Here is a 144,179-nt window from a genome sequence, read left to right as displayed (position 1 = left end):
ACTGTTAATATTTAAACTGATTAGCAAAGCATTGCTCACCCAAACACATTTCACATGTTCGTCTATAAAGCTTCACGAGGAGCAGAGTTGAAAGCTGAACAGGATGTTTGATTGGGAACAGACCTGTGACCAGTGTGTCGCTGTGATACAGACCAAACTACAGAGGACAAAGTGATGAGTATCCATCAGTGGGGTGGTTCCTCCCCCACCGAGAGCAAAGATCGAAACTGAACCCTGCCTTGAACACAGACTAATCGTCGGCTCTGTGTTTACAGCACCCAAGGGTGAGCTTTAATGAGGCTAACGGTGATATGACTAAACATCCAGCAGCCTTCATCCGTCAGAAGAGCGGCAGGCCTGCAGCGTTTCATGTCTGCCTGAGCAGCAGAAGAAGCAGAATCCGTCCTCTCGTCCTCTCAGACGACTTTACCACGTCTTTGTCGAAATGTCAGGAAGTGAACTGTGCATGTTTGAAAATGTCAGAGATACAGCATCTTGTCGTACATGGATCTGCAAGAAGCTGGAGGGAGATAAAAAGAGAATCAAGAGCAGTTTTGTTGAAAATAACCAAAACATTGACATTTCTGGCTCGAAGTTCTCGACTTGAAAAAAAAGTCTCGAGCCAAAAATGCAAATACTAAAGTGGTTCTGTTATTTCAGTGTCCTAGATGGAAATATTTCACCTCTTCTTCAACTCAATCTCTGCTCTGATATTATCAGGTTCCTCTACATTGTGAGTTTCACGAACAGGCTGCTACAGTGATTCTCAATATTTAAAAAAGCTTCCACCAAATGACATGTAATTTAATGCAAATGATTAGAAAACAGGAAAGTCTGTTGAATCAGCTTTCAAGAAGCCAAACTGAAAACTTGAATATATACATAAACCAGGCTTGTGCTGGTGTGTGTGTGTGCTTTGGAAGTCAGTTTGATGTTGTTTCCTGCTGTTCCGCAGTCACTGTCACCGACTCAAGGCTAATTCATGCAGTGTCTGTGTGGGCGAGTGGGGGGGGGGAGCATCAAGGTGTGACGGCCCCCCTCCAAGGTGAGTGCACCTGAGTGAGGAGGACGAGGAGCAGACTGTGGGGAGGGTGGACACGTCGGAGCGCTGATGAATATGGATGATGTGACGCTGCAGAACACTGCTGCCCTGCTTTAAAACATCCTGTTATCACAACTGAAGAATGAATCTGATACAGATCCACTGGAATCACATAAGAACACAATCTGGTCAATTAAGTAGAAATATATATTTTTTTTTTAGGGTTTTCATTGCTGTTTGTTTCGCTGTCAGCAGGATTACCTCGAAAATACTGAATCAATTTCCATAACATTTTGTTGGAGGCTTGAGGCGTAACCCAAGGAGGCACCCATTAAAAGTTGGAGCAGGAACAGAAAACTAAGCGAGACAGGACGCTAGCCATTTATGCTGCCTTTTCATACAAAGAGAGTCACAGGCGCTCATCGTCTGTGCATCATGTACGTGGGCCTGATAGTTAAGCAACGCATCGACTAGAGGGCAGTGCACAGTGGACGGTCTCCGACAACAACAAACCCTGACACCAGTTTTACATGTAAAGCTACACGACGTAGAGATGGGACGCTCAATACAGATGCATCAAAGCCGTGTCGAGATTTCCAAGTCACGAGGATTCATGAGAAGAGATGCGTAAATACAGACGTGATCCATATTTTATATCTATCCAGAGAACAACTGATAATACTGTCGCAAAATCATCAACTTATAGTACATTATTAATTCTACATCCCACAGAGAGCAAAATGATCACAGAAATGCAATAATTATCTTATATTGTGCAACACAGACACCACTACATGTTCATTTAATACATATCACTCTCGCTGCATTTACACCTTTCGTCCAAACTCATCCGGAGTTTAGTCGACTGCCCCTTCACATACACATTCATCATCAGATGTGTCAGCGAGAAGAGGGATTATTATCAATGCAGGGCTAAAAAAAACACTTTCATCATTTTAGTTTGAAAAGTAATTTTGTAGAGTTGGCATCAATGCCTCATTAGCATGATGAGAAACCTTCAGCTGAAATAAAACATTTGCGATTTGAAAGAGGAGCCTATTACGTCCTGCCAAGGAGGTTTAGTTTTCACCCCTGTCCGTTTGTTGGTTGGTTTGTTGTCAGAAAGATTACACAAACTGTTTGAGCGTGTTTGTACTGAGTGACATTCTAGTTGTTCATTAAATTAATCTTCTTACTTTGTACCAGACCTGATGCTGTCTTCCTATTTAGAAACAAGTTGTTCTTTGGATATTTGGCTCATCGCTGAGTTAATGTTCCAAATTGTATTTTGCACAACCACACAATTAAATCTTTCTGTTTTTTTAAATCTGTGTCCCTCAGTTACTGTCAGACTAAATTAAAAAAATAAGCATAGGCTCCTGTAGACCCACTATCATTCCAGGTGCAGCTATATCACCGATGTCTGATGGGTCCTTATTACCAGATGCAGGTCACTGACACTGAGGTGTATATCTGTATTATTATTATTGGATAATGGGGGTTTGTGGTATATTGCAGGTCATAAAGGCCTCACGGATAATCCACAGAGGCCCCGCGAAGGTAGAGAAAGTCCGTCTGAGCCCAGGTCTAAATTGAAGTTTCCATTTTCCCTCCCTCTGAAAAGCCCTAAAGCAGAACCAAGGTGGATCCATTTCACACCTGGAAATAGTTTCCTCGGTATGAGGGTTCACGGCGGGCTTACAGGCGAGCGGACGGGCAGGTGGAGGAGGCACGGGATGTATAAGCCTCCATCAAATAATGGTTCAGCCACATCGGTCTAATCTCAGCCACCGCCTTCTCTAATTTTATCTCCCCCACTGCCTCCCTCTTTCTCTCCTTGTCTTCCTGTCGGTTCTCGCCCCCTATCTTCTTGTGTTTCCCGAGCCGCCTCTATCCCTGACAGCTACAGACTCTATTAGCTGTGATTGGTTCCAGTTCACAGCCATGAAATGATCCCTGAAAAAGGAAAAAAATTTAAAAAAAATAAACAACACATTAGCTGTAACATAAATCCCTCTGTTTCTGTAAATGTGGCAAGTGACAGGCAGGTAACGTGATAGTGTCACTTCTTACGCTCCAGGAAACATCTGTGCGGCCTCAGATCGGCTCTTTGTTCAGACAATCGGAGGGAAATCACCCGAAAATCCCTCATTCACTGTGGAATCTTCTCCAAGGTGTTGCTTATGAGAAAGTAAACCTCTCCTGGGAGCTTCGTTTGAAGTGCTGTCAGGTTGTTTAGGATTTGACGCTTTTTCAAAAAGACAGGTGGACAGTGGAGATTTTTTTTCCATCAGGTGTCCGTGACTCGGAAATCTACGAAGGCTGATAAATGAACCATGAGGACTCGGTCACAGAGCACAGTCACTACACTACCGTCATTACACTGCACTATAGTCTTATTGAGAGTTTAGACTGAACGCAAATCAAATCAGAGGGGAATCAAATGGAAAGCTCCTCTGAGATCAAAGTAGGTGGAAAAAGTCTGCAAATTGAAAACGTTCCCAACTTGTGCAAAGTAAATCCATGTAATTGACTAAACAGATGTTAAACTGCACTTAGTGAACACCCAGGTAGAAAGTGGAGAACTGGCACAGCTGACAACAATCCTTTATTTTAATCAATTGAGTTTAGAGTGTAATTCGACGTAAAAGTAAAACAGCCAACACGATGTTAGGGAGTAAAGATCATCAGTATCTTCAATCATTTAATAAAAAATCTAAACTCTAAGTGACCAAACATCCTCCACTCAAAATTTAAAGAGCTGCCCTCCGGCCAACAACTCATTAATTACATTTTCCATCAACTTACTGAACATCAACAACTGCTGTTCGATGTTTTTATGTGTAGTTCTGCAGTGTCTGTTCTGAACATGTGTGTTTGTAATGGGCTGTTTGTCTGTGGTGATGCTGGTTACAGTAAATAAAGAGCTGCTGCAGGACTCAGTCCACAAAACCCTGAAGCCAACACAACTTCAAGTTTAGTGAAGCTCGACTCAGCATGCAGAACTTTGCACTTGAGAATCAGTTGTCGCTGCCGTTGTCATAAGCATGTTGATGTTTATGAGTCCCAGCCGACACTGCCACAAATCACTGGTCATCTGTTCCTTCAAGGTTTATCAATATTGAACTCATGCCTCGTCCAGATTGCACCAAATTTGAAATTGCAACTCCTAACAACACACATGCCAAACCCTAAGCTCATAAAATGAACGGGTCTACAGATATGCGAGCCACATACATGCAGATTGAGATGTGCTCTAACTCTGTATGTTCCAGTTGTTCGTGTGTTTGTACAAAATAACTTAACATTGCTTGGACGGCAATCAAATCAAAAAATTACATCATAAGCATGAACTTTTCCTGCCAATAACATTGGAGACATAATCTGAAGATCATACAGATCAACCAATCATTGTCATGGGGTGTAAATCTACTTTCATTTTTAAATGGCTGTTATGACAACATAAGAACCTGATTTTTTCACTGGGACTGGGCATGAGGTTAGAATACGTCTCCAGAAAATGACGTGAAGTCCCCAGAGTGACCTTCGACAACAAGTGTGAGAGAGAGTGAGAGTTAGTCATTCATGGGCTACTGAGGGCGGAGCATGTGGGAGATTAAGTGATGATTTAGTGCGCGCAGTCATCGCTGTGGACGAGTGGAAATGTTTTCCTAAGGCACACGGCACTTAACAGCCGCACTTTTTCATTCACACACTCTCACCTGCACACACACACACAACTCACATAAACACACCTAATTTCCCTCCCACTGGAGCGCAGCAATAATGAAGTGCAGATTGAAAAGCATTTGATGTAAGAACCTGGCAATTATATGCATTCACACAGACGAACCCACTGCACATATACAAACACTCATACTCTTAACTACTGTATGTGCAGGGTTGTTAGCTGTGGGATTTCATAAAGTGATCACAACGTGCCTGGACTGAGCACGACAGCACTAAAAGTGATGACAAATATACAGAGAGACAGAGATGCTTGACTTTTCCACTGTCAACACCTTTTTTTCATGCTCGCTGCTCCACGTCCGCCCGCCTGTGGAACTCAGCTCTTGGGCACTTCCACCTGTAGTCATCTGTCACGGCCCCAGCATGGCGCTAGAAGGCCTCACCGGCCTCTCGGAGGGAAAACATCTCAGTGAAACACGAACCTCAGGCGCTACGGTCGAGTTCGATGACAGCAAATGTTCAGTGTTCTTGAGTGATTGTGTTAAAAGTCAGGTTGGAATGTCAGATCTATTTTAAAAGAGGTGAGGATAACAACAGTTTCTTCAGTAAAAGGAAAATTACAAACAACAAGAGGAGCAATTGGAGGATGCACACCTCCACCAAGATTAAAGCCCTGTCTCGTGTCCGACCTCTTCAACCGGCAACAAAAGTTTATGAGTTGTTCCTTGGCTAAAACCACACCATCCACACCAATTACATTAACATGGGCTCAGTACAGACAGACAACAGACAGACAAACATCCATGAATCCTCATTGGACATAATAAAGCAAAGTTTGTCACAAATCACTGGTGGAAATAAAGAAGTGGCTGTGGATCTGAAAGATGTCAATGTCAAGTATTAAGGACATTAAAAAACTAATGTCAGACATTTTTATAGGTATCTCTGCATCCTATCGACACGATCTAAAGATTATATAGATTAAAAAAATAATTATGATCACATGGAATGATGTCATCATGTTGTGTAACTTTTGCAACAGTTGGATTAAAGACACAATCTACAGTTCAACCAATCATCCATTTCCACGTGGTATGCACAGGGAATGCATTGCCCTTTCGAAACTATTTATTTGAATCTTGACAAAGAAATAACAAAAAGGCATTTGATCTGTTTATGACTACATGGTTAGAAATGGTGGTTATTATGGTAAACCATCTTAAAATCAATTTAAAATAGAAGGAGGCTTCATTCCTGAAAACGTCCTGTTTTCCCATCATTGAGTGAATGCAGCATAAAATTATTGTGCATATTTTTGTGATGATGATGATGATGATGATGATGGTGGTGGTCGTGTCCTCGGTGCACACGATCACCAGCTTGAACAAGTCAAAATAACAAGATGACATGAATCTGTCTTGATGAACATCAGTCATTTCTCTCTCTTGATGTCCACATTTCAAGAGAGGAAACATGACAATAATTTCACGCAGCCACTTCAGACGCTCCAAGAAATGCAGCTTTCTTTCCCGTGAACTTACAGCTGGTAGTATCCCACAATCCATCTGTGTTTTAACAGTTCATTCAAGTGGCACTTGTCAAATCCCAGTTAGGGAACATTGAGCGGTTACATGATAATTACCAGGTCATTTCCATTCTGATGATCGTCTGTACGTACATGAGTGGACCAAAGAGAAGCCATTAGACGATGTAAATAATGGAAGCCAGGTTGTTTGTTCAGTCTTGACATGTTGTTGTTATATGCACTTACATATAAATGGAAATCACAGATGAATGGATATTTGCTCTCTCTACTACTCACCACTTTACCACTGGTGTTTACCACTCTCTCGGAAATTCCTTCGAGTCCCTTTGACTTTGGGATTTCACAGACTCCGGAGTTTACTCTGACTCTGTGTTTGGTTTTTGCCTCTGTGAGGTTGGCACATCTTGTTTGGGAAGATGAATGAAACCTTGAGATCTTCAGAAGAAGTCACCAAGGACATTATGGCCCACACATGTTTTCACCACCTGAGTGGCATCGTCAAAAGATCAATCATCATCTTTACACGTGGAGCCAACGTCAGATGACATTGGGCAAAAGGCTGAGTGCATCCTGGACGGTCCGTCACAGAGCTGACAGGTACGCTGCTTTCAGACGTGCACTATAAAGTCTGGTCCTCCTCAGATTTACCAGAGGGGCTGTATGTGAGACCATAAATGTCAGAGTCAGTTACCCCTGACATTTACCTGAACTCTGCCAGCCCCCTCTCTCAGACTGAGTCCTTGAAGAACAGAAGACGCTGACAACGACGTCAACTTGGAAAGGAAAGGTAACAAGATTCGAGCTATTAGTGATAAGAATTTGTACATCGGGTCACCTGCTGCTCTACTTAGGGGCCACTGCTCTCCTGAGAGCCGCTGACATTCGTACATTCCACATTCATAGAGAAAACCATCTACGCTCATATTCGGGGCAATTGAGATTCTTCACTTAGCCTCCACTGGATGTCTTTGGACCATGGAAGGAAACCTGGAGAAAGACCACAAAGACTAAGGTAGAACATGCAAACACACAGGGAGGCCCTGGTTGGGCAGGTTCAGCCCCAGGACTCAGAATCCATATGAAAATGGTCTGAGGGTGAAATTGGCTTCCTCAATGTGAAGGCCTATTTCCAAAACCCCCTTATAGGTTTATACACCGCTGGTTTGCCTGCTGTTGTGTAAAATTAATCTGAAAATGTTTTCCCGTCTTGAAATTTGTCTCTGCGTGTTATTTCTCAATCAAAATACGCAATGAGCGGTTTACCTCTCAGTGGCCGGGGGCGATTCCTGAATAATTTAGACACTAAACAGCCTGATGCCGCTCCGTCACCTCATCACAGATTCAGTCACGGAAGCAGGTCACCAAGCCTCATCTATAATCCACAAAGCGGGGTTCCCCATCCATTAACACCCTCACTGCTGAACACATACCACTTGAAAACCCACACAAGTGACCTGGGGAGGGGATGTGAATATATGTTTGTGTGGGGGAGGTTGTTGTTGTGGGATGTGATTATGTTGGAATATGTTGAAATGGGGGTTTTTCTTTACGTGAAAACTCTCTGAAGATTTGTTTAAATACTATAATTGTAATACTATATGAAGTACTTACACAAATTAGTAGCCCTAAAAATACATATAGATCAAAACAGACAGGTTTGAATGTACTGGTGGAAAATATGGGATTTTGGCTTAAAGAAAAGAGGAGAATCTGCGTCAACATGCAGAGTTTTGACAGTTTTAAGATCTAAAAAAATGAACAAAGTAACAAAACGTCTCTGTGTTTTGCATTTATAATATTCATACCAGTCAGATCAGGGAACAGAAAGTTTCTTCCTGAGACACATTTGTATTGTCATTATAATATCCGACATCCCCATGAACTGCATCATACAAAAAAGTCTGATACTGTCGTCATCAAAGTCCATTTGATGTGATTTATTAACCTTTTAAGAGCATTAAAAATGCATAATTGAGCAGATGAAGAGATGATTGCGTCTTATTTCTCTGATGTGTCTCTCAGTGTAGATTTATGAAGCCTGAATAAAAGGAGGGGGGGGGGGGGGGGCTTAATATCTCTTTCTCTCCTTATGTCGTTTTCTCTTTCATAACAAATCGCTCCGCTGAGGCAGGTTCAGACTCAGGTCTCGTGGAGATTCGAGCGCAGTTGTCCCCAGCGTGTGGGACAATCACTGACGATTAAAGGACTGCTGGCAATAGATAGTGTGTGATCATTTGTCTCCTTGTGTGTGTGTGTGTGTGTGTGTGGGAAGGTGTGTGCAGTGGTAAAAGTTGAAGTGTGAAATCTGTCAGCAGTGGGAGAAAACTCGCCTGCAGGGCTTTTGAGGCTTTTGTGTGAGTTCCCACCTTCAGAAAAAAAACTGGCAGCGCAAATGTAATCCTGCTCCTACAGGACGAGAGGAGGCCCGACAAAGACAGGAAGACAGCGAGGAAGAGAAAGTAGTTGAGAGCGAGGGAGGAAAGTGAGAATTTTGTTCATCAGGAATTCAGAAATCAACAAAGTATGGTTATTGTGATTATGAATAAAAAAACATGTTGTCATGCTAGCAGTTTAGCCACAATGAAGTAAATAACTTCAAAAATGAAGCCAAAATATTATGGACCTGGGCGTTTTTCTCTCTAGTTCCACCACCGTTCTGACTGTATCTCAAAATTGACTTCACCGTATTTTCTGAATATTGGTTCAAACATTGAAATTCTCTCCCAGGATAAATTAAAATCTCATCACTTTTCCTCTAGCGCCACCATCAGGTCACAGCTCAAGTTGTTTCATTAATGAACAAATGCTAAACTAATGATGCTCCCCTTGTTTTCCCTTCCGCCTTACTTTGGGCTTGCTCTACTCTGCACTAATGAGTCAATGCTAGCATGCTAACATAGACAAAAACAGAGACTGTGAACATGATTGACTAAGTGGTGAACATCAGCATGTTAGCATTGCCTCTATTAGCAAGCTAGCATGCTAATATTAGTGTTTAATTCCTAGCACACCTTTGCAGAACAAGACTCTTACTCTTGTTATTCCACATATCCCTGCAGGCCTGCTCTCAGTTTCAGATTTCCTGGAGGACATTGATATGACGCGGACACGTGTGAAGTGCAAATCAAATAGCTGTAATTCTGCAGTTTTGCAAACAGAGATGAGTGTTTGAACACATGTTTGTGCAGAGATTGATCTTTAATCTGTTTCTCTTTGGGCTAATTTTGAAAACCTACACGTATGTAACAGCTGTCACAGATGTTACAGGAGCGTCTTAGGAGAGCGCTGACAAGCAGGCAGAGGTTTTTATTCCATGTCTCGTCTTTCTTTCCTCCGTGCGTTTGACTACTGCATGATGAAGCATGTTATTAATTAATGGAGTCAGGTGGGAAGATTGAAAATAATCTGCAGAAACTGAACAATAATTTATACCAAAATACAGGGTAAATGAAAAAGATAAACACTGTCAGGTATAACTTCAGGTAAGACACATGAAGGTAAATGGGTTTGACAGCCACCATCTAGATCCAGCACCTAGAAATACATAAAACGCTCCTGGTTCATCATTAATACAAAATATTGACTAATTGCTGCGTCTTCTGCCTTCAGAAATACGTCATTACATTTCCAAACAATGAAGGATCCAATAGGTGGATCCTTCGAGCCCAGGATTTGTTGTGCACCATCGATGAAGATAATAAATAAGCTAGCTGGCTTGGTGGCTGAGCTGCTATAAGTGTGGATGGTTCAATGCTCTGACGTGGACGGACACTACGTAATCAATGAAAATACACAATGAAATGACAAATACTGTTGTGATGACTGTAGTTGATGTTATTATTGATAATTTAACTACAGATTCGTTCTCTGTCCAACACATTCTATGCAAGTCTATTTGAAGTTGTGGAAATGTCTTGTGAAAGAGACGTACAGCAGTGAAATACATTACTGCATCTTTGGACGCAAACGCAGCAGGACGACAAACAAAGAAGACCACTCACACAGGGACAAGACGTAATGCAGATTCTCTCAGCACTCTGGTAATCGACCTTGTGGTGCAGAATAATCACGCTCCATTGTGTTGACAGCTGTTAATGGATCATCAACAGTCGCGAGGAGGTGGAACGGCGAGAATAATGTGAATATCAGAACGCCTGTTTAAGATTTTTAAAAGTGTGTAAAACACCTTAGAGTGCTTTAAAACACATTTGCTTTGAACCTTATTCACAAAAGACTTTACAGTATGATGTAGACACACACACACACACACACACACACACACTTATTCACAAGTAGAGAGAGAGAGGCTGAGGCTGCTTAAGACATGTGAACAGAATAGTTCACATTAAAAAGCCTTATACATGGTCCACCATTATTATTAAAAACTAATTGGCTCACTTATACAGGCCAGAAAAACACAAAGCCCAAGAGTCAGCTGATGGGAAAGCAAAGCCGACGTGGTCTCCGAGTCGCCCTTACCTCGCCACTGAGGCCAATTTCAGACATTCATTAATTTAATTCAAGAAGCAGACTGGGATGGTGGACTTTGACTTTGACTCTAAGGCTAAAACTCTTTTTGTTGATGAAATGGTAAACAGACTAGTAAATAAGAAAGTGGCTCAGTAGCTCACTGTCCTCTGCCATATTTTCAACAACATCTTTACTATCAAGTGCCATAAGAATCTCCTTCTCTGTTGCCAAATCCAAAACAGTGAAAATGTGATGTTTCCAAGGGCTTTTACTTTGAAATTCTACATCAGATTCTCAGTTGATGAACTGTCATTGTAAAGTGAACTTAGTCTGTGGAAACAGGAAGTTTTTACTTTGATTTGCTCAAAGATTCTACAGTACTATAGTCTACAGTCTGAAAAAGTCCTGGTCCCTTCCTGGCGATTATGTAGTTTATTTTGCATTATTTAGCTGAAACTGAGCTTTTCTCTTCTTAATTCTCTCCCTCTCTGCTCCACCTTTCCTTTTCCTCTGACCACGACCTATACCATTTCGCCAGAGACTCGTTATGATATTATCATAAGCAGCTGCGAATGATTTCAGATAGCGGTGCTACAATATCTTCGGCTGCTTTCTGGTTGTGGAGAGACCCTATTACATCGGTTACGTCGGTTGCCATATGGATTTGAAAGGTCCCTTCGCCTCATTAATGCTTTCTATATTATTGTTGATCAAGTTATGCTGCTCCAACATGTCGGGGTGGGTGGCGAGAGCAGGGGCAGCAGGAGTGGACGGGATGTGGGGAGTAGCAAGAAGGAATAAGGCTAAATTAGACTCTGGGGTATGGTCTGGAAACCGCAGAGCAGCTAGCTGTGTCCCGCTCTCTTCCAACACCGAGGTTCTCCTCCACTCTTTCCTTTTTCATGGCTCCAGAACAAAATAACCTCTTCACACTCACACTGCCTCCACACTGACAGAGCAGGGATTAGATCCGAGAACTAACGGAGCCCCTTAGGATCTGCAGGGTAAAGTTTTCCCCTCCTGTAAGTAAAACCGAGCCTGTGCGCTCCTTCCTGCACGCACCAGAGGCCAAACACTGACCCGAGAGACTTTGTTAAGAGTATTGACCCGTTGGTACAAACACAGAGGCTGTACATTTCATCTCTCTATAAATGGAGGAATCTCTGAGGACGCAAGGATGTGCAGTGTCGACTGTGAAGTTTTTCATTTGAGTGATTCTCGTTTTAACACTGTTGGGTATTTACTGAGCTTCTCACACAAAAAACAATTTGAGTGCCAGTTTTCAGGGCCGTGTTGTGCATTGGACAATTCACACACTTTCATTGTGGAACACATTTTCTTTTGCTTTTCAATCACAAACCAAGATGTTTGAGAGCATGAAACCGAGGGCACAGTTTACAAATCTGAGAGCAGGGGCTGTGAATCCGAGAGCACGGCTTATAAACTGTGTACACAGATGTCAAACCCCACAGCCGACACATTTACTCGTGTATCTGTCATTCCCCTGACGTCCCCAGGGGGGGTGCATCCTTTAAAATAGTTGGCATGTTTCTGTAACGGTCATTCTGCTTGCTGAACCAAAGCAAGCAAAACAAGTAGCCCATACGGACAAACATATTTTCAATGGACACTACACTAGTCTAACTGTCGATTGCCAAATCTTTGTATTTACATTTTCTTGACAAACACTTGCGAAAGCTTCAAACATCACTTTTCTACATTTTTCTTGATGGTAGAAAAAAAAGTGGAACTTTATACCTCGAGGGCAGTGGAGCACCCGGACATTTTCCTGCCGGGACATGCCAGGGTTTCTATTTTGTACAACTTCGTTTCTATTGCCAACTCCAGCAGCAACAAACAAGACTGACTGACCACACACACTGCAGCCATAAAAAATGCAGGCCAAGCTATCAGCCCCATGCTCTGCACTAGTTGGCTGGATTTTGAATGAATGTCTGCCTGAGCAGGGAAAAGAGGAACAGCAGAAAATCTCTTTTTGAGCTGAAATCCACAAAGCGTTTCAGCAAATGTCATTTACAAAGCGGAGTGTCACTTATCTGCTGGTTCCAGGTATCTCCTGTCTGTCTGTATGTGACTTGCATATCTCCAGATCCGTTCACCTATTCACCTTCCACACTCGGAATACATGTCGTTCAGGGCCCAGGGAAGTGCAGTGTCGGATTTGATGCGATTTTTAATTGCGATACACTCGATACTGACAGACACCCAGCGCTCTGCAGCATCGGTGACTGGGACAAGTTGGCGTCATTGACTGTGCCACTCGCAGCAAAGACATCTGGACCTCCAGTTCAGAGTTCTGCATACTCAGCCGAGCTTCACTGAACTTTGAGTAAACAGGTGAACAGTTCTTTGTGCAGCAGCGGCGGCTTCTGTTGCTGCAGCTCAATTCCTCCAGGTCACTTTTCAGAAAGAAAAGCTACAACCGGCGTCACCACAGGTCAAACAAACAAAGCCCATTCCTACCTATCAGGTTTAGAACAGCAACTGCACAACTCTATCGTATAAATCTAGAATTCTCAGTCTGTATATCTGTCTCTAACGCATCAACTATTGGCTTCTTGATTCGTCTGCACATTTAATATGTAGTTACTGAGATTATCCAAAATGTCATCTGGACCTAAAACATCTACAAAAGCATAACTGTTTGTGTTTTGGTTCGACTACACACCCAAGCCCCAAAATATTGTCCATTTCCCCCAGAGTCTAACTTGTCATCAGATAATAGCCGATGGGATCAGAGATTCCCGCAGACCAAGAAAACAGCCTGTTCTAATGTTTGGAACTAGTCCGCACGACAGGAAAACAAGTCCAACGTCCAAAAGAGAGCTTTGAAATGTCCACAACATAATTGAAAAGTCCTGCACAGAGGCAAATCCTGAGGGCCACAATATACTGTACTTGCTGTGAACTACATGAATGCAACATGGCTGCTTTTTGTGTCCTGTGTACGTTTGGTGCGTACGTTGTGCAAGTCCTCGTAAAATCACAGGAGAAGTGCGCAAGATGCAATAACCAACATAATAGGTTGATCTAAACGTCAGCCAAATGTTGATATCCTCCAGTGACAGTCAAGGTTCGTAGAGCTTGCTACAATCTTTACTCTGAGTTCTGTGGTGTGCCCTCTACTGGAGTCTTCCAGTAACACGCGTAGCACTTATATAAATATGTGAACTGTAACGTTAACGAAGCAGCCGGCTGTCTATGCACATGTGCGATTAAACAGAAAGTACATCGTGGCCCTAACAGATTGTTCTGGTGCCGGCTGACGAGGAAAGTGAATTTGTTTCAGTGACAAAACTTCACTTTACTTTTGCGTCCTCGCTGCAGTTGATAGATTTTTTTAACCAAACAACAAAGTAATAAATTATAAAATGTTAGTGTCTCTATTATTTTGATTAACGGTTCATCTGATTATGATGTGTGACATGTGTTTGTGTGACGACCGACTTTTTGAAGAAGATTGATAGCAGCTATGACAAAACATCATGGGATGCCTCAACAGAGCGCCGTCTACGGACACGATAAGTGCTGTGGTGTATTTGTGGCATGTTTCATTAAACTTTTATTGACGTATATTTCATGTTTTCATACAGCGGCACAACTGATTTGTAGTTAGAGGATATATGTGTCTTGTGCTGACCTTGTGGTTACAGTAATGACATGTTTAGGAGGACGGTGGCGCCAGACAGCTCAGCAGACCCCTGCCACACTTATAATTCGAGAACAGAATTGTTACGGTCAGAAGTGTTCAGCACACAGAGGCCTGAATGATCCCATATGAAAGCAAACAGTCCAAACAAACGCTGCGAGCCAGAGAGCGTGTTTATGAATTTTTCAGGAATTTAGAGCGCACGGGCGCAATATTAGACAGCACCGACAGCGTGTAATTACTTTAAATATTCCTCCGAGGGATTTCACAGAGTTCAGAGTCTCGTGAGAAGCTGCCGCGGCGGCTCTGAAACAGACAGAGCTTCATGTTTCATTGAGCTGATGCTCGTCAACCGTGACCCGCTGACGGAGCAAAGGTGGAGTTTCAGTCTCTCTGTCGAGGACGGAGAGAGTTTCAGGGTCAAAACCGGAGCGACCTCAGATGAGAGTGTCTCTGTGTGTATTGGTGTAAGTCTCCTAAATGTATAGTTCGTCAGTATCAGAGTCATTAACTGAAATTAATAATGCAAAGATTTTACTCTTCATTCACTGACACTGAAGTGTGTTTCTGCATTGTTTATTCTGTTAAATAAGTTTTTATATGAGCTGGTAACAATATTCCAATATCGCTCGATATCCAGATACAGATATGTCACTATCTGTATTTATTGGTCAGCTGATAAACAAAGCTTCACTATGCATGCAGCCCTGCAGCAATGAGGTGATAACATAACTTAAACCACTCGATTCCTTTGCAGAATGTTTTTGAATTAGCTTCAGCTGAACTCGACTTGACTCAGCGCTGATAGAACATCTTGACAGTGTTCTCTGCTTCTTTAAACTAATGATTCTACTTGTGAGGTACTTTCTAAATGTGTAACGTTCAGGATGAAGTGCTGTTTTTTTCTTTTAGTCTCGATGCCAAAATCACAGTTCAGCACACTGGTGTTCATTAAGGCTTGTTTTTTTGTTGTTGTGTTTTTTTCTCCTCTGCTGTTGTTGCCTGGGGACAAACCGGGTCCTGTTGATTTATGACTGTATTTCATGGACTTGTTAAAGCAGCAGGCGAGTTCCAAAGAATCGGTTCATCCAAATGACCGAATAAAATGGTGACGTGACTCTTTAATTGATGTATCAGAGAGTGAGGATGGTGAAGAATGTTGATTAATCAACTGCATCATGTGTGTTAGGTGTAATTCTATTAGACGCTGTGAGAGTAGGTTGTTAATTAATTATATGGTTCAGATGTCGTGTCATTTCCAAGCATCATTGTGCAACACACTGAACTCCCAGTGTGTGTGTGTGTGCATGTGTGTGTGCATGTGTGTTGCTTTGGGTAAATGTGTCAAATGAGAACAGCACTTTGATTACACCACACACAGAGTCATGTCAAATTGTCACCGCTGGTTAAAGGTCTCCAAGATCTTTTTAATCTGAAAGTGTGAGTGTGTGTGTGCGTGTGTGTGTGTGTGTGTGTGTGTGTGTGTGTGTGTGTGTGTGTGTGTGTGTGTGTGTGTGTGTGTGTGTGTGTGTGTTTGTGTCAGCATGCCACCCCACCTCCCCTTCCACTGCCGCCCCACCTCCCTTTTAAAAAAAATATGTTTTGTTCACGCCAGATTCAGCAGCACAATTATCGCTGTGGCCTTTTCTGTCTCGGCTCTTCAGGCCAAGAGATGAAGCATGAAATGAATTCTGTGGCCAGCAGCCGTGCCAGCTGGATCCGGACCGTGCCAACACAATGGCCGGGGCCGGTGCCAGGACGCTTATTTCTGCTTTTCGCTATTAAGTTGTTTCTCTTGGTGTTTAAAGGAGTCCTGTCAGCACAGACGTCAGGTTATTATGTCTGCGAGTCTCATGTCTGTGTTTCATGTTTCAAATATTCTGGGTATGCTCAGTTGCAGCTGAGCGGAGCACAAATAGTAGTAGTGCTTCACATCACATGTGTGATCTGTGGTTCATATTCATAACTAAGAATTAACGAAACATGTCACATCTGTAAAAGTTGCTCCCCTAAGTCACCACTGTGATTTAATTCTAGAAAAACAAATTATTAGTAATGAGAATTAACTTAAAGTCGTTTTTTTACATACAAACACAAAGCTTCACATAATCTGAATAGTAAAAGTGTCTCAAACTAAAATAACGAGTAGAGCTGCATCACGTCACCCATGTGGGAAGTTAATTATTTCTCTATTCCTGCAAATATTAAAGCAAACATAGGATGATTTTTCTGTTTCCCTTTTCCTCTAGTGTGTTAAACAAAGCTCAAAGTCCAGAGTAGAGTAAGAGCATGTAAACATTTTTCTCATCGGAGCAAAGTTAAATGTGAACTCAAATGTTCTCTAACGAGGAACGTCGTGCGTTCATGTAATATAAATCTGTGTTTATCATATAGTAATAGGACGTATTAAATAAAAGGTTCCAGTTACGTTTCCTCCTCTTCCTCCTCCTCCTCCTCACTCTTCTTCTCTTCTCCATCATTACTCTGACAGTTAACTGATTGTTCCAGAGACGGGTTTTGTCAGGGGTCCATTCGTGAAACAGGTGCTGCTCATCATTCAACAGGTACAAGTACACACCTTCACACTAATCCGTACACACCCCCCCACAGGTGTAAGGCTTTTTACAAAGCGCGGCCGTGGAGGACGACATAAAAGACGTTTTGGAGGGTTTTCTGAGGCCGCTGTTGGATTTTGCTCGGTAGCCTATTGACACAGCTGCAGGCCCCACCCTCTGCCTATATCGCCTGAAGAAAAGAAGCTCGCATGGAAGCCTGCATGCACCGCAACCTGTTATTTTGAAGGTTAAAAGAAAATCCAAGCGGGCAGAAGACATTCTGAAGAAGCCAGACAAAAAGCCAACAAGCCTCGATAAGCCCCCGGAGGATTCAGGGCTTTTGTGAGCAGAAAATTAGGATTCTCTGTGTACACATGCAAGCCTGCGCACATAAATACATGCATATTGTTGCACACTGTATGTGTGTTTTTTATTTTTTTTATTTTGTGTGTGTGTGATAGGGAAAGTGCAGCAGCCTCAGAAAGAAGCGGCACACAATTACACGTTCCATTCTGAGGAGCACGACGAGGAGGCAGCGGCGGACGGGCCGATAGAAGAGGCTTCTATTTAAACTCCTGGGCATTTTACAGTGGACAGCCAGCTTTGTGTTTGTGATGGTTAACGTGGGTGACGGAAATTGTCACATAATTACGCCCTGTTAAGCGTCCGACCTGTCATTTTGTTGAAATGTGAAAGGGGACAATTCTGCAAGAGCTTTGTTATCGACGGCGCCAGAGAATTTCAAATAGAGGAAGAAAAAATGGGGGTTGAGTCGAGCACATATCAATCTTTGTGTGATTTGAAGGACACTTGTAAACACGTTCTCTGCACATGAGGCATTGATTTTTAAAAGCAAAGAAAAATCTTGACTTCACGATAATGTGGACATGTTTGAAAACATGTCATTTTTTCACCCACCGTCTTGGACTCCCATAAGTGGAATGAAAACTGAGCTTCTGGAAAAATACAGTTTGTACATTAAACATGTCAGTCTGGAACAGTGGGAGCAAACACAAAGCAAGAAGAATAAAATGTGTTCGATTGTTGCACTGACTCATTGGAATAAATAAGAAGGCTGCAGTTTTTGGTTTGGTACTGATGTTGGCTCGAACACAAACAAAAAATACCCACCGGCTTATTTAATGATTAAATATTTTGAAATAAAAACAGAAATACTGTAAAGCTGCTGTAAAACATGCACTGAACTCCAGAGAACATCTGTGTGTGAGAACACAAATGTCCTGTGGAGTTTCTCCTGTCCGCCCCCCTGCGATAACTCTGCAGAAAGTCTTTGTTAATGTGTGAAAGGCAAAATCAACTTTAAAACCTCAAAGCCCTGACTCATATCTGAAGATCATCAAGGATTAATGCAATCATTGAATAAAAAGCAATGCAAGGGAAAGTTGAGTAAAAGACACAGAAGATAAAAGTAAATAAGATAAGAGAACAACATTAGCAGAATACTACGAGAAACAGAAAGGTATTATCAATAATGGGAAATTCTTGTATATATATATATATATATAATGAGGGAAAGACCATTGAGAGATTTGTCTAATAAACATGCTGAGTGTTTTTTCTAAATCTTTGCTTTGGGACATTTTTAAACCTGCGTACGCTCCTCAATGGCAGTTTTCTTTTTCCCTGCACTTGTTGGCACATTTCTGTTTGCCGGGGCATCACCACCACATGAAGCTGCACGAGGCCATGGGCAGGATGGAGAAGTGTTAATTATGCACAGCATCCCTTCAGTGATAAAAGCAACTAAATCTACACTTGAACTGAACAAATATTGACATATTTTTCTCGTGTGGTTTCTTCAGAATCCTCTGAAATATCCCAAATTACCTTCAGCGTAATAATAAAAAAAAACTTCCTCCACAAAGCTCTCCAGTGTTTATTTGTTGCTGTTTGCAGTAAAAATCCACATCTTACGTTCCCACCTCACACTGCTGCGGCAGGTTGACAGAACGTGGGTTTTAATCAAAAGGCAAATTACAAAACCAAATAAATAACCAACATATTACTCCTGTAATGTATGAACCATCACAGACTGGGACAAACCATTGGCTCTGTCCAGTCCACGTCCGATCACTGGAAGCTCTGGATGCCGCTGAATTACTGAGGCTGAAACGTAGCTGAGGCTGCTGGGTAGGCCGGGTGAGCGACTCCCCTGGGTGGAGCCCAGTAGATGCAGGAAATTTAAACCGCCAGCAGTCCGGCGGTAAACATGTGAGCTTCATAGCGACTCTGGCTTTTACAGCTGGATGTCAATATTTGGTCCCATTCCTTGTGGTGAGGGCCGTGACGCATTCTGCCAGAGTTGGATTTGAGCTGCTTCCCTCCACAGGCCGAGCAGCCAGCGACGCACAAACAAGCTGCTCTACATTAACCAAATACCACTTCCAATTGCAACACACAATGGCTTATTATATCATTGCCCCAAACCACAAGCCATCATGAAAATCACTGTAACACCAGAGCTGAGTCTTTATGATCTGAACACAAACTAATGTAAAACAGAGGATTTCTTACACAGGGAGAACCTCCACTCTAATAAAAGTGTTTTCTGAAATCTGGAGAATGTGCTGCGGAGTTTACCTGCAGCTTTTATTTCATACATGCACAACACAGCAGGAGCTTTCCTGCAGTTATTTTTCACATTGATTTGTCTGCGTTATTTAGACGAGAGGTGGAGCCGCTGGGTGCAGCAGACGCAGACAGGAAGTGACGTATTAACTCTGCTGTGGAGATCATGAGATTTTTCTTTGCAACACACAAACACCGTCGTCAGCTCTTACCACCACAAACTTTTCACCCCCTTGTAGGAGAACTCCACGACTCATGGCTAAGGCGGTAGCATCAGGCTATTTACACATCAGCCAATAATTAAAACTGCTATTCAATTAAATGAGATAAATCCTGATTGCCAAAAATGTACTAGTTTAGTTTAACTTATTAAATATACAAGTAAATACATTTCCTCTTCATGCAACAGGGCCAAGACAGACGTCCGCCCACCCAGAGTCTGGTTCCACTTTATTCCTGTTCAAAGCAACGGGAGTTTTTTCTTTTTGTGGGAACTGTGTAAAGTCTCGACCTTATTTGGTGAAACGCCTTGAGATAGTGTAGGTTGTGATTTGGTGGGTTTTAGAAGAATTGAATATAATTATCTTTTTTGATTTCTTATCCCGTTACACATATTTATATAAATATAAGAATGAACACGCTCAGACATAAGGTTCATGATTCATGCAAACATACTGTGGGAGATTACTCCCCCATTCACTTGAATGGTAACAGGGCCTGAGACATTTTGATCTCACTATACAATTTGTAATTTCTCAGTTTTTTCCTTGTTTGATTGCTGCAGTTCACACGTGAGGGAGATGGTGATGAATCAACACGTTTTACGTTCACTGTGATTATTTCGATCAGAAGTTGTGCTCCGTAAAATTAGTTTTTTTTATCAAAAAGGTTATTATTATTTATATATTTTTGGTCTTACCTGCAGTTCACCAGAACATAAACTTTGACATTTTAATATTATTAGATATATTTTCACACTTACTGTGTAAAGCACAAGCTTGAACTGAGATCACTTATTGTGCAAATTATAAACACTGCTAAATTTGAATATAATGTCTGATTAGACTCCATGTTCCCTGCAGGACCTTGTGTGTGTGTGTGTGCGCGTGTGTGTGCGTGTGTGTGTGTGTGTGTGTAACAGCCCACCAGGATGATTAGGAACATTTTATCCTACTTTAAAATCTTAATCTTGCCCTGGGAGATAATTCTGCTCACAAAGACAAATCAAAGCTCTTGGGCTCTGTTTCCATTTCAGCAGCATTAGCAGCTTCACCTTTCCCCAACCCACACCTCAGTGCGCTCCCTCTGGGTATGGAGCCTCCGAGCTGGGGCCTCTTTGGTAGCAGCACTGTGAGTCATGGAAGATCTGATGGTTTTCTAATGAGGTTTTAAGACCTGATGCCAACAGGCCAGGTGTGTGAGTTTGTGTAGTTTTTGCAGTGTGTGTACTTTGTGCTGAGGAGGAATGTGCACATGTTTACCTGCGTGTAAACGCTCAGATCCATTAGTATTATGTCCACCTGCAGGTGTGTGTTTGCTCGTGTGTGTGTGTGCAGATGCGTCTGCTGCTGATGTTAATGGTGGATCACTCACACTGAGAGATTTCAACAGAAATGTGATTCCTGTCATGGTGTGTTTGTATAAAACCAACCAAACCCAAGTACGACTGAATGTTTTAACAGGTGACTTAAGTAAGCTAATGTTAGTGAGCCTGGATAAACCTGCCTGTGTCTGCGCTGTGTTTGCCAATAAACTGCAGCCAGGTGTCAGCCAAACACCCACCGCAACCTTTTCTCAAAGTCCTCACGAGGCGTTAAAACATGGTACGCAAGGCAAGTTATTACCTAGAGGCCCTGAGCTTAGAGGGGGGGCCCCCAGGACGACATACAGCAAGAACAATGTTTTTAGAACCCCCTAAAATTGTATGATCATGAAGAGGTAGCCAGAAATGTAGATTGAATAAAAGTGTACTTTCACTTTTTAGTATATCCCATGTCCCAGCTGCTAACACGGAGGAGGCAGGGTTTATCACCTGTACTGCAGCCAGCCACCAGAGGGGGATTAATTACAATTTCACTTCCTCATTATCGCCACATCGAATTCCCTTGAGTGCAGCTTTGGTGAATATCGATGTGCAAGTGTTCCACTGACATGAAACTTTCAGGAAACAGAGAGAACCACAGAGTCACCTCTCAGAGCACTTTGGACACATGGTCAACTCAAAATACTGTCGGACGTGGAAAAAGTAAGAATAAGAAATTGAGCATCTCAAAATCAGATTACGTTTGAGACAGAAATAGACTGTGAGCTCTAAATTACAACAGTTTCCTCCTGGAAAACAGAGAGAACAAATTATGATTGGCTCTAAAATAACAACAGATTATGACTTTTGGGAATAAAAGCCCTTTTCATTGTGAGTGAGGACAAGCGTGCGGTCAGAATCCAGGCTCCTGCGCCTCAAAGGGCCAACGAAGCGAAGCGAGAGCCTGCGTCCATGTCCGCCTGTGTTTGATTTTGGCCACATGTAAACGAGCCCATTGTGCGAGGAGAACACGGAGAGAGAGGAGAGCATCCACGCAAATAAACCTCACACAGAAAAGCCCTGTAGTTAAACGGGCCACAGAACAGGCTGCTGGGCTCCGAACCACACCACAGCAGGACACTGTGTGTGTGTGTGTGTGTGTGTGTGTGTGTGTGTGTGTGTGTGTGTGTGTGTGTGTGTGTGTGTGTGTGGTGGGTATAATTGTGGCACAGCAGCCAGCCCGGGCCATGTGGAGTGGTCGGGTTCTCCTGCTAATTTTAATGAGGGTGTCTCTGGTTACATCATAACCAGGAGAAACGTGAAGAGAGAAAAGAGTGGGAGACAGGAAGTAGAAGAAGAAGTCTGCCATCAGCATTAAATTGTTTAAAGACCCAGTCTGGTGGTTTGGAATATGTAATTTATCACATTAACTAATGTTTAACAAAATAAGTTCAAGCTGAGCTATGTATTTGTCCCCTTGCAGGCAGAGGAGCTCCACACGGCTAAAGCTGCTTTCCGAGTCAATCGCTCGGGACATTTTTCCAACAAACCCCTCGAGAAAATGTCCGAGGGAAACTTAACATGATACAAATAACTGAGGATGATGAAGAGGAGGCAAAAGAGAAGAAGACTCTGTCTGTGGAATGCACAAGTCACATTCTGAAGTTACAGCAATGCTACTATAAATGTCGACCTGTGTGTATGTTGAAGAGAGAGAGAGACAAAGAAAGATCCTCCGGAAATCAATCAGATCCTGTGTTAATCTGAGAGAAGAATTTTCAAACAAGGGAGTGGAGAGGGAAGGTCACACACATACACACACACACACACACATACACACACACACACACACACACACACACACACACACACACACACACACTGTACATACAAACATAAGTGCACATAAAAAATAAAAATAAACTTCCAACACCTGTCTGATCTTCTTTCTGTTGCGGGCTCCTCATCTCCCAGCACACTTCTTTATTTATCAGCAGAAGCTAAAGTAATATGCCGACAGCTGTTCTCCTGGCACGCCACACACACACACACATGTAGACAGTCACATTTCCATGACTTCAGAGGACATTTCATTGACATACACTCATTTCCTGGACACTTACTCTGACCTTGTCTGACCCTCACCCCAATTACCCTTAAGTTAACCTTAACTTAACCCTACTTGAACCTTAAAACATGCCTACACCTTAAAAGATGATATGCATTATGTGGACTTACCTTTTGTCCCCATAAGGAAGACGAGCTTGCGTAAATAATTTAAAGTCCCCACAACATAAGTAATAGCTTGACCACACACACACACACACACACTGATTCTGACAGCCATATGTTGCACTGGCCAAAAGGTTTCAGATACCAGCGGTGTCTTAAAAGAGACGGGGATAGTCTGAGCAGAGCTGGTGTGACTTTTTGGCACTTTGAGTGATAAGACTCTTCAATAAGATTGTGGAATTGTGTGTGCTAGAGCCTGCAAAGTGTGTGTGTGTGTGTCTGTGTGTGTGTCTGTGTGTGTGTCTGTGTGTGTGTCTGTGTGTGTGTGAGACAAGTCTGAAACCTGAACGAAAGCCCTCGGTGATGTGCAGACGGACTCCTGGCCCACTGTGGACACATTAATCACAGGTTATAATTAAAAGTCTTCACCCAGAGACAGGATGGGAGCTGTGAGGGACCACAGCTGTGATCCAGGCAGCTCCACTGATCCATGTTTAGAGGGAGAATAACTGAAACTCGTTATTTTCAGAAGTTTTCAAAACCACAAGTTTGGGCCTTGTTGGATTGAGGTTTATGATGATGTGCACATGGTCACTGTCACTGCTGGTGCCAGTATAATATTCCTGAAGGTCCAGATACTTCAGCAACTCCTTCATTTGGGACAGTCCAGCATTTTCGGGCAGCGAAGCACGGCCTCCAAATTGGAGAATGTGGTCCCTGCAAATCTTTAGAACCTTATATTTAGAACCTGTTAATAAGAATTTAGATGATGTCCAAGGTACTAAGCAATGAGAAACTCAAAGTTAATCCCTAAAGAAGATTTTAATGTGTCAGTGTTCTTAGTATTTGTGTCTTTTATATTGAAATCCTCTTCTTGGTATCTTGAATTTTGGAATATTAAAAGTATAATTAAAAAACAAACAGAGAAAATTGTCTTTTACTGATGATTTTCCATCAGACTATTAAGGTTCTTGGTCCAAAGTGTTGTTCATCAAAATGCTCAGTATCAAATCACAGGATAAGTGACAGTGCAGACCACTTTTACTGGGATGAAATGAAATGTGGTCTGACGGATGCTCCCCAGGAGAGTGGAGCCAGGGCGTGTGCGGAATGATGATGTTCTGTTTAGAGAGCAGGGAGCTCACGTCCCCACTAAAGCTGCCTCCTAATTGGAGAGGGAGGACTTAAGCCTCCTCTCCAGTGACAAAAGGAGAAACATGAATATTGAGATGGTGGAGGAGTGCACATGTTTGTGATTCAGTCATTTAGAAGAGCGGGAAATTAGCTTGTTAACAGCTCAGCACAACAGTGGTGACCATCCCATGAGAAATTCTACTGTAATTGTTGTAAAAGTCACCTTTTTACTTTTTATTTTCTTCTTCATACTGTCATAACAAATTAATCGTAGGTTTTTAAACTTTAAAACATCTTTACCACATGCATTCAATATTTAAAGGGCAGATGTTGCCCTCTCCGTTTGTTTATAACATCTGGACATGAGTCACTGCAGTATATCATGTATTGAGCTGCTAGTGTGAGGTAATAAACTATTTTATATGAGCTGACAGTTCATGGTGTATGGTTTATGTGACTCAAGTTTGAATCTATGGGACTTAATGTATTATTTTATTGTATCATGTCACAATACCAGCCTTCTTATAGGGAGTTATGGTGTGATACTACATTTCTTTCTCATTTTACACTTTAGGGGATCAATTAAAGTGTGTTTTATCTGCTGTGACCTCTGATAGTGAGATCAGAGTGAATTTATGTAACTTAATGCTCACGTTAACGCTCATATTGCTGCATGCAGAATGCAGTAACTCCACAATGTATTGAGCATTGCACAGTTTTTTTTACATTAATTCCACTCCATTTTTACGTATTACGTTACACAATCCAATCAGAGCAGCTGGGTAATATAATGATGTGGTAGACCATAGCATTAGAGAAATGTGCTATACTCTGTAAGTACTTGTACCTTGGTATAACTGAGGGTTTTCATTACTTCACTGTGCTCACCATTTGTTTCATATCTGAACCAATGCAGTTTGCACTTTTTAAGTAAACTTTATTAATTAAGAAAGTAGCAAAACAACATTAGCACGTAAAGGCAAAACAAACATATATGAATAAACAGAAAAAAAAGTTTCTGGTAGTGATACAGAAAACAGGTATAATTGCTTTAATACTATAGTATTATGTATAATACTACTCTGACTTTATACCTATCTATTTATACACATCTTTTTATGGCCCTACTGTATAAAATATACTGTGATTTACTCCAGCATTTACATACATACACACACATATATACCAGCCTATATACGTATAAACAATCTAGATTTGCCTATACGTCTTTTTCAACATCTCCTCATACTAATGTACAAATACAGTTTACATCCTCGTACACTTTACTCAAGTACATTTCTGTACAAAACAATAATATTGCAGTGAAAGGTGCATATGATGTACATGGTTTGTATTTTTATTTCTATTCCATTGTCTTTTCTCATTCTCTACCTCATTCATAACAAGTGAATTAAAGTTTTATCTCAACTCAAGAAAATGAAAATCACAATGATATCACAAATTTTTAGATTTTAAGGGCTCGACCATAATATGGTTTGAACTGAATACCTTTAATTTTAGTTCTCTACCGTGGATTGTATTATTATTATCATTATTATTATCATCATCATGTGTTAAATGCCTTCACCATTTTTAAAAAGACTGTCACTGAAGAAATGACTCAACCACAGCTTTGATTTGAGACCATTCCTTGAAGGAGGGGGGTGGTTAGTGGATATTAAAAGAAACAAAACGTGTAAAAAAAAAAAAAGCAAACGAATGGGCCTCCAGAGTTTATCTGTAGTTTGTAAAACATGTCTGATGACATTTACTCGCGTGGCTGTTGCTTTTCCGTGCGGTTATATCGTAGGATTACATTGGTGGACACAGTCCGCACCCCTTCGGATCGCGTTTGGTACGACCCAGAGCCCCTTTTGCTGGCTCCAGCCTCCGCGGCCGGATCACAACATGTTGGAGCCCGGAGCCGAGCTGCTCCCCGCCGAGTGAACTTTTCTACCCCGGGTCTGTCGCCTTATCCCGGACACAGGAGGCGGAGGAGGAGGAGGAGGAGGAGGCCGGGGGGACAGGAAAGAAGGAGAAGAAGAAGTAGTCAGACATGCTGTGAAAGAAAAAACACGTCTTCCTCTTAAAAAAAACACCAGAAGCCCGCTTAACATTTTAACAGTGAGGAGGAGGTGAAGGAGGAGGAGGAGGAGGAGGAGAAGCCCGGACAGAGCGAGAGAAACGCGGGGTACAAGATGCAGCTGGCCGCGGTGCTGTGCGGAGCCCTGGTAACTTTGCTGCTCGACCACACTCCAGGTAAGAAAATGTCCGTCTCTCCGCCGGAGACCGGAGCTGGAGCTGAGGCATCTTGTTGTCGGTGTGCTCGGTGTGTGGCTGCAGGAGAAGGAGCAGCAGCAGGAGGAGAAGGAGAAGAAGTAGAAGTGTGTTGTGTTGTTGTTTTCCTCTTTAATTTCCCTCCTCCTCAGATCTCAAACCATCAGACGTGTAAACTCAGAAGTTTCCCTCCTCGTTCAAATAGAAAGTGTTGTGGAACATGTGTGATTTAAATCCTGTTTGACAACATGCTTGTGCAAGTGTTGCAGACTATGATCCCACATCTGCAGCTTTTCCTCTCATTTCACTGATTTGTATTGGAACAAATAGTTGCTTTCACTTTTATATTTACTCCTGTGAGGGTTGTTGTGCTGCTGGACGTGTGTTGATGTTGCAGAATTAGGCTTGTCCAGAGTTCATGGAAGGTTGTGTGTTACATGCAGGTTTGTCTCATCTCCACCTCCGTGCACATCAGCCCCTGTGTGAGGTGGGAATTGCAAATCTGTGAATCTTGAATCAGCTGCTCCTCCACTGCTTCTCATAGAAATGCATGAGAGAGAATAAGTCGTGGATTTCGTGCTTTTTTTCGTGGTAGTAACTTTTGTTCAGTTTGTCTCAGTGGAGTTTCTGTTCTGCAGATAATTGAGTTTAGATGAGTTTGAAGTCCCGAGGAGATGTTGGATCCCTTGTGTTTTTGTTCAGTCTAAAATATCCGAGCACCCTCTGCACTGTGCTGTGACTGCAGGTGAGCTGCTTTGTTTATCTATGATAACCTACACATCCTGTGTCTCTCTCCCCCCCCCCTTCCAGCCGCTCTTGTAATAGGTCTGAGTGATTTCCACCACCCCCTTCCTATGTTTTCTCTAACACCTTGTATTTACAACATGTCAGAACAGCCGCTGGAATGCAGGGACCCTAGTGAAGCTATTTCAACACACACACACACACACACACACACACTGGGTTTAGTGTCATACAAACACCTTCACACACACACACACACTCTCACACTTACATTGCTGCCGTGCCTTTGGACATGACACGAAGAGATCTACCTGACAGGATGGGAAAAGTCACCTCAGTAATTGGTCTGAAATAGCAGGTTGCTGTAATTGTGGCATCTCCTAAATGTCACCAGGAGGCCGTCTCCAAAATGTCACCCAGATAACATTCAATATCCCAATTGAAAACAAAAGCTCCCCCCTCCCCGTCTCCTGGATGATCCACGTCCTATCTATAGCTGGTTCAGATGTAGTTATCAACGCCCCCCCCCTGCCTCCCCCCTGCCTCCCCTCTTTATCTGGGGCGGCGGGCCGTGCTGGTTTGATTATGGACTTGTTCTGTCATAAAGCAATTAAGTCTGCCGGGCGTGTGTCATGTCTTAAACACGTCGTCGTCTGCTGTGCATGAGTGTGAGGTGTAGCTGTTGGCATTTTCCATTGTGGCCCAGAACTGAAATCAAGAGCGATTTAAATTTGATAACTTTAATACCAGGAATTCTAAATTCAGCATTTTCCTCCCTCAGAGGTGTATTTTTGTCGGGATGGAAAAGTGTCTTAAATAGCGTTTAAAGTCTCATGCGACACAGACAGTCAGACTTGTACTAATGATCTTATTTTAGAGTTTTAGAGTGGGTGACTCTCAAAGACAGGACCTCATACCACAGCTATCCAGTGGTCGGGGAAAGTCCACGATGGATGGGGAAAAAAACAACTTAGATAATTATATCCTGAAAAAATTAATGGACTAAATTTAATGTGTGAAGCAAAGATGAATTTTGAGATTTGTGAAATGATCATCCTGTGATCAGCAGAGCGAAATCCTGTCCAACCCCTAGACTGTGCCTTCCGTAGGGGAATTTGTACGTCTTGTCGTCCATCCTGCTGCTCTACCCACGCCTCCCCTTGACTGAACCGTCCTGAAATTCTCCAGTTGAACTCGTCTGATCTGCACAATCTCCTGCTGCGTCTTCATATGCGAAGGGCACAATTTTCTGGATGTTTTCTGGAGTTTGTGTCTTAAAACAGCTATATTCTTGTACTTGATGCATTATGTGATAAATGTATCAATGAATATAGTGTTAAAGGCTATAATTTACAAGCTGTATACAGTAAATGGCATTGTAAAGGGCAGCCGTCTCAGCTGACAGTAGATGACCCAGGGCTACGATTTATTAGTCTGACTGTGCGTGTGCGTGTGTGTGTACGTCTGTGTGTGTTTGAGAGGGACTCTGTGTGTGTGGAGTCAAGATGCTTTCTCAGCTCAGTCTAATAGCATTGCAGTAATGGGCTGGAGTTGGACTAATGGCGTGTTGGAGAGTGTGTTACACAGTTTAATGATGTGCTGTGGGACAATGCGACCCCTCTCCCGTTCTCGGCGTTTCCCTCCGAACCCTCCTCATTTACGAATCAAATATTGATTGGACTCAGAACCTCTTGTACTGTTCCACTGACACCTTTGGTATTTCTAGTAAAGCATCACTGACGGATAAATCCATAAACCGATGGGTTTGGGAGGCAGTTTTGAACCTAAATGATGATCCCTGTCCTGCAGAAGAGAGCCGGAGACAGTGCTGCTGTGTGACTCTGACAGCCGGACAACTATCCAACAAAAACCTCCTTTCTTCAATGGGCTTGGTTGGTTTTATCTGCTGCAGCCAAACAAAGAAGAGTAAAGGAAGATAAAGGGACTGATGACAGTGATTATTTACATCATAAAAAGTCCATTGTATTTCTCCAAGAACTCAAGGTTACAGCTTCAAATTGCTTGTTTTGTCCGACTAAAGAGCGAATACTCCATCAGAGTCATTTTAAACACATTTTCTTGTCTGAGATGCTGAGAGCAGCAAATGTTTGGTACACTCACTAAATGGATTCAAGATGTTTGCAGGAGTCTAATAGAGGACAATGTTTTTCTCACCTGAGACAAAGAGCAAAGGGAAACATCCCAGAGCCGTGTCATATTTTAATTAGTATCATCCAGCAGTACCTGGAAAATCTATAACAGGGATGAGTATTGATTGGTATTAACCTTAAGTACTTCCTTGATACTGACAGAACTGTGCTGTCGAGTATGGAAAATTCACATTGGAATGACTGCTCAGATTCGTACCCATGCTTTAATCAGATGTTTCGTAATTTAAGTCACGTGATGAGTGTTCAGCCTTGGTCGTAGAATCTGTGAGATCTTGGTAGAGCTTTCAGGAGGCAGGACATGACGTATGATTTCCAAAGCGTTCTTACCTACGGCACATTGACACATGCAACGGCCTTATCGCCCAAACCTCTCCAATCTCATCTTTGGCATCTTCAGTGTATATGACACCTTTTGTCCTCAGACTGATTTTCCTCCAGTGTTTAGAGATACCATCAACATTACTATGAACTTGTTGTCAATTTTCTGGTCATTTTCCTTCTGTATCCTCATGTGTGCTCCCTCCTTTTCTTTTTTTTTTTTCTTCCGGCGCCTCTTTGTGCCTCGACATGCCCACTTGGACTTTTTCCAGATATTTTATTAGGGGGCTGGCAGTAAAAGTCTCAGAAAATGTCCTGAGAAACTGACTTGGACATTTGGGATCTCACATTCAATGTCTGGACTTTGAGGCATGTGTGAAAGCAGCTCGAGAGAGTTGTATATAAGCCAAGAGAGAGCGTGAGGCGAGGAGAAAGTGGCATTAAAGGGGAGGTGGGGAGTTTGGCCTTGTGTTCATTATGCTTCCCTGCTCTGGTTCAGGTTGCTGCCGGCCTCTGTGCCCTTCCCTGCCGCATGTATCCCCTTGTTGGATTGATTAGTCCCCTGACTCTCCCCATCTAGGACTAACACACACTCAGGCACACTAGTGGCCTTTTTAAACAACCTGCAGGCGTGTGTTTTTGTGTTACATTAGAATGTAAATTTATGATTTTGTGTTGCAAAATTGCCCCGACACCACATTTGATTGAGTGTCCTTGTAGTAATTGTGTTTGTATTAATGGTGTTGCAATGTTGATATTCCCGAATAAATCCGCCCGCAGACAGATTTATAACGTGACAAGAGGTTTTTTTAGGTTGAGACTCCACGCCGCAGCCGACGTTACTTTCCTCTGAGGTTGTTTTGGAGGATGTGGTCGTGGCTCACGTCTATAAAACCTTTGTCTTTACTCCTGGCAAGGTTTGATTGTCTTGGCTCATATGAACATTGAACTTCCACTCTGGTGACTTTCTTGCTTTTCTTTGACTTCAGGAGGAGGAAGGTGAAAGTTTCATTAATGGATCTGAGACCGGAGCTGTTGTTTTGCATGTGATTTTTGTGGCCTGAACAAATCTGTGTGTGCCCTCCTCTGGTCGAGCTGGTTAGGTTGGTGTCAGCCAGGCCTGTGCTTTCACCAGGGAGGCAGAGTGGGCCACCTGATACCCCCACTGGGTTTTGTGTGTCTCTGCTGTGGGGATGGAATTGCACCTCCAAGGTAGCAGTGGAGGTAACCTATGATAACTTGATTCCCTGCCCCCCCCCCCAACATTCTCATATGGATAAATGTCAAACCTCATACCGACCCTCCCCTCCCCCCAACTCCACTACTCATTTTCTCCACCCTCCTATAAATCACCTGACTCTCTCCTTGCGAGTCGGGCCTCCACTGCGAGAGACCCCCGGGCTCTCGTCTTTGGGGTCGTTTCTGATTTCAGAACATGATGCCACGGCCCCGGGGCCCTTTTCAATTATGTTCACAGCACTAATATATGTCACAGATGTCAGCTCTGAGAGCACAGGAGCAACCAAAGAAAGTCGACCACTGGTAGACCTTGGTGTGTTAACCAATGGCTGATGATGTAAGAGTCACTGGTAGAAATCAGTGTGAAGGTTGACCTGATGATTGAGGGGAATTTAAAGTGCTGTTTAGCTTTGACATAATAAATCTGTATGTCTGGAAATCATTCTACCCTATAGCTGATACCAGGAACATGATCTATCTTAAAGTTCATCTTAATATTGAGTATTACAGAAAGGTTGAAACATTTCTCGTTTGCAAAAAAAGTTCCCAAAGAAAGTTTCCTTTCACGTTTTGATAAGAAAGTTTATCTGAATGTGGAACCTCAGGAAATACAACAGATGTTCCTACGGTCTGCAAGTTGGTCATGTGACATCCCCAGTAAAACTAATGTGCCACAGCACTTTAGGCCACGGCCTGGCAGAGGTATGGCAGTGAACGGGACGTCTGTCATTTTACAGGTCATCTAGTAGGAATGAGAGTTCCTCTGGGGTTGGAGATTATTGGAGACTGTAATAAACTCTCTGTCTCAGTGGGGGTCTGCTGTATAGGACAGAAAGATAAGCATGGCTGGAGACTTGCTGTCTGAGCACAACCAGGGTGGGGGCAGGGACATTTTGAAGGACACACACACACACACACACACGCACACACACACACACACACACACACACACACACACACACACACACACACACACACACACACACACACACACACACACGCCCGCCCATCCATAGTAACTTCATTCTTCAGTGGCTTCACTCCTCTCTCTCCTGAGGACGTTGATGAATTTTTTGAGAATTTGGAAGAAGACAATGCTGTCAAATGATTAAGGCGTCAGTAGATTGTTTTGGTGAAAGATCTCTTTCCGTTCCTGAATGTGTTCTCAGCCATGCATTAAATATAAGCCACTTACACTCATGTATTGTCTCTGAGTCTTTGCAGTCACAAAAGAGGACATTTGTCTGATGCCAGCTTCTGTATGGGATCAGTGTTTAGTGGGGGGGAAATTGTGCAGCCATATTTCCAGCATGTCCAATGGGTTAAACTGCACAATGGGCCACACACACTAACATATGGTTTGGAAATGACTTTTCTTCTTTGGGCAACAAACATCTGAACAATTTTACAGTGCAGGACAGTCGTCCCCTTGTCACTTTTTGGGCGGAGGGCGTGAGCAGTCTATCTTGGAAATGAAAGGCCAGTTGAAAGTTTTATGCTCAAATAGGCTGTAATTCATCCCTTGTTTGAATCATCACTGCTCAATGAAAACATAAACTTCAACATCATAAATTTAACTGTCAACAAAGGATGTTTTTGATGCGTAAATACTTTGAGTAAATGCTTTTGGAAAAAAAAGTTGGAAATAATATATATTCCACGACATCTTTTGGTCTCTTCACTGGATTTATCGATGAAAATATAGAAAATCTCTCAACTTAACCATTAAAAGTGTATTGATGCAAATACCTAAATAAAACAACAGATCTATGAGATCTGCAAGCAGGGTTGACCGTTTCAATCTTTGTCCTTCTATCCTGGACTGAAAACAGATTGGGTGAGAGTTCAGGATATAAATAACTGCAGAGACAGACAGGCTTCTTTCCCAACTGGACATGGCCTCATTCAATACGCTGAACTCATACACCATGTGTGTGTGTGTGTCCGTGTGTGTTTGTGAGTGCATACGTGCTTTCTTCCCTCCATGCCGCATCACGGAAGGAGATAGTGATTTCTTTTCTCCGTGAGATTTGTCTTCAGCCCCAAATACATGCACACACACTTTCTTTGTTTTTAAAGGAACATTCCAGTGAAATTGTTTTTGACCATCGAGTACTCACTGAAAAAAGTTTGCATCATGTTTTTTTTTCCTTTTGTAATCGTGGCCAAAAAAAAGATATCAAAACACTTAAGGGAAAAGTGTTGGACAACTCCTGCTGTATAATTTATCGGCCCCCCTCTCTTGAATCATAAGTTCCAAACAGTTGTTGCTTCCCCAGCATATATAGACTTCTGTTGTCGGAGGTTCTGTGGGAAGAGCGTGGCAGCCAAGTAGCTTATTATGCGACAGTTGTTTTAATTTTGTGACTCTCCTCGGAATCTATTGCAACTGCTGTGAATCCGATTTGAGCACAGGTGCCAGAGTAGGCTGCTGAATTTTCAGAGGCACCTTTCTTTCAAGCCTTCAGCAGGAAACGTTTCATGCTCATAGCTGCTGTGACCATTTCTGCATCACATTTCTCAGGTATGCTTTGGTTTTTTTTTGGCGGCACAGCTGCCTTTAATTCTCATGTGGGATTGTTTTTTATTTTTCATCCCTTTTCCTGATCATATCACTGCCTCTCTGCTCAGTAACCGTAAACTTTTCCATGCTGCATATGGTCACCATCCTTTAAAACCGTCCTGCCCACCCTCTCTGTTCACCGGGGGGCCTGCAGATGGGGGCCTGCAGCTGTCTCATAGATAACCTCCAAAAGGTGCCTCCTGAATGATGGCTCCTCACCTCCCTCATCATGCCTGCGTACACACACACACACACACACACACACACACACACACACACACACACACACACACACACACACACACACACACACGCACACACACACGCACACACACACGCACACACAGCTTCTCTCCCAAGCTTCAGGTAAGATTAGAGTGTGATATGATTTGATGGAGACCCCCCACACTTTCTCCCAAATTAACACAGGTGAGTCACATCAGTAATGATGTAAAGGCCTTATCTATATTGTGGAGGAAAAAAAACCCAGAATTCCTGTAAAGTAGCTACATACACAGTTTTAACAACTTATTCAATAATCACATGTTCTTATTTGGCTAAGCTGTGTTTAAGCTTTCAGTAAACGTACTTATGGTGAATGTAGTTGTGTACAATTAACGCTTAGATCACCTCAGATGTTTTCAATTCTACCATCATCGGTATGAATAGAGATAATCTATTTTACACCACTTTAGCTGAACTGTGTTTACGGATTACTCGCACAGGTTTCTATCACAGTAGCTAAAAAATCTGATCAGTTGTTAGTGGCTGATGACGGCCAGGGCATCCAGGGTTTTCATCCAGATCTCATTCTTAGCTGCTGTCCACATACCAGCTGACGTTGGCTTGTTGCTTGGCCCTGAAGGAAAACAGCTGCACAGACTCGGGTGACTTTTTGATCACACGTACAGTATGAGCAAATGGTTCATCGGTGTAGCCTTTCCCTCCCACACTTCCCGGAGTCCCTACAACTGTAGAGAAGCACCTGCTGCATATCTGATGTCTTTCAAGTTGTTGAAACCAGTTGGAGGCATTCTATGGAATTAAAACCTGCTTTAATGTGACACCAACTTCCAAAGACTAGTGTCTGTCATATGTTTGGTGATGAAGATATAGTGTCAGAGAAGATGGCTCCCAAAATTTGGTGTGGTTTTAATCTTTCATAAAGCAATATACATGTAAGATATACAATATTGGATATAGTGACTGATTCTGACTGCTCATTCACAGTGCCTACACCACAGTGTTTAGTCCGATCAACAGTGCAAACATGAAAAATGCTCATAAAGCAGATAAAAATAATAAATCCTCACATTTGGGAAGCTAGAACCAGATGATATTTGGTATTTTCTGATTGAATAAATGACTTAAATAATTAAATTGTCTTTCATGGTTATTTCATTTTCTGTCGATTGACTAATGGTGGATGATTTGGCATTACAAAAAATCCAGGACATCCAAACACCAGGGATTCAATACGCCTTGATTGATGATCACATGAACAGATGATTACAAACTGGCTCATGCCCTTGCTGATAATGGAGCAATCATATTTTCTCAACAGTTGGGTTCAGGGTATTTATATCTTGTGATAATGCTCCTACATCTTTCTGATTTTGCAACCCCCTATTAGTTAGCTCTGTCTTGTCTCTGCTCTTGTGGACTGCTGTCAAGTCAAAGCTCTGAACTAGCACGTACCCAGATTAAGATGTTACGAAACACAACCGCAATACGACTGAGGCCTGTAAACCATTACCTGTCTCCAGAGTTGTCCAGAGTTCATCATAGCAACAGAGTTACTGCTGTGCCTCTGGTTCAGTGTCGACTTAAACGTAAACTGGGACATACGATCCCATAAGCTAACTAACTGCTTGCGAGCAGTTGCACCCTCTCATCGCTTTTACTTCCAGCAATTATCTTAAATACAGCTCATGTACTTTCACACAGTGGCAGCTGAGATTTGCTCGGGGCTTGTGTGATCTCAGTGTTCCTCTGCCCTTCTAGAGTGACATGGCTCAACGTTGTCCCCTCGATACTGACGCATAGTGATGTCACCTGAAAGTGTGAGAGCTGAAACCTGACTCTGGACACAGACACACACACACAATGCTTGACCTGAGAAAGTGCGCTTCCCTCACAGCGAGTCGATGCAGGTGAAGCACTGTACCTTTCTTCTCTGCTGTATGTCTTCATGTTTATGCTTCTTCCTTTCATTGAGTCCCCGGACTCTTTCTTCTTCACCATTTTCTTTCAATGGACCCTTACCCCGCTGGTACTAACTCAGCCAGGCCTGTGATGAGGGAAATGGAGGTGGTAGCTGTGGAGGTGGTGAGGGTCTTTATTAAACAAACAGTGAAGGGCTTTGGAGGCCCCATTGAGGCCTGGAGCAGGAATGGGGACGCGACTGAAAGCGCTGCACTCCCTAATGAACTCGAGTGGCCCATAGAAGCGAGGCCTTTTCACAGAAGCCAAGGAGGACAAAGTGTCAAAACAAGCCCAGCCCCTCTTCGTTCACAGGGGCTAAACGCCGCCTTTTGACTCTGTGGAGTGTGGGCATATGAAGGGGAGGCCATGAGGAGCAAGCAAGGGGAGGCAGAATGTACTTGTTAAAACAATGGCCTCTTAAATCAAGCACCCCTCCTTGCCTCTCTTCTTCTCCTTAGCACTTCTCCACCCCCCCCAAATCTCCTCGACTTCTAATTAGACCTAGTCTTGCACAAGCAGTTGAAAGCCCCATATATTGCTGGGGCCTCAAAGGAGAGGATTTGGAGTTGCGTCTCTGTAGCACTGTTGCCTCTATGAAAGGTCTTAGTATTCAGAGGAGAGCCCTGTTTGGGCTCCACAAAGCACTCAATCCGCCACTGGGGACTTGTGTACCATCATGTCCTCTGTTCACCAGCGCTACTCTCCCTTCTTCCCTCTTCTGAGGCGCTCCACCCCCTCCGCTTCGCGTCTCTGTCCCACCCTCAGCCAAAACACTTTCTTCTGTTTGTGACCCCTCCGTTGCTCCTCCATGCTTGGCTGCTCGCGGGGCCGAGGCAGGAGCCGTGAGATGCAGGGGCCCGAACGCTTGCCGCCTTCCTCCCCTAAGTTGTTTAGCTATGGATGAAAAGCTGAGACAAATATGTCTGTGGTTCAAAGTCCATCCCAGCAATTATAGTGACTGATTAAAGAGTTGGCCTACACAGGCAGCTATGTATAATACTACAACTCCCACCCAGTGTTTCATAACACAACCTTCAGAATAGAACTGAGCTCAGCAGTGCCTGATAAGAGCCATGGCTGGCTGAGTCCACGGTGCAGAGAGTGAGAGTTAGTGCCGTAAAACGGGTCATGATTGTTCTATGGCCAGAGTTTATAATAAGCAGAGTGGACAGTGTTTAGTATTTCTGTGCTTTCGATGGACAAAACAGAGAACTATATATTGCATTGGGTTGAGGGATCAATGAAGGATCTAGTGCTTTAGCAATCAATGAATCACTTCTCAACTTTCTCTTGAACATTTGAAATTGAATAATTTTTTGATAAGATTGCCAAAGTAAGCAATTTTAAAAGACTGCGAGGATGAGAAGTTGGCATTATTGGAAATGGATTGGAGGGCATTGTTGTCCCACCTTTTTTCTGGCAGCACAGGAGGTCACAGGGCAGATAAAATGGTGAAACAGGATCCCGATGCTGTTGAATTCCACGTCATACCTCTGATTCCACAACACTGGTACACTCTAAAATCACACACCGGGGCAAGGGCACATAATTTAAGGCAATATAGTTCTGTTTGAAAAGGGGCTTGATGTCTGTCTTCTCTTGCCAAACAACCACATACATTTTGCAGCATTGAAGCTCTGTTAAAAACAAGCTTTATTTTTCTGGTGCTGTTTATCTGCTAGGCTGCACTCAGATGTCTGATTTACCTCAGACTCCCCTGTCATCATTACATGCACAAATTGACTTAAATGCAGCACCGTGATTATGAAGTAACGTTTGCAATGTTTACAAGATTGAGACTCTTTTGAACTTTATGATTGGTCTTCAAAGGTAGGCTGTAATTACTGTAACCTCGGTCGGAAAATTGATTGATTAGATTTAGTGAAGATCCAAATCTGGGATTTCTGCCATTATGATTATTTTCTTGTGCTGTAATTTTCAGATCAGATGATAATGGTTTTAGAACACAGGAAGAAAATCGTGAATAAATAAAGGAGGCTATTTTTTTTGCAAAACACACAATTGCTCATCTTTCTTATTTTCATCTTTTAAATGCATTTGGAAAGGTCTTGTTAAATGTGTGAAAGCAGAACGTGAGGGCGTTTGTAAAAGGCTTTAAAAATGGGAAAGGAGAAAGGGATTTGCTGAGAGGAAGAAAAGAGGAATGGAAGTAAAGGAAAAGAGGATGAATAATGAGGGATTCAGTGTTACAGTGACTTTGCCTGAGGATTGTTACCAATCCCAGGGGCCAAAGTTAGTCTTTATACCTCGAGGCAAAACGAGGGAAAGATAATAACAACAACAAGACTCTCCATCAGAATCAGGGGAACAATTTGCGTCGACTGAAGTGGGCTGCAACAATAATCTGCTGAGAGTCGGTACTAATTGGGTCAGCATGATTTTCCACTTTTGTTGCGAGGTGGTTGATCTATGGGGCTTCTATTCTGAGAAGCGCCTACTTAAGTTATTGTATCGGCCATCAAGAGACAAATCCAACTACACTGGGTAAGTCCGTTGAAAGAACATCGCCCTCATTTTCATTTAGCCCACGTTTATTTTAGAAAGCTTGCTCTAAATCACAGTTGTGTCCCAAAATGGGCTCTCAGAAAAGGTTATTCAATTTTTTTGTGATTTTGGTTAGTTTTGAAATGGCATTTAACAGAGAACTAGGCCTTAAGTGTGCACTTTATATCACTGGTATAGATGGTAGGAATGGAAAGTGGCCATATAAGGATAGATGTATAAGAACCAAGGATGGACTCTTTGGATTGTGGGATAGTCTATAACAGGCAGGAGGCTCTTTGGTTTTCCTAAAACTAACTCATACTGTATGTTGTGCCTGTGATGAAAGATGAGGAGACATTGGTTAGCAGTAGGTTTGACCTGAGTTATTCCTAGACGTCATATGGAACATGTCAAAAACGTAACTTTAGCATCACCAACAATGTTGTCACTGAAAATTTAGATTCATGTTCTTGTTCCCTCTTTCTCTTATTAGACAAAGTCTGTAAACGTGAGCATCTGACTTCCTAGATTCTCTCACTTAACTTTGCATTGGTGGCAGATGCTGACTGGGTTCATTGCTCCTAAATTATGATGTGACCGGGATTAGAGAAGGCAGGGATGTTTTTCTTGGCCTTTTTTTGTCCAGATCTGGGAGAGTGGTGCTGCTTACAGATCCTGTCCAGGTGTTAGCCTGGGAGGGAGAGGAAATCTAGGGCACAGTTAAATGAGAGCCAGGCCTGGACATAGCTCTGTGGGCTAGAGCAACATGCTGGGGTTGGACTGAGCTGTTGAAAACTCTGGCTTGGTCGCTGCCACTCTTTAACTGTCCTGGTAGTTTCATTCATTTACAGTTTACTGTTTGGAAATGAACAGCACACTTTCAAAATCCAGACACGATTGTTTTGTGTTTTTTAAAAATGTTTTATGATTTCATGCATGACTCCACCCTGGAAAAGCAAATTGGACAGGAGGCAAGCATGTTAGATTGCACTGCTGACAAATGCACATTAGGGTTGACAGAAAATTGATTGATGCAGAGCAAGTGAGGCATCTGTCAATTGATTGATGGACGTTTATAACAGTAATAGGAGTGATGTGCGTGTGACAGCGTGTGTTTTGGAGAACGTCAGATTTCATGATCCATGTTGAAAAAAGTATTTGAATGCCTGTTGCGAATAGTCTATAGTGTGGCATCATCAGAAATTTGTATTTGACATAAAATATTTCAGTTATAGAATGGTTTCTAATTAAATATGTTGCAATCTGTTAACACAGCCAGTTTGTACAATGTATAGATGCTGCAGTGAGGGTACACTTACCTCCTAACAATGTCAGCCAGTGTCCTCTCTGTCTATCTGTCCCCCTGCAGGCCACTTTAGATGCTCAAATTATCGCTGTAACCTTGGCTGCAAGCAGGGAGGCAGGAACACACTTAAAAGCAGCATTCATAAAACACACTCACTTCTGAAATTGCTGTTAATAGGGAAGATATGTGGGCTCTTGCTCGCTTCAGAGAGTGATGTATGAGGCTCTAAAAGCATATTTCAAGGTTTTTAACTCTTCCTCTGGCACCTCCCTTTTAGTGTCAAAGCATTAATTTTATGTCGGTGTACAGGTGAACCTTTTCGGTTCATAATTAGACTCAGAAGTTGCACAGAAGTTGGACTGGTTGGAGTTGAAGCTGTACTTCACCACTGTTGTCCAAATACAGAGATGGGTAATATAGCAGGGAAAGAAAGATCCCGACTCGTGGCTGCGGGATGTCAAAGCTGTCTCCCTTCTGAACTTTTACACTGTGATTCATGTTAAGTCTGTGACAGGTGCCGCAGCTTAAATGCGAGTCTCTACCATGCTGCATTTATTCGCCTCTGATGTGTGCATTTTCATGTGGAGAGGGTGTGTGTATGCTTGTGAGACAGGTGCCAGGGTGCAGTCAAGTTGCCGGCCAGTTGCAGCAGCGGGTTGGAATAAAAAGGTTCAGCTGGCGCCCGGCGCCCATAGCGCTCTGCTCAGATATGTGCCTCTGGCAGTGTGCCACAACAGCACACACACACCAACCAGGAGCCACTCAACTAACCCTGTCGATTGTGACAAATACACACATGCACTCCCAAACAATTAGATATTCGTCTGCTGATTTTCCTCTACTCTGATGCCGCAACTGAAGCTGGCACCTCCAGGGGTTCAGGTAGACACTGTCATCCGGCTGAGTGGTGCCAGCCCGTTTTATAATTGGATTTAGTTTTGGCAGTCTTCTGTTCCCCCCTAAGCCGGACAGCATTGATTTATGAGGGAGGCCTGGGAGACCAAGTCCAACAAGCATTGTGCCGTAAGGTTTTGTTCCTGCTGTTAGGTTCTGCTCTGTCAATGAGATGAGTGGTGTACGGAATATCAGGAAATACACGTAATACTAATTAAGATTAGTGTACGTGATAACATTTTATTACTTCCCTTACTTTATCTATTAAGCTGATTGAAGGTCAGTTGCAGTTGAACTGCTTGCACTGTTTTGTCTGACCAGGGAACGTTAGAGAACATGGAAGGGAGTGGACGACTGTTTCTATGGTTTGTGTGTTGGTTTCACCAGTGCAGCTAATGACATTTGATTTATCTAACCAGATCAAAATCTATTTCGAATCCTGGATCACATTTATTTAGTTTTAACTATTAACAATTTTCAATAAATGTTTTAAGAGCTGAAATAGTGACGGTTTTTCAAAAAATCTCAATTTCTTCTTAAAATGTCAAATTTAGTTTGTTTACTTACATTATTTGTCTTTAGCTGAATTGCTACATCAATGTTTTTTACATTACTATTTTAGGGAGATTCTTTAAAAAATAGATGAAACATTTCTTACACTTTGAGCCAAAACTTCAATCAACTTGGAACCAAAATGAAACCAACATATAAAACCCAGTGTAGTTGTAGACTGGATGCCAGAGAGCTTCTCATTTGCCCTCCAGTTACTGTAACTCCCCCTTCACTCTGTCTTTCTTGAGCTAAGGTGTCAGGCCCCCCTGCCTCCTCCTCTCGCCACAGGGGTTTTTGGTGACAGCTATTCTTTGCAAAGGAGCGCGCTCGTTCAGTACTGCCCATCCTGACTCCTTCCCCTTACCCTTTCACCGCATCGGATGACCTGTTGCCCTTCAGAGGAGGATGCAGGGATCATGTGCCTCCAGGACTCACAAACACTGGCTGTCTGACCACTGAAGCAACATAGAGGCAGCCGTGGAATGCAGACGAATGCTCCCATTACCCTTGAACTGCTTCTGACCTCAGTTTGTATTCACGATAATAATGGGTGGATGATGTACCTGTCATCCACGTTCTGGAGTGGTTTCTCTGTAGAGTAGCTGGAGTGTAATATGCCCTCTCTCCAGTCCAGTGTCGAATTAAATACATTTTTTGACATCAGTATACTTAAGTTACTCTAAAAACAGTATAAAGCAGCGGCTGGAAGGGACCAGCCTAGGATTGGGGAACAGACTCACTTGATATGCATGTGAAACATTTTGGACTGGCTTTTACAATATTTTGGCGCATCACTCCTACTAATACTCAACACCTAGTCTTGAAATGCTCAGTGATTGAAAGATGCCCATAGTAAATTCTTTGTTTTGTCCTTGACAGACAATGAGTGTGGTCAACATCCCTCTGAAGCTTTCCCATTTACGTATTTCGTTTTTAAGCCGGTCACCCCCTCAAAGATGTTAACTCCTAGAAGAAATTTGGAGCCACTGCCAGTGTTGAGTCACATGATAGGAGGAGGCTTTGAGATAAAACTAAGACAATGTCCAGGGAACGTCAAGTGCTGACCTCGTGTTTGTGATCAGTCAGACAGCTCAGGGCTCCCTGTTCTGCAACAGAGCCACCATTCACTGCAGCGACAAACTTGCTATCCCAGACACAACCACTGCTGACACAGCTCAAAGACAAACACATGATTTACTTTTAAACCATCCTAATTCATTCCGATCCACTTGAAATGTGCATCATCACATAAAGGGCATGAATTAAATATTTCCAAAAATGTAGTTCAATTTAATCGATAACCGAGCATGCACTTAAATTTGCATCAACTCATGAATTAAACAGCCTAGAAATTTAGTTACCACGAAAAATCACATGCTTCATATTTTAGTTTTCTCTTTGTTTCTTCTTAGAGAGGAGTCAAATTAATTCTGATGCACCTCATTGATTTCATTACTCATTCAGCTCATCAACTGCTTATTATTTGATGCGTTTTACTTTATGAGATTCTGTGTACCAATTTTGCCCTCACTCTGCCTCATCTACTACTTAAGTTTATGGTTTTCTCAATTTCCCCCGAAGCAATTACGAAAAACTCCCTGGGAACGGCCCAAACATGTCGCGTTCAGCTGTGCTTGTTATGTTTCCTCGGAGAGAACAATACTAGCAGTGATTGTGATCATAGCTTAGTCAAGAAAAACACATGATTCCATACTTGTATCAAAATCCAAAAAGTTGAGTTGTATCTTTCACTTTTTTTGGCTAAAATCAAACCATGTGGCAGGAAGGCACTGTAGACCAGCTTGAACACCAAAGCGACAAGTGATAAAACTGTGAACAGCAGCTGAGGTTGAGTGGGCTGATTTTCACATGAAAGCTGTTACATCACTGGATGCTTCATATTCCATTTTTTTTTACCTCTAAAAACAAGTAGCCTACACTGCTCCTGTTAAAAGCAGCAAGCTCAGATGTCTGTGCCAGGGCTGAGTCATTAATGGTGTTGTGCCCTGTTTACTGTGTTTACAACGTCCTTGCAGATATTTCCATTCCTCTGGGAGAGAAGCATTTCATATCTGCAAAGCCATGGCACTAGAACGGAGAGAGTGAAAGAGAGAGACACGCAGGCTGAGGAAGGAGAGGGGTAGAACATCAAAAGCAAGAGATGCTAAATATACTCCTACCATTTTTGGCTCTCCATGTGCTCAGATATCTCACTGTGTGGGCTTCACAAGAGGAAACTGAACCATCAATGTGTAACTGATTCACTCTGCCGAGAGGTTCTCGACATAGAGACGACTCTACTATGAGAGGCCTTTGGCTCAGGAATTGATGTATAATTCAGCATGCAATTCAAAGTGCTGATTGCACCACACACAAGTTGGACATGTTGTTTATTATCAGGCCCTTTTGTGTTGTAGTTATAACCAGAAAGCAATCATGCTCTTTCATTCACTCTTCAATCATAAAACAGGAATTATTGAATCTCATTACTTTTTTGTACGACGTACCAATTTTGCACCAAAAAGACACCAACATTTATATTTAGTTATTTTTTGACTGCTTAATTTTAAACACTTACCATTTGAGATGTCTTTTTTAAATAAATGAAAGGTTTCGTAGAAAAATGATATCCGGCCATAACAGTATGTCTAGTGTCACTTAAAAGGCTTTCCTCTATTGTCTATATATGTTACTTTCACTGTCAACAATCTTAGAAACATCATATCAAGCAGTTTCTATGTAGCCTGACATGCAGCTGTGGTGTTTCAATGTTCCATAGATATCAGTCTTAATCCAACTTTCCATTTCAGTGATGCCTAAACTCTGAAGTAGGTACTGCTGTGGCGAAATGATTTACATCACATGCCAAAAAGAGTTAGATGAAAGGGGAAGTAAGAGTATTCCTGAACACAACATTTTCTACGTGTTCAGATTCAGCCTCGTCCAAGTATCTGAACATTCACTCTGTTTCCCTCCCCTTTCTCCCATCCAGCCACTTCATTACTTCCTTATCCATCACACACCCATTTCCGTATCACACTGTTGACTTTGCCAAAGGCTTATCTGAACTATTGCCAAACACCCGTCCTTTGTGTATAACTCTTGCAGGGACATTGGGAGAGCGCCACTGATACAGTTGCTTAATTGTTGCTGGACTTTGGATGAATGCGGCTCAGATTTTAGGAGTGGTTGGTACTGGTGGGAGGAAGCCCAGAGGTTTTGCCAGATGCTCCTTCCCCTACTAGAGTCTGGGCGTCTGGTCCTTGATGTAACCTTGACTATGCTGGAGATTGTTTCATAGAAGGACGCCAAGTTTCAGATCTTTCCCAAGCCAGGACCAGTCAGCCAGACTGTCATGCCCAGACAAGAGCCCCTGTCTCCAGTCTGGCCTTACCTCACGGCCCCTGAGGCTGAATGCTGAGCTGCGGAGTTGTGAAGACTGATAGCTGAGGCGCAGTGAGTGGAGGGCAGGGGTCAGGAAACATTGTGCTAATGATAGCTGACGATTGAAACCTTGACATGCATCCAACATGTTCGCTTAGATTTGGACATCTGATACAACAGAATTATAGAAAATACAGCAGAACCCCATCCAATTTGGCAGAATTATTTCTTGTTCGCAAACCAAAGACTCCTCCTGGCAGTTAGTTCTTTGTTGTTTGTGAGCACAGCCAGCTGTTTATAGACTGTTTGCCTCGGCCTGGTAGTCCTGTCAGAGGCCGGTTTTTCCCTCAGCTGTGAAAGCTCTGTGTGAAGCTGGCTGTGAAGCTCTCAGATCTTCAGAGGCTGACCTCTCCAAAATGCTGGGTTGGACTCGGACACAGTTGTGGTCATTGTTCTGGTAGTTAATGATTCTGCCCCTCCATTTTCACCCTCAGTCTCCTTCAGTTCCGCTGCCTCCTTTATAGAGTCAGGAAATGGCTCCCTCAAATGGATGTAACTTCCAGGTCAGTGGACGGGGGGGTTAAGGGTCACGGTTGGGCTCAGGCAATTAGAAATTGGATGACCGGGCAACTTTTGGTGCTGCTTGATGAATTTGGGAACATTTCAATGTCAGTTCATACAAAAAAAGTTACACAGATGTGCATGAAAATATATTAACATAAGCTTGTTAGCATAGAGAGATGTAAGAGCATGGCTCTCCACTTGTGTTCTTTGCTGATCTCTTCCATGGTTTTCTCTCCTCCACTATCCTCTGCTCTCTTCCCTCTGTTATAGCTTTCCTACAGCTCACTTCTTTCTTCACTCTCTCTCCCTCTGTTCGCCTCATTGCTAAGCAACAATGACAGCCGTGACAGATCTGCGCTTTGGCTCACAGTGTCACATCTGACTTTAGCCAACCCCCTCCCACATAAACACACATACACATAAATGCTATAGAACCAAGTGCCCTGATGGTTTGTGGTTTATGATAGTTACCCCCCCCCCCCCCAAAAAAAACAGCTCCGTAGTCTGCACCCCCTAGTTGAGGTGACAGAAGGGAACATCCAGCTGGATGAAACTGTTGTGCTCCTCTCCTGAGGGCTTTGATCCTTTGCCCTTCATCCCCCAAATCAGCGCCCGCCCCGCCAGCCAGGAGAAAGGGGCTGGATTGCCTCTTGATTTAGCACTGTTTCTCCTGCCCGTAGGGATGGAGGCTAGAGTGCTGGAGAGGTACGATGCATACTTGTGTGGAGCTTGTGACAGCTGCGACAAGGTGGGGGCCATTTCTTTAGATCGGCCGCCCCCATTGCCCCACCTGCCTTAACTTCCCCCTAGCCTGTGCTCACTGTTGGCTCCCCTTAGCTCCACAGCACAGGCTCATTGTCTCTAAGCTCCTGCTCGTCTCTGGGGAGCAGAGGGAGAAGGCTGAGGCTCCCTCACTCTCCCCTCCCTTGGTACCCCCTGATCCCGGCCCCATTTTTTTAAAGGCTTTAAGACTGACCTGTCAGCCGCGCTCTCTTCCCTAGAGTCAATGTGGCCCGGCCCCCTCAAAGACCCATCCACATCGGCCTTCTGTTTGAACAGGCCCTACCAAAAGACCCCTTGTGCTGCCCTTTGTGTGCTCATAAATAAGATCAGAGTTAAAGTCCCTGTGCTCTTGTGTTCAGAGACGGGCTCTCTGGGCCTAGAGGACTAATGCTGCTTGGCAGGCCTATCGATCACAAAGCTCCTCCCACAATGTTGACCAGCTCTGCAACTGCCCTGATGCCGAGCCTTCTACATAGGCTTTATACAGTATATGCACAGAGTTCGACCAGGATACCTAAACACATTAATTAAGTTTGTGATATAATAAAATATACTGCATAACTATTGAAATATGTGTCTTTTCTTATTCCAAGGTAGCTTGAGACAATATGAGTGATGCACAGAAGTTTGTTTGTTTTTATTCTTTCCAGGTATAATTCACTAGATTAGATACCTTTGTGGATATTTCCATCATCTATAAAAAAGTTTTTCATCATTAGATATTCCCTGATGGAAGATTGAAACAACATATCCCACACTAACATTTTACCTCACATCAGCTGATTGTATAGACTGCAAAAGCAATTCTCTTCTGACTCAGTCGTTTCTATCAGACACCACTTTCAGCTAGATACCAGAAAAAACGCCAAGCCCATCAAATTGCAATGTATCCCTGCAGCCTCAGCCCTGTCCAGGAAGCTGTCTTTGCTGTCTAAATCAGCCTAGATTTATAGCAAGGCTTGGCTTGAGCAGAGCTCTGCTTAAACAATTGTCTGTCTTGTAACTTAAGAGGCAAATAAAAACGTGATAGTCTCTATCCTGGCATCTGGATGATATGTCCCAGACTTGGAGGCCACCACATGTCTGTAGGATGAGGAAAAACATGGCTTGTGTTGTAAAATCGTAGTCTCGCCTCTTTGAGGATCACGGAGGAAGAAGTAAGTGAGTGTAGGTCAGAAAAGAGGAACTTGAAGACCAAAGAGAATAATAAATAGGCCGAGGTTAAAGGTCTAACGGATGCAGGGAAGAGGCGAAGGCAGGACAAGCCAACCGATTAAGTGTAAGGAGCAAGGGGCTGCAAAAAGAGGAAGGAAACAGGTTATCGTGGCAAGCCATTACAAGTGGATTAAGCTGAGCTTTAGCAACAAACCGGATTACACAATATCACTGGCAGCTCAGTTAACTGTGCTTATAGATGCCTGAGCCCACAGCCCGATGGAGAGAAGCTTATAGTTAGTTGGTTAAGGAACGTGATGACTCTCTGGAAATTTCACTTGAGGCTGGATAATAAAGTACAAAACAGTAACATTATTCTTGTTGGTTATGTTTCCAGTGTTCCATTTCATCTTAAAACTTTAAGTCCTACTTATTCTTCATCCCAGAAGTCAACCGTGCTGTTGTTCTTTGCAATTTCATTTGATGGAGTTAAACCTTGAGTGACACTTTTATTTTTCTGTGAAGCGGTAGTTGCTGCTAGGGGTAAAAAGGTTAGTCTGCTGAAAAGGTTAGGTTTGCACTGTGAGATCACACCCAAAATTTTGCCATGTATGTACATGTACCACACTCTGTGAGACAATTGTTCAGCATGATGTCAGGAGATATCATATGTCTTGGGGTGAGAGATTGTTTGCTCCTTTGTCCAAATCCCTCTGTCATGACAATTACATGCATGTCCATGCGTCTGGAGCCATTGGCCCACCTGTTCTCATTCAGTCATCATCAAAAACAGACTGGGAGCATGGCGTGGGGTAGATGGAGACAAGAGGTTGCCACTGTTGTGAGGTTTTACACTTACAACCTTATGTACTTGCACAGTAGTGCATTTAACAATGGTCCCAGCTGATTTTAAAGTTTAGACATTTTAAGATGTGGTTAGGGTTAGGGTTGCCTTTACAAGACAAGATGTTATAATATACCCACTGAGCATCACTACTTCAGGGCAAGCTGGTTGCTTCACTGACTTGGAAATCAATCACATGCACGTTCTTGGGCTTGCAAGTTAGGATGCTGACCAACTTCAGTAAAAGGAAAGTAGTGATTTAAAAACCCAAGAAAAGACATTACCGTTGCTTGGCCCTGCTAGAGACAGCTCTTGGAGATGAGGTGCGCTTAGTAAAAACATCAACTTACCCGAGGATGCAGAAACCACCTCTTGGCTTTTATGATGTTTTCTAACTTCTAACTTTTACTGGCAACCAGTGTGGTGAGGTCCGGGCAGTACAGGCCTCAGAGAATAGTTTATAGTTAAGACTGAAGCACTTAAGTAGGTTATGTTTTGGCAAAGGTTAATCATTGTGATCGGCCCCAGCAAGCTCTCATGTGCATCCCATATGATGGGTGCACACATGGGTGTGTATGCCGACTGCTAGCCCTCTGAGAATGGTGAAAACATGGGGTAACCAATAAGCTGGGTTTCTCCCTGTGCTCCCGATTGCCATGGCCTTAACAGATGTCAATGTGTTTGTGTGAAGATGCACAGAGCACTACATTAGACATCTATCATGCCTGTGGTGGCTCATTTGACAGCACTTAATTTGATTATATTGTATTTTGATGCCTCAAGTGATTCAACATTTCTATTGTCCTTTTTTAGGACATCTTGAGACATTGTGTGTCATTTGCAGTATATTAGAAGCAGATGCATTCGTTTCAGATACTAAACTTGGTGTCAACGTCAAAATCTATATTTAGTTTGACTGCAACCGGTAGAGTCAGCTGAAATCTGCCTGTTTTTTGGTGGGGCTCAAAGAAATGTTTGATTCTGTGAGTCTTCATGGCGGAAAACTTCTTTCACCCTGACAGAGTACAGAGGAGTCGGATGTGTGTGTGAGTTTGTGCAGAGGAAGCCTTTGGAAAGTGCTCTTTAATGAGTGTGAATAGAGTCATCTCTAGCTGCTTCTGTGTTTCATGTGAGACTCCACCATTTTTCCTCTTTGCCTCTAATCAATCACTGAGCCCCTCTTCCTCTCTGCCCTGGCTGTTTTTCTTCCTCCTCTCTTTGCGACAGGATAAGAGGCTCTTTTTCCCCCTCTCTGTCCCTCTTATGAAGTTAGAGGAGGGTGTTAGTGATGGGAGAGGGTTGGGGGTATTATAGAAAGAAAGAAAGAAAGAGGGAGAAGGAGTGAAATACAGAACGGAGCGCATAAAGAGAAAGAAAGAATTCCTCCAATGTCTTTAACATGTGTAAAACTGAGGTCCAGGCTGCCCAGGGGCTTTTGTTTCGGAACCATGGAGCCATGGGCACTGTGTCGGCAGCTCGGAGCCGTAGGGGATTGTGGGAAAATCCCCCGAACCGGTTATGGGGTTCGACTAATGAAAGGAAATATGTAACTAAACTCATGATCATCATCCAATGTTATTATTCTGTGTTATTCTCTGACTGCGACCAAATGTTCCAATTTATTCACTGTCACCACATTAACAGGTGATAGTTGACATGTTAAGTGGTTGGTAAAGGTTATGCTTGTCCCACTGCATGTTACATTTACAAATCTACAGCGCACCACTGAATCATAAAACCTTTTAAGGCAACTGTAAATCTAAACAGTGCGTTCACGATGAGCTGTTTTCCTCAGTGTAGGTTTAGGATATCAGCGGATAAAGCCCTATGCTTGAGCTACATTTGCACCGTGTTTGACATCATGAATGCACAAAGACAAAGGCGTTCATTCTGTATAATTAAACTGGCCAAGAAAATGTTCAGCCAAATATATTATTGCAGGGAAATCATGTATGTCATGCTTAAAAACTGTTTTACTGCCTAAATGTAGTACACTGTAGTGCTGGTTTGAGGTCTTCCTGAAGTGAAATACATCTATATGTGTGTATATACAATACAGCTATAAAATCGAGTTTTCATTGGATTTAGGGAGGATGTGTCAGTGAGGGATGATGAATTGCGTTGCAGCAGTAGTTTAACAAGGTTCTACTGCCTTTGTAAACAACTTTGTGATCCCTGCTATATAGTGGTCACATGCAATGAATGAAGAAGCTTCATCTCGTGGACACAGCGTAGATGTCGGTTTGGAAAAAGTACAACAGTTTATCTTCTTTTTCTCAGGCTGCATCCACAGAAAAAACAGTCTCCATCCAGAAGAGTGTTTTAGCTCCAAATCAGGAATAATCTCTGTCCATACCAAACGCACCTGAAACGCATATCACATGACCATTTAAGAACGCTTGGCATGTGTGTGCTGACCTTAACAGAAAGCAGTCAGTATGCTCAGCAGTTGTTTGCTTACCTGCAGAAAATAATACGAGCATGAACATTAAAAGGTAAAAGCAGGGGTTTATTTTTATGGACTTTAGGTGGAACTGTTACTGAAAGTTAAGCTCAATTCATGCTTCTCCGTAGTTGGTATGCAATAGGTACGATTCATAGTTGTGTAGATGTGCACTGCAATTAAAACTACCAAAAATCTAGTGGCGGTAGAGTTTCTATTCTGGTTTCTGGTCCGCTTTTTCACAAATTCTCTGGCATCTCTGTTTACTCCAGAACAATGGGGAGTGTTACTAAGCAGATCGTGTTGCAGTTGGAGCTGATAGATGTTGAAGAGCAATTACTTTTTCTTAAAGAAGTGCAAGTCTGCCAGAAATGCGATGCTACCAAGCGGACCAATCACAGCTCTTGAGCTCTGCATTGCCTCGACCGGTAATTACATTTTTGGGGCGGTGCACGACAGGGTAGGGTGTAGGCTCCACCTGTATGCTTAGGTTACTGCGTAAAACTGAAACGAAGTAGTGTTGACATACCCTTAGTTCAGGTGTGCATGCAGGTGTTGTGGTGATGCTGGTGGGATGAGAGTGGGATGTTGTTGGTTTAGTTCCACTTCACTGCTCCACGTTGGCCTCCTGTGAGGTTGGAATGCCTGGATGAGAGGAAGGCATTGTTATGGGGGATGGGAGTTTAGTTAGTGATCTCTTTCTTCCTTCCTTCCTATCTCCACACACATACACAGAGAGACATGGACACACACTCCCTGTGAGTGGCTGTGTGGTTAACTCTAGCTCAAGTTCATTGTGGCCAAGTTCCGGGAGGAGGTGGTGCTGTAGGGTGTTGGTGGGATGAGGAGGAGCAGTAATTAAAGAGCTTTGAGAGAGGGGGCCCCTGCGCTCTGTTAGATGCATTTCACCCCACCTCCCCTCCCCATAATCCCCACAGGAATAAACAAATTGGGCTTTTCAGGCTGCAGGCTGGGCCCGGGGGCTCCTGTAATGGGATAGACACGAGGTGTATGTGTGTGTGTCGAGAGTTTGTGTGTGTGTGTGTGTGTGTGTGTGTGTGTGTGTGTGTGTGTGTGTGTGTGTGTGTGAATACGTGATATGAGAGGGAGAACATGTGTTTCTTGGTCAGTGTGTGCATGTGTGTGTGTGTGTGTGTGTGTGCGTACCACTACAAGTGCAGTAAGTGGCTAATTGCTCCCAGCTCGGTGGCGAAGTGTGCAGACGGACAAAGAGGCCTCAGCTTCATTTACTTAATCCATGGGGTTGGTATCGGCACCATGTTACACTGGGATATCTTTTAAACACCTGAGCGCACTGTACGTCTCTGTGGGTGTTTGTGTGTTTGAGCTGGGCTAGTCTAACGCTGGATTAGTTTTGTTTTGCATTTTTCTTTTTATTAGCGTGTAGGCAGCATAGAGATCGGCAAAGAATTTCTCAGGCGGGGTTTGAACCAAGGACGTTCAAAGCATGTCTGACCATTAATCCAAACTTGAGGCCGTCTGGCTTTCTGTTAAAGAAACATCTGTAGTGATTAAACATAAGTCCTTATTGTGTTGTGCAGATATCACTCTTATCAGTAAGTTGTTTATTGCTTTGATCTGGTGACTCATCCAGGGCGGCTGTTTTACTTCATTTTTTAAAATGTGGGTAGAACATCAAACTTGTAAACACACCAGATCTTGTCTCCACTAATTGTCTTGCCCTTTTGGACTCTATTGCTGAGATGTGACTCTAAATCCCATTAAATCCACAGGGCTGAGTGCTGTTTTGAGTGTTGTTAACTGGTTACCTGGCACACACAGCACCACCCTCCTCGGTGAGGCTAAACCGGAGCTCTCTCCTCCATGTGTACTCCTTTTATTTCATGCTCGCAGCCGATGTATATCTTCCAACTGGAATCCTCAGCTGCTACTAATCCAAATCTCATTGCGGTGACGCTGGGCACCTCCAAACATCCTAATCGGATCAGAAGAGCAGGACCATGATGTCAGGCAAGCAAATGAAATGAAGGAGGGAGAGTGCATCTAAATCCTCATCTTAAAGCCAAAATGTGCGGCGCATCACACGGCCGGCTGTCTCTCGTTTAACGAGGACAACCATCGCGACAGTTTTGTTCGGCTAATGAGAGTGTGTTTTTCCATTAGGTCCTGGAGGGCCACAGCTGATCACTTCTTAAGTGTGTGTGTGTGTTTTTTTTTGCCGGAGAGTGGGAGGTTAAATTAATTCTGCCCCACTCCTCTTAATGAGTCTCAAGCACATCTAATTTCACTGGCTGCTGAACTTAAAAAAGAAAAATAGCCTCCCCCACCCCCCACTTTCCCCCTCTTCAGTTACTCCGCTTTCAGTCTTTCAGGCGACTTCAGAGGGCTCTGCTATGCAAAGCAGCCAATGATTTACTAAATGGTCCTTTAATCATTACAGGTTTTATTCCCCCGGCCTGTCTGGAGGTCAGTAATTGTCTCATTTTTAGACAAAAGGAGCTCTGTTTGTCGTCAGGTTGTTGACAGCAGCGGAGAGGAGGAGCAGAGTTGAGAAGTTTCAGCTTGTCCGCCTGCAGGTCTGATGAGGATCAGTCAGTTGTTCATTAAGCTTCGCTCTAGATCGAAGCCTCTAGATTTTCCAACACAATGTAGAGGCGCAGATGTTTTTCTGTCACCGCGGAAAGAAGAAAGTGATTGAGATGCCAAGAAATCAGAAAGAAAGCACAGTGTTGAAGCTGGCATCCTGCTGAAGCCCGTCCCTCTCCGCCTAGAAGCCGCCTTGACAAAAATATCTCGTCAGAGAGGAAACGACATCGGCTTTGAGAGAAAGAAAGCACGTTTGTTTACGTCCCCGTCCTCCTCTCCACCCTTTCATCGCCACCATCCTCCTCCTCTGTTCAGCTCCCCCAGATGCTTCGACAGTGAATGCATGATTGCTGCTTTCACCACACATCTGATCTCCCAGCTCATCTTCGAGTCATGAAACGCTTTCTTTTGCATCTCACAGAAGCCTGCACCCCCCCCCCCATCCATCATTCACTTCATTCACTCCTTCTACTCGACAAAAAAATGTGAAAAAAGCCGGCTGTGGGATGTGGAGGTCGGGGGGTTGGTAGAACAGATGGAGAACAAGAAGAGTACGATGGCGCAGCTCTGCTCTGATTCGTCTTTAATCAAAGTGTAGAATCTTTCATCAGCATCAGTGTGTTTCTCTGTTGCTGCTCCTCCTCCACGCTCCTCTTTCACAAAGCACAGTGGTTTGTCACTCTTCATGCACTTATCCTCTTGTTTTTATCTCTAAAGTGGGTTGCGTCTTGTGGTGTGTGTGAAGGTAAAGATCTTCAGGTACTGCAGAACTAGGGAAAAGTATGATGGAAAGACGAGTGGCAGCTAGTCAACAGGATGAAGGAAAGTTTAGAGATAACTGAGAATAGTCTGTGCAAACTTCCTTCCTTTGCATGAACGAGGCTCGGGTTCCCTGCTGTATTTCATATTGAATACACTGTGTGGCCTTTGCGATTCATCACAGATCTCTTGTGTTGCCGTCATTAATAATTTCTTCACTCAGTGAAGCTGACTGGATTGATTCACAAAGGGTTTTTTTTTTGTGAGGACAAATAAATATTTCTCTTTAGCTGTGACAATCTGTACAAAACAAAAAAAGAAATGAGCATGAGACAGAATGGAAACACATGGTTGCCGCTTTGTGGATTTGATATTGTTTTCATTCTGATCTTGAGTCTACTCATCAAATCCAGTTTCCGTCATCCTGGTAAAAGTAAGATAAACTCTCACTGTGCAGTGTATATACAGTAGTTCCTGTTCTGCAGAATCATGCCCCATGCTCTTTATCAGCAGATATAGCATTCCCAAGAGAGGCCTTTGAGTATTTTATGGGTGCTTTGATTTGATAACTGATAAAGCTCATGTGTTTGTAGGGTATTGAATGCTGAGATAAAAGATAAAAGTAATAAGTTGACCTTAAAAGTTAATAAATGCATCACATTCCCTTTGATTGCTTGTTGATTTGTTCCTGATGTTCCACATTTTTAACCTTTCTGTGTGGACGTTCAGTCCAAAACCTTTCCTCCAATAGTTTCTTAATATTTGGAAGTGACTTCTGAACTTTTTCCCAATGTGCAACAATGAATGTAAGAAGTCAAGAAAAAATAGTGCAGCAACTTTTATTTCCATCCCTGATCACAATATTTTGCAACCTGCTTGATGTAATTATTATGCTCCACATTCATCCAACAATAACAGAGTTACTACACTTGTATTTATCAAATCTTCTGCCTTGTTCACCTGACTGATAGCAACAAGGGAGCATTGTGTGTGTTTGGCTGAGTGTGTGAGTTCTAGTCACCAGGCATCCGAGCCGACAGGCAGGCCCAAGCAGGCTCAGCGCTAAGATCAGACCTCAGACTGCAGCTCCTCTATCTTCTCCCCAGTCTGGGCTGCACATATAGTGTGTGTGCATATATGTGTTTGTATCAGAGCGGCCCAGACAGGTCAATTCTTTTAATCAAGGCTGGCTGAGAACGAAACCAACAGGATTGATTTTTAACATCACACTCACCGGGGGAAGAGCCGTCACTTCAGGAGACGACGGCAGAGCAAGAAAAAAGGGAAGCAGGGGGAATGAGGACAGAAAAAAGAAGAAAAGGAAGTCGGGGATCAGAGGCATAAATAAAGATTGGGATGTTGGACAGCATGATGGAGATGCGGAGAGGATTGAGCTGAACAGATAATTGAGGTGTGTGTGTGTGTCAGGAGAGCGATTTATTCTGCCCTAACAGTAAAATATTGTACTGCCATTCCATTTGTCCGAAGCCAGACGGCCTCTCGGGCGCTATTTGTAATGGTTGAGCCCGAAGCGAATTTATCTGAATGAAAGATACACTGAGTGCGAGTCGAACATGTCGTACTTAACATGTTGATGCATTGTCAACAATAAAATGCTGAAGAATGGCCTTCATGCTCCGTCCAGTATGAAAATGAAAAAGTGATTTTGCAGCTGATGGGGAAATATTTTGTTTTGAATCAAGGGGAAAGTCCGAACTCAGCCAGGATGTTTTTTCACTTTCATATTTCACAATTTGTCTTGTTGAGTCATTGGTGCCCAGCTCATCAGGCTTCAAATGCAAGAATGTTGTCAATGTCATTGTTTTATACTGTGGGTTGGCCAATATATATATATATAATTGACATGATTCAGAAACTGTGTCTTAGGTACATGTAGTTTATCCATTAGACAAAACTGATAAGTTTCGTCCATTTCCTTAAAGGAAAATGTCCCTACCAACTTTGGGACGTAATAAAGTTCAAGTCAGGGTGATTTAAGTTGTAACCTGGGTTATATCTTCATTCAGTTCTATTGGTTATAATAGCAACACACAAAGAGCAAGAAACATGAGCAGCTTGACCATTGAAGAGTTTTGATATTGCATGTACGGGTCATGTATCTCAATAAATTGTAAACTGAGTTTGTTTGTGCTTGTTTTTTTGCCCCACTGGACCTATTTTGTATTTATCACCATGCTCTCCAATCTCAGCAGTTACCTTAGATATTCTTACAGATGGAATTATTCAGTAAAACTATGAAATCCCTTCTTTTCTGTGCTTTCCACCGTTTGCTCTCACCTCCTTCTCCTTCGTTATTGTGCCGTTTCTGGGTGATGGCTTGATCTGCTGAAGCGGGGGGGTGAACTGGGTGGGGGCGGGGGTGAAGGTTGGCGGCATTAAGATTGATGTCTTCATATTCCTAAATGCCATGGGCCAAATTAACATTTATTGAGTTGCATCCTGAAACAGGGAACCAGTCACATCATGCCAGACAGCTATTAAACCACAGACAATGGCTTGGGACCGAGACACACACACATGCTCTTGATTGTTTTATCTTTTATTGATGCTCAAGGTGTGGGAGCTCGACTCACAGAACAGGATTACGTTGCGATTCTGTGATTGCACCATCTACAAATGAAACTTTGATGAGCGTCGCCGTTCCACCTCCTTGCGACTGTCGATGATCCATTAACAGTTGTCATAACGCAGGAGCGTGATTATTCTGCAGCCAGAGGGGATACATAACTGCACCTTCAGTTCAACGTGATCTGAAGGCTGTGGTGTTTACTGCACCGCAGACTGACAGAGCAAATATTTGTACCGTCTATTTAACGTGAGGTTTATTAGGGCAGCAGAGTGGGCTGCTGTCATTTCTGCTCGCAGACTTGTGAAAACGCTTTCTGTCATATTTGACTTCAATCCAGAGCCACTGTGGTGTGGAAAACTCAAAGCAGCAAGATTCAAGTGACTGCCCTGTTTCACAGCAGCATTAACTAAAACCTAAACGCCTCTGCACATTCTTCAGTATGGGTGCGTTTTTGTAACATATTGCATTTTTGCTGCTGAACTTCAAATCTACACACAGCAAAATACAGTCTGCCGGTTTTTATAATTTGACATCCAGAGTACGCAGATAATGGATTATGTGCACCATAGCAACAAAACCAGCCTATAATTAGCCTAAGTGAAAGTGTACCTCTCCATCGTACACACACACACACTGCAGAAAATTGTAAAAGTGTATTTAGTGGGAGCTATGCTTTCCCTCTTCAAACGAGTTACAGAGCTGCACATTAACAGAGCAGTTGTCTGTAATCCAAACACAACGGATATAAAAGCCCGTCATTAAATAAGACACAGGGTTGCACCTTTTGTCACCTTGTTGTCAAACACCAGTAATCAGACGTTCTGTAAATCCGTGTACGTCTTTTCTCAGGGTTTAAGTACAAGGGAGGAATGAAGCAAGGAGCTGATTATTAATTACATCTCATCCAACTCTGTCTCCTGGTAAATGTGTTTTTATAAAACTAAACTGCTACAGCAAGTTTGTTCTGTTTAAAAAAATAAAATTGTGTCCAGATCATGTTATAAGTTATAATGTTGTTAATGCACCATTACTGTCAGGTTGAATCAGTAAAATGTTCCCATACAATGTTGAATTATTGGATTTTTTTTCATTACAATATCCACATATAATTACAGCGTAATTACCCTTTCTAATGTTTGGTTGTACCTGGGTAAGGTTGGGAAGATATTGTGGTCTGGTTTAATACGGGGAAATTTCACTGATGATTAGTTACATTCAACAGAAGTCACCCCACCCTTAAACCTTCAAGTGCTGTTGTTGCCTGAATATAACCACAGACCTGGATCTGAATTCATACCCCGACTATTCTGGTATCTATTAATGTGGGACTCGATTCACTAACTTACAACCTGATGCAGGCAGTAATTACATGTCCACGTTGCATAGTCATATCTTATATTATTTCTAAGAGACAGGGTTCCAACATTGAACTATCTTGAATATTGTCCTACTGCTGAAATCTAGAATCAGTGTTTGGAAAAGGAGTATTGTTTTTATTCTTCGGTTTAGTATGAATAATAAAGTCTAAAATTTTATGCCCAAGGAAGAAGATAAATAAGAAAATCTCAACTTTCTTAAAAATAGCACACGTTGAGCTGTGAGCTGACTGAATCTTTACTCTCTGTATAGTCTGCAGAGCAACGGACTTCTGAATTCAGAAAGAGTACTTCAGTAAGTGATTGACCTGAGAAGTTGCTCTTACTCTCTTCGTCAGACCTCCATGTAGCTATTCGAGACCCTGACATCTGTCTAGTTTACTCAAATGATCAATCAACCCGACAAGGTTCTGACTCTGCAGATGCCTCTAATTTCCGACAGCGCAGCGGATCTCCGGCTCTCCCCTTTCTTTGCCTTTTCTGTCGTCTCCTTCCTCAAACAGACAATTGGTTTCTATTGATTTCCTGCGCATCATTCCCTGATGACTCATCCGCTCGCTCTGGGAGTCTGGCTCTGTGAGCAAACACTTTCTTCAGGTTTCCTGTGTTACTTTAGGTGATGCTCGTCAAGGTGGAAGGTCCTGTCTGGGCCTCGAGGCTCCGCACACTCGCTCATGATAGTAGGTGGGAGAGATTTATAGCGTATTCTTTCTTTAAGAGGAACAACAACGTCTTTAGTGAGGCCGAGGCTGGCAAGAGGTGTGCTGTGGCGCCCCTGAGGAGCGTTTGGCCTTCCTTGACTGTTTTTTTTTAAAGCATTTGACAGGTGAAATAGTGTGGGAACTGCAGGGAGTGTTGCTTTAAAATGCTTTTTGTTGCGCTTGTCGGAGATGTGGAGGTGCCTGGTGAATGCTCAATAGCTCTGTAGGAGCCACTGGTGAATGGCTGAGTGCTGGGGGGAAAATGGCTTCCCGCAAGAGCCGTGCAGATTGTTGCTGAGGCTCCGTCTAAGGGGAAACTGTCCACATGTCTTTTCCCCCTGCTGCTGACTCCCACAGTGAAGTGCAGGAACAGTGTTTTTTTTGTTATTGATTGATCAGACTGACATGTACTCAGCCTGAACTAGTTGGACAGGCGCCATGCGAACTGATGAGCCACATGTTCCGCTCAAGTCCGGCTCGCTCTCCAACATCCTCGACATGCTATGGAGTTCATTGTAATGGCACAAAGCTGCCTCGCTGTCCACACTCATTTCCATTGTTTTCACTGCTGTGCTATGGTGAATCAAAGTCAGTTGTAATTTTGTTCATGACAAATATGCTGTTAATCAGACCAATAATTGCTTTGTTCACTCGCTCTCTGAGTTTGCTCCAAGCCCTTCAGCCAGTAAAGATCCAGCAGGGATTTTTCAAAGATGTAAAGATGTTTGGGCTACGACATGGTGATGGAGGGTGAGTCACCCACGTTTTGACGATTGGGGCAATGGGAGGGTCAAATGGGGTCCTGAGAACCCAGAGAATGTGGGCGCTTCATGCTCCCCTTCGCCTTGATTCAGAGTGTTTGTCTTTATGTCACCAAAAAGGAAGATGAGAAGGAAGCAAAGTGAGATTGATCGGAAATGAAGCAAAGGGATGTGACGAGGGTTCATGTTGAAGGAAATGCTGTTGGACGATACTGGAGAGATAAAGGAATGTGGGTTTTGCAGGAATAGCTTGTGGTTGCTTTTAGAGATGCAGAAAGTAACGCAGAGAGGGAAGGAGAGAGGGATTGTTCAGAGCCAGCGCCTGGCGAGGGCCATTGTTCATCCTTCCCTTTTGAGCTTAAGGAGACAGGAGAGTTTCACACGCCACTCGCAGGCATCCTGCTGGGCAGCCCCGGAAGGGGGCTATTGCAGCCGGTAAAGAAGGCCTTGCCATAGGGATAAATTACTCTGAATGGAGGGGTCTGTGTTTGCCGTTTTCTCCTCTTTTTCTAAAAGGAGCCAGAAAAGGAAAGAATTCAACCCCAACCACAGGTTGTCCGCTTCGCTTCTGGAACGGCTCTGCCTTCCAAGTCACCAATTTAACATCTCTCTACCCCCACCGCCCTCCCAACTCTCCACTCCCACCTCCTCTGGAATGCTCCAGGGTTTTGTTGTCCTGCAGGGACCTGGGTGTGTGTGTGTGTCTTATGAGGTTTTGTAACGTAAATGTGTGCATGTATTCGAGTTGAGGAAATTGATACAACATTTTAATTGCTTTCATTAGTATATGTTTAGGCATTTTGTTTTATTAGATAGGGACAGTGAAGTAAATGCAGTAAATGGTCTGGCTGTCCACCCACTGGGACATTTGTCTGGTATGCACCAACCATTTCATCAATCAGCTCGCCTCATTCTCCAAAACTGCAAAAATACCAACAAATTAAATGGTAATCAGTCTTTATTTCATCTTTCCAGTTTATATTCATGTATTTATTTTTTTATTGGTGGTGTCAAACCCAGTACATTCTAACATTGACGATCTATCGTCTAATAATATTTTCCCATAGAAATTGTTGTTTATATAATGTTGGATAATCCAAACAAAACTGTAGTATCACTATCAGAATTCACTTTCTCAACCCACTGGCTCCACACTTCTGTTTCAGATTAGATCCAGACTTTCCACATTATCAGATGTTTTTGATGTTTCTGATAATTAGGAGGACTTAAAAAAAACGTACTGCCAGACATCGTGTGCACATTTGTACAGGCATGAGTGTGTCTCTGCGTGTGTGTGTGTGTGTGTGCACGCGCAATTGTTTGAGCCCTCCTCATAGTTAGCAGCTCTGTTTAACGGCTGGCTGTCGGACTGATGTAGAAAACAGAGAGGTCAATTTTACTGAGACTGGCAAACACTCACTCGCAGATTTAGAATTTACAAGCCCAGTTTTTGCCCCAAATCCCAAATGTTAACATCATAGAGCGTCTGGTGCCAACATGGAGGAGGTTAGGGCTGCGGAGTGGAGCCCTTCATGCTGTGTCAGTTAATAACTGGATATTACAGAGCTGGACCTCAGTGCCTGCTCTCCTCATCCAGTCAAAGCCCATAAAGTAAGTTACAGCTTGCCCGCATGGAATAATCTCCTCTTATTACACTTATCCCTTCACTGTGAGTTCACATTCACAGACATCGACCAAATGGAGCTGCTAATACTGATCTGGCATCTCTGGCTGCCATGAGGTCTGCTCAGGACCACTCTACTAGTTCACATTCACAATTTGACACGATGTGATTTGTATATGTAGTCTCATTAAATCTGCAGCAGCGGTAGCGTTGTGGTGGAGGGGATGTTCTGGAGTTTGCATATTGTCCTTGTTTGTCCCGGTACTTTGGCGTCCTTCCACATTCTGAAGACATGCATGCAACACATTGAGGTTAAAGGTTAATTGGAAACTCTTAATTGACCTTAGGAGTGATTGGTTGTATGTGTCTGTATATTGGCCTTGATGTCACAACTTGGTGAGCTTTAAACCAGGAAATGTATGTTTTCTTTTCATTTACAGTTATTCATAATAATCGATTTATGATTTATCGGTAAAGTATGAAGCCTCAATTACATCTCTTTAACATAAGGATTTGATAAAGGCCTCTTAGGAACGATTGCAAAATATTTTGTAATATCGGTCGGCCTCTACTTTGATCTCTTTCATCATTCTCAACAAACTGGCATTGTTGTAATAGCTGCTTCTGCTGTTGGAGAGGAAATCAGGTGGATTTCAGTCTGACGGTTTGCAGCCCCTGAGCAGGTGATCGATAAATCCCGCTGAGAGGTGCAGATCTCAAGTGGTTCTGTTGCCGGCTGAAAGTTTTGGTGCAGACAGGCGGCTCATGTTGCTCGTACAGGCTGACTCCAGTGGACTGGACCTGATCCAGACACTAGTCCCACACACACACACACACACACACACACACACACACACACACACACACACACACACACACACACACACATACTGTAAAACTAAACCAGCGGTCCATGTGTGCTGCATAAAGGTCCTGCTGGAAATAGTAAAATTATTCCACACACTGAGTTTTCAGACTTCGTTGGGCAGCCAGTTCACCCTCCCTGCACCTCTTTTTATTGAATTTATTCTGTGTTTTTATTCTACCTGGACACTGGTTCAAGCACAGCGATGTTAACATTCATGTTGGTTCAGCTATAATTTAATTTGAGCCGAGTGAGGTCGAGAGCTTTTACAACTCAGAAACATGGATTTGATTTGCCTCCACAGAACAATAGATGTGAGTGAAGTCTCGAAGTTTAGGTTTGTTGGACATTTCTTTGCATCCCAAAGCGTAGATTAGGATTCTGTTACGTTTCCACTTTTTGAAGCCCAGTTTAGGAGTCGTAATGTTTGAACCATGACCACATGGGTGTTGCTCTCAGGGCCAGATGTTGGTGCTAATGTCCAGATTCTGTTTCCATTGCCTGATTTTATTTGGCTTCATTCGTGAAGATTAATTTAGGCTCATAGCAGCTACATAGACAATTGTTCAAGACATGTGCCTTTTGTTTATGTGGACGTCTAATTAAGGAATGACAGCGTCATCAGAATGCTTTCCAAGGGGTTGTGTTCAAATTACTTGTTCATGAAACATATTCCGTTCAAGTTAGAGAAATACAAAACAGTAAGAGGGAGAAAACACTCTTATTGGAGAAGGTGGAACCTTTGTTTTCTCGATAGATCACAGTGGGTGCTCGTCCTTGAAGCAAATCAATGGAGTGCACCAGCTATTGGATCAACAGAAAAACATTGAATAACTGTATCTGATCAGGAGCTGGCAGAACAAGGCTGTACTGTGGATTAGAAACCACAGATTTAAAGAATTCATCCAAACAGCTTGTCAACACATTTTCTCATTTGATTAAATGACAAATTTTACTTTCAGTGCAGCATCCTCTGGGAACGTCTTCCATAAAACCACACATTCATTGAGAAGAGGTATGGATTGGAAAATAGATCTTGAGAATTGATAGTTTACGCTTGAAAATTCAACCCTGTCTGGAAAATCAACTATTCCCAGGGAGGAGCACTGAGCTCTTCAGCTGAAGCTCTGACCCGTGTGCCCCTGATAGAGGCCCTGGTTGGGGTGGTGAGTGAGTGAGTGTGTGAGAGAGAGGGAGAGAGAGAGAGAGAGAGAGAGAGAGAGAGAGAGATAGAGAGAGAGAGAGAGAGAGGAGGTGGTGGGTAGGGGGTGGGGGGTCAGATGGCCAAAGAGACAATCTGTGGATTAGAATGAGCTTGGACACCAAGTGCTCACTCAGCACATTACCCAGCAAGTCTAGTGTTCACAGCCAGAGGCAGAGCTCAGAGCTCTGCTGTGTTTACACTGCCAGGTCCGACACGCACACGCACACGCACACACACACACGCGCACACACACACACACACACACTGGAACAATTGTATTCATAATACAGTCAATACATGCACTGAAAGTCTTGGTAAATCTGCAGTGATGATTTTCAGATTGTAGATGAAGAGTCAATGTTGAGGTTTTTACAGCAATACTTTCTTAACTAAACTACATCCGACTAATAGTATATTAGTATATTAGTATTCCAGAACCGGGAATGACATAATGATGCTTCTTCAGCAGCCATTGAAAAAACAGACCCGACGTTACCTCCTCACCCGTCTCACTTTGTTCACACTCGAGAAAACCCCACTAACATCTGGCTTTTGTCTGCTGTGTGAAAGTGCGCAATCATCTTTCATGCCTTTCCATGTCTGTCTGGCCGTTTATACAGTCCGCTAGCTACAGCATGGTGTTGCTATGCTAACCAATGTGCGTATATAACGATGGACAACACATGTCCTCCCAATGGCCAAAATATAGCGGATGCAGACGGTGCCATCTTGTGCCGATGACATCATTTAGAGACAAATTTTGCGCAGTAGTGATTGTGAAGTGGAGTCGTGGGGTCATGGTCCTGCCAATGTAACATCAAATCGATTTCTTTATTTTTCGTACTTACATTTACAGGCTGAACCACGACAGGAGCAGCAAACCACTGATGCAGTAGATCAGTTTCAGCAGTCTTGAAATGTGCAAAGAGTCAGTCGATGTTTTCAGTTGTTTCACCTGCGTTCGTAAACCCCTCATGTGAATTTTGTTTCTGCCTCCATACAGAATACTTACTTTCTCACCCACACTTAAAACAGCACAGGAGTCCTCCCACACACGAACGGCATGAAGGCCTGCATCCCTTCATCTGCCTCGCACTCACACACTACTATCCGCCCAGTGTACACAGCACCCATCCTTTACAACGGCTTCAAACAAAGTCCACATCTTCTGTGTCTGAGTCCCGTTTAGCACGTGTGACGTTTTCCTGGAAAAACCGGTCGGCCAGTTTCCCATTAGCTCATTAAATCCTACAAACTTGCGTCCAATTCGCAGAACAGAGCTAATGGAAGTGGTTGGGATGGATCTTTTTATGTGTTTTCTCTTTGATCAGAGTGCAGAGCCCTTCACTCATTCACATACTGTATACAGACACACACATTGAGTCCCAAAGCCACATAAGTACAGTGTGTGGAGACCAGAGTCATCACAAAAGGCTGACAGCAGTGGAAAATGAAACCTAGGAGGACACACTCACCCCTCTCCCTCCTTAACCCCTTCGTGGCCCTGTGACCAGACAAACCACACAGCCCAACACGCAGCAGGATCCCTGACTTCATCTGCCACAGATGTTTAAAAAACATTTTTTAAATAAGTGAAAAGAGAGAAAATGATACTTCTCCTCGTGTGATCCAGTTTTATTATCAGCAAATTATTCCACAAAGCCACCATCAGGTTTGATTAAATCCTGCAGGATCAAGTGATTTACACTTGTTGGCTGTCATGATGTAGGATTTTCATTACTGGACAATAGTTATTGCTTTTTAGCTTTATCGTAGGAGCTGGATGTGAGAATGCCGATGTCTGAATCGGTTGATCCGCTCTTTTCCCAGAACTTTTCCAGCCAAATCCTGAGGGAAATATATGGAAAATGTCCACAGCAAGCGAGTGGACGTATTGATCTAACAAGCTATGGACGGGAAACTGGGAGAATACAATTTATCTACATGAAAAAGAGGTGTTATATCCTGGAGGCTCTTCTCAGGTGCCAGATCTGAATACTCCAGAAAAATCTCATGCTCATGCCGGGCCCCAAATTCTGGAACATTTTCTCAAGTTTACGTCTAAAATCAATCTGACGTAACACACGGTACAAAGCAATACACAATTATACAACAACACAAACCGTGGAGAGATCATGAAACTGATTCAAATCCTTATAAATGTGTATTCACACGTCAGAAAATGTAACATGGGAATAATAGATTTAAACAGGTGAACACTTTTTATTGAGGCAGCAGCAGCAGCTTTGCATTGTGGGGGGATTGTTCAGTGTTGATGGAGGTTTTTCGCTCCACTGGTTGCATCATAATTTAATAATTTCATTTTGAGATTTTCACACTTTGCCCCGATTCAACAAGATTTACGAGGATTACGTTGGATTATTTTAATAAAGTGTTATGAAATAACACTTGAGTGTGTAAAGTTTTTCCCAGTGTCTGTCCTCATTCAATCCTTTTTTTTTTTTTTTACTCTCGAACCCTCTCACACACCCACTCACCCATCCACCCCCACCCGGTGCCAGCCCACATGCCTGTCCAGCAGCCATCCACTCATCCCTGGCCAAGTCAGTGTTATCTTTGAACTGACTTCAGAGAGACTGCTGGCCTGCCACGGATGATGACACTGTATATGTGCGAGTGTGTGTCAGTATATGTGTGTGTGTGTACTTTATACAACTTCACAGCAGCACCATCCTGTCATTTCCCGCCCTCGTTAGATCTCGGAGGCCTTTATTTTTTACCCTCAGCAGCAGCAGGACGACGATATATCACTGAGCGTGTAATTATGATGATTTCGCTTATTTCAAGGGAATAAAGGACAGTATCCTCCCACATGCTTCTGGGTCGCACTTAGTTAATAGGCAATGACTGTGTGTGTGTGTGTGTGTGTGTGTGTGTGTGTCTTGCACTAAGTACGGGGCGTGATGAACATGCAGCGCTGTAATGAAAACCCCCGGTCACGTTAGAGGATTGTCAACATGGTCAAGTATTACAGGCAGGTCAACAACACACCCTGGCATAAACACACTTTCAAACACACGCACACGCACACGCACACGCACACAGTACACACAGTACACACAGTACACACACACATTGCCCTGCTGAGTTATGTTATAAGAAAGTGATTGAGGGCTACACTGTGATAAGAGTGGAGTTTTAATGAAAGTCTGAGATGAGCAGGCGTGAAAAGAACCCTGCTGCTGACCAACTGCTGCACATTTCAGACACCGTGTGTGTGTGTGTGTGTGTGTGTGTGTGTGTGTGTGTGTGTGCGTGTGCGTGTGCGTGCGTGTGCGAGTGATTGTGTATTGTATGTGACTTGGCAGAGCGGGAGGATGAGCTTGTGTTGACGGGCCTGTCCGGGAAGATTTCTTCGCAGTCCTCTGAAGATTTGGCATCAGCTCTGAACTTGCCTGGCACGTTACTTACATTCTTGGTCACACAAAACAGATATTTTAAGCGTTTTGATCGAGAGGTGGCACATGTGTGCGTCTGCTCATACGTGCTGTCCCTCCACACTTGCGTCTTCTTTTTTCCCAGCAGGACTCAACATGTGCTGCTGTGGTTACCAGCTCGCCGCATCAGAGCGGCCTGACCTATGGTGGGCAAATTAGTAGGTGGAGATGAGCCGACAGAGGGGGGCGGGGGCTGGGGACTGGCAGGGAGGATGAGCTGTTTGGCATCTTGAAGCAAAGTCAGCTTAACCCAGAGCCAGCGTAACCACAGGGAATTCAGTCAGTGTGTTCTTTGAGTGTTGCAGCAGCTTTAGAACTTGCATTTGTTGTGATGAGGAAAAATGTGGGAATAAAAACGGGAAACGGTGCGAAAAAATCATTCAGCCTCCACCGATTGATATCTGTAATGATTATTTAAAGGTTAAAGGTGAGGAACCCGTTTAGATTCCCCACTTTGTGGAGAGTTTCAGCCTCTTTAAGCTCATTGTTTTGGTTTTACGGAACATTTACTGTGCGGTTCGGTCTCACCGCTCTCATCAACCTAATTTCTAGCAGCAGCAGCAGCAGCTGTTCAAAGGGGAAAAAAGTCTGAGGCACTTTACTTTACACTGCCTGCCCTGCACCGAACGTCACACAAATAGAGACTGTAGTGGCTAGTTTGGGGAAAAAAAACAAAAAAACATCTTGAGCATTTAGCAGATAAAGTGCCCGAGCTAAAAGGAGAGTGACAATTGGATGCACATGACGTGTTCATGAGGCGAACAGAAACACGTTGTTTCTTCTTGATGCATAAAGAGGCTAATGTGTGAAGGTGCTCTCACATAGTAACCTACTGCAGCTGCTTTGGAGCAGGAAGAAACACACATCAGTTTTCGCTTTATAGCAGATTTCCACACCTCATAATGCACGAATGTCAAACTTTTGTGCGAAGGTTTGACGGACGTGGAGAAAAGAAACAGCAGCAGCTCTAACCTCCAATGCAGATTCACTGGGTTGAGTATTGTACAGAGTGCAGGTTTCAGAGAGTTGTTTGCAGCGCAGTTATGTTTTCAGACCTTTACTCTCTGATAAGCGTCTCACCTTGCAGTGTTGACCCAAGTTGTTGAAAATCCAAGTGACTCGTTCTGCTGTGAGAGGCTCTGTTGAAAATATCAACTGTCTCACACATCCAAGGTTGTCTCATTTTTCAAAACCATGCCTTGTTTGGTAGAACGTAGACCATGAGGAAGTCTATTACATGGTTTTTGTGATATAACTTTTAATTAAATAAATGATTAAATCTAAAATATGTCCAGATTTGTTCGTCAGTCATCATCAGTAAAGACAAATTACTGTCGCATTTCACTCTTTTCGGTGTAAATGGCGATCGACAGTCAGTTCAGGTGAACAGCTTTCCTGTGTGCGAGGTCAGTCAGGCGTCTCGTTCCGTCAGCTGTCTCACACAGCGCGAGGCGACGGAGGATGAACGCAGTTGTATGACAGCGAGGTGGGAAACCAGTTGTGCCCATTCTTGTTGAGCAACACTGAGCAGCATCTTGCTGTGCCGCTGGTTTTGTGCCTGTCGGGCTGAACAGCTACTGACACGCTGAGACGCAGCTGTCTCTCTGAAGTGACACTTTAACAGCCTGACACCAGCGGCGAAAGGACGGCAGGGAGACAGAGGGCAGACAAAAGGTTTGACTCATTCCCTCCACGCTCTTGTCTTTCTTACTGCATTGTCAGGTGGTTAAATGCCCCCCCCCCCGATTTCCCGCTTATCATCATTTTATAGCCGAAGACTCGCACACTGAATGAAAGACGCAGCTCCGACCCTCCAGGTAGTCTCCGGGGAGGTCCACGCCTAATTAACTGGCAGCCTTTTGACATCGTTCAAAGCGTGCGGCCACCCGCTCTCCGGGGCTGGGTTACAATTGTGTGCTTTGGCCCCACTGCTCTCCCTCAACACTCTTCACACTCGTCATTTCACTATTTAACAGCAGCACATTGTCGAGTGGTGAAATTAAGTTTGAATGCCACCTGGTCAGATCTGACGTGTTTCGGCCACTTCCAGGTCGGGTTTGGTCGGCTGCTGTAGGTGGGTCAGGTTTGGGCGTGGTGTCATGGTGGGTTTGTGGGATCATCTGTGTTTACCTTCGGGGGGGGGGGGGGGGACCACCTGTCTCGTTCTACACCAGGCCTGTTTGGACAGTGTCAGTCTGTAGTAACCAGTAGCGACAGAACTTTGGTGGTCTTTGTTTTCTTTTTCTCTGCTGGAGGTTCCTGTCTGACTCGCAGCTCGTAGTCGTTGGATCGTCCAAGCGACTTCCTTTTCTTTCTCGGTTGGACTGAACTCTGTTTCATCGATCATTTTCTTTGTGGGTTTTTTAAGAAATAAACCAGAATGATAAAAAAGTGATAAATAACTCCTGAATGGACAGTTCTTTGTTTGGATCTGGATCATTAATTGTAGTAAGTATCTTAACAAGTTCACTTTGTCAAACAAAAAGGTGGTTTAAAAATGCCCTCATGTAGATTTAAGATGAACCCGTGTTTCAGTCGTCGCAACACGAACCACCGTTACCTTTCCGCTTTCTTCCTGGAATGCTTCTTATTGTGAAAGTCATTTAGAAGAAGCCTCACAACACGGGACACATTTAAACGTACCATTTGTCCCTGTGAGGCTTGTGTTGATGTTTTTCGAAGTTAAGTGAAGGATCTTGAGCAGGTTCAGCCGACGTGATTCTTCTGTACCTTCTCCACTTGATGCTAAACCTGCACTTGCAGCTCAGATTCATCGTCTCTACTTCACCATCCCAGCATGTGATCTGTTATCTGTGTGATGCATCAGAGGCAGGTCATGCTGGTGCTCTTGAAAGCACAGGGCTGCCATGCCTGGCCGCTGCCGCCGCCGCCGCCGCATGTGTGGTTGTGTGATTGTCCACTGCCTTGCATAACAATCTGCAGACCTGCCATAGCTATCTGTTTACTTCCTCAGTTGGTTCATGATCTCAGTATAAAGGAGGTATTAGTCTGCTGGTTCTGACTCACATTCTTAAACCAATAATCAGCGTGTTGATCTTTCACTCGACTTTATCTGTTCCATCAGTTGACGTCAGCGTCTGTTTGCTTCTTTGATCCGCGTCTTTAAGAAGTGATTATTGTTGTAAAAGTGTTACAAGACTATGAACTGATGTTTGCATTGTTTTCTTGGCACTTAGTGTTAGCTCGTTAAAACAAAACAACAAAAAAAAGCTGCATTTTCTCTTCCAGATCAGACAGAAAGATTTTGCAAGTCTGTGCCTGCCCATGTGGGAAAGTATTGACACCAATTCACATTATGCATGTTGTTTAAGTTTATAATTTTAATAGGCTTTTATACACATTACACATTCCAAGCTACAACAAACGCTAAAAGACCATGACCACTACAATAAAGACCAGTACAATGAGAGAGAAAAATACAATAATGCTGAGAAAGAAGAAAAGCAAAAACAAACAAACAGTTTTACAAGGAAACAAGAACTATAATAAAAAATATATTAAAGATAAATATCCTACATTCTTTCAGCATGAGTATAGTTTCAATCAGAGATGTGTCTAAAATCTGATCAGAGCTCATCTGATATGGATTTTTGTGGACAGTTATCAAATATATTGACAAACATATTCGTTATCAAATCTTTTTGCCTCAGAAGAATCATTGTGCCTTCACATTTACAGTTTTACCATAAATAGAACTTGAACTTGATTGTGAGCTAGAGGAAAGTGAAGTAAATACAATTTCCTCTCACGTCGATGTTATTGTTTACATCACATGAGTAAAAAAAAAAAAAAATCGGAACAGTTTCTGGAAAATAGTTTGCGAAACCGTTTTAAATAAACTAAATACTAGTGCTGCATACTGAGGTCTAATACAGCCTTGTAAATTAAAGGGATTGACAAAACCAGAAACACCATTACACCAAAATATCTGCCTGTTGACAAATCATTTGCAGACATATAATGTCATATGAGCTAAACATATTCCCAGTCCTGGTCCATGTGTGTATGATGGTTTCCCACTAAACTCTGTAAGTTTTTTTGGCTCTGGTTTGAGCAAATGGTTCCAGTATGTTTGACAAATGCACGGCCTGTGATGTGGCCTCATGTTGACATGACTTCTGCTCCAGCTCGCGCACTCTAATTTAGCCCCGTGCAAAACCCACACATGAACGAATAAAATGTTGCGTTCATGTGTTCCGTCTAGTGCAGCAGGCCTGTAAGTTATCTCTGTTGCATCACCATTCAGTTTTAGCTGGGGATTCTCAGGTTTAAGTCTGCACTGGTCTGTCTGCGATTGTCCCGTCTGTCTGTCTGTCCGAGGCGTCCGCGGAGCAAGAAAATTAGAAAGACAACTTTAAAGACGGAAGACTTGGATGACACCGTCCTCCATTTCCCTCCCATCAGTGGAGAGTTTTCGGAAACAAGGGGAGAGGGGAAGAAGTGGGGAAGAGGATAAAAGAAGCTGAAGGGGAAGTGTGAAAAGGGGATGGTGGAAAGAGAAGAATGAGGAGAAGGAGAGAGGGAAATGAAAAGAAAGAGGCCATTAATTTAGTGCTGTGGGAGGGATCTGAAGGTTACTGAGCGCTCTCTGCCAGGCCCTCCTGGGTTGACTGATGCCTTTGTGAGGAAGCCAGGAACCACACACACACACACACACACACATATATGCACAAATACACACATGCATATTCTAAGAAACTCTAAGTTTGTTGCGGCAGGCCAGTTTCAGCAAACACACACACGGGTGCGCACACTCACTCACACACACACACAGATGGTCGTTAATACGCTTCAAAGAGAGAGCAAAATGAGAAACCTTTATTTATTTCCTCTCCTGAGCGTAATTTCGCTGTGATGCGTGTGAAGGTGCGGTGACGCCGGGTTTTTCTCTGCTGCGGTGGGAAATCCGTGCGGACCGAGCAGATGCATCCTGTGTGTGTTTGTGTGTTTTATGGGATATCGTGTTTGTCATGTTCACACAGGCCATTTTAAAGGGCTTGTTTTCAGGATCTAAAACTCATTAATCCCTTGATAAATCACGAATAATAACATGACGATAATAATAAACTTTATTCACAGAGCCCCTGTTGTGAGGCTTACAGTTAAAAAATGAAAAATTGAAGGCAATCAATAGAAAACAAGAAGTTTGACGATCCTACAACAGACGTAGTTCCATTCGACTTGATTCCCACAGTTTCAATCCTTGTGAAATACCTTTCTGCTAGTATTTATGATGTCACATACAGGTTAGCAGGTACTTATATTTATTTATATTTCCGTGATATCCCTGCTCTTCCTTAAGACGGTTGTTTGATTTCATTTCACTGAGTCCCCAAGTTCCTACACCTCATTTAAATCACTCGAGTAGATTTGAGACATGAGCAGCAACACGCAGAACGTGGTTAGTTTTAATCTGAGCGGAGTCCCAGTCAGGTGGAGTTTACAGCTGCAGCATAAATCACATTGATAATCACATCGAAGTGCATTAAACCGATTGGCTCTAGTTTCATGAAACACTAACACGGGTGTCAGCAGGGAGCAGTTAAACACGGTGAATATATGATATCATAACAAGGCAAGAATCACATGGGTAGAATGTTTTGAACGAGACGTATTCTTTCTTTCCTCATGTGTGTTATATAGTTCTGGAAGGTAAAAAGCCCAAAGTCGGTGGTAGAGGGAGCTCCTCCCTCCTGAGTTGTCCTCAGTGGTGAAACTGTGCAGCCTTTTGCAGTTTGAATTCCAGTTATAACGAGTTGGTTAACCTGACCATGTGTGATTTATCTCTAACCCTCCTTTCCTCCCGTCCTCTGTGTGTGTGTGTGTGTGTGCAGGTGTTCAGGGCACCGCCGAGTGTTCGTGTGGGAGGAACCACTTCACGTGTGCGGTCAGTGCGTTTGGGGAGTGCACCTGCATCCCGGCCCAGTGGCAGTGTGACGGAGACAATGACTGCGGAGACCACAGCGACGAGGACGGATGCAGTAAGTTCCTCTTTAATTATTTTTCTTTCAGTCCTCCTCCTCTGTCTTTCGTTTCCTCTCTCTCTTTCTTTCTCCGGACAAAGACAAAGCATTTCACCCAGTTGGTTGAATGATCACACATCAGATCCCTCAGCTTTTAATTTACTAAAAGTTATATAAACATAGTTTCCCCCTTTTTTACTGAATTTAAGTGGTAAAACATTGTTGTATAAGATTTTTATGTAATAAAACTGTTCAAAAGTAAAAGTCACAATCACAAGCCTGAGCTGAACTTTAATTTTTGATTCTCACTACATATTTTGATGAGTACGCATAAAGTACCAAGGTAGAATTCGTAACCTTTTAAAAGGATTTTAAAACTCAAACTGGAAGATATTGGCTCTTCTGGCTCATTGTGATGTGGCTGTAAAGAGTAAATCAGCAGTTGTCCTCTTGAGGAAGGCACCGCTCAACAAAGACGTTGTTTGTACTTGGCAGCTCTCCGTTGCAAATTTGCGTAACCGCGTGACTTCTGACTTTTCGAGTTGTGCTCGGGCGGAGTTTTCCTGCACAAATCGTCCAGAATAGTAAGAAGAGAAATATAATTGGGCCCGTATGGATCCCATCATCACCCAGTGAAACAGGGAATGGGTCACTGGTCCAGGCGGGGTAGTGTTTCTGCATCAGAAACGGAGCGAGGCACACTGCGTGGTGTTCGCCCCGTGCAGGAAAAAAAAAATGCTTGAGTGACTTTTGGCACCAGGCGGCGTTTGGCTGGAGGGAAGTCTTGGCAGCAGAGCCAGACAGGAGTATTTTTCCTGCAGAGCATGTCAGTTTGTCAAGGGGAGGAGATCCTCAGCGCTCCTCTTTTACACTTCTGTGTCAATGTGAAATGTCAGTGTGAGGGTTTTCATTTTTCTTTTTTCTCGAGCCGCTCGTGGAGCAGAGGAGCAGATGCCGCCCTTTACTTTGACACTTGCTAGGTCCCTTTGAGACGCATGTGTGTGTGTGTGTGTGTTCTTCCTCCATCACTCTTCCTGTGTCACATTAAGCTAGTTAAGGGTCGGGAGAGGGGATGCTAAGTGTTATTGATCTCGGGCCAGTTGAATGATCAGCGGGTCTGATCGCCGCCCATCGATCTGCGGGACGTCACTTTTTTTAAAGAGACACATGGAAGCAGCTGACAGATATCAGAGCATCTAGCTGGACCTTCCTAACCCATTAGTACGGTCTGATTGATCGTCTGCTCGTCCTCTTGGACTCGCTCCAGTCAATCACAGAGCTTGTGGTGAAGAGACTCATGTTGCTGTGACGTCCAGTCATTAAATAATAAAACACTGCAGCATTTATTCCTACACATTTAATGTCCTGTTACTCCCCCCCCTCCCATTCAAACGATTTTTTTACTTTATTTTATTTGATCTTTTTAATTTCTTTTATTGTTATCACAGCTTTGTTTGTTTTATTAGTGGTTCATCATTCGTCATTTGAAATATCCAGATAATGTTTGACTGATCGTTAAGTTCTTCATTTCTTTGAAGTTGATTGAAGCATGAAATAATAAAATTAGCTGTTATTGTAAGTCTGTGCCAATGTTTTGGAGACTGGATTGAACTGGAAACATATATTAAACCTTTTCAATTAATTGAGAAGATTTTTTTTTCAGTTGATGAACATTAAGACCGAGCCATATGTTTCTGGTCTTTGGAATTTCTGATAAAAAGTCACACGACTTGCTCTTACTTGCTGGAAGTAAACACTCTTTCATTCTATGTTTTTGCAACAAGGCACATTCAATTTAATTACTTTGAAAGGGTGCACTAAGTTTAAAATTTAGATTTTAATAGAATGTAATTTCATGCACAGTCTCTTATTGATCATCTCTCCTCATCTGCACCCAAGGGTCTTTGCTGTTATCGGTTCTTTTGATTTTGACAGTGTTGCACAACTTTGTTAGTTTCTGTTTAACTGAATAATCAATTTCCTCAGGTGAAGAACTGTGCTGGCATCAAGTGTGTTTGCTTTTTGAAATTAAATGAAACTGTGTGTGTGTGTGTGTGTTGGCTGAAGGCCTTTTAATCTAATCTCACAGTCAGAGGCATTTGTTTCACTGAGCAGCATCGAGACCCACGTGACTCAGCTTCTATTACGCTGATTGAATTTAACCGAATTGCATCATAAAAACCCAGGAGTGAGATTTTATGTTTTTTAGTGCGGTTTTCTAAAAGCGGAAGCAGAATTGAATCAGCGGTGACGCAGCGTCGATGCACATTGAAAAGAGCAGTTTTTTTTTTTTACAATTCAGCAGGAACGTCAGTCGTGAGTGAGTACAGAGTCACAATGAACGCTCACACACACACAAACAGAGGAATACGTCTTTTCAGCAGAATCGTAGCAGTGTCGTTCGTGGCATCCAGACTTAGTTTGATCATTTACTTAATCATTATCATTTACACCGAATTAACAATTTCTAGAGAAAGTCCGGTTGTCCTGGAGGAATGTGTGGGTTGGATTTCAGGAGAATAGGAGCAAAGGCAAAGAGGCCGACCGTGTCTATGAAGCTATCCTTGTGAACCTCTGATCTAATTACGTTTTGGGAATCATGTGGATATGTGTAGTGCAGATGGGGCTGTTTCGTCAGTGTGTTCTTTGTGTGTATGAGCGGATGTGTGTGTGTGTGTTTGCTGCTTGTGTTTCCCCAGATAAAGTTTTGTGGCAATCAGGCTCTAGTTTGGAGTAGATATAGAAGAATTTAAAATGAAAATAAAATAAAAAAAACTGCTCCACCTAAACGCAAACTCAAAAATCTTCTCTGAGCTCTTTTCCTTCTGCTTATCCAGATGTGGGTTGTGGTGGCACAAACTGATCAATGTAGCCCAGATGTTTCTCTCCCCAGAGACATCCCTGACGTATTCTTGGGAGATTCTGTGGCATCCCCAGCTCTGATATGATATGACTTCCCTCGTCTAAGTGGCACTTAGAGCAGCTCATTGCATTATTAAAAAGCACAAGTGGCTCTGTCAGAGGGTTCGTGCTGCTTTGGCTACCGATGACACCAGAAATATGATTCAGAATTTGAGTCTCAGATCCATGAGTTTAAAGATTTTTCAAGGGTTCCTTGAGTTTCCTGACACCCTGTGACTGAAAATCATTTTGACTCCCGGTGTACACAATCTCATTCTGTTCCTGGATCCAGAGCTCTTAGCTTAGCAACAGGTTTGACTGTCCACCTCTAAATCAAGAGTTTACCTTCAGGCTCAGTTCATCTTGTATCATGACAGCCTCCCACAAACATCCCTGGACACAGTACCACAATCTGTCTGTTCCTCTCACGCTTCAATTTATTCAACAGTGAAGTTGTCAAACTGTGATTTCCAAGCCACGTACCTTGAGCTCCACTCAGACTGAATCTAGGTATACATGGTGAATAACTAGCACAAATGTTTTAATGTCATAAAGGCGATTGAGGATAGACAGATAGACCTTCATCGTCATTGCATCAAGTACAACAAAACTGGAAGGCAGACACTGAGATAAATTAAATTAAATAAGACGGATAAAACAAACCCATATTGGACATTCGCTCTTTTGTCATATTGCACTTATTTTTTACATTGATAGCCGCAATAGCACTGGGAAATGAAACACCATCCACAGGGAAGCAGTGAGTGCTGTAAATGTCTTCTGGAGAGCAGAGAGGACAGAAGATGATTTTCTGTGCGGTGGAGATGACCATCTCGAGCGCTTTGCTGAGGAGCAGCGGGTGAACCGCACAGAGATGCAGCTCAGCACACTCTAGATGGAGCAGCGACAGAAGGTCACTATGCGGTTCTTTTTGAGGATGCTCAGGAAATGGAGACCCCGCTGTGTTTTCTTCACTAGTGGTGGTTTCTCCACGAGAGGTCCAGAAAGTCTCTGATCCAGCAGCAGGTCGTGTGTCACTGTCCTAAATCCATTGTTCGAGTGTGAGTGGAATTCAGTCAAGCTGCACCAAATTGACCATGCCTTTAGCCAACAGACATGGACAAAGGTAATTAGCGCTCAGTACAAAAGATCTAGAAAAGAAAAAAGAACGATAATGCAAGGACGGACGTATGACAGTGTTGCAAATTCTGCAAAAGCGTTTCTGTTTTCATGCCTCAGTCGCTGAAGAGCAGGAAAAGTACGTTCCAGGGTCACACATCTCAAGGACAGGACACTAATTAGCCCTGCTGAAATTTAATGAAGTCATAACTCACAGGCGTTTCATCAAATTAATAACATCCCCTCTTTGCATTGATACAGCGGTCTGAGCTCAGGGGGCGTACACAGCACGCACACCCACAGAACCTACTTAACTACGTCTGATCTCAAGCCAAACGTATAGGCTGCGACAGACTCTGACAAGAAGCACAGAAACATTAGAGGAATATATGTTTATGTTCTTGGCAGTCGGCTCCACATCCATAAACCCTTCATAAGGCGGAGGAAGGTTACACGCTGCCTTTGTGAAGCCAGTTCCTATAGAAATGCCGGCAAGTGCTGGTTATGTTGAAGGCTGTGCAGGCAGGGGAGTGAAGTGGCAAGTGACTGAACAGGGAGAAGGACGGAGAAATTGATGAAAAGATTGACGCTTCGCTTCATTTTGTGGTCTCTGCTTTCAGCTAAACATCCTTCTGCTCTTTTAAAAACCCACTCTCTATGCCACCGAAGCTCTTTTACCAAATGTTGTGTTGTGACACACCCTGTGTCACTTCTACTGTCCCCCAGGATTGTTCAGTCCCTGTCTGCATCTACAAGGTGCGTAAGAACGCAAAGCACCATGATAGACAATGATGATGGTTCAAGATTTCCTGGTTGGCTTTATAATCCTGCCTTTGGAAAAAACTGATTTGCCGCAAAACTCCGACCACACAGTGAAAACACAGAAAATATAAAACTAGTACAAGGGAATGGAAATTCATTCCAAAAACAATAACGCTGGTGCACTTAACTATAAATCTGCAAAGTACTAGTGAATGGAAAAGTAAAACCAAGTGTGCCAATGTACAGGGGAGGGAATATATACGAGTTTCAGTGCAAGGAATGCCTCCAAAGTTCAATTAAGGATCTCAATAGCCCCAGAGATAAAAGACAGAAAGTCTCTGAAGCCCTGAAACACAAACAAGAGGGCTACAACTCAAACTCCCTCTGGAGTGGATGGTCCTAAAAATCTTAAATACCATGAGCCCTCCTAAGAACCTGCCTGTAATAAATATCCAAAGGGTTGGCGTGACTCCCCCAGGAGATCTCACCGTATTAACCAGTCTACAAAGTCCGTATCGTCACATCCAACACTGTTGATCTGGCTCCAAAATCCATTCAGACGCCTGCAGGTTATAGGACGCTCACTGAGTTTTTTTCTCATGCAGATATCTGTTGCATGTCTCGTGCAGATTTCACGTGGTTCTGTGTTTGTTTTGAATTCACGTCCAAGGAAAAGGTTTTCTTTTTCTCTTTTTATAACCTGGATGTTATTCTTTTAGTTTTGGCTTTTATTCTCCCTGGCTGTTATTCCCACAGTTGCATTTTTCACACTAGCTTCCTCACTGGGAATCACTTGAAGCGTGATCATGTTTGAAGGATCAGGTAAATTGTCCACAAACACACCATCGCCTAATCTTTTTTTTCTTGTCTCTGCTGAGGGTTCTCAAGTGGAAAAAGGAAAAGCTAGTTGAGACATCTAACGTGAAATTGTGGCAATGACACCAGAACAGTATTTTCCTGTCGAACGTGACCCTCCGACCTCTGAAATTAGATGAGGCCAACCGTCTAATTGAGTCTGACTTGTGTTTCTATCTCATATCTTATCTGGCTCTCAGTTTTCCTGATCCCTCCTCCCAGTTCAAGGCAATCAGATTTATTAACACACACCGATATGGAATGTTTATAACGACAGTAACCACAGCAGATAAGACGAGGACAACCTTGAAAGACTTATAAGACTAATGTTATTTCACCACTCGTCTCCTCCCTCCATCCATCATTGTTTTAGATCATCCTTCAAGCTGTTTCTCTCTCCCCCTCTCTCTGCATTTCACTCACACTGAAGCAAGTGGGACACACACAAACACACACACACACACACACTCACACATATTGTTGGCACACTGTTGGAGTCCTACTGAGTTGAAAGCAGCTGAGGTTGTGAAAGAGTAAATGCTTTCGGCCAAAGTGAGGAGACAGTGGTGCAGAAAAGATAGATAGGTGTGTGTGTGTGTGTGTGTGTGCGTGTGCGTGTGCGTGTGCATCCTGTGTATTGGGGGCTGGATAAGAGATGAAATGGAAGAGGAGAAATCTCAGTTGTGCGTGATTGAAAGCACTGCATGAGGTATGGCTTCCTCCGCTGCTTGCTGACACAAGTCTGTGAGGTTTGGGGAAATGTGTGTGTACTATATACTCAAATACACACATTCACAGGTATGTACACACAAACACACTCTGGAATTATTTCCTGAACTTGTGAGGACCCTCCTCCTCTGGATGCATCTGTCCCAGGTGGTATTATATTTACTGTTTTTTTACACATTTACTTTCTGTTCAAGTTCTGCATTTTTGTTATAGCGCAAGAAACACTGAATCATTCAACGTTTCTGAAAAGGGAGAAAGTCCATTTTTTGTTGTCAGTTGCCTAGCAACAGTGCTCTCACAACTCAATGCCAAGTATAGAAATACAAACTGTGTGTACTTTACACAAGTGCTTCAATTATTTTTAGCTGCTTTGACAGAGTTTGTCGAAGGTCCTGTCGTTTTTTTCCTGCTCTGACATGGATGTTCACGTCCAGGTTAATTCACAGGCGGGTTAACTGTGTCATAGTCTTATCCAGTGACCATAACTTCCTGCCGCCTTCCGTCGTTTTCTTTTATATGTTTGAAAATTCAACTCAAGGTTTTGAATCTTCTTCAGTTCCCTTTTCTTCAAATTAGTCATATCTCATAGTGAAGTCAAACATCCTTCCTTCAGTTAGGGTGAACTACAACCTTGATTAGGTCATAATGACACATTTTTAAGAAGCAAGGTTCGATCTACACCAAGACCACCTCTTTTAGTCGGACAAAGGTTTGGTCTGTTGGTCTGAACCTAATCTGAGGCACGTCTAGCAGCTGATGCTTTGGTTTGGACTCAACAAGGCAGCTGTGAAAGCCCCTGAAGCCTAATCTTGACCCTTACTGAGGATTGAAAACAATGTAAATGCTTCAAATATCTGAAATGTGCTTTTTGGGGTTATCCAGATTGATTGAGGAAAATCTGGACAAGAAAAGAAACCATAAGCCAAATTTGGAAATCATTTGAAAAGCGATTCCAGTCAGTCCGGATGATTTGGGGGCGTCCTACGTCCTAAGAACAGCTTCTCATGCAGGAATGTTGTTTAAGTCTCAACGCACAAATCCAAACTGATCACTTCAGGCAACGGTGCGGACGCTCCGTCCTAAAGATCTGACGTGAGAAACAAGTCTTTGCTTGCAGTCTGAACAAAGCCAAAAACTCACACTGGTTCTCACAAGGATATTGATACAAACTCTCTCACACACACATAAACCTCCCAAAAATAAGAAATACCCCCTCCGTCCTTTAATCCACCGCTTTCTGCAGTCTCAGCCAATCAGAGAGCAACTGTGACTGCGGGAGCTCAGCTGATCCAAAAGCAGGAGAAGAGAGATTAGGACCCCATTCCCTTCTTCTCTGTTTGTCAATTTCCTTCTCACGTCCTTCATCCTCTTCTCCCTCCATATCTCCCCCCGTCCTTCTCCTCTCTGCCCTCTCAACACAGCAAACCTGGAAACTCGACTCACTTTTTCCTCTCACACCAACACTTCCTCGTTAATTTCTCACCGCGTGGTTGAATTTCTGCCTTCGCTCACTTTGTCCGTCCTGCTGCCTCTTTCCTCTCTTCTTCTTCTTCTTCTTGTCTCTTTCGGTCTCGCTTTTCGTCTCAGAAATTTGACCGTGTAGTTGTTTGGACACATTAGCATAATTCTCCCTCTCTCTTTCTTCTCGTCCTCTCTTCCTTGCTAAATATTTACTCCCCGCTCAGTAAACGAGGCGAGCGCGCTTGTTCACACAGAGGAGGAGATGATTAGACGCTGATTGAGGGCAGACAAAGGGACGAATAAGAGGAACAAAGAGCTTGTTGGTCTGGTGCCTGGATTTACCTTCTTTGTAAATACAAGCCTGTTTGAGTGGGTTCTGTTTGTTAAAGGAGAAGGATTAAAGTTAGATCTAAGAGCTCAATGGAACATTTATGTACATGATAATTACTAGTTTACAAGGATCAACACTTTTCCTGGCGTTATCAGTGTGTAAGTTACAAGTTGGCGAGGAACAGCAGCGTTTCTATATCTTATGATAAACAGTGGTTTGCTTGAGTTATGGATTAATGATGAGCCATCAAATTTTAATCTACAATTTGTCTGGTATTCCATAGATTGTAGATTTTATTTGATCCATCCATCCATCGTCCTCTGCTTGTGTCACGGAGGTAGGTCAAGTCGGGTTAGTGCAGGCGTCCCTCTCCCCCAGCCAAACTTTCCAGCTCTTCCTGGGGGACCCTGAGGTGTTACCTGGCCAGATGGGACATGTAATTGGTTGGGCGTGCCCAGTAAACAACCAACGGAAGGTGCCCAGTAGGCGTCCTGACCACCTCAACCGTCTCTGAGGCTGGGCCCAGCCACCCGACAGAGAAAACTCATTTCGGATGCTTGTGTTCTCCATTTCGGTCAACTATCAGCCATGAAGTTTTCTTGTCTCTACTGTCTGAAGCTAGTGGTGAAATAAAAGGTGGCTGTGTTCATGTGAAACTTTGTGTGTGGCCTCAACCTGCTTAAATTTATACCCCACAAGGCTCAAGGACTCAATTCCATTCATATATATATATATTTTTTTTTTAATCACCATGGAGCTGTAACACTGAACAGGGATGAGGCACAGAGAGAAAAGTATTTAAATTCAACATGATTATGAGACAGGTCTAATCAGAGTCAAAAAAGACGAAGAAGTTAGTCGATAAAAAATAAAATTTGCTGTAGGTTGGCAACACTTTGGGTTTGTGCCAAACAACGAGGGGGAGGGAATGTGTGAAGAAAGTGTCAGCCAGAGAGGAAAACACTTCAGATTTATTCTCCCTCAAAGAATTAATCATCCTCCGACTGCCATTGGGGATGAGTGTGTGTCAAGTGTGTTTGCTTTTGCGTTGCTTTTCCTCATTTCATATCGCTGCAATTTCTAATTACACAACTGCAATAACTTTTGGATGTTCTGACAGCCAGACAAAATAAACAGTTCGCCGACATCACTGCAGGCGCTGGGAGCTTGTAAGCGCCTAGTTGTTGTCGGGTTTGACGTTTTATTGGGTGAATAATTCATGGCCTAATTGAAAATAATGATTGATAAATTGTTCGGTGCAGCTCCAGACACGATGGCGCCATTTTAAAGGGCAGACATACACAAAGGACAGTTTATAGAGTCCATGCATTGCCAGGTGGAAGTATCGATGAAACAAATTTACGAGGACGCTTCTTGGATGAAATTTTGTTTTGACACGAATTCAGCCGACAGGTTTTTAGAGCTTTGTAATGCATCTTCTTCCTTCTGAGACATTTGCTGACTTTGTGGGTTATAATGGTCACGTTGAGAATGCAGGTTGTCTGAAGCAGACGTTCAGCACATATCACATAACCAGACAGACGACCACAGCTATGTTTGTGTCGGTTCAGTCCTGTGTGCCAGAATGCACGAGTGTGTGCATGTTTATTACCTGCCTGAGATCTTGTGAAACGGTTCTATTATTCACAACCGGAGCTGCACTGACACACACGTACGCAGTTGTTTGCTTTGTTCCCGAACGCGGCTCAACAATGAGCCTTGATCTAACGAAAGATTTTCTTTGACATCCGTTGGACAGATGATCAAATTGTTTCACACGAATGTCCCTGAACATGTAAAGACGCAGATGTTTGGTCTTTAATTCTGCCACTTTATCTCGCCAAAAATCCCTTGGAAGAAAGTCATGGACTTGACAGAAGACATGAATTGACAAAATGGTCCCGGGAGGCTTATTTGCTATAATACCACCTTGGATATTTTTAGTAGCTCCGTCTAAAATTAACATTAATCACGTTTCATTCACTTCTGCCAAGTTTTCACCCGTGTCTGTTGGATATGCAAGATTGAGCAAAAGCTTTTCAATCGATTTAAACCAAACTTGCCGGAGGGACGGGGTTCGGAGAGGGACTCATTACATTTTGGTGCAGATTAGGGATTGGTGCTAAAATTATATAAATAAATCATTTAGGTTATCAGACCACTTCCTTTTTTCTTTTATATTTCTTCTATAAGAACTAAATGATCATGTGTGGGATTGTTTGACCTTGGCGGAGTTGTTCACTCTACAGAAGGTAATTCTAGTTTGATTTGTTTGTTTATTGGTTTATTTATTAGCAGGATCACCCCAAAAACTACTTGAAGATTAAGGGGCAAATCCAGGATTTTTTTTTAAAGAGAAATTAAAAATTAATTCCGCTAGTGACAGATGATCATTAAAGACTTATAATCTCATCATTAGAGCCTATTAGAGTATTTCCTGTCACTGAGCTGCTTGAGAAGAGAACGTGTGGCTTGTCACTGGTGTATTGCACTCAACAGAGATTTGTCATGGCAACAAGCAAATATTTCTGCATTAATCTGCCGTGACGGGGGCAGTTAACTGTCTTGTGATGACAGTGTCTTTGGAAACACTCATGCACTCGTGCACCTCATTAAGTAAAAGTGTCTTCAGTAGATTTTTGTCGGATTTGTAAAACCACTCATTCTATATTTCAATATTTATCGGACAGCGATAGTTAGAAGCTCAAGATATCACTCAAGAATTATATCATAAAATCAACGTCCAAAAGTCCGTCCACCCACCTGTCCGTCTGTCTTTAGGGAGTGTCTTCAAATCTTAACGAACTTGCAAGGATGAGCCCGTGTCAAAAAATCGCGTCCTAGCCTCCTGAATGTTCTGTAAATGTCCGTGTTGTTGTGAACGTGTCCGACCCGGAGAATTCACTGTTGCATTTTTTTCAGATGTGACAAACTCCAGAAAAAGTCTCAACCCATTTTTGTGGTCAGGAAACAGCTTGAGACGGCACTAATATATTTCTTGGCCTTAGCTCAAAAATGATTAAAACAGGGAAACATTTTGTAATGAGGTGATAAAGATTAATGGCAGCCTCAGAAAGCTACTAAACTTAATTCTGCGGTCAGTTTTTCGATGTGTTTATTGAAGCAGAGCGGCGTTGTGGGCGAGGCGGGAGGTCCGCTTACTGTAGAGGTGGAGGAGGACGGAGAAAGCCCATCACACGGGCCGCGGCCCTTCACGCTGCCAAGAAAAACTCTGCTGGCAGCACCACTCCGCTCTGACGGACTGAAATATGCGCTGGCTCTTTACCAGAGCTGCCAAGAATCAGATAAGACGCCTCTGTTGGAATCGGCCACGAGAGGAAAATGAAGAGCAAGTAAGGGAGGAGAGGCCGAGACGGATGAGAGGGATAGAGGGATTAGTTTGAGTTGGACAGTCAGACATGGATGTTAGTTTTAAATTCTAAAAGTAATACATTTTAAAGCCTTAAAGACCATTAAAGTATCCTATAGAGTCACTTTACCATGTTATGATGGGTTTCGATGCAGCGCACGTCTGTTCTCGGACTAATAGACGTTCAGAATTGCTTGTATCATAACTTCTTGTGATTCTACATGTGAGATTAAGATCCAATGGAAACTTATCGTTTTAGTAACATACTCTGGTTTAAAAAAAAAAAAGATCGTGTGAACTCCGTTAAACTAAAGAATGTGGGTGCAGTGTTAAAGGGAGAATAAGTGAGTCACATGTTAAAGCTGTATTTTAACCACAAGTGTGGGCAGGTCCCGAGATATAAACCTTAACTATATAATGACTTTTTATTTTTAAGTGCTGGAGAAAACCTTTGAGGAGAATTTAATCAAGGTTTAACCTTTTTCATTCTTTTGATGCTTGTGCTGATTCATGCACTCACACAAACACACTGTGACCTCATTTATAGTTTTATCTCAAGTCTCAGGAGTCACCGATCAAATCACGAGAGGTGTCCAGTATAAAAAAAATAAATTGTCAGGCCCTGTAGGGGATACCGGGCTGAAAAAGAACAGAACTGTGAGCACAGTGCAAGCTTGAAATAGGGAGCGAGGACGAGGTAAGACAAACAGTAATGGGTCCGCACCTGTGGCCACAGTAAAAGGACTCAAGCCTCCGTATGCTGCAGTTTTTTGTGTGGTACAGAAAGACAAAAGCAGATCCCAGGACTTATATGTCAGACTTTTCTTTCCACGATCGAGGCTTAGTGGTCGTATACGTCTGCTTTATTTCAACCGTAGAGATACAATCTTGAAAGATAAAGCACACAGAGCTCCAGATCACCGCCGGGACGAATACATATTTTTCGACAGTAATCCGAAGGTGAACTCACCTGTACTGGTCTGAAAGAGAAAAATGTCATTACAGCTGCTTGGATGAAATATTCTTCTGAGACTCGTCTATCGCTCTCTGGAGTCCACATCTGTTTTTGAGGAGAGTGTCCTCTCTTTCTCTCTCTCTCCCCCCTCTATGTCTCTCTGTTCTGTCCATCCTTCCATCTGTTGAGCCGTTGTGATAAGTAATGTTTAGGCAGATATATTGGTCCCATTAGTGCTACTTGATTCAGCTGCTGCACAGTAAAGAGAGGCCATTAACTCTGCTCAAGGCCACTTAAAGAGGTGCACACAAACACACACACACACACACACACACACACCTAGATGCAATTGCAGTCAATCATTATAAAGAAGGAAGGTATAAATTTCAAACCTTTATGAAAGAAAATTAAATCGAGGCTTGATATTTTCAGTTTATCTACAAACTTTAAAAAGAAAATAAAACTATTGTACTTGAATTAAGAAAATAAAACAGAGATTCACATCTTTTCATCATCTGTTCATTCTTTAAAATAAGAACAAAGTTCATATCAGCTGTTTTTTTTTATTTGCCAACTGATGAATCTCATATAAAACTCAACGTGAAAATATATTTTCAGAAACTGTGGCCCTGTAAAATTATTCCATCCGCCAATTTTGTTGAAGTTGAGGCGGCAATCTGGAAATGTACTAATCGCCTGACTCGTACAGAAGAGGCCGAGAGATCACTGTCACCGAAATTATCACCAGTTTTATTTTATGCTGTCGTCACGTCAGTGTTCTGTTTTATCCTGTTCCTTCATTCCGTGAAGGCTAAATGTGTCTCTGATCAGTTATCGTGGGGAAAACATTATGAAAGACTTAACACACAATATTTTCTGCATCTGATCTCAATGACATTGATGGTTCTCGGAAATGAAGGAGGAAGTGTGACTGACGAGGTTTTGAAGCTTTGCTTTGAAGTATCGCTTCTCATGCTGCATGTAATCAAAAAGTCCTGATCTCAGGAGTTTGGATTGAGGGTTTTATTTAATTGAAGATTTCCAGCACTGATCTCACAGCAGGACAGAGGAGTGCGCACGTCTAAAGAGAATATTTAATCCGAGGATCTTTAATAAAGATTTTAACATTCGGTCCAGATCAGGTCGGTTCACCTAAAGATTAACGTCGACTCCACTGGAAACATCTACTCACTGTGGTGGTCTGCACACACACACACACACACACACACGAGCTGATTCCACACACATGCACAGAAGTCCAGGCATTTTCCTGGATTTCCCACAGGTCCTGTGTGTGAGAATGCAAACGCTCGAGTCAGTTGCATTTCTAACATGCAACAGACGTGAAACTGGATGAACACCAATGTCTCAGGATGGAAAAGAGAAGCCACATAGAGGACGCAGACAAAGTTGTTAACTTAGGAAAGAACACGATTCAAGAGCTTTTGGCGACGGTGTCGATGTTAACAAAATCTAAAAGTCTAAAAACATGAAATAACTCAAACAAGTAGAATTTGAGTATGTACTTGTAGTATTTATATGATCACATACTGTACCTTTAAAAAGTAAACAAGGAAATACAATTATCTAGGTAAGCTAACTAGCATAAACAAATGTGAAGAGCGTAGCCGAGCTTCTTAAACACTGTATTTTTAATGACTGAATATTACTCTGATTAGTCATAAATTAGCTGTTGAGTCTGTGAAATGTCAAACTGTCACTGGAATTTACTACCCATGAAAAATGATGAGGAGCCAGCTCTGTGACATTTACCCACACAAATGTTTTCGTATCATCTTCTGGATTAACGACCCAGTCGCCAAAATTATTTTCAGTTTTCAAAGCGATCGGTCAAACGAGCAGCGATAACTCAGTAAACCTGAGCTCCTCGATTCTCTTCACTTTACTCCTCGTGTTTCAGGAATGAGAGAGAGAGCGCAGCTTGTGATGATGGGAATGGCAGGTGTGTGTATGTGTGTGTGTGTGTGTGTGTGTGTGTGGGAAGACCTGTAGAATGGGAATTCTGGGGAAAAGCCTGCTGGTGAAGGTCCGGGTGTGTGTGAGGATAAATGTTCAGGGTGAAATATTTTGGAAAGAGGCGAGTGAGCGTGACGGGGACGGTTTGTGTTATTGTATCAGTGTCAAAAACACTGGTTGAAATGTTCCCACTGAATGCCAACCACTAGTTTTGCTTGTGATGCCGATTTGTGAAATATAACACCATCTTTGATAAGTTTTTGCTGCGGCATAATTCCGTCAACGCACCATCTTGTCTTTTGGAAAATGTGTGCATCATCAATATTATCGTCAAGTTCGGCACATTCAGCGCACGGAACCCCCCCCCCCCCCTTCTTCAAATGAGGTTGAAATACATTCTGGGAAATGTAGGAGAAAGTGCGTGTGCTTAAAGGTGTGTGTGTCTGTGTGTGTCTGTGTGTGTCTCAGCCTCAGTGGAATGCAGTGGTAGTAAGAGTGCGACGCTGAGCTGAGCAGAATCTGTGTGATAAGACAGATCATAGCGCCCGGAGGCCTCATCAACCTACCCAGCATGCTCCCTGCTGATCCACCTGATACAAGGAGCAGGCCGCACCTACTCTACACTCTACACTGTGTGTGTGTGTGTGTGAGAAAGATGGAGCGTGAAGTATATTTATTTACTTACATTTTCCATCGCCTCAACAACTCTGCACTGTGGACAAGTGTTTGTTTATCTCATGTAGTTTGCTTATTTATGTGTGTGTGTGTGTGTGTGTGTGTGTGTGTGTGTGTGTCTCTCTCTCTCTCTCTCTCTCTCTCTCTCTCTCCTTCATCAGACAAGCTGAATTATTTTTTGAAAAATTGAGAAGCAATGTTGGTTGTGGACAGAAATCTGCCGCCGCTCGGTCACACATGCTTCAGTTTGTCGTGCAGGTGACGCTCCGGATGCTTCATAACTTTGCCGACTGTTCAGTCTTTCGATCTCAAACGTAGTTTCATGTGAGCGGAGCTTTGTCTTTTGGTGAAGAAAAACTTTCAGAAACACACTCATCCTGCTTGCACAACTCAACAATGCAGATTTTCATCAAACTTGGTGGGATTATCAGGTCAGATAATAACTCCAGATGATTCACTGAGTTAATCAGTGAATTTGGCAACAAGAAGGTAAAATATAAACATAAAAATATTCATTTGTCTCCCGGGGATATATCCAACCCCTCCAACGCTTCTCATCTTGCATGTTCTTGGAGCTCTTTAATAATTTTGCAACCTCATTTTGATTCTCAGGGTCGAAACCATGTAAAAACATATTCTAATCTGACAAGTGTAAATATTGCTCTTTTGATTAATCAATAACTTGCTTGGTTTGAAATACATATCACCAACTTCCCAGAGCCCAAACTGATTTATTGACCTTTTGTCTAAAGCTTGCCAGATATTGAATTGCCTATAAAACACTAGAAAACATCTCATATTCACGTTTTATCAAGCTGCTTCAAATGTTTTGTTAAAGTAGAGATTGAAACGATCAAATATCCAGACAGACAGTTTATTTTTCACCCTGTTTTATTTTTAGTTCCTTAAAATGTGTCAGATACCTTTTGTGTTAGTCACGCCCTCATTAACACTTTTCATTAGTGTGACATTGCCCTGCAGTGTTTCAGTGTATTTCTGAGGGATGGCTGTTGTATTTTTCTTGCTTCAAAAACTTATTTTGTGCTCTCACACATTCTTGAGCAGAAATATTTTTGTGTTTGTACTAAAACAGTGTCGACAGAAATACAAAGGTAACGTAAAGAATGACCCTCCTCTAGCACGATGTGTCTGTAAGTTCTATTTCCACACGATGTTGAGCTGCCTGAGAGAAGAGAAACTAAGCTGATGGTGGGATTTCAGATAATTGCTTCCAAAAATGCATAATATATGTTAACGGAGCCGAAACCCCCCAGTACGTCCATGTAATATAGGCAGAGAGAGAGAGAGTTCATCAGAAGGTGAAGAGAATAAGAGATTAACAAAAGGAGAAATTGGGAGGTGTGTGTGTGTGTGTGTGTGTGTGTCCCTCTCTTTGTGTTTCACTCTGAATAATGTAATATCCATGCAGGGGTATGTGGGTCAGTGGGGCTTTACTTCCCCTAGAGACCAGAGCCACACCCCGACACACACACACACACACACACACTCTTTCTCTCTTGCTTAATTCACTCCCTGAGCCCTAACTCGTCCGCCTGTCTGCCTCGCCGGTTAACTCGCCGCGTGACGTCATACATTTTTCATAAAGTCTGCATTGCTCTGTCAATATTTCATGCCTGGTATTGACAGACTGGTGAGAGTCCAATGTAAGGAGTTACTGCTCCCTCCTCTCTCCATCCCTCCATCCCTCTCTGGCCTGTAATTAAATTAGCTCTGTCTGTGGATGACAAAGAGCCAGTCATTCGGACTCTGCTTAGATAGCGAGTAGCTGCACTTAGAGCGGATATGAAGTTAAGGAGGAATGCGCTGAGCGGAGCTGAGCCGAGCCGAGCCGAGCTCAGCGCTGCTCCCTGGGTCTCGGGGTGAGGAGATGGGAGAGAGAGGAGGTCGGCTGGGTCCGGATCAGGCCTCGGCTGAACTGAGACCACACACAGAACAAACCCTGATGGATTTAAAGATGATGGTGAAGTCAGTAAAGGCTTCATCTCTGTGTTTGGACAAACTTCACATCTCCTTAGACAACAATTCCTTTTACTATTGAACTTAGCCTGTGTTTAACGATGGACGACGCGTCTCCACCTCCTCCCACTATCCAGAAACGAAAACAAAATATCCTGGATACGAACACTGCCATCTTGAGAAGGTTAAGTCATTTGGAGCCACAGGAAGTAGCGATCAGGGATAGTTTTAACGCCTCGCTGATACACACGCTCAATCACGTCTAAGCTGTCAATCATGATGTTTTTATAGCATCAACTAACTAATTAAAACCAAGTGGGAAGAACTACCTAAAAGGACATTTGTTCACGTCCCATCCATAAACATGGAGGAGAGGGTTTCTGTGCTATTTAATAGTCTGCAAGGTATCTCATGAAAATAATAAAAATATTTATTAAAATATTCTAGAATAATATTTTAGAATGAATTTCTAATATGTGCCAGAGCCTTTGTCTTTGCTCCATAACTCTTCCTTCCTGTCTCCTCCCTCCTCAGCTTCACGGTTTGTGTGTTTGTTTATTGCCGCTGACACACTTGTTGTCCGTCTTTGTTTGTCTGCAGTGCTCCCCACCTGCTCGCCGCTCGACTTCCACTGCGACAACGGCAAATGTATCCGTCGCTCCTGGGTGTGTGACGGAGACAACGACTGCGAGGACGACTCCGACGAGCAGGACTGTCGTAAGTACAGCCTCTGTCTGTCAACACAAACATGGGCTTCACACACACACACACACACACACACACACACACACACACACACACACACACACACACACACACACACGTCGAGCTTCTGTCAGGCTCATGGGGATGAGTTATTAAAGTGGACAGATGTTTGAGGCAGCCATGTGCAATGAGGTGTTTGTTTTTGAGTTTGAAGGAGCTGCCTGCCTGTCTCACAAACAAACACACACACTCACAAAGACACACACACACGCACACACAGGCACACATGCACATACAAATACCTCCACAAATAAAAATAGGAACAAACTGAGGGCAAAGGTGACAGAATGCCTTGTGTGGTGAGTGTGGGAGTGCTGACCTCTCGCAAGTGTGTGTGTGTGTGTGTGTGTGTGTGTGTGTGTGTGTCTGTGTCTGTGTGTGTGTGTATTTACATGCACATGTTCTAAAATACCCCTCAGCTGCCTGCCAGGCAGCATGTGGCCTGCACTGGGTAAAGCAGGGACTGTGTCTATTTCTGTATCTCTGCTGCCCGAGGTGCTGACGTATGTGTGTGTGTGTGTGTGTGCTCCTGTGTTTCTGTCTTTGTGAGGACATTTGGACATTTTTAGGAGGCTAGAGTCTGCCCCCCCCCCCCGTCTTTAAAGGGGCTACTCAAGGAGTTAATGCTGCCGACTTTCGAGGAACAGGCGAACCTCTGCTCATTCTGACTCAGGAGGCAGTAATTTGAATTATTTCAAGGTGGTCTGGCTGCATCCAGAAAACAGCCCTGTCATTCATTTGGATGACGCTGCGACGTCGGTGCGGCGGTGGTGCCAACACAGGGGGCTGCGGCAAAAAAAAAAAAACAAAGTCTTCCAGCATCTGGTGAATTTGGCATCTGGCAAAGCGTTGGCGTTGATAAGTGCGCAGATCTGAGAGGTTACTCTGTGCTGTGAAGGTCGTTCTGCTGCTGTTACCTCACGATCATTGTAAAGACAAAAACTAATAATATGTGATTACTTCCCAGGGATGTAAAATCTGTGACTGTTACAAACCACACATGCAGGTGATGACTTCCAGTAAGTCAGGACGAAAGGAAGCCGCGTCAGTTTATGGGCGAACTGTGCACACCTGGACACTTCAGCTTGGATGTGTCGTGTTTTGGTTTTTCGGCAGCACCAAAAATACGAAACTTTGACATCGCCCAACCCTGTAGTTGGCCCCGTGATTAAAGGAGCTTTAACATGACTTTAACAATATCTCCAACATAGCCTAAACCTCAGAGTGATATGAAACCTCTTGCATTATGTCTCATGTAGTTAGTGTGCACATCAGTGACAGGCCGGTCCGCTCCTTCTCGTCTGGACGACTTCTCTTATCCGTCTGTCATCCAGAGATTTCTTACCCTCCTTGCTTGACCCACATACTTTATCAGCAGCCAGACACCAAATCACTTCGTGATGGGGAAGCCGGCGATGAATTTTTCATCTCCATGCCCAGTAAATTTCTCTCCCCTCCCCTGTTCCCCAAACTACTTATTATTTCATGTTTCTTTCCTTCTCTTCGGTCTATCTTTCACCTCCCAGTATGTTTTGTTTCTCCCCACACACGCAGCGGTATTATTTTATTATTTAGAAACGATGGAGACGATCCCCACGCTCGGCTGGAGCTGGAGTGGTTGTCAAGGTTTTCACACAAACGCGAAGACGGAGGTGTGTCTCTGTGAGGTTGTGTGTGTTTGAACATGAGGTATTCTGAATTTTTGAAGCTTAAAAAACATTTCACAGAAGGAGAAACACAACACTCCTTCACCACACACACACACACACACACACACACGACCTGGTAATGACTCCCAGCGCCCTTTGCCCTTCGTGATTTGGCTGCTGTGTGAATGATGAGCGTCTTGAGGGCTTGTTGACCTCCGACCTGCCTCTGTTTACCTCGCTGGTGGGAGGGGAGAGGGAGCAGGGAGGAGGCAGGGAAGGGGCAGAAAATCAATTATTTTCATACAAGTTGAATAATAGATTAAATCAGTGGATCTGTCAATAGCGCAGGTAGAATTACATTCTCATTTGGACCTTTTTCCTTTGTTTGAAGGGGGGAGGGCGTAGCAGCAGAGGTTAGTGAGGTCAGCTGAGGTTTAGTAGAGAGATGTATTGGATGAACATGTTAAAACTATGTATAAGGTCGTTCACATGCAGTAATATTGTTATTTAATTCCATCATCGCTATTTATTTACGCTGCCATCTTGTACCAAAGACGTAAGCGAAGTCTGTGCGGTAGCGACCACGGGGGTGGAGCCGTGGTTGCGTGGTCTCGCAAATATAATAACTCAACCAATCACTCGTCGGTCCTAGCTGTCAGTCATGTGTTTCACCCTGTTTTTATATAATCAGATATCTAATCCAAGCCAAATAACACAAACCATCTTTGACGTTTCATTTTGGTCCATATTCCATCCACTAACATGGAGGAGGCAGCGTTTATGACCTGCACTGCAGCCAGCCACCGGCGGGCGATCGAGACGCTTTGGCTTTTTCCAGAGGCTGACGTGTCCACAACATTTGAACCTGCTATTTGGGCTCCCTTTAGAAATCAGTCGATATTTAGTCACAGGATTTTTTTATCGTTGGCCTCAAAATCCAATGTTGTTCAAGTCCAGAGGGAAGTATGGATCGATTCGAGATGTTAGGGTCAGTGCACTCAAGATAACAGATACTTGTCGTGTTTTGATTCGCTTGACCTTCTGTGAGATTGTTCTTTTTGAAAGTAATTACAAAAGAGTATATAAAAGAAACATATTTGTGCATATTGAGTGTAGGAGGATCATAAGTTGAATTCATGAACATTATATAAGATATGATGCATGTTAGCAACTCCCGTGCTTAGTTAGAAGTTCTAGTCGTAGCCCTGCAGAAATATTAAAATACACGCAGCCTCTGATCTCAGAACATCTCACAGAAATAAAACAATGCGCTCCTCTGTCGGCCTGTTTCTTGGGCATCCTTCTGCCTCTGTCTGTCCTTATCTCTCTCTGTTTGTCTCAGCTGTCCAACACTCACACACGACAGTGATAAATTATAGATTACCTCCTGCCAGAGGCCATCCATCATTGGTTCTCCTTGACGAGGCTGTTTACCCGGCCGCAGGCGTGCGTGGCCAGGCTTTGCCATCGATTGCGGCACCAACAGTAGAAGCCAGTGTTTTGAAAATCCTTTCGGCCTTCTATCAATGCAGGTGTGATTAAAGAAGAAAAGGTGGATGAATGAAAGGGTTTGAAAGTGAAACACAGTCAATGTCAGTGGAGGGAGTGACTTGGGTCTGACTGTATCATCGGGGCTGTTGTTCTGAATGACAAATGCGACTTATCTCTTGTCTCAAGGTTGAATGTCTAGTAAAACAACACACATATATATATATATATTTATAGGAACAGAATTATCTTTTTATTTTGCTTTTTACTTCAACATGATTATTGAACAGACAAGTTTGATGCACTTTTTCCTGTAAAGTGTTAAAAAGATGATTTAATTCTGTTCCTCTGTTTATTCCAAACTTATTCATATTCAACATTTCCTGTAGAAAATTGAAAAGCAAAACCCGCCGCTACACTTTCTTTGAGCTCCATGAACTCACACATTTAAAGAATGGATGAACGATGTTCGAGATGGCTGAAGGAGATGCTTTGTATTAAAGTGAGAATATTCGCCAGACCACATTTATCTTGTGCATAGCAAGTGATGGCGAAATTTTTTTTTTAACATATATCTAAAATGTATTAAATATGCTTTTAGCTTAGGACTCAGGCCTATAACAGATTAATGATGGAGAGCTGCTGAATTTTAGATGAAGCTTTTCTATTTTAAAGAAGCTTTTCCAACCTCAACAGCGCCGAGGAAACTCACAGACCAGTTGAATGCTTTGTAAGTCAGCAGACGTTGAGTCATCTATAATATTTATCGCACTAAATCCTATTTCTAGTTCGACATGTCCTGGACCTTCGTCTGAAGTTTTTTGGACCTCATATTTTTATCTTGCAGTATATTCAGGTTATACAACACTCGTTAGGAGCACAGTTAGTTTTCAGATTGAAACCGGAGATGAGGATTATGCTTGAATTGTGGTTTGAGATATTTCTATGGATGTTTTAAGTGTTTCTTTTTATGCTCCAACATTAATCCGAGCTGACCACGGCCTCTGTGCTCCCTGAGGGATAAATAACCGACTTTTTTTTACAGCCACTCGCTAAGGTGGTTTGGTTTCATGGGTTTTTGTTTTTGTTAAAAAGTGCTGTAAAAATATAGTCACTACTTTACTGGGGCAAATGTTCTTGTCTTGACTTAATTCACTCGTCCTCCTCGCCGTGTTGCAGCAGCTGTCTGTCGGTCGTTTTACTGCTGAGATTGAAAGTGTTTGAGCTCTGGACCTGCAGCCTCGTCAGAGTCAAGGATGTTTATCGAGTGAAACATTGGACTTTCTTCCCCTCGGCTCTTTGTTCTGCCACAGCAGTTATAGTTACAGTTTGTCCAGTGTTAGTCCAATTTTAAATGTAATGTCAGCACGGCTCAGGGACAGCTGCCTCTAATCACATTTTTGTTCACAATTCGCTGTTTGCTTTTGTAGTGTCCTCATCGTTTGCCCTCTAAAGCCTTTCTCCTTCTCTCTGCAGCTCCCAGGGAGTGTGAGGAAGACGAGTTTCACTGCCAGAACGGCTACTGTATTCGCAGCCTCTGGCACTGCGACGGTGACAATGACTGTGGGGACAACAGTGATGAACAGTGTGGTGGGTAAACACACACACACACACACACACACACACACGTAGAATGGAGCTGACGTGGGGGTAAAGTTCATATTGGGACTGTAATTACCTATTGAATTCAAACTATAACCAAACTAGCCAAGGCTCCACCATATTTAAGTACTCTAGAATTTGGACTTACACCCAATTTCACATTTCAACATATCTGTTTTCATCAAGATCCATGAATTATTGTCTCGGAATTTTACTAAAAATATTATTATAAATCTCATGATGTTCAAGAGAGGGAAAGAAATTCCAAAATAAAGGTGAAGCAAGGCAAGTTTATGACATGCATGTAAAAACGTCTATCATACATGACTCGTGTGTCGTCTGTCACAGACATGCGTAAATGTTCGGACAAGGAGTTTCGCTGCACAGACGGCAGCTGCATCGCCGAACACTGGTACTGCGACGGAGACACGGACTGTAAGGACGGATCAGATGAGGAAAACTGCCGTAAGTTATTCTGTGTGAGTGTGTATGTGTGTGTGTGTTTTATTGGGTTTAGAATGTGGGTTTTTATCAGACATGTGACGAGACAAAATACTTAAAACAAGGAACTTACTGTATTTCTGTCAGGATGAAAAGAAAAGTCATTAATCATATTCTGGGTTTTTCCCCTCATATCCAAATACTTGAATCCAACCAAAGAGTAAAATCCAAACGCTGAAATAAATGATTCTGAACAAATAAGTTTCCATATCTGAAAACCATGTTTATAAATTCCAAGCAGGTCTGCTCTTTCACAAGAGTTTTCTCCGATCAAAATCTCCAAACTGCAGCGGCATGATTCATTACGGCCAAAAGAAAGAAGTGAAGCAATCTGGTTACTGTCCTGCAGCGTGTGAACTGAGATCTAACCTGACGACGTTCCTACACAGCCTGTAAAGAGTCGTGACAGCGAGCTGGCCTCCTTTCTTCTCATGAGTCCTTTTCTGACAGGAACACTTGAAGCTTCAAAGAGCCTCAAACTGCTGCAGCGTCTCTTTCAGCATCTGTTTAACGTGTCTGTGTCTCTGCAGCGTCAGACGTGATGACGGCCACCTGCAGCGTGGAGGAGTTCCAGTGCGCGTATGGACGCTGCATCCTGGACATTTACCACTGCGACGGAGACGACGACTGCGGGGACTGGTCAGACGAGTCGGACTGTTGTAAGTCTTACATCGCTCGTGCACAAACACGCTTCCAAACCATAGACCGTGTATTTAAAGATGGACGACTTAAAAATGCCCCGAGAAGTAAAGACGAAATATCTTGATTGACTCCTGGTTGCGGTATTGGTCTTTATTCTTGCCTCCTCCGTGTTAGTGGATGGGACATTGAACATTGACAGCTGATTGTTTGAGTGTGTGCATCAACGGGAACTTGATTCTGCAGCTTGCCCCCACGAACACCTCCACAAGTGTCGTCCATCTTTATTTACAGACTGTTCTTCCAACATGACAAAGACCCGACAGTGACCCGAAGGAAAAGATTAATTCCTCCAGTTACCGTCTCTGATTGCTAAAGCAAACTGTACCTGCAACACAATCTCTGCCCATTTCTTGGCGTTCCTTAAAATCAAATGTGTGTCTCTCGGTTCCCTTGTGGGATATTTGTTGCAGCACATGAGGCAGGGGTCAGCGTGTGCACGATGACCCTGTCTGACATGCGTCAATCACACATGTGCTCATACAGCATGCACTTGTCATATAAACAGTTGACGGCGGGGGGGGTTGACCACACTCTGCTTGTCACTGCACTTTTCCCCCCTTTCCACTCTTCTCATGAAAATGGATGAATCCCCAAAGAAGAAGAATGCCCATCAAATGTCAACTTGGTGGTGTAGGGTCATGTGGGGGTGGGGGGTGTCAGGGTACACAGTTATTCCTTTGATTTCACAAGACAAAACCTTAAACTTTGTCAACCTTAGTCCTGATGTTAAAGAACAAAACGCATTGTTACAGTGGAGTGGCTGTTCTGACCTGTTCTGCTGGTGTAAAGCTCACAGAGCTGTTGTTATCTTCTTACACACACACACACACACACACACACTCACGCACACACACACACACACACTCACGCACACACTCTTAAGGATCCGAGGCGTCGCTCCAGGCTCTCACTAAACACTTTCTTGCGTAAGAGACGAAGATGAAGCTCTTCTGAGAGATGAGTCCTCCTCCTCCTCCTCCTCCGTTAAGACGTTAGATGAGAGTTAAGTTTCTTCTCTCTTGCTTTGGCACGAGTCTTTCCTCTCCTCATCCTTTCTTCTTCTGCTTCACTCGTTCCCTCCATGTATCCCAATGGCTAAACTGGCACACGTGTCCCAACACAGCCGCCCATCCTCACGTCCCACAGCTTTCTGTTGCTGAACTGAAAAAGTTCAACTGGGGTTTAAACACACATCGTGAGCTCCTCTGAACTGGATGTTTGTATGAGCGTACCCGGGTTCAGCGTGACGTAAATATAGACTTGTAACTTTGTTAAATAAAGTGCTATATAAATACACACACTATATAAATACACACTTAAAGTTAAAATAATACTTAAAGATAAAGTTTTCACTTTACTTTGATGTGAAACAAAGATATTAGTCAAATCCACAAGTTTCGTCTTCAACAACCACAGTTTTCCAGTTTAACTCTTTTTTTAACAATGACATTCCCTTTTCAAGTGAAAAATACCTAATACTATTCAAAACTACTACGTTAATTGAAGTTTTGGACTCAAACAGATGCCTCCCGTGTCCAGCGTCCAACAACTGTTTCTCATCTTAACGTTTAGTGTCGATTTCATGTCCTAACGCCCGACGGCAGCTTGAGCTCAGTAGCAGCTGCTGTTTCCAGACCGCCGCTCAGCAGCGACTGTCAGAGCTGGAAAACACTCGGCCTGTTACATGTTTCAAGGCACTGTAACACACACAGACACACAAACAAGCACACGCCGAGTGAAACCATGGTCCTGATTAACACAGTCTATCGTGTTTCGCTCTCTTCACTCCAGAGACGCTACCTGCTGCTGACAAATCTTTCAGCATGTCCCTCCACGTTCTCTCATCTCTGACATGTTTGTTTCACTCCCTCATCGTCTGTAATAGCTCTCTCTCTCTCTCTCTCTCTCTCTCTCTCTCTCTCTCTCTCTCTCTCTCTCTCTCTCACACACACTCCCTCGTACACCCATCTCTGTTGGGACTCATCATTAACAAACTGTATTTGTTCCAACCCCAACACTAAAAACCAAGTCTCAGGGCTCATTTAGCACATAGTTCCTAATGAAGCTGTCTGACCTCACAAGCACACTGGGCTCCAGATTTTCACATTCCCAAAATATGGTAGAAAAAAAGAACTTGCATTGATTTCTGTTCATTGTGTAAAGATAACACACACACACACACACACACACACACACACACAGAGGGACTCCTACATGGTGGTTTCTCTCTTTGATGCCGTTATCTGCAGTGTGATAAGCAGTTTCAAGGTTCGGAAACATCGTTTGATCGTCTGTGGGGTCACGTTAGTTGACTGAGCCGCTCTCAGCTTCTCTGTCGTCTCCTCCCACATCCAGGTTCTCTAATTGCTGCCTCGCTTTTGATGTGTCCAACTTTTTTTTGAAAGTCGAGCTGGCATGAAAGCTCGTACTGTCGACTGTCTTTGAAGAAAAAATAAAATAGCTGTGCGGTTAAAAACACAAACAGCTCATATTAGATACAGAATAGGTATTGAAGGACACACACACACACACACACACGGTTTGTTTTTGTGTTTGAAATGCAGATGTGTCCGTGTCACTACGTGCCGCATGGTCACGTTTAAAAACCAACAGGGTTCACAGATCAGTTCACAGATCAGTCCACATCCTGTCCGATGCACAGCAACCATCTGGACTTCATGTCCCCCAACGTTTTATTTCCTGTTGTCCTCCTTTATTTTTAATTACCTACTTAAACTGCCCATTTGTTTTTATTCCTGTCATGTGTTTTTAACCAGAGTTCATCCAGAATTAAAGCCTCCGGTGTTTTTAAATGTGTTTAAATTGGAGCGTGTTCCGTCTTTGCTGGAAAAAGTCTTTTTTGAAACCTACAGATAGTTTGTGGTCACACTTTTTCACACACACACACACACACACATGCACGCTAAGAGAGGAGGCATTCCTCAGAGGCATAAGACAGCCCATCCACAGACAGCATTCCTTGGCATGGACTCTTCAGACACATGAAGGGCGCTTTGTTAGAGAAGGAGCCTCTCTCTCTCTTTTTTTTTTTTCTCCCACTCTTTCTCTCCCTCGTTCTCTCGCTCCTTCGCACACAAACATAATCACACACATCCAGAAACGCTTGCGCTTGCTTTGCCTCGTTGCAAACAGTGATACTGCTATCGGCTGCATAGAATGAAAGCGTGTGTCTGTGTGTGTGTGTATGAGAGAGAGAGAGAGAGAGAGAGAGAAAGAGCGACAAGAAGAGAGATAAAAAGTGGATGAATCATTCGAGTGTGTGTGGGCATCAGGGTATTCGTCTTCTCTCTCTCTCTCTCTCTCATTGTGGGTGAGCCACCTGCTGTTTTGATCATCTCTCTATTCTCTCGCTCAGCTGATAAGTCTGCAAGCGGATGCTTGAAGCTCTACAACATCTCTCTCTCTCTCTCTCTCTCTCCCCCCCCCTCGCTCGTCGTTTCATTCCTCCCTTATCTCGCGCCCGCTGTAGCTTCGATGACGAGCCGACTCGTGCTGTCAGGAGGAAACAAGTCGAGAAGTACACACACACACACGTGCGTGTCGCCACACACCGGGGGATTTAAGATGCTTATGTTTGATTCAGCTTTAATCTTCTCGTCCACCTCGTCCTCATCTGCTGCCAGTTTGAGCTTCACTTTGATCCGATCACACGTAGAGATGTTCTGGGAGGTTTAAAGGTGGAACGGCTCTGATCTCCAGTTAAATGTGATCATAAGGCCGACGACATCAACACAACCAATCAAAGTTCACGTATTTGCTTTATTGACAATAATTGGAAAGGAAGGAAAACTTGAATTTGATTTTACGGTTCCAGCGACTCTGGGCAGGGAGTCTGTCTTCTTGGAGTCAGTTTAATTTTTCTCTGATTAATCAATTAATCCTTATAACATATATTAAATCTGCAATTAATAATAATATAAAAACAAATTCTTGCGTTGGAACCAGATCTGACTGAAATAATTGGTAGATTATCTTAAATTAATCATAATTGATAAAGATCAATTGATTAATCTAATAATCATTTCACTGGTAAAGATCAGAGATGGTCAAGAACTGGAAATATCTCAGCGTCACAAGGATAAAGTGAGTCAATGATGACTTTTTGTGTCTGTGTGTGTGTGTGTGTGTGTGTGTGTAGCCTCCCACCAGCCGTGCAGGTCAGTTGAGTTCATGTGCAGCAGCGGGATGTGCATCAACGCTGGCTGGAGGTGTGACGGCGAGTACGACTGTGACGACCAGTCAGACGAGAGGAACTGCAGTGAGTAGCTTGACGTTCATCGCAGTTAGTGAACGAGTATCATCAAAGTGTCTCAGGTTAGAAGTGCATATCTGCAAATGTGTACGTTCACTTTTTTAATTCCCTGTTTGTCTCACGCCACGTCTCAGCCACGTCCATGTGCACGGCCGACCAGTTCCGCTGTGGGACCGGGCGCTGCGTGCGGTTGTCGTGGAGATGCGACGGCGAGGATGACTGCTCGGATCGCAGCGACGAAGAGGGCTGTGAGAAAACTGGTGAGACCGAGGTTTTTTTTTAAATCTGTGTTTTCAGCAGCTAAATATAACACAAGCTTCAGTGGTTGTCATGACAACAGCTCAGAACAGCCCTCCACTGACAAACTCTTCTTCACCAACTGTTAAATGTGAGAAAAAAACATTTTCCAATACAACCAAAGACGTTTAAAGCATAAACACTGAAGTCAGAATACTGCAGGTCTGTGTCGTCTCAGTGGATGTTTGACCTCACCCTCCACAGAGAGTCCTCCGTGTGCTCCGGATCAGTTCCAGTGTGGAAACGGACGCTGCATCGGTCAGAGGAAAGTGTGTAACGAGGTCAACGACTGTGGAGACGGGACTGACGAGCACCCGCATCACGACTGCCGTGAGTTGATCCTTTAAAACTCGCAGAAATACACACAATTTGAAGTAATACTTTAAAGCAACAATGTAACGACTGCATCAGGGTTTGAGTCATGAAGACTAATGTGATTAAACATAATGGTTTTTTAATTGTTCATTGAAATGAATTGACATTCAGAATGTGACTTTGCTTTAGACAGCAGCCAAAGGGACAAAGACTCTTATTGTAGATGAAGAGTTATGAAATGATTTACACGCTTTGTACTGTCGGTGTTGTCACTGCAGAGTTGAGTGAGCCTCCTGAGAATGGAAAATCAGGACAATTCGAATTCACAATGGGTGAGAGGGCGTATTGATTATGCCTCTAACACACTGCGGACAAAAAACTGGAACAAGACAAATAGCTCGTCAACTTGTAAAAAAAGACGATGAGATTCAAGAGCTTTTGGTGAGAACAACATGTCCCAGCTTCCATCTGGCCTTTAGATTAGTATATTTATGTGTTCAAGGAAATTTTAAACTCAAATAGAGACGTTTCATATCCAAGACGCCCTCCCTGTCCTCAGGCCTCGCCGCCTGAGGGACAGATACATTACGAGGCTCAACACCAGATGAGTCAGATACTTTTTGCAGTGTGTGGTTGTATTTATACTGAATCAGCATGCTGTGTTTATGTTCCTCGTGCAGGACCGCGCTCCAGCGAGGGCAACTGTAACCAGAATAATGGAGGCTGCTCCCAGAAGTGTCAGATGGTCAGAGGACTGGTCCAGTGCACCTGTCACACTGGATACCGACTGATGGACGACGGCAAAGCCTGCCAGGGTACTGCTGTGTGTGTGTGTGTGTGTGTGTGTGTGTGTCTGTGTGTACACATTACAAGCTGACACAGTTTACACTGACAGTGAGTGAGCAGGCTTTGGGTGAGAATGTTCATGACCTCTGCAGAGTTTGTCGACTTCCCCAAAATGAACCTGAGAGAAACAGGACATTGAACTGTGACATTTAAGAATCATTTTGATCAAATTCCAAACTTGCACTGAATCATGAACGAGGAAGAGAAAGTAAAATGTGCTGACAGGCCCAATATTGCAAAGGGAAGTAAGGAAAGAAATCAAAACCTAACTTCCCAATTTTGGCCAGATTTCAGTTTTCAGTGCTGCAGCCTACTGAGTTTTTATGTCAGCAGAATATTTCCAGGAGATTATCTTGGAACCAATTTTTATTCTCAGAATTTACAAAATCAAGTCTTTGTTCCCAGTGCTGTGTTTTCAAAGTTGAGTAGGACGTGGATGAGTTTCTGAAGCGTGAACAGTTTTTTTCACGTCCTCCCACCTCTGTCCACTTTGCTTTCTGTTCAACACCTAAATCTCTCTGTCCCTCCTCTTGTCGTCTCCTTCTAGATGTGGACGAGTGTGCCGAAGAAGGCTACTGCAGCCAGGGCTGCACGAACACGGAGGGGGGGTTCCAGTGCTGGTGCGTTCAGGGCTACGAGCTCCGGCCCGACAAGCGCAGCTGCAAAGCTCTGGGTAAAAACCACTGTACTACGCTTCAACCTTGACATGTGACCACAGAGAGCCACTGGGTTTGACCTCCAATAAAAACACGGTTGCACAGTGTTTATACTTGCCTCGACAGTAACTGTATCCACTCCTCTGCTGCGAGGTAATGGACTCAGAATGAGGTTGGCTCATTCCGAGGGTCTGGTCTAGATTTAGATACGCTGTGGAGGTATAGTCGAGTGCAGGCCTGGTACAGCGGCCCATAAATCTGCCGCAGACCAGAGTTAAACCCAGGTCAGGACCGTCTCTCTGGCTGTTGCCCGCACCCAGACCTTCACCTCTATTGAGATTAATGCTCACTGTTATTAAAAGTGACCATCACTCCCAACTCCAATTTTGTTCTCATGTTTGTCTTCTCTCCGTCGTCCTCTCCCTGTCCTTGTTTCTCTCTTCCTCTCAGGTCCAGAGCCAGTCCTGCTGTTCGCCAACCGCATCGACATCCGGCAGGTTTTGCCGCATCGCTCCGAGTACACGCTGCTGCTCAACAACCTGGAGAACGCCATCGCCCTGGACTTCCACCACAGCCACGAGCTGGTGTTCTGGTCGGACGTGACGCTGGACCGCATCATGAAGGCCAACCTCAACGGCTCCAACGTGGAGGAGGTCGTCTCCACCGGTCTGGAGAGCCCAGGTGGGTACGGCGGGTTCAAACTCAGGACAAGCGGCTCATCAATCGTTTCTTTCCAATTTATTCAACTGGGCTGTTTTATGTCCAACTATACTCTGCTGCCGCTCACTTCATCCATCACCTCGGTCATATGTTAGTTCAGCAGGATGACATTAATACTCTTTTTTCTATCAAACTCTTATTTTCGAGTCACTTATTCCCTTTTTTTTCAGTCTGTTCTTTTATATCTTTGATGCTTCCTCCCTGCCACATTGTCTCTTGCTCTTTTTAGCTCATTTTTTTATCTTCTTATTATTTCCCTCAGAGTTCATGTTTCTCATTTATTCTTCCTTGAATCGCTGTTTTGTTCCTTTTACTCTCCTGGTTGTTTTATAGCCTCAATTCCAATCTTCCTTAAACACATACGCACACAGTAAACAGTAGTGAGATGTAGAACGGAGTAACAACTTGTTATCTGTGACTCTTGAAAGAATAGGTCAACATTGTGGGAAGCATAGTTATTACTTTGATTCCTACGTTTACATCTATACTGCTACGAAATACACAATCCATGACCTTTCACATAAACTAGGTGTCTGTGTGTGCAGGTGTAAACAGGAAGAAGATTGACTACTCTGCAGTTGGTTGCTTAGTTACAGAAAATACTACGAACGAGAAACAATGATTAAAAATAAAGATGAGGGATTTCTTATCTTAGTCATCTAAATTATTTGCAGAAAGCGTTTACAACAGTTTTCCATTGTTTTGTCGTGATATTATCAGACTGTTTTCTGTGATATGTGTTTATATTGAAACAAATAGAAATAACAAATAGAAATAAAATGTGTTTTTCTCTCCATCAGGTGGACTGGCCATAGACTGGATCCATGATAAGTTGTACTGGACAGACTCTGGGACTTCCCGTATCGAGGTGGCCAATCTGGACGGGACGCACCGCAAGGTGCTGCTGTGGCAGAACATGGAGAAGCCCCGAGCCATCGCACTGCACCCTATAGAGGGGTACGAGTCTAAACGCACTCACTCAATCTATACAAGTCATTACAGATGGTTTCAAATGTATACACAGTTGTATATGCATACCCCCACTGGATGTGTCCCAGTTGTAGTGAAGGAGCACAGCAGGGATTAAAGTCTGGCAGCACAGCAGTACCCACGGGCGAGCATCTGTGGGGAACAAGTATTTCATGAAATAGGCAGCGGCTAAGCATGTTTTCCACCCTGGATTCATGTGCTGCAGCACCAGGAGAGAGGTTTAGACGAAGCCCCGGAGAAATTTAAAGCGAGAAAACTCATTCAGCTTATTAGGTAGCTCATTTGCATGGGATAATTGAAAATATTCTAAAAAAGAGGTAGCTCTTCCCTCTGAGGCCGGTCAGAACAGACGAGTAATGATGTGGATGTAGACGACAGAGACTTTTTATTTCACTCAGACATCTGCTGTGTCTTGAATCATGACAACAATCTGTTTACCACTTGTCTTTTGTGGACGCCACAAGGATCAGATCATTCTGCTCAAACAGCTTGCAGCCTCCCAGATGGTAACAAGTAAACTAACCACGACTGTCCCTTTTTCCTCTTTAGGAAGATCTACTGGACGGACTGGGGGAACACACCTCGCATCGAGTACGCCAACATGGATGGATCGAACCGGCGGGTCATCGCAGACACGCACCTGTTCTGGCCCAACGGCCTCACTATCGACTACGCAGGCCACCGCATGTACTGGGTGGACGCCAAACACCATGTCATCGAGAAGGCTGACCTGGACGGACGCAACCGCAAAGCCGTCATCAGCCAAGGTAAAGTCTCAGCTGTTAAGTTTCAGAGTTTGTTTCTGATACTTCTGTGTGAAATGTTACTTTTGGTTTCACTTATTTATGTACTACATGCCAGCATATCCTGTGTGTGTGTTTGTGTACAAAATAACGACAAAGCACATGGACAGATTTTCACCAAACTTGGTAGAAGTATTATTTGGGAGGGTTTTTCCTGATGATTAACTTTTGCAGCTGATGTCACACAAGCACTCTCTGACAGAGCTTCATAGTTTTGGTGTTATCTTTTGAGTCCAAGTTCAACCCTGCCTGTCTGCATAGGATGGTAAAAAAACTTTATGGATGTTTTAATGAGCTACTGATGCGAGCAGGTGTTTTCAGGTGTTGCTGATGGTGACAGATGGGTCAGTGTGAGAGAAAGAGAGCGAGCCAGAGAGAATTGAGTGTGAAACTGTGGTGGGGGAAAATATTGTATATATATTGTTTATCACAACAAAGGGAATGGATCAGCCCTCCGATGCTTTTCATGGATCCTCAAAAAATACTTTCCTTCTTTGCTGGTTTTGAACATTTTTGGTGAACAGGAGATACTCAACCTTTACTCCCTCATATGTTAAAATGAATGAAATAAAATGAAACCTGAAGGGCCTCTGTTTAAAATAATGTTACGACGACCTTGTGAACCTGAAAAACGAAGCTTTGGTAGTTGTTTGTCGTTCACTGAAGAAGTTCAGAAGTTGCTCTGAAAGCTCCAAGTGAGGCGGAGAGAAACAGAGGAGCTGTGGTCTGCAGACGTCTGGCTTGAGTTCACATTCTCCTTAGTTACCACACACACACACACACACACACACACACACACACACACACACACACACACACACACACACACACACAACGGCTTAGATATATAGGACGCAGCACACTGACGCTGCTTCATTATTCCATGTGGAGTTAATCAATGCCATATTTAAGGAGCATAAGCCTCATGCCGACCACTGAAACAGACGCACACACACACACACACACACACACACACACACACACACACACACACACACACACACGCGCGCGCCTTAAATGGCAACATAAAGCTGTGCATGCCTCTGTTTATGTTGTTGGTTTCTATAGTGTATGTGTGTGTGTGTGTGTGTGTGATATCATGTTTCAGTGAGATTTGTTTCTTGTTTTGACTCGATGCGTCCTTACTCTTCATGTTAATCCGTCTTTTAAACACGGAGATCATAGGATGTAACATGAACGGGAAAAGGTTCAGCAACGTTTTCAAAACTAAAAATGTCAGACCCACACAACACAGGTGTGTTATATAGGGTCCAGCAGATCAATGCACTGTAATGAATCTGTGTTTTTCTACTTGTAATGAAGGCTGAAGCTGTAGATCATTGAGTCATATGCTTCCCTTTGCTTCTCCTCTCTATTTGTTATCAGCTTCAAATGTTGGAATATTTTTAGTTTTGGGGACAATTAGATTTCGGTTGTGATCCTTCAACCAGCAGATAAACATGATTTCTTAGCAGCGACTGTGCGGTGAGTCTAATGAGCCTAATGGGCACAAAGTGGTGTTGTCCGGTCAAGAACTCATGTTATAATCGTTACTCGAAGGTCATGTGAGGGATGAATTTTGGAATTATAATATTGTAAATCCTGGTTCAGCTGACATTGTGGCTTTTAATTTGGGTTTACTCCAGATGAAGGGAAATAGAAAAGCTGATCGCTGACAATCAAGATGGTTTAAAAGTGTGAAGAGGGACATGGAAGGTGTTTGTTGAGGGTGCTGTGTGTGCATGTGTGTGTGCGTGCGTGTGTGTGTGTGTGCGTGTGCGTGCACGTGCCCTATCAGCCCAGTGAGCTCTCTTTAATGATGTGTGCTCTCAGGATAAAAGGCTGTAATTGGTGCTGTCCTTCATCCACAAATTCTGTTTGCTCAGACAACACACAGGTGTGGTTAGGTGTGGGTGTGTGTGCATACACAAGTGTGTACATGTGTGTGTGTGTGTGTGTGTGTGTGTGTGTGTGTGTGTGTGTGTGCATGGTTACATTTTAAACTGCTGTGCCCAGGAATGTGTGTATCAAGTGTGTACGTCCCTATACGTATGGATTAGAGTTCGGTGTGTGTGTGTGTGTGTGTGTGTGTGTGTGTGTGCGTGTGCGTGTGCACGTGCACACATTAGCTGGATGTTTGCCAGCACCTCTATCACCAAAGCTGAAAGGCTGTCGGGTGTTGCGGATAACGCCGCTATCCAGTCTGCACACCTGTGCACCTTGAGGTGGGGGACAAAGCGAGACGAGGTGGGGTCTTTGTGTGTGTGTGTGTGTGTGTGTGTGTGTGTGTGTGTGTGTGTGTGTGTGTGTGTGTGTCTGTGTGTGGGTGTGTGTGCATGTGAACATAGAGTACATGTGCCTGAGGACAAACACTGTATGCTGCAGCGATGCTTCACTGACAATGAGTAATTTAAGTAGATCAAAGAAACGATGCCCCCTTGTGGACAACAGCTCGGCTTCTGTTAACAGGTGTATCAGTTACTGGAGGCACAGAAAAGAAAAGTGTTCGTCCTCTGCTGAGCGACAACATCCGCCATATTGAGACGGACAAAATCGATGACGACCTTGAAAACAAGCATCACAGTTGTTTGACTTGATTTGTCATTTTGTAAACAACTCTCAAAGAAATCTGCTTTAGTCAAAGAGTAAATATGATCTGAGGGGGAGAATCCCCCGTGCTGCAGACCATCACACTATAAACTGAGCCGTGCTTGTTTCAGTCCGAGGCGACATTGTGTTGCAGATAGAACGTGCGACAGAGTCGGTCGAGGTGTGAGAGGACGGGGAGGTGCCACATGTAGGTTAAAGGGGACATTACTCGCTGGTTGGGATGTTTGGTGCCCCGTCGGCCTGCAGCTGCTCCCCCAGCTGTCCCGGAAAGGGAGGAGCAGGATGGGTGGCATGAGGGTGCGGAGACGAGGAGGAGGAAGGTGACCGTATCAAAACCATGCGCCTCTGGGGTGTCGATGACTCAGAGGGAGAGCGGGGGGTGTAGCACCGTTGTGTCCCTCATGTCAGGATAAGATCAGAACACACACACAGTCGGCCACTATCACCTCACAACCACCTGGACCTGCCTGAAAAGAAGGAGGAGGAAGGAGAATTCTTTTGTTTTTCTTTTTTGGGGCATTTCGCCTTTATTGACAGGGGAGTTCAAGCGTGAAATGGGGAGAGAGAACGGGCAAGACGAGCACCGGAGGAGGAATCAAACCTCCGGATTCAATTCTTTACGCGTCTTTTAACCTGACGATTCCTGCTAAATCAAAATTTTGGCCATTTCTGATCCATTTGAATCCTTTCAAAATGTGTTCCTCCCTCACCCATGTTGCATCCTTCCACTAAGCTTCATGGTCATCGGTCAAGTAGCTCTAATAAACAAAAATAAACAAACAAACAAAGGCAGCAGATGACATCAAAGCCTTCTCGGTGGAGTTAAATCTCAACTTTTTAGCGCCCTCTGCTGGACGAACAGCTACACTTACTGACAATAATAAAACTCTAATTTAATCAAAGACTTTTAGACATTAAAAGATGTTTTCTGTTCATTTGCAATGATGCAGATGTGTGCACGTTGACCACAGGAGCAACCATTGGTTTGCTGCTTGTAAAACATTCGTCCCATCGAGCTCACACTCGATCGCACACACACAATCACTGTGATGCTCGTGACTCATTATCACTCTGGTTTCTCTCCAGTTTTAGCCATTTACCACTTGACATTCACGCCGTGCTGTAAAACACTGTCATTAAATGATGGGCGCTGCTTTTAAAAGCCCTGTGCCAGCACGCTCACCGCACCACCTCCACCATAACCACCACCACCACCACCACAGCAGCAGCTCTGTGCTGCAGCAGAAATTACTTTTTCCAGCCATTCAGCTCTTAACCGACTGCAGCTACTTCACTGGAGGAGGATTAAGCTGCAGTTTTGGACGAATGTGGAAGCGTCACCCTGAGCAGATGTTCCAGCTGGAGACGAGTCTGCGAGGAGTTCCCTGTTTCACAGTATTTAGGCCAGGGTTCCACTTTGTCTGGGCTGTGAACACTGACACTGAAAATCATCAGTCTGCGTTAATACAAACACAAACAGGCTAAAATCCTCAATGCAAATTTCTAATGAGGTCAACTCTTTAAATGTCCTGAAAGCTACTACTTACAATAAGTGATGGGGTTTTACATGAGGACATGATTATCTGCTAAAGTTAGAACGACACATGGTGATTTGACGCGAGCGAGATCTTGCATTTGTGTTTTCTCTGTGTTCCTCTCGCTAGTTTGAAGTGGTCGGAGACATCAGCTGTGCTTGTCTGTTTTTAACTTTGATTACTGCTTATTTAGTCACATGTGTAAGAGACGTCCTGTACTTAAGATATGAAAAAGAAAAGGTTTCCAGACAATCCAAAGGCTCAGTGTCCCAGTATGTGTCGTCATCAAGTTCAATAAACCTTTTAACGGACATTTTCAACCATCAGCGGACACTAAAACGTTTTTAAATCTCCCGTTAAAGTCCAGAATCAGACTATCGGTCTGACCTCGTTTGAAGGCGCGTCTCGATCCAGTTTTCAGATTCTGGATGGAAAAGTTACGTTACTGCAGGAAGCCGATGGAGCGCCTCCGCTTTTGGATGCCGTTGCCACAACTAGACCAGCTACAGGCCGACGAGAGGCAGCGTAATTGAAAGCAGCTCTAAATGGGGGATGATATGACATCAGCCGAGCCCACAGCGCAGGATGGGAGGATGTTTGGAAAGTGTCGGTGGAACAAGCCAAACGCAGCATTTCCTCTTTCCATCTTTAAGTGTTTGGAAAGAGGCTTTGAATCTCCACGTGTCAAACCTCACACCTGCCTTATTTCACTTTGTTGAACAGTTTATGTTATTAAACTTGTTGTCGGTCTGTTGTTTGCGTCTCTCATTCTTTTTCTGACCTCTGTCTCTCCTCCTCTCTTCAGGTCTACCTCACCCCTTTGCCATCACGGTGTTTGAGGACAGCCTCTACTGGACCGACTGGCACACCAAGAGCATCAACAGCGCCAACAAGTTCACCGGCAAGAACCAGGAGATTATTCGCAACAAGCTGCACTTCCCCATGGACATCCACACCCTGCACCCCCAGAGGCAGCCCGCAGGTCGGTACACGGCTGAGTTAAATATCTCTGAAACGTTCCACTGGCTATTTTCACGTGTGTTTACTGACCATGATGATAGAATAAGACAGTTGGTGAAGTTGAAGTATATAAAATCCCTTTTTCTCCATATTAGGGTTAGGGTCCTCAGTGTGCCCCATTCACACCTGTACTCTCCGATTTTTATCTGATTACCCAAAATGCATTTTGATTCAGGGCATAAAAATTCTGTGAATTTAATGCTGGAGATTCTTAATCGCAGGCAGGTATAAATGGTGGTTTGTCCCTGTGATGTTGTAAAAAAAAGAAAAACAACAGCATATGTAAAACTGCTGTTCTCCCTCCACGAGGCTCCTCACATCTGTTTACCCCACATACCTCTGGTTCCGTCCGTGACTGAGTGTTTTTAAGTGAATCCTGAGTGAGGACAATGGAGACATTTCTTTAAAGTTTGCAGCCTGAAGCAGAAGAGGACGTCACGCAGAAGACAGGAGAGTAAAACGCTAAACACCAAACACAAGCTCAACTTTGCAGAGACAGACGAGAGGGAATAGAAATCTTCTTTCAGGGTTTCATCGCACACACAGAAGTGAAAAACCTTCGCTCACAGGGTGGCGGACCCTGAGACGACGGGATGATTTGTTGTGCTTGTGTTAGAGCCTGTGGTGAAATGACCAGTTGAGGAGTTTTGTCAGCGTGAAACTTGTGTTTCTTATAAACAAACTCCAAAAATGTTTAACTTGAGTAGAGACCAAGATAAAGTGTTGGATGTCAGCTGATAAAATGCATGAATATGAACTCCTCACAGTGTCTTTATTGCCAGAAGGAGGTCGGCCACTTTTCTCTTTGTTTTTGTTCGGATTCAGTGAATCGTGTTCGTTCACATCTTGAACAGATTTGAAGAAAAGAGGCTTCAGATTTTCAGACTCACACTCAAGCTCTTCAGAACCATCTTAATAATATAGATGTTTTTTATTTCCAACATGAAATGATAAGTCAATAACCCTCGTACCAAATAGATACGTTTGTTTAATAGAGCTGGTTTTCAAGAATCTGAGCTGGATGTGTCTCTGTCTCACCTGCAGGGGGCTGGAACCGCTGTGGCACCAACAATGGAGGCTGCAGTCACCTGTGTCTCCCCAGCAACAAGACGTTCACCTGTGCTTGTCCCACCGGCTTCAAGAAGGTCGACCACCTCAGCTGTGCAGATGGTGAGAACACCTGAAACACTGATTTATGTAGTAACATGTGGATGATTGTCATTTATTTATTTATCTATAACATGCAATAAGATACAGTTTAGTATTTTGTATGAAGTTGTTAAGACAAATTTAACCCCACAAATACATTTGAGCTCTCGATATTGAATTAATACTCACATTGAATCAATAAATTCAAATCTGGAATAAGGAAAATCCTGAAGAGATGACGTTGAAGTTTTGATGATTTAACAGTCAATCTATTTGAAAGCTTAATGATAGGGCTGTAGATATGTGTGTGTGTGTGTGTGTGTGCGTGTGTGCGTGTGCGTGTGTGTGTGCGTGTGTGCATGCGTGTGTGTTTTAGTGCTGTTTTGCTGTGTTCACTCTTGACCCCCACTGTTAAACCTAGAAGACTGACAGAAGACCTTTGGTCTTTAATCAGGTCTTGACAAGTTCCTGCTTTTTGCCCGAAGGACGGACATCCGACGAATCAGCTTCGACACAGAGGACATGTCCGACGATGTCATCCCTCTGGCTGACGTGCGCAATGCCGTGGCGCTCGACTGGGACGCCAAAGACGGCTTCATCTACTGGACGGACGTCACCACGGACTCTATCAACAGAGCGCTGTGGAACGGCTCCAAGCAAGAGGTCAGTGACATCGACACTGTGACCGAACCTCACACTGACATCATATCGTTTCTGTCGCAGCATGAACAGAAGGAATACAGCCGGTTTCAACCTTAGACAATACTGCCATCAACTGGGGGTGATGGGAAAGTACATCCGCAAGTGGTTAAAAATATAAAGGGTTCCATAGATTAGTTCTGTGTTAGATTCTGTTCATTTTTTAAAAAGAAACTTTCACCTTTATTGTGGCTTTATGTTTAAAATCTTGATTCAACAATGTTTTGTCGCTCCTGTATTTGTGAGGGTGGATCGCTCACATCTCACAGCTTCAAGGTTTCAGGTCCAACATGGAAACTAGAATGTTAGAATATACAGAGCTTCTTTGCAATGAGCTGTTTGTATTTGTTTTTCCAGGTGGTGGTCGACACCAGTCTGGAGAGTCCAGCAGGTTTGGCGATTGACTGGGTGACCAACAAGCTCTACTGGACCGATGCTGGTAAACAGCCTCATTTCACATGTTCCGACATAAGCTGCTTTCAGACATTCACTGAAGTCTGGACATTTTCCCGAGGGGCTGTGAAAGAGAACCTAAATGTCTAAGTCTCAGTTGCTCCGGACATTTGCTGGAACTTTTCCTGCAGCCCCCAAATGCAAAACTGTAAGAGTACAAATATTTCAGGATGAAAAACAGGATTCTAAGAAGTCATGTGTTTTGGGATTGTCAGGTACGGATCGTATCGAGGTTTCGAATGGCGATGGGAGCATGCGGACCGTCCTGATCTGGGAGAACCTGGACCGGCCCAGGGACATTGTCGTTGACCCGATCGGAGGGTAAGATATTAAACAGTTTAAAAAGTATTGATGAACCTGAACTTCACACAGAGTCGTCATTATTCTTTAATATTCCTGCTCCATAGCTTCATGTACTGGACCGACTGGGGGGCCAACCCGAAGATAGAGCGTGCAGGAATGGATGCCTCCAATCGCATTGTCATCATCTCATCCAATCTGACGTGGCCCAATGGTCTCGCCATCGACTACGAGACCAAACGCCTGTACTGGGCCGACGCTGGCATGAAGACAATCGAATTTGGAAACTTTGATGGTTCTGATCGACAGGTGAAGAGTGTTTTTTAATTATTATGCCCTTATCTTATCTGATCTTTACCTGACTTCGACGGTTGTTTTTGCGTACAGGTTTTGATCGGCACTCAGCTGCCTCACCCCTTCGGCCTGACTGTGCACAAGGACAAGCTGTACTGGACAGACTGGCAGTCCAAGAGCATCCAGAGTGCCGACAAGCTCACGGGGTTGGGACGACAAACACTGGCTGAAAACCTGGAGAACCTCATGGACATTCACATGTTCCACCGGCACCGTGAGACAGGTCAGTGTGTGAGTGTGTGCACGTTAGATCAAGACAGAAGCATACATGTTCACAGCAATCAGCAAATACCAGTGACACTTTTATTTTGTCTTTTCTTGTCAACACCTTGGATCTGAAATCAATAAAACAATAATTTAAAGCCCTCGACCCAAACCAACATGCTGCAGGACAGAGATGAAGTATACAAATGGAGAATCAGTCACAGTCCTTGAACTTACCGACCACATGTCACATGTCCTGTCTTGTCCTGGACTCGTCGTCTCTTGTTACAAAGACAAAGTTGAAAAAAGCCTCTTTCTCCCTTTCTAATCGGACTTTTGCCGCCTTTTGTTACCTCAGATCCAGTGTCTCTGCTGACACTGGGAGGATTACAGGTAAACTGAACCCAGATCATTGGCTGGGAGCACAGACAGCCTCAGGGGCTCATACCAAACTTTAAAGCTCAGTGACGTTCGGGGGCTTTCCTGTGTTCTCTGAAGCCTTTCACTGCCTGGATCTGCAGTTTTGTGCCTTTCTCTTATTTGTTTGCCCCAGTCTCCTCTGTGCTTGACCTAGAAAGCAGGATGGTGGATGAGCTGAGTCTGTTTGTGTGTCTCTTTCTGTAGTGCGTAACCCCTGTGCAGTGAATAATGGAGGCTGCAGCCACCTCTGCCTCTTGGCTCCTGCTCCCAAAGCCTCTAGCTGTGGCTGTCCCACAGGGATCAACCTGCAGGCGGATGGAAAGACCTGCACGTCAGGTATGAAACTACCTCTCCCTGCATTTAAAAAAAAATAATGAAGGAAACATTTGAATAGAGGGTCATCACACAGCCGTTTCCACAATGTCCATTGAGGACATTATAAATATGCTCAGGAATCAATTCTGAAAATGCTCCGAACAATCCAATCTTAGGGTTTAAAGGCCTTTTGCCCACTAGACGTGTTTTTTGGTGGGAAAATTTACACGTTATATAATATATGCTTGTAAATTCCATATTTTCTCTGACCTTCAATGCTACGTTATACTTCATGTCTCAAACAACAACAGGTATGAATGGGACAGTTGTTCAAATAGTTGTGTATCTTTATATGTCTGTAGATGAAAAGAGAAAAACTGCAGAGAACTGCAAAGAGTTCTTTGAACAGTTCTCAAAAACTTTGTCTCACAGGAATTTAAAAGCATGTCAGTTTCCTTTGTGTGCTGACAGAAAGATTCTGTGATGACTGCTGACGTGTGTGTGTGTGTGTGTGTGTGTGTGTGTGTGTGTGTGTGTGTGTGTGCATGTGCAGGAATGAGCAGCTTCCTGATATTTGCACGGAGGACAGACATCAGGATGGTTTCTCTGGACATCCCTTACTTCGCTGATGTGGTTCTGGCCGTTAATAGCTCCATGAAAAACACCATCGCCATCGGTGTCGACCCCAAAGAAGGTTTGTTGTATCTTCAAATTAAAAAAAAAGCCAGTTTCAAACAGACAGGTGATGGAGAAACTTATGTATGAAACTTACAAGTGAATGTGTCGCCCCCTGCAGCAAAGGTTTATTGGTCCGACAGCACACTGAAGAGGATCAGCAGAGCTAACATCAATGGATCAGCACATGAAGACATCATATCTACAGGTGAGGAGCGTGGCTTACCTCCGTCATACTGTTTAACTCCACCTGTAGTGTCATAATTCCATCTTTATCACCGTCCTCCTGCAGGTCTGGTGACGACTGACGGTCTCGCGGTGGACGCTCGCGGCAGGAAGATCTACTGGACGGACACGGGAACCAACCGCATTGAGGTGGCCAACCTGGACGGCTCCATGAGGAAAGTTCTCGTGTGGCAGAACCTGGACAGTCCTCGAGCCATCGCGCTCTACCATGAGATGGGGTGAGGCTGCTGGAGCACGTGGTGTAAACCTCTGATCATACTGTCAGAGATGTAAACTAATTGAAGAGGCTTGTAATCCTTAGTTGAGCATATTGGGAAATCGGCTTGTTTGTGTTCCTGGCGCCAAAGGGAGGTCGGGATCATTACAACTAATTATTGTCCTGTTGCTGTCCAGGTATATGTATTGGACAGACTGGGGGGAAAACGCCAAGCTGGAGCGCTCAGCGATGGACGGATCCGACCGTGTGGTTCTCATCAATAACAACCTGGGCTGGCCCAACGGCCTGGCCATCGACATGGCTGGCTCACAGTTACTGTGGGCTGATGCTCACACTGAGGTCAGCAGTGATTCCCTGTGGTAGCTCTCAAATTACAAATCGTAAAAGATCAAAAACCCTGGTGTCTTTGTAGAGAATCATTTAAAGTTATCGATCATTTTAAAGCCATCAGACCTTAAAGAGTCTTGGTTATAATCATCTCTCTGGTTGTCTCCAGCGTATTGAGGCGTCCGACCTGAACGGGCAGAATCGCCACACCCTTGTGACTCCAGTCCAGCACCCGTACGGTTTGACCCTGCTGGGGTCCCACATCTACTGGACAGACTGGCAGAGCCGCAGCATCCAGAGAGCTGACAAGAACACCGGGGCCAATACTATCACGGTGCAAGCCAACCTGCCGGGCCTGATGGACATCCAGGCCGTGGACAGGGAGAGGCCACTGGGTGAGACTGGGGACAAGAGGTTTAATTTATTGAGTTGCATTATGGGAAATGTAGGCTACAGCTTCTGTTATATTAAACCTATGTCTCTTTGCTTCAGGTTTTAATAAGTGTGGCCGGAGGAACGGGGGCTGCACCCACCTCTGCCTTCCTCGTCCCAACGGCACTTCCTGCGCCTGTCCCACCGGGATATTGATCAAGGGAGACGGCAGGTCATGTGACGACTCCCCGGAGACGTTCCTGGTCTTCTCCAACCGCGTCAGCGTGCGCAGAATCTCCCTGGACACCAACGACCACACTGACGTGCACGTACCGGTGCCGGAGCTACACAATGTTATCTCTCTGGACTACGACAGCGTGGATGGAAAACTTTACTACACCGATGTCACCCTGGACGTTATAAGGTGAGAACACAAACTACTTCTGCACGTAAACTCTCTATAACTTTGAGGAATCCCTTCCTTTAAAAATGTTGAAATGGACATAGACATAATGACGTAACCCTTTTTCCGTAACATCCTTAGGCGTGCAAATCTAGACGGCAGTGACATGGAGACGGTGATCAGCCAGGGCCTGAAAACCACTGATGGGCTGGCTGTAGACTGGGTGGCCAGGAACATGTACTGGACCGACACTGGGCGCAACACCATCGAGGTGGCCCGCCTGGACGGAACGTGCCGCAAAGTCCTGGTCAACAACAGTTTGGACGAACCCAGAGCCATCGCAGTGTTCCCCAGCAAAGGGTAAGACGGGGAGAAGAGTTTTTCGTTTCTTTCTCTACAATAGAAAACGTCCTCACCTGTTCTGTCCCTGCAGGTACCTGTTCTGGACCGACTGGGGTCACATTGCAAAGATCGAGCGATCACATTTGGACGGCTCCGACCGAAAGGTCCTGATCAACACTGACCTGGGGTGGCCCAACGGCCTCACGCTAGACTACGACACTCGAAGGTCAGACAGAAGCACGTTTCTAGACAATATGAAAGTTTCATGATCATGCAATGTTGAACGTGACATGCTGTTCACGAGAACACGCTAATGTTAGCATGTTGACTTGACCGCTGTAAGTATGCTAGCATGCTGTGATGGTACGTCCACCTCAGACGAAGCTCAGTGTGTTGGTGGTGTTTCCTGCAGGATCTTCTGGGTGGACGCTCACCTGGACAGGATCGAGAGCTCGGACCTAAACGGGAAACTGCGTCAGATCCTCGTCAGCCCGGTTTCCCACCCGTTCGCCCTCACGCAGGTACCCCCCCTCCTCGCCCCTCCTCACCCTCAGCTGTCAATCACTGGGCTGACCCGTCTTCCTCCACTCACCTTGCTCTCTTTCGCTCACCGCGTGACTCTCACTGGTCGTCTCTCCGTCCTCATACTGAACTCATTCGACCTAACCATTTCTCCTTCTTCTTCCACTCTGACCCTCATTTTTCTTCCTCCTCTCTCTCCCTCCCTCCCTTTCCCTTCCCTCTCTTCCACCATCCCCCTGCTCCTTGTCTGTGTTCTTCCCCTCCTCTCTTCTTCTCCCTCGTTTCCCCAGTTGAAGCCGGTGTCCTCCCCTCTAACCCCTTTCTCCCGACTCTCGCAGCAAGACCGCTGGATCTACTGGACGGACTGGCAGACTAAGTCCATCCAGCGTGTGGACAAGCACACGGGCCGTAACAAGGAAACCGTGCTCCCCAACGTGGAGGGTCTCATGGACATAATAGTGGTGTCACCTAACAGACAGTCGGGTAAGGAGGCCTTTACTTAGACACCTCCGGGAGGATGTGGGAGACACCTCACTGTGTTCCTGAGTTTTCAAAATTACACAGTTATAATAACTAAGTAAGATATAACAACAAACAGGGGCGCTGTGTTGCCTTGCGGTTTGTGGAATTCATCAGTTTTACTTTTGTTTGTTTCTGTAAATAAAAAAAAAACATTCTCACAATAACACTTTCATAAAAAAACGCCACAAACGACACCCTTAAAAAATGCAAATATCAGTATTTCTATATGCTGACTCAGCAAAAATTAAAACAAAAATATGCCTGATTAAATTTGTTTCTAATTATTTGACTTGCAGTAATTCTAATCAAAAGTGGCATGGGTTCACAAAAAGCTTGTTAGTTGTAGAGAGGCTTTATTTAATTAACGAACAAAGATTGGCACTAGAGAGGGAGCCTCTGGTTATTAGTTTAGTTTTACTAACATTCCAAATCATATTAAACTGCAGTCGTCTTTACACAGTTTGGGACCTTCGTTTTCCAGTGTCGCAGAGCTGAAACCTAAAATTCTCATCAAACGCACCCAGTTTAAAATCCAGCGCTCCGACAGTTTGAATGATCCCTTCCCTCTCGTTCAGGTACCAACCTCTGTGGAGTCAATAACGGCGGCTGCACTCACCTCTGCTTTGCAAAGACAAACACTTTCGTGTGCGCCTGCCCCGATGAACCAGATGGGAGACCCTGCTCCACCAGTGAGTGAACACTTTGCTTGTGTAGTATGTGTATGATATATATTCTCCTTCCAAGTCTTTTGTTCCAGCACACTCAGACTCCGATCTGCTCGTGTTTATCAGTTTCAGGTTACGTCCCCACGTCTCCCACCAGAGGAGCCAGCAGCACTCCTGTCCCCAACAAGATCCCCAACGCTCCGACAGACACTCCACACAGAGGACCCTCACCAGTCAAGTACGTCGGTTTGAATATTTTTTAACAAGAAAGCCGCTTTTTGAAGTTATTACTTACTTTATATGATCCAAACTTAATTACCAACTCAATATATTTAATACTTCAATATATCTGAGAGTGCTCTCATGTCATCCCACTGAGAAACACAGCAGTAGACTTGTCCCTGTGCCTGGTACGATGCCTGTAAAATATCATGCATGTGTTTCAAATAACAGCGTACTAACTTTCTTCATTCATCTAATTTTATAAACCATAAATAACAACAACAACGTAAACTAACCTATTGTCCACTTGTGATCCAACCCAAAGATAATCCCAGGTGCAAACACAAACCTAAAGATGTCCTCGTGAAAACAATATAATTCAATTCAATTCAAATTCAATTTTATTTGTATAGCGCCAAATCATAATATACATTATCTCAAGGCACTTTACATAGAAGGTCAGGACCTTAAAATCAATAATATAATGGTTTTGACTTCACAATGTCGTCTCCTTATATTAACTATTGTCCCATCACTGAAGTACTTCTCCTCAAACTGGGTTTCTGTCTTATTTTTGCAGCTGCACTGACAAGAACCTGAACGTGGAAGGTTGCACGAGCAACGTGGTGACGGCTCCTCATGGTGAATATATACAAAACAGTATTTCTCTTGTGTACTCTTTGTATTTTCCATTGGATTCGCGCTTCATCTTTAGTGTCTGTGTCATCTGCTGCAGGAGAAGGTCTTCACATCAGCTACGTGATCGGTGGAGTTCTGACCATCCTGGCTATTTTGATCCTCATCGCTGCTTTGATCATTTACAGGTCAGTCCCCTGCTCCACACCTTTTAATTTCTCTCTCCTACAACCCTATCCTTACCTACATTCAGTTCTATATCCAAGCCATGTGCTGTATCCATCTTTATTTTCATCAACAGACACAAAAAGTCAAAGTTTGCCGACCCGGGAGTGAGCAACCTGACCTATAGTAACCCCTCGTACCGGACGTCCACACAAGAGGTCAAGATCGAGGCATCGCAGAAGCCTCCGATATACAACCAGCTGCGATATAAGAAAGAGGTAACGTGCAGCCTGGGCGCTGCAGTGGAGCTACAGAGGTTTTTTTGTTTGACAGATGAATGGATTTTAAGTGAATCCATGATATTTTCCTAGAATGATCTCAGACTGAGCACATGCTGTTGTTGATTGTGTTGAAATATTATTTTCCTTCCCTCACTGCAGCTCTCTCATCCCTACAACTCCCTCTCTCCCTTTATCTTTTGACCCACTTGTTCCGTGGAGAGGTAGTTACACAAGCACGTAGGAGCCGTGTGCTTTCACTTCTGGTGTTTTTTTTTTATGACTTGTTCTACGTGTTCCCTCTTTTCTCACGTCCTTCGCTGCATGCAACATGAAATCTAAAGTCAATAATCTCTCTCGTTGGTGCGGTTTCTGAGATCTGCGATCAGAAGCATGTCAGTGTTTGAACTACTTTATTTATAATCATTTGTTTGTGTGAAATTGACTCTTCAACAGGCAGGTGACATATGTAATCAGCATCATTGTTTAAATCTAAAATCAATAGTGAAGCCTTGAAAAACCCCTAAACAACTAACAGCTTTTTCCTCACCTGAAAGTTTGAACCAAGATTCATGGGTTTGTTGCCTTGTTTCCATTTAATCTGGTTAGTTTTGGTTTCACATTGTTATTTAAGGAGCAGATTCAATAATTTGAGCAGTGGTGGCAAAGTTTGATCCTGACCCAGGAAGTTTGGTCCGTTGGTCTGAGGAACCTTTCATCTTAGTAGAAACTTTATTCGTATAGAACTTCTCAGAACAAAGTTACAAAGTTCTTCACGAATAAAAAAACGCATAGAAATAACATAAAATAAAACTATAATATATTAAAAACAAAACAATCACAGTCATAAAATAATAAAAGTTTGAAAACTCGGAACTTTAAACATGACCATCCATTACAATATAAAAACTACGTAGGTACAATCAGGTAATGCAGTATGATGAAAGAACATTTTAAGCTGAGGGATGAGGATGTATGACTTTTGTTTTATTCATCAAAGCCGCAAATCAAATTCGTTTTCCAGTTCTCTGTTTATTGCAACCAACAGCACCAGCCGTCAATATAGAAACAAACCGTCTCAGGTAAGCAGCCTGACAGTGAGTGATGTGAGGCCAACTGAGTTTTTCACGCAGGAGGCGAAAAAGGCGACGTTCAAATTATTCTCGATGCAACGCACTGAATCATTTCCATGAGTATTACACTGAGAACAGAAGCCCTGTGCCTCCGCTCTGTGAAAATAACATCTCTATTTTTTTTCTTTGTGCCATTAAACCATCCAGTGGATTTGACTCCAGATTCCTCAGGCAGGCAGCCCACTGTTTTTGTTTATTATAGCGAAAAGTGAAAAACTAACTCCAGCAGAAAGCACAGCATTACTAAAAGGAAACAACTCGCTGTGCATGGGTTGTGTTTGATATCTTGTTCTGCAGTGTTGTGCTGTTTGTCACTGGTTTGATTCCTAAAGGGAAAATCCACCTTTAACAGGCTGAACTTTAAAGGTTTTTGGTTGATGTTTTTTTTAACCAGTGTTAAGATTAATAAGGAAGGAAGGAAGGATGAAACTCAGAAAGTGAGGAAGTAGGTAAGTCGGGAAATATGTAAGTAAGTAAGTCAGGGAGGAAGAAAATAAGGACTGAAGTAAGTAAGTTGGGGAATAAGTGAGTCAGGAAAGATGGTAGGAAGGAAATAAAGAAGTAATTAAATTAGGAAGTATGTCAAAGAAGGAAAGGAAGGAATAAAAACAAAGAAATCAAGGAGTGTCTCTGTCATCTGACTTTTCTAAAATTAATAAATTAAACACAAAAAAACCCCAACTTGATTCCTATGAAGTGTTAAATTGACCAGATTGAACCTGGAGGTGGATTTTTCCTTTAAGCTGCTGACGTACGTGGAGGCGTCGCTCTGACTAAACTAATCCTGTGTCGTTGTCCAGGGGGGAGTGGACGGAGGCTACACCAAGGAAAAGATCCGCATCGTGGAGGGCGTGTGTCTCCTGTCCAATGAGGAGCTGTACTGGGATGACCTAAAACAGATCAAGCCGTCCCGAGGCGGCCTGCACACCTGCATGCGCACAGACACCGTGTCCCTGCAGGCCAGCAGCGCCTCGCTAGACGACGGGGAGACGGAGCAGCTCCTCCAGGAGGAGGCGTCCGAATGCTCCTCCATAACCACCCTGACTCCTTCGGCCATCACCCCACAGCGTCACGCCCAGCACAGCCTGCCCGACACCGGCTGGACCTCCACACGCAAGCCCTCCACCGAGAGTGAAGTGTGAGGGAGGCCTCTCCCACCCCCCCCCGCCCGCCCTCTGTGCTTTATCTCAACCTCAGTCATCCAACACACACACACACCTGTATTTATAACTGGTACAAACACACAAAGGTAAATAGGTACAAACACAACTGCATATGTAGAGTAACGGTACAGATGAACCTGGTTCGGCACAACTAAGCTTCCGTATACACAACTCCTGTCTCTGAAAATGGGGCTCCGTCCTACTCGTACACACACACACACAGACACACACAGACACACACACACACACACACACACACAGACAAACACAGACACACACACACACACACACACAGTACAGCCCTTCAACACTGCCTTCAGGCCACATCATAAACTAATGAGCATGCTGGAATAAGAAAGCGAACAACTCTGGGGAGGAAGTGAACACAGAGCGTTTTTCTGGAGCCTTTTTAAAGGACGCAGACTCTCAACAAACGCTTCACCTCTACTTCTTTTGTGAACTTTTTTCCTCTTTCTGGACAGAGCTAAAACGACACGCTCCCTGGACGGTGTAACCCCGATGCTCTCTGATACCACTCATGTCTCGATGAACTTTTATTTATGAACGTTTTTTGTACTTGTGGAGTGGGTTTGCTGACTTCCAGAGAACGGTGGGAGTGTTTGGACTTTTTGTGCTGCAGGACCTGGTTATTCAAGAGTTGTATTTATAAAAGTGCCAAAGGGTGGGACTTCAAAGAGTCTCTGTGCGTCTTTCTGCATTTACACTTCCGTAGAAATGTGTCTTGATTACAGATCGTTTCCTTTGCCCTCAGCGGTGCACGACCTCAGTGACGACATCTGCTTCTGATTTCTTATTTTACCGCCTCCGATGGGTCAAGCAAGGACTCGCTGTAGCTGATACTCAAGACTTGTTGCAGAAGTCTTTTCATCCCCTGCAAAAACTGAAAGGAGCCTTTTGTGTTTTTAATTTTGTTTGTAAGTTGTGATTCAACCATTGTGTGTCCTCGGGCATAGCTGAGGAAGCCGCGATGAAGTAACAGCCTAAGTGCCAAACAGTTCGTTCTTTTTCCTCCTTCAGCTGTATATTTATTTTTTTCCTCAGAGGTTTTAAAATGTACATTACGTTTTTTTTTTTTTTTTACTTGGTCACCGAAATCATGGGAAAAAAAACATATCTTCTCACTTACCGCTGCTTCAACTCAGCCATGCAGATAGTTGTGGTTTTCTTTACCCAGCAGTGAACAGGTTTATACGTCTCTGGGGGTTTCTGTGGAACTACTTTCTCAGTGCGAACTGGTTTTGAGAATTTCTTCTTTTAGTCTTTCCAGGATATATGGCCCAGGTCCTCGGGGGTTTGCTGTCCAGACAGATGATTATCCATGAGCACTTATTTTTACAATTTGAAGCTCTTTGATTTAAATTTGAACATTTCATTTTACTGCCTCTAAAAAAAGCTTCCCTGAATTTATTGGACCGACAATAACTTTAATTGATCAAACACAAAATGGATGAATTAAGTTTGTTTATATTAAAAAATTAAGAAATTATAGCAACAACATTGATGACTTTAATTTACTTAAATCAAACAAACTTAAATCATGTGTTTGGTTGTTTTGGCTCATGTCATCTGTCCTCTACAACAGTCCTCTCATGAAACCACATTTAAATCCATTAGATTTGGATTTTTATTTAGATCTGAAAGAAAAGTGCACACACTCCTAGATCTGTGTTTTCATCAAGATCCATGAATTATTCTCTGAGAAATGAATTAAGATGCTGAGACATTGTGTTTATCTCACAATGTTAAAGAAAGAGAAAACTTCTGGATCCTGTGAACTTCACAGAAATCACTTCAGTGTTTTGTGTAACGATCAGAAGAAACACCAGAGTAAACCCTGTAATCTTAAATAAGGTTACGTTTTTTTTCGGTTTGATATCTGCATCACAAATTTAATTTCCCTGCTCCCCGGAACATGATCACAGAAGTCCCAGTTTCACTTTAGTGAAGATATCAAACCCCTCGGCGTTAACAACCACAAGTATCTGCGTGACCAAACACTGTCGGAGGTAAATGAGATCATTTGTCCTTTTTCACAATTTGAGTTTTGAACCATCGACTTTTGATGTAACGCGTGTAAAGGTGCACGCACAGCATCGGCCACGGTGCAGTATATAACAAATGGGTATCTTAGAACACTGTGCATGTCTGACCCCATCAGACAGTGAGGGTTGTAGTTTAGAAATATATCACTGACAACTTACTGAAAAATGAATTTAATACGAGTAAAGATATTATGCATTGCTTTAACTTTTAGAGTACAATTCTGTCTGTTGTTGAGATATGGTACAAGGAAATACTATATTGTTATATTGACAAATATATCAGTTAGACTTTATAGGACCGCGTATTTTGAAGTATCTGCTACAAGCTCAGCAACTTGCTGATTTGCTGCTAGACGAAGCACTGAGGCCAATGAAAGGGGTCTGAGGGTCTTGGCAGCTACATAACCACAGTCTCTTGACGGTTGGTTGACGGCCTCCAGAGCATCACAGCAACCCAGTAACAGATCATCCCGGCTCACAATCCCTCCACCTCTGCTGCAGGAATGCTACAACTGTACAGATTTTATCGCACCAATACAAGAAAACATTTCTGTCGTTGGGCGATATCGCTTTTAAGTTGTATAGTCTTTTGTACAAAGGGATTTCATGAGCGTTTCTAGACTTGTATTAATTTTACTCACTGGAGAAGAACTTTTTTTTTTTGTTTTGTTTTTGCTGGATTATTTTAACCACTGTGTTTCCAAGCCTTGTAAATGATAGGGAAGGTACCAGTTATTTAATAGTGCTCTTTTATCTTATGAAATACTGGTCGCGTATAGCTGTTGTAAAGTTAACAAAAAGAGGTATTTATGATTTTTGTTTGGTTGTCACTTGATGTGTAAATATGAAAAGACTGTATATGTATTTCCATGACAGTACTAACAAGCTGTGTTGTGTGATATAGTGAATTATCCCTTTGCTATCTTTTAATATAAAATTGCATTTGCATTTCAATGCAACTTTCGGCTCACTCGTCTCTGCACCTCGTTCTTTTACACAAACACCTTCTACGTCAGACGCAGTCGAATCGCATTAAAGGAAATGGATTATGGACACAAAGAAGTTTGTATAATCCGCATTAACAGAAGGCATAAATCTCTTTTCTGATGTATTAATATTTGTTTTATATTCTGCAAAACACTGACAATCTCAAATGAAAGCATTTAAAAATGAGGGTTAAATTTAAAGTACTGTAGAACACGGTTTTATTATTTATACTTTCTTCATTTCATTATTATATTCATTAAAAGCACACAGGGATACACCCCCAACATGAATTAAACCATTAAGAGAATTAATTCAGAACAAATCATAAATAAATAAATACATTAGTTATGTGTTGATCACTAAAAACAAATAGTTATAGACATAATTATTATTAGTAGTAGTACTAGTAGTAGGAATAGTTGCAGTAATAGTAGTAGTAGTTGTAGGAGGAGTAGGAGGAGTTGTAGTAGTTTTTGTAGTAGTAGTAGTTGTAGTAAAAGTAGCAGTAGTAGTAGTTTTTGTAGTAGTTTTTGTAGTAGTAGTAGTTGTAGTAAAAGTAGCAGTAGTAGGAGGAGTTGTAGTAGTTGTAGTAAAAGTAGCAGTAGGAGGAGGAAGAGTTGTAGTACTAGTACTACTTGTATTATTAGTAGTAGTATTTTAAACCACGTTTCTCTCTGCCCTGTGAAGCCACTGTGTTCACGTGACAGCCACACAACTTGTGATTGGTGGGAGGATCTTTCCAGTGTCCAATGAACGCCCAGTATCCTGCAGTCTGAGCCAATCAGCGATCAGCTCCAGACGACGCTCTCGTTCAAATGCAGAGGAGAAAAAAAAAAAAAAAAGACTCTCGAGGAAACGGAAAGAAACTCCGTGAAAACGGTGACGAGGCGGAAACGACCCCGATGCTGCGATGAAGCTTCTGACTTTGTACAAAGTGAGAAAGTTTAACTTTTAGTTTTTAACGCGATATTCTGCTTTTACTCAGTAGCGGAAGTAAGCTGCTAGCATAGCGCAGCTAACCGGCTAACACCGAGTCAACATTAGCCTGGTTAGCTTTAGCCTGCTGTTGTTTGTTTGTGGACTTTTAAAGAACACACGTGACTTTGTGAGCCGATTTACCTCACGTCGGTTTCCTTCGCCACTTTTAACTTGTTTTAAATGTGACCCGTTGTTTTGTGAACACGTGCGGCGCTAACACGCTTGTTTTGTTCGCTAACGTCGCAGGTGGTGCTAACCGGCGCTACTCGGGTCATCATGGCGGATGACGCAGGCCGGATAGAGCCACACGTGGACACGAGGTAAACACAGACGGAACACGCTTGTGTCGTGGTGCTTGTGTGTAACAGGGGTCGGTGGGTGTGAGGGTGATGAGTTGCACTAATCAGCCGGGGCGTCTGCTGCAGTGGCATCGACCCCCCGGTCCGACCCAACCTGAGGACACCCGCTGTGCACAGGGGCCATCTGACTCACACCCGCTCCTCTTTGAAGGCTAGTGTGCTGAGTACATGTGCACCCAGCTTTATTAGGTACACCTAGTTCAAACCAGCACAAAGACTCTACAACAAATTAGGAGAATTAGATTAGATATACTTTATTCATCCCACAACGGGGAAATGTACATGTTACAGCAGCAGAATGAAAATGTAGTATACACTACAGAAATTGAAATGGAAAAAGGCAATAACACAAAAAAACAGACAGAACTTTCTGTAACCTACACAGTAAAAAAAGAAAACAATCGACCTGCCAACAGACAATGTGCAAAAGGGTACTGAGGATTAAAAAAAGTGGCATGATATAAAAAGTATTGTAAAGTATATAAGTATTATTGCCAAAGTAAGTGACCGTTATATAAATAATATTGCAAAAGTAGGTACACCTAGCAGGATCTGACTCTGGAGATACTGCATGGCACAGCTCAGGAGAGCCAGCTCATCTGAAGAGAATGTCATTGACCAGGGAAGATGGACGGTTTGAAAGAGGAGTGAAGGAAGCTACATACAACACAGTCTTGACTTACTTCCCCAGGAAGTTTTAATACAGTTAACACTTTAGCACACATCCCTCATGGCGGGCGGGTCAACGACCTGCAAACAACACATAACGAGATCAACAGCAGGTGGGTTGGCTTTAACCTGCTGTTCTTTGTCTCGTTAGCTGGTTTCGCCCATGTTGGTTTCTTTTACCTTTTGATTAAATGCAACCTTTTAACCGATAGAAGTTTTGTGAACACGTGCGGCGCTAACACGCTTGTTTTGTTCGCTAACGTCGCAGGTGGTGCTAACCGTCACTACTCGAATCATCATGGCGGATGATGCAGGCCGGATAGAGCCACACGTGGACACGAGGTAAACACAGACGGAACACGCTTGTGTCGTGGTGCTTGTGTGTAACAGGGGTCGGTGGGTGTGAGGGTGATGAGTTGCACTAATCAGCCGGGGCGTCTGCTGCAGTGGCATCGACCCCCCGGTCCGACCCAACCTGAGGACACCCGCTGTGCACAGGGGCCATCTGACTCACACCCACAGTTATAATGTCGAGGCACAGTTGAAGATGTGAAGTGAACTGGTGTATTGACTGATGCCGACATTTCTTGTATCTATTTTAATATAGTGTTGATTTAATCAGCGTAACCCATATGCTGATTCAATCAACACTATATTAAAACAGATTGAAATTGTCTTCCACCATCTCATATCAAATTACTGAACTGTGTTTACCAATGGTTCAATATTAAACTCGTGTTGTTTCTTGACTCATTCATTTGAACACAATTCTATTAAGGATCTCTGTATGATTTCCACTGAAAACAATATCACTAAATTATCGCTCGGCCTTTGTTTCAGTTGTTCAAAACATGACATGTTTTCAGAATCTGTAATAACACTGCCTGTTTGTTTCTCTCCCTGTTTTCTTAAGTCGATCATCTTCAAGTGGAATGAAGATCTGTCGGAGGCCGACTCTTTGTCGAGGTGTGTCTTTCAGATGTTACACTGTCTTATCTTAAGTATAGGATAATTACTTGATTACCTTTTACACAAAGGTTTCACATCTGTTCCTAATACATGTCTTGTTATCTGTACTTTTTTTGTAATTCATTTATTTGCACAAATTAAAAGACAGAACGAAAGCTTTGAAATATTCACGACACTCTGTCGACGAAAACTCTGTCGTGAATATTCCTTGATATTAAAATTTCTCAAAATTGGAGAATGCAGATTAACTTTCAGGAAATCGTGACTAACTATCGGAGTCAGAAAAGTAATAACGTATGTATAATAAAAACAAGAACAATCGTATTTATATTGAGATAAAGGAGAAAAATGTGTGATTTATATAAACCAGTGTGAAATAAGCTTTGGTCCAACAGCTTGTTTTTCATCCACTTGATTTGATGAACGACTTATCACCACATTCAACACACTAATACGTTTCATGTCTTTATGCAAAATTGCGACATATTGTGAAAATTGGACCGCTGAGTCATTTTCATTATCTGCACAGCTGCTCGTCTTTTATATGAATCTGGTAAATTAACTTATTTATACCTGGAGTTTTTCATTACACTCCTGCATCGTGAATGAAGACGTGAGTGTTTACTTGGAAACACTGGACACTGACCAAATCTATTTTTGACTTTCTCAAACATATCCTGCGTTATGTTTATGGTGTTTTAGAGCCGCTGGGGTGTGACAGTGATGAGTTGCACCATTAGTCAGGTTGCTGATTGCAGTGGCACAGCGGACCTGTCCTGACAACCTGTGGTGACACACCCAATGTGCACAGGGGCCATCTGAGTCACCCCCACCCCCCCACCTGACAGGAGAAAACAGTTTAGCAGCGGCACATTTCTTCACTAACCATTCTGTATTTTCCGTGTGTTTTTGTTCTGCTCTTTCTCTCCCAGCCTGAAGGAAGGACAGTTCAAAGATGTGGTTATGGAGGCTGTTTGAGCCTTTGTGAACACGCTGAACAAAATGTATCCTGCCCCCGCAAACGTTTTATCTTCATGATGGATGGAATAAACCGACTCAACCTGAGAGCTGGTGAGGAAGAATTCACACACAAGTTTGTTTTATTATGAAGAGTAAATCTTTTCTCTTCCCAGTTTGTCCTATTCTCTGCATTGTCCTTGCTTTTTTAAAAAATAAATAAAAACTCCGGTCACAAGTGGTCAGCACTAAGTTCATCTGTGAATTCATCCTGACATCTGATCACTCAGACCGTGTATGGAGAGGGTATGGCCACGTTCTTATAGCAAATACTTCCTGGGCCACATCTGAAGAACTCTTGTTTTTAACAGTTCTCAGGCCCATAAGTTGATTTGTTTGTAACTGCTGCTGTATTAGCACTGACCACCACATATTGATTTCACTTTCCCTTCAAATGGATAAAAAATCCAGTTCCATGGTAGAGCTGCACATTGATTCACTCACTCCTCTCTCTCTCTCTCTCTCTCTCTCTCTCTCTCTCTCTCTCTCTCTCTCTCTTGCACTGTCATAACGGATGCATCTGTATACTCAGACTGGCTAAAACATAATTTGGGCTTGGTGCAGAGACATTTCTACCAACAATTGGACACGTACATGGCTTTAATATTTGACGTTCTGTCAATCTGTCCTTTCTTATTTTGTAATTATGCTTCAGTAGATCCATTTAGTTTTTTAATAATCCTTCCAGCTGATGAACGTTGGTGCCCTCTTTGTTCCTTTGTGACCAGAGCAGCCTGAAAACAGAGCTCTGCACAATACTAGTTATTTTATCTTTGAACTGTTTGAGGGTTAGGAGTGCGTTTGAGCATTCAGCCAAGATGGTGGCTACAGGGACAGGAGAGTTCAGCTTCTTCTTAAAAACAAATTCTTTACCAAAACAATCAGACACCGAGATAATTGGGTTCGCTGTTTTTAAGACGGAGTACCTTTCATTCTCATAAACGTGCACACACAGTGCAGACACCACAAAAAAAGTTAAGGGTTCTGTGTCAGACCCACAGAGTTTGAGCAGTTGAGTCCTAAATTTAAAAACGTAAGGGAGAGAAATGTAGAAAAATGCTTGCGTGATTTGTAAATGGTCCAAAAATCCCCATTGAGTCGGACAACAGTGAATGCATCAGTGCACGTAACAGATTGTTGCAGTCACTGGCTGTGTAATGCAGCCAAACCATGTGGAAAATGAATCATAGGTTTTATTCAGAAAGACCATGTTTCAGTGTGTTTGATGGCAGAGACACTCAGATACTTGTATTTGGTAATAAACCACGTGAAGGTGTTTTTATTGAGGCACTGGAGGCTTTTGCTTTATTTCCAGAACATTCATTTGTTTCTCATTGTTTCCCTTTATCATTTAACTGCTTCCCAAACAGGCAATTGCTCTTTTGGTCACTAATGACCCAGTTAAAATTCAGTCCAGCTTTGATCAGTGGCCCACGTGATAGTTTTTCTTTTTGGGGGGGGGGAAACAAAAACTGCCCATAATAGCTTTTCTTTTAATGCAGTTTCCTTTTTGTCCCGATTACAAATTTCTACTGTCCCCCTCCCCAATTTTCAATATCAGGAACTGTTTCAGTGTCATGTCAGGAACTCACTCTGAAGAAATGCCAACCTGTCTTCTCCTTTTCTTCACCAGAGGAGCTTGTCAGGAGCGATGGTGAACGACATCAGCGTCATCCTCAGCATGAGCACAAATACACGACCGCTGCGTTCCTTCAGGAGACACGTTGAAGCCCTGCAGCTGTGTTATCATCTTAATCCTGGTGAGACACACAGGAGGAAGTCCAGCACTATATTTATTACTTCAAATAAACTTTCACTACCACAATATAAAGGCAACGAGCGTATTTTGAAAAATGTAACCATGTAATTGTCACCAATTCTGACTTTATTAAACAGATTGTGTTAAACAGACTCGATTGTAAAGATTCATTTTTTGAACGACAGCTTTTCGTGATGCATTCAAAAGGTTTCCAAGATTTGACCTGTTTTTTAATCATTCATTCATCTGTCTAATACTCTTTTTCAACTTTTCCTATAAAACTAATTCTGAAAAGCACAATTTACCCATAAAGTCACTGATACTTGGCTACAGTGTGATCACAGTTACATTTTTCAACAGGCACGTCACTGTTAACTCTTCATATTTTGACTTTATGCAACTGTAAATGTGTCCTGCAGAATAATTTATAAAAATAATTCCACAAGGTGTGAAATGTGCCACTAAAATCTGTATTTTGAGGATTTTGATTTAAGAATCACTATATGAGTTTGAGGCAGACAGACATTTAATTCTGAAATGAAAAAAACAGGACTCTATAGACCGACCTGTCTGGATGAGCTGCTGCCTCCAGCAGTGAGCAGCCCTCAAACCAGTAAAAAGAACAGCTCTGCCTGTGCAGCATGTTAGTATCCACCAGGTGGCAGTTGAACATCAGTCTTTCTCACGAATGTGGCCACGCTGCCGGCTCAGTCACGTGTGTAATCGGGCAGCATACATATATCACTGGATTCATTCTGTTACACAAACACAGGGGCGCCTGAAGGCACCACACAAACACGTGTAACTCCTGCAGGGATCGGCCTCAGAGGCAGTTTCACACCAAAATCTTTAGATTCTAAAATCTGCAGTTTGAATATTCACGTTCTGCTCACACATGAGCATAGTTAAGATGTTGTCTCACTAAAGTCTACTGGTCAACGAAGAAACCTCTGCTTGAGTAACTTTTGCTCCTCAGGATGTGAGGGATTCCTTCTGGATGTAAACAAACATCTAAAGTTCAGAGTTTTATTCACACAAATATGTATTTAACTGTTATAACATCGTTTTCTTCTGCATGTGTATTAGCACAGTGCAGTTGTGCTACAACACGTAAGACTTAAATATAACATTATAAAATACGACGCCAAGCCATCAGATGCATCTACACACAGTTCACAGCCTGAACAAAGTAGAAAAAAAGTTAATGTCCCTGACTTTTGAAAGAACCTTCATCAGTTCAGGTATGTTGGATAATTTGATTTATGGTGGTAGTTGACAGCCACACGCTCGTCTGTTAAGGTTGTGTTCAATCTATTGTCCTAGTTGATATTGTACTATGTGAAAATGTAGTTCTCAAACAAGAAGGGCACTCTCGGTAATGATTCATCCCTCCACAGAAATTAAAATCAGTTCAGTATTTCGTGCATACTCCTGTTGAGTAACCTACAATTTTAAAATGACGTCCTTGGCAGAACACTGATCTGCTAATAACTCTGGTTTTTGTTCTCGGTGTTCTTGATTCTTTTAGTCCTGCTGCTTTCAGCCAGTACAGATAAACAACATTTTCACTGAATGGAGAATGCATCAAAGACTCGGCTCTTATTTGTGGATGTTTTAATACCTGTGTGGCCGTTTTCACCTGGAGACAGCAGCAACGTTTCCTCTGACATCAAAGCTGTGATCACTGAGTGAGATCTTACCTGTTGTTGTCCTGTGCTTCTCTCCTCAAAGGAATCAAAGGTGTTGCTCTGGTACTATGTGTTGTTTTTTGTTTTTTATCTCTTTAACTGCGGTAAACACTGATTTATAATATTCACTGTGTAACTTTACCACGTTCTGCCAAGATTATTTCGTGTCTGAAGTGAAGGACGCTCAATGACTTCATGTGATGTAGAACAAGTGACAAATCAATTATTCATGTTGTTATTTGGGAGCCGGGAGGTTGTTGACGTCAGACCAATGTCTTCAACGTTACAGAGCTCGGAGCACGATGGTCGTCGTGTTTAACACCAGATAACTTGTTTACTTCCTCAAACAAACCAGACAGTGTCAGTCGGAGACAAACACTTCCCTTCGTCTGGGCAACTTTTCTGTCAGACCGAACCCGACTGTACGAGACTGAACCCTGACACCTCTTGGTTGTGTTTGCTGAGGTGAAATGTTTTGGTCAAAGATGTTTTCAGTCACTTGTTCTGGATGATGTACGTCTGTTCACTGAGGTGTGTTCCTTCAGGTTTTTCTTTGACTGACTGACAATAGCCGTCCTCCTCTTTACTCGCCGTCTATTTTCTTGAACCATTTTAAACTGTAGAAATGGAAGAATTCAAAATTGTACCTCAGTAAAGTGTGAAACATTATTGTTCAGTATTAAAGTAAAAATACCAGGCTGCAGGTTTACAGGCAAGATTGCGTGGTGGAATGATGCATTATGGGTCAGTGAAGAACATATTTTGGTGCAAATCTGAGCGGTTTTCCAACATTCTCTCAGAGAATAATTCGTGGATCTTGACGGAAAATGAACAGTCATGTTCAAGGGACTGATATCTGTGAATGTTTGCAACCAGGTGCAGAAATTAAAAGTGCAGGTCTAGTGAATTTGAATGTGGTTGCATGAGGAGGCTGTTGGGCCTCAGCACAGGTTGTGTCATCCTAGTTGTCCTTGATACATGAATACACTTCACTCACCTTTTGCACAAAGACGATTTTCCACTGACATGAGCTGAATTCCTCTTTGAGCGAGAGAATATAAGTTGGTTTTCTTTATTTGGCTTTGTGTCATCTACATTAGCTGTTGGCAGAATTGCTCATCGCTGAATTTGTCCATTTAATGTCATTTACAAAGCAGAAAAACACCATTCGTTGCTTTTCACACTTTCCCACGAGGGATTTAAAATAGGGAGTTTTTTCTTCCTCTGTCTCTCGTCTCTTCTGCTTCTCTGTCCCTGCAGAAAACTGTGACTCAGGGTTGTGATTGACAGGAGTGCAGTGAGCGATCATAGAGAACACAGCGACTAGACTTTGACCGGAGGCAGCTCTTGTTTTGCTTTTAACTGATCTCATGAGGGAGATGAGGAGCATCCAGCTGCCCACAGATGTTTGCTCAGTATTTGGGCGCAGGTACAGGCAGCACCCAAGAGGGAAAATCAGAGATGGGGCTTCTCTTAGGAGAGATAAATATGTTTGTGCAGCCTGAGGAGGCCCGTTAGTCCTGCGAGTGTCCAGAGGGAGCTGCACCCTCCACGCTGCTCAGATCACACGTGCTCACGTCGCTGTGCAGATGCCGATCAAAGGCTGGTTTCGTATCAACGGCTGAGATCACTTGTCTGTGTTACCGGGTCATGTTGATTTATTCAGCAGCTGAAAATGACTGATCAGGGAGGACGTGGAGGACCTCAGCGAGATGTGTACATGAATAAATAACACGTTGGTCAGTGGTCATAGGAAGCAGCTCGAAGTCAATTCATAGAAAGAGATGAAGAAAAAAATAATTGGTCCCAGTTGGTCCAATAGGTTTTGATCGCTAATGAAATATTTCAGTTTTCTTCAGGGGAGTAATTTGAGTTAGTCCCCCCCCCCCCCCCCAAAAAAAGAAGTGCTGATATTAGGGAGTAAAGATTTTCCTCAAGTGATATATTAGTGGATAAATATATTAAAAAAGATTAACCAAGGCTTTTTCTTTAACAATGAATTCTATTGTAAACTAAAAACAAAAGAAATGCAAACCAAATGCGTCGACTATAAAATGATTTGTTTCTTCTGATTCGAATCAGAGCTGCTGCAGATGAGTTTTTATTTGTCATTGTTGCGGTTCTGTCCTCGGTGCAGTCGTCTATGAACGTCTGAATGTTTTAGTCTTTTATACAAAGCCTACATTTCAATGTCTTTGGCACCAATGACACATTCAATATTTTCAAGTGTCAGTCACTTAACATTGTCTGTGCTGAAAGTGTTTGTGGTTCCTGAGACGCCTGAATATCTCCCCTCTCTCTTCACAACATTTGAGAACACGTTCACAATTCAATTTGCAGCTGCCTCTTATTTTCTGAAGCTGCTGCATGTTCTTGTAACACTGGATTTAGATAAGGAGCAGTTTCATACACTTCATTGTCACCGGAAGCGTCTCCTCACGTCTCTTTCCAACGTTCACTTTGTGTCTGATCTGACGCAGCTGTGCTTGTGAAAATACCTGCGAGGCTCCTGCAAGAGTGTTTATCCACCGGTGTTTCTCTATATACATGTAAATGTTAAAAAAAATGACGGGGATAGATTGTGATGCTAATGAACCGAACTGCTCCTCGAAATATTTCTGTATTTACTCAAGAGCCATAACTGTCAGTCTGCAAAAAGACATGAATAATACACGGATGAATTTGACTGAAAAACTGTTCTGTACAAAGTGAGACTGATACAAGTGGATCTTCTTCTTTTTTACCTCCAAGGATTTTTTATTGCTGTTTGTTTGCAGAATTCCACAAAATCTGCTCAGCCAATTTACTTGACACTTGGTGGAGACGGGTTCAAGGAGGAACTCATTCATTTCATTTCATAGACTGGATCCACTAAAAAAAAAATTATTCCTCGTTACAAATGGTCTGAGGCATGTTTTTCTTGTTTTGTCCCATTCTTGTGAACTTGATACTTTTGCGCCTTTTCGAGAATTTCTTCATAATTGGTTCAAACATTCACTCGGAGTCAAAGATTGAACAGATGAAACTCTGGTGGTCTAACGTCAGGATCGTGGTGACGTCGCTCACTCACTTGTTTCACCTCGACAGTCCTTTCATCAAGTTCTGCACAAATGTTCAGACTCACTGATTAGTTTCAAGGTCACTTCATATGAATGTGAATGCAGGAACATCTGGAGTTTAACGTTGCAAAATTGGTTCAGGGGTTGATTTAATTACTGTACGGTAACAAAGTAGGAACCTTTGAAACATTTGCTTATATCTCAATGTGTTGATATTCACTTTTTGATTTTCAAGTTGCCTGACATTTTATATGAACTCCCAACTCTTACACAATAGATATTTGGCCTATGTATGTATTTTATCTCAAAATGCGTCAATGCAACATGGTGAAGTGGCCAATCGGACGGAGATGTGCTCCTCTAGTTCTTCACTGAAGTTGGTTTCTTCTCTTTAAAGCAGATTCTCAAGTTGACACTCACACGGACCCTGAGCGCTGACGTCTGTTTATCTGAATATGACTCATCGTCAGGTTAAGTGGAAAATGGTTAAAACTAGTGGAAGTTCATAATAATTAAGAACCGCCAATGCCTTTGGCTGGAGTTCTCATCCCCTAACAAAAGCAGCGTGCCGCACTTTCATTACCTGACTCGGTGCCAGTGTGGGTGTTCAGAAAACCACAAGGGAGCACACAAATGAATAGCGTCGGTTTTGTTTATTTCACCTCAGGAAACTAAACTAAAATAGGCCGGTGTTCAATAGATTTCATTCTGCTGCGATTCTGCTTCAAAGACACGCCATTTATTTTCATACAGCTTATGTCTTCTGGGCAAATCAAAGCAACTGGCGCACGTTCTGATATCACAGAGACGCCTTTCAGAAATGTTGCAACACCTCTCTGCTCTGGAATCATGTCATTCTGGCTGCATTTTTATTTTATTTTTTTGCAGTAGGCTCTGTCAGAGAATGTTTTTCCCTCTCAGGTTTTCATATTCATGTGGAGCTCATGAATACATCATGACGTCTCTGTATCGTGTGCAGCAGTGAAGGCAGGAAGGGGATGGAGGAGTGGGGAGGTGTGAAGTTACATGTTTTTCTAATAATGTGCCAAAACCGAACTCTGTCAGTAAAACCCTATAAGTGTATGGAGGCAAAAAAACAAAGTTATTATCCTCTCTTCAGTAAATCACTTTTAGTCTTTTACTCTCGCAGTCAGTGTCACTTATCCAAGAATACGGAGTTGAACCCTTTAACAATCCAACAGAGATGGAGCAGAAACCTGTCGAGATTAAATATGCAAGCGGCTGCACATGTAGGGGACACACGCAGCTTCCAGAACCTTTCAAAGAAAATTCTAATGAAATCTCTGCATGTTTGTCAGTGATTCATCAGTTTCTCCAACTTTCTTTTTCGGCGTACGAAGGGGTGGGGGGGTAGATTGAATACATGCCGGTGGATAGGGGGGTCGTTGGAATGAAATGGGAAATGTAAGAAAAAAATATAATTAACAGAGCGCTTGAGATGTCGTAGCATTCAGACACGAGGAGGTGGGATGTTGCTGTAGCCTGGATGATTCAAAGGTTCAGAGCCACTGGTCTGGACCTTGGAGAGAAGTGTTTCCATCCATCACACAGTCGGTAGTCGAGGGGACCTGGGAGATTTGGACATATCCAGAGAAGCCGGAGCCAGTGGGTGGTGAAGAGGCCTGTGAATTCCCCAGCAAATACACGGAGCCCGGCCAACTCTGCCTGTTTAGAAAGCTTGGAAGCGTAATGGCTGACAAATGGACAATTAATTCAAAGGTGAAATCTTTCATATTTATTCCGACAGCAGATGAAGGTGAAACGATCTCATCCGATTGCTGCAAAGGCAGAATTCTTCACAGCTTTTTGGGGATGAGATGAATTCATGCTTAAATCACCCAGAGTCCTCACCGAAGAGCTGGACGTCGTGTGAGATTGTGTCAGATGCGGGCTGACATCAACCTCCCCTGCTGCCCCTTCGCCCTCTCAGAGGGTCCGTCCATGATGGATGTCCTCTCTCCGTCGCACACACAACACGCCCAGCGCTCGCGGCACATGCCCATTAAGAACTTACCCTTACAAACGGATTAGGAGGCCGGTAATGGAAACAGGAGAGAACCCGGCCCCATAATCTCCTGCTTGATACCTTTTGCTCTGATCAATCTTTGTTTGGGTGCCTCGGAGGTGGTTGTGAAATGTCACTGGCTGTGGTTGGAGAGGTGAAGCATGTGCGTGTGTGCGGTCGAGGGTGTTCAATGTCAGATGTCTGATTCATTTGTCTAACTTGTTGGGTGCAGACTCGCATCGTGCACTGGCTCGAGGTGTCGAGAGGAGCCATTAGTTATTATCTGTGAAGGCTGTTGCATTTATGATTTATTCCGCGCTGCAGCAGAGATTGCGCCGGTGCATTATACCGTCATTATGGCTTCAAGCGTGACCCAAATTTTCCTCTGCCCCTCTTCACGCACCCTCCTCTCCTCCCCCGTCGTCCTCATCCATCCACTGCGGCGTCTGAATCCAGATGGAGAGCAGACCGTACAGTGTGACCGCAGCTTATTATCAGCCTCAGCTGCACGGTGAGACCGGGCCAGAGGGAGATGGAGAAAGGAAAGAGGTGAGAGACAAAGGAGGAAATGGGTGAAAGTAAAGCAGATTTGCACAATACGACATTTCAGCAAGTGCAGAATGTGTCTGGAGATATTTCAGTGACATGTGCTGCATTTAAAGATGGAACAGGTCTTTGACAGATCATGTAGGAAGGTTTTAAGGGACACACGCCACATGTTAGGGTATTAGAAGATTTTTTTCTAAATGGCTGCTGCCAATCAAGTTTCTATAGTGTGGCTTATTCATACCTGTAGCATGTGCATGGATTACGGAGACTGTGATGCTCATTCCAGCTGTAATGTTTGGACAATGTTAAGACACATAGGTGAAAAAGGAAAAATCAACAAAACATGTCTTAGTGCTAATCCAATGCAAGCCCCTAAAATAGCTTTCAGTGCTGAGTGTCTGTGGATCTCTACCCATGGATGAAAAGCATTCTCCTGAAAGATTTAATGTACGTGAGGAAAGAAATAGTAGTAAAAAAAGTAGATTTTCTAAATGAAAGGAACTAACGAGCAATAGCCTCTAGTCAACAATCTGCCTCTAAGAGCAGAGGACCACGATCAGCTGATGTAAGATACTCAGGCTCACTTGGACATAATAAATCCTTGATACATGTTGAGGCCTGGTTGTGTCAAGTCTTAAATGTCATCTATTAAAATCGAAATGCTAAACAAACAGAAAACCAGCGAGGCCAGGATCTCCGTCATATTGTGACGTTTTCTTGAACAGCAGCATTTTGGACCAACTGAGGACGAAGCAGGGAACATGGTTCTGCTGGAGGTTCAGTCAGTAGAGCTGCTGGATTCAGCTGAGCAGGAATATTAGTCAGAGGTAAGGTGTCGTATCACCTACCCCCCCCCCCCCCCCCCCCTCCTCGTCATGTGAGGGCAGAAAGCCGGATCCCTACACTGCCTCGTGTTACACTCACTGCACCAAAGCCCTTTTGTCTCAGAATTATTTGACATCTCAACATGGTCCATTTATTTTTTTTTGTCCTTGCCGTCTCAAGGTGAGTCCTGACACAAACAGCCGGGGCCCTCGGCTCAGGCTGCTCGCCATCTCACAGACCTTTCATGCCACAATGGTGACCTGGGAGTCGTCCGACCTGGTACGTCAATCTCAGCACAGAGGAACGTGGTCAGGGTCGAGAGCCGATACAAACGCTGCTGTACTTGATGCAAATATTTGATCGCACAGTTTGGCGATTTATGCAAAATTAAAAACATTCAGTTACTTATTATCAGTGGGAAGCTTTAGTTTCTGTGATGGTGTCCCAGACGCCCGGATATCTCAGATATATGGGCGTCAATCATGTTGTTTCTTTATAGCATCAAATAACACATTTAAACTTAACAACCTAAAATGAAAGAAACCATCTTTGAGAAAAATTTATTTAATGTCTATTTTTACTTTTTAATTTTGTCCCATCTGCTAACATGGATGAAGTTTATAACCTACACTGCAGCCAGCCACCTGGGGGCGATCAAGATGGTTTGTGAAGAAGAGGTTTTAGAACACTTTTGGTTCGAGGAAATTCAGTCAAGGACGAAGATGGACGGTTTAGGATTTTATTTGGGATTCAGTCTCTCTTCAGTAGTTTTCTGGTATTTGAAAGTGAAGTGGTGAAGTTAAACTGCTGCCGTGTTTGGTTTCTCTTGGGTCTTGTTTGAAATCCTCGGGGGAACCTTGCTGTCCCCCTGAGGATTCTCTCTCTGACTCACCCGTGGTGCCATTATCAAACCTGCATGGTGCCACCTATACACCACCTCACTCAAAGGAAGCGTGCGTTATTCTTCTTGAACAAAAGCAGTGATTTAAGTCAAGAGTGAGATAATATATTCATTTTTCTAAAGGGATCAATGTCGTGTTTTTTCACACATGCAGGAATCTGCACGATAAAGAGAAATGGGATAAGTGGTGCGTTTGGACAAAAGAAGAAATCTGGAGGGATTTTACTCTGAAAACAGCCTTTGTGAGAGTCTAACAAGGAGCATGACCGTTTCTGGTGGGTCCATTGTTATTTCTGCTGACTGTATAATGTGCTAATAATGTGCAGGATTGCAGAGCATAAAGTCCAGTCTCCCTTTGTTCAGTTTGGAGGTGAGAGAGAGGAGCGTTCCTGCCCTTCGTCCCCCGATGGAGAATACAGAGCAGGGTGTTGTGAGTCAGCAGAGGGACGCAGGTCACTTCTTTTTTTTTTTTTTTAGTGTCCGGAGAAAGACAGAAAGTAGGGAGAGCTGCAGAGTTCCTCTGGCCAGGCAGCTGCAGCATTAAAGTGAATGATGACTTTAAGCAGTATATTTGATGCCATCTGTGCTGCATTGCTGATCCTGGCAGTGAGTTGTGCTCAGACGCATCTGCCCTGACTGTCAATGAGGAGCTCGTTGGGGTCTCCAGCCTCCAGAGGAGATTTGAAGAGCACAGAGAGAGACGAGGAAGAGTCAGACAGAAGATATACAGATATTAATGATTCACTCAGATGTAAAGCAGCGACTTATTACTACATATTGCACAATCCCTCCCCTGGTGCTTATAGTATTTCTTTATATTTATACTTGCGCTGTAGCCATGGTTGCATCTTACACAGGAAATTATAAAAATCATCACCTTTTTGCGTCCCCTGGAAAAATGTTCTGTTTTCCCTATTTGCTGCGTGTTCGCTGTTGTTGTGACTGTTGGCTTGAGTTTTTTAAATTCGCAGTGCGTTGAGCTCTCAGCCGCCGTCACAATGTCACTTGCGTTGCTGAGTCCCAGCTGCCACTGTGAACCGAGCGATGGTCCACTGTTGATTCAAAGTTTATTAATATTGAACTTGGTTTTCGAGATATGTGAGTCACACACACAGATTTCTGGAATCATTAGATTGATTAAGTAGAGCCCAGCCGATCATTTGTGATTGTGCTTTGATAACATCTTTAAGGTTCAAAGCCAAATTTATATTGCTGTCGGAAAGTTTTTACTCCCTATTGGCATCGTCATCGGCCCCAAAAAGTCCTTATTGATCGTGCTCAAAACACAAGGGGGGCATTAATGTTCTTTAACAGCCTCCTCTCTTCTTTCCACTGTGAATGTTTTGATAGTTTGAATCACACTGTTCACATCCATGTTTGTGAGCTCGCTGTCATCTTCTACAAAAAGTTCTGTATCATAAAAGGTCTTTGTGTCTCACTCTAGTTTCAGAGCCGCACGTTGAAGCAGTTCGACTCCAAACGACATCACGAGTGAAAATTTGGCCGCAAGGTTTAAATCAAAAAATAGAAGAAAACAGGCAGCGAGAAATCAGCAGTTCGACATTAGCACAGAGTACGTCTCCGGTTCGATTCTCAATCACAGGGAAATAAATGAAGGGAGAGCGTGTGAACTAAAATTGAACCCTCTGTGTTTCATAACCTGTGAGAGGAAGGGGATAACTGGCCAATTTTTTAGGATTAATTTAATTTTCTGTGCCTGGCCTTTTTAACGTTTTCATGTGGATAGAGAGAAACGTATAAAAAATAAAAAATAAACCTCCAGTTTTGCAGTTGTGGCTTTAACGGGAAAAAGAACAGGAAATTGCTTTATGTTACTTTCATTAAAAATAGGATTCGTGCAGATTCCTCAGCCCTTTCAAAAAGTCTCTTCCAACAACTGCGACACTGTCATATTTCCACTTTGCACACGGGGAGGTTGTGTGACACGTGGCGCTCGCTGCCACGTGCATGTGTGCGTTGCCCTTTAAAGTTTCATGAGGCAATTCAATTCACAAGCGTCATTATAATTATGACAGGAACAGGTGTCTCTATAATGATCAACACAAACATCACCCAACACAGGAGCAGCGCATGTGCTGCTGCAATTAAGTGTGCAGAGTTTAGTAATGTGTCTGTTGCACTTTTTCCCTTCTTGCCTGATACATTCACTGGGAAGATGCTCCACTGTAAACCAGCAAATTGCCTCCAATTGTCCCCTCGCAGGTGTGCAGTGAATTTGAATAATCCGCTGACGTCCGTACCGACAGCAGGTTCATTAACGGTAACGCAATTATTGCTCTGCTCGCAATTTATGCATAAATGTTTGAGTGCAAATGCGAAAAGGTATATTCTAACGCACACCACGGCAGCCTGGTGTCGAGGTGAGGGAAGTTTATTTTAAGAGGGTGTGATGTTTCCTGTGCAAAAAGCAGATAACATCCAAGTGCTGTACATTTACTTTAATTCCATAAAAATAGCGATATAAAAATACTTCCTTACAATTAAAAGTCCAGAATCTGTGCTTATGTTTAAAGCAACAGAATAAAAGTATTAAACTAAAAGTGCTGAGGAATAATTGTTACTGTTTTAGCTGCTGAAGGTGGATTTAACTTGGGATCATTTAATAAACTCAGACACCAGATAAATCCAATGAAAACAACTCTGTTTTCAGTTTCTCTCTCATCTGTGACTTTTGGTGAGATTACAAATTGCAAATTGATTGAAATGAAACTGTGTGAGAAGTTTAGACGGAGCAATCAGTAGACTGCACTTTGCAAAGACACCAGAAAGTTTGGAAACCTTTTGGTTTAATCTGTAATAGTGATTTATTCCTAGAGCTTTTAATAATATCCACTGATTAAAATCTCAAATCACATCAATCACAGAAGTCAAGTTGTGAACAAAGCTGATGAACAACTTACGTACTGTAGTTGTGTACATGTGCTTTGTCACTTTCCACCTCTGGGACCGTGTTGATCTGACGTCATGTCTAAGCAGCTGATGATGAAGTTTATTGTGTTTGTTTAACATTCTGACCTTCACACCGTGTGAGTGTCCACTTGTTCTTTGCATAACTTCAAAATACAAATGTGTCGTTGTTCCCTCTCAGACAATCTTCTCAGTGGCATTTGAAATATCACACGTCTGTCCAATATTTATTTATTACACATTACAGCGTAAGTGTATTCACATGAAGTCAATCATGGGTAATTCCCAGACAGGTCTAATACCTTCTCAGTATTTCTGCCCCGCAGTAGTTCAGTGGGTTCTGACCTCTTACAGTGATACACGCCCAGGTCCACTCGTGTCAGACTAATGCATTTAAATGGACTCTATTAACCACAGCTCCTGTTCGGCAAAGGCTGCTGTGTGCAACATAAAATCTGGACCTGTATCATACAGTGTTGGCCATGTAGTGACAGACGTCATGTGAAGGAAGTATGCACATACACGGAAAACACACGTTAAAGAAAACTGCACATTCCATGTAGTTAAAAGACTTTTTGTTTTGCTCTATTTGAAATATTTTCAACTGCAGCGACTGCAGCTTCACCTTTTTATCTGCAAATTTGCATCTGTGTGCATTTGTGTCTCATTGGCTGCAACATGGTGTTGGTTTTGATATTCTGAAAAGTCGTGCCTTTAAGCTATTTAGCAGCGGACGCCACTGAAACCAATGATGTGCTCTTTTTAGTCCGACAATGCAGTTTTGTCTCCGAGCGCAGATTTGGCCACTGGTGCATAAGAAATCATGTCCAGTACCCAGCATCCATCGTGTTCCTGGCTGTGTTTCATTCACTCTGTTTTCAGGTCTTTCTTGGCACATTTCCAATCATTTTACAAAGTTTTGTGGAAATCTGTTCTGTAGTTTTCAAGTAATCCTGGTGACAAACAAACAAAGAATCCGACAAACCAACAGGTTGCACATCGTACAGATTTAAGGCTATTTGAGATCTGTGAATATTGTGAGTTAATTTCAGAACGTAAAGTACCTTCAGGATTGTAGATGACACATTTCATCATCTGAAGGGTGTAATAACTGCTCTAATGGTCTTTGACACTTAATGGTGATGAATGGCTGTGCAGCTTTGTTATTGTTCACATCACAGCTCGTGTGGAGGGAAAGAGGGGAAAAGAAAGAGCTGGCTTTTGACAGTGGGAGTGATGGGCTCAGCAAATACTGTGATCAGGCACGAACACTCTCCACACCTGCAGGTCCGAGTGGAACTCTGGGAAACTGTTATCGTCTCTAGTAGCTGTGAAAAGCTTTAACATGCGAGAGCTGTTAGTCCTGATGTCACTGAGAAACACTGCAGAAGAGCTCAGTCTGTGTAACTCTTTTATGCACAGACTCCTTATAAAGATGGTGGCTGATAA

At 43.2% G+C, this 144,179-nt stretch overlaps 1 protein-coding gene, 1 long non-coding RNA gene and 3 other non-coding genes across 7 annotated transcripts; all 5 read left to right on the top strand.

Moving 5' to 3' along the window:
• The first annotated feature begins 26,514 nt into the window (after positions 1-26,514).
• Positions 26,515-124,986, top strand: lrp4 (low density lipoprotein receptor-related protein 4). 3 transcript variants are annotated; one of them, XM_069526786.1, is made up of 39 exons: positions 26,515-26,709; positions 72,159-72,305; positions 90,000-90,116; positions 94,778-94,891; positions 95,252-95,368; positions 95,935-96,063; positions 100,266-100,385; positions 100,514-100,639; positions 100,881-101,006; positions 101,672-101,806; positions 102,385-102,510; positions 102,944-103,174; positions 104,014-104,170; positions 104,753-104,970; positions 109,957-110,133; positions 111,216-111,341; positions 111,775-111,983; positions 112,377-112,458; positions 112,688-112,793; positions 112,880-113,081; positions 113,160-113,349; positions 113,955-114,086; positions 114,619-114,759; positions 114,862-114,948; positions 115,033-115,204; positions 115,380-115,542; positions 115,700-115,925; positions 116,023-116,326; positions 116,447-116,665; positions 116,739-116,873; positions 117,060-117,168; positions 117,460-117,652; positions 118,267-118,380; positions 118,483-118,594; positions 119,159-119,220; positions 119,315-119,402; positions 119,516-119,657; positions 119,820-119,881; positions 121,591-121,730. In XM_069526786.1, the coding sequence occupies exons 1-38, from the start codon at positions 26,649-26,651 to the stop codon at positions 119,859-119,861; spliced, it is 5,457 nt and encodes a 1,818-aa protein (XP_069382887.1). In that variant the 5' UTR covers positions 26,515-26,648; the 3' UTR covers positions 119,862-119,881; positions 121,591-121,730. The 3 variants fall into 3 exon arrangements, with proteins under 3 accessions (XP_069382887.1, XP_069382873.1, XP_069382880.1); XM_069526772.1 differs by lacking the exon at positions 119,820-119,881 and having other exon boundaries at positions 121,591-124,986; XM_069526779.1 differs by lacking the exon at positions 119,820-119,881 and having other exon boundaries at positions 26,516-26,709; positions 117,508-117,652; positions 121,591-124,986.
• Positions 124,987-125,782: 796 nt separating this feature from the next.
• LOC109637233 (uncharacterized) lies at positions 125,783-130,906 on the top strand. Its single transcript, XR_011243206.1, has 6 exons — positions 125,783-125,937; positions 126,228-126,301; positions 127,278-127,351; positions 127,923-127,975; positions 128,911-129,049; positions 130,629-130,906. It is a non-coding gene; the product is annotated as an uncharacterized lncRNA (long non-coding RNA).
• On the top strand, positions 126,361-126,474 carry LOC138411272 (small nucleolar RNA SNORD67). Its single transcript, XR_011243923.1, has one exon. It is a non-coding gene; the product is annotated as a small nucleolar RNA SNORD67 (small nucleolar RNA).
• LOC138411270 (small nucleolar RNA SNORD67) lies at positions 127,411-127,524 on the top strand. The gene has a single exon (XR_011243922.1). It is a non-coding gene; the product is annotated as a small nucleolar RNA SNORD67 (small nucleolar RNA).
• On the top strand, positions 128,692-128,806 carry LOC138411276 (small nucleolar RNA SNORD67). Its single transcript, XR_011243929.1, has one exon. It is a non-coding gene; the product is annotated as a small nucleolar RNA SNORD67 (small nucleolar RNA).
• Positions 130,907-144,179: the final 13,273 nt, after the last annotated feature.

The sequence above is a fragment of the Paralichthys olivaceus genome, chromosome 1 (assembly GCF_024713975.1).
Source record: "Paralichthys olivaceus isolate ysfri-2021 chromosome 1, ASM2471397v2, whole genome shotgun sequence".
NCBI classification, from domain to species: Eukaryota; Metazoa; Chordata; class Actinopteri; order Pleuronectiformes; family Paralichthyidae; genus Paralichthys; species Paralichthys olivaceus.
The sequence above is the reverse complement of the archived record's forward strand: the minus strand, read 5'-3'. Positions and strand labels throughout refer to the sequence as shown.

Excerpts from the sequence above, each read along its gene's own strand:
- lrp4 (XM_069526772.1), top strand. The coding sequence starts at position 26,649 with ATGCAGCTGGCCGCGGTGCTGTGCGGAGCCCTGGTAACTTTGCTGCTC. Across the intron at positions 110,134-111,215 it reads CCCCCAGAGGCAGCCCGCAG|GGGGCTGGAACCGCTGTGGC; the intron begins GTCGGTACACGG and ends TCTCACCTGCAG. Across the intron at positions 118,595-119,158 it reads AGAGGACCCTCACCAGTCAA|CTGCACTGACAAGAACCTGA; the intron begins GTACGTCGGTTT and ends TTATTTTTGCAG.